General features: G+C 40.6%; 1 protein-coding gene across 5 annotated transcripts; it reads right to left on the minus strand.

Moving 5' to 3' along the window:
- Window positions 1-4,790: 4,790 nt before the first annotated feature.
- LOC126108476 (uncharacterized) lies at window positions 4,791-107,415 on the minus strand. 5 transcript variants are annotated; one of them, XR_007523532.1, is made up of 10 exons: window positions 107,268-107,415; window positions 106,625-106,851; window positions 106,394-106,496; window positions 82,741-82,963; window positions 64,223-64,297; window positions 63,112-63,186; window positions 50,227-50,292; window positions 42,011-42,088; window positions 21,751-22,112; window positions 4,791-10,538 (listed from the first exon to the last, which is right to left on the minus strand). XR_007523532.1 is itself a non-coding variant. In XM_049913725.1 (9 exons), the coding sequence occupies exons 1-9, from the start codon at window positions 107,336-107,338 to the stop codon at window positions 22,017-22,019; spliced, it is 1,014 nt and encodes a 337-aa protein (XP_049769682.1). In that variant the 5' UTR covers window positions 107,339-107,415; the 3' UTR covers window positions 20,769-22,016. The 5 variants fall into 5 exon arrangements, 2 of the variants coding, with proteins under 2 accessions (XP_049769682.1, XP_049769683.1); XR_007523533.1 differs by lacking the exon at window positions 4,791-10,538 and adding an exon at window positions 20,769-21,238; XR_007523531.1 differs by lacking the exon at window positions 4,791-10,538 and adding an exon at window positions 20,769-21,654.
- Window positions 107,416-121,896: the final 14,481 nt, after the last annotated feature.

Raw genomic sequence — 121,896 nt, forward strand, 5'->3', positions numbered from 1 at the left:
TGCTCTCAGATATGAGATATTACTCTCGAAAAGTAGTGTCCATTGAAATGGACAAGGGGTCTCAAAGGGTTAATAACACTGTTCAAAGATGTTACTTTCGTTTTTAGACGTCGTTTTGACTGCTAAAGAATTTTTTTTCTTGTGTTCTTCATTTTTTGATGACAAAAAACTCACATCCCTCTTGTGTTTTTTTTAGCCACAACTGATGCTTCATCAATCTTTTTCCTTCGCTTTGATGATCGCAATTCTCGAGAGCAAAGGCATCTGATCAAGGTTTTAAACCGTCTTAGGCTCATAACCAGGTCAAATTTTTCAATTCCATCATTTTCATGACCCCAAAGCTCTTCTAAACTTTGACGATTGGCCTTATAGGCTCCTGCAAGGTACAGTAAACCAATAAACGCCCGAACTTCAGTCGTATCTGTTGACGTAATGTCTCCCTCTCGAGCAAAATTCCCCTTGATGCTCTCGATATACTGACTAGTGTATTTCACCATCATTTCAAGCATGACATCAGTGAAAAAGTGATTCCAACACTCAGCTGGAGTTTTTGCCCGTCTAGCTGCTACTACAACTCCTGGAAGGTGAGTGATAATATTTTCTGGTCCTCTGCACCTTCCCCTATTCGGTGGCTTCTTGGTCCATGTGGTCTTCTTACCCTTCCCTAATAGCGGCCTCTTCATCGTCAGGATTGACAGTAAACTCTTGTTCAGAAGCCTTATCATCTTTCCTTTCTTCAACCCGTCTTCTGACGCTTTCTTCACCTAAATCTTCTGTTAGCATTGGATCTTCATCATTATCAGCTTCAAAAGTCTTATTACCTCCTCGACATCTTTCTCGTTACTCAGACCGAACGTTCTCTTCGCCGCATTGTCCAAAAACCTGGAACAGAGGACAGACGAAATAAATTAGTTTCGCCATAACGAGTTCAGTCGCAAATGCAAATTTCGCACACCTCATGGAACACCATTGTTATTTAGAAATACGACAAAATAAACTCATGAAATATAACGAATAAAGATGAATGCAAGAAAAAAAATTCGAAATATGAAGTGTGACGTCTTCGGTTGCCATGTGCTTTTATGGCCACTTTCTCTGGCTCTGGCTCCCGTGACGACATAGCGACAACAATGATGGGAGGTCGGTCAGACCTTCCCGAACCAGGAGGGTACTGGGCGCCACTGTTCATCTGAAAGGCCACTTTCATCAATAAGATTATTTTTTCTAAGTTCATTAATAACACTGTTCAGATGTTACCTTCGTTTTTAGACGTCGTTTTGATTGCTGAAGAAATTTTATTTATTTATTTTCTTGTGTTCTTCATTTTTTGATGACAAACTCACATTCCTCTTGAGTAGCTGTGCTTTTTGCGCACAGGTGCGGCTGGCAGAGGGTTAAAATCCTGACTAATGTTTGAAATGTAGTGTTATTGCCTCGCTGTGTTGGTTCTCCAGCGACTCGCTTAGTTTCCTCAACGCTGTTACGATCACAAGATGCCAACTACCATGATAACATAGGTACATTATTGAATTCGACATTGACACGCCAGTCGGCATCTTGTAGTTATAAAAGCGGAGAGGAAACAAAGCAAGCCGCTGGACAACCATCACAGTGAGGCAATAATAACCCAGATCTTTTCATCCTTTGGTTTTTTAAATAGCTATATTTTTTTATGATCTCATGTGAACAGTTAAAAAGCTTGATCTCGGTAAAGTGAAAGGGGCTCAAGCGCAAATTATCCTCTGCGTATGAGCAGCAAAACTGATGCAAGATATCACGATATGTCTTACTTAAAATCAGTTATTTTTACATTAATCTTGCCTCCCTCCCCCCAAAACATATGCTATATTCGTCACTGACTGTGCAACAGCACACTGCCAGTATCGTACGAAAGTTATCCCATTTATGTTCGAATGCAAGCCATAAATCACAGTAAAATTACGTCATTTCTCCTCGACTGTGAGCCGGAAATCACACTACAATTAGATCAATTCTTTTCCAACGCGTGTTGGTGTGTAACTAAAATGAACTCGTTTTCGATATTAATTCTGACATTAAGAACATAGGCTAATGACATCAAAAACTCGTATGTGTCCGACAGTGTAATATGTTAAAGTAGCAAGTTACATATCGTTGGCACAACGAATGAAATTTACATAATATATGTAGATGTACGGGGTGGGGGCATTGAATTTATCGTACAAGATGTCAAAACTCGTCAAGACAACTCAGCTTATATGCGAAACTATTTATGATAGATTAGAAATCAGAAAGTTAGCAATCATGATTATATTACTGACAAAATAACATAGTTTACCACAAGAATCAAATGCGTATTGTCATAAAATAGTGCCCTCTTTCCATAAAAGCAGATAAATATGCCTAAATTATTTTGAGAATTAACTATGCTATTATTGTTTAAAAGTCCTTCGTTCACACAGTTACTGGGTGCAAATGACGTTTTCCAAGTGGCGGAACTAATAAAAATATCATCATTTGGAAAAGGCATTAGGAAATTAGAGTAGCACTAGCCTAAATGATCACTACACAAACATTATAAACTTCACCGAAAATTTCATTTTTAATGTCAAAGGTGAATTCCGGCCACTTTTGGAGAACGTTACGACCGACCAAGGATTTAAAATTCTGTATAGACACTGCCGCCAACAGTTAATGTGCTAAAGGAGCGCCTATTAAACAGGGAATATTTAGTTTTAGAAATTAGTCCAATTAAAATAGAAAACCATACTCATCATATGGACGCTTCTTTCTCCACCTGTACTTTCTAAAACTTAGAAGAAGTGCACTGATAACACTCTTAAGTTGCAGCAATCAGCGGGCAATGTGCTGCTAACGACTTGGAACAAGTGAACGAAGTGAGGAGTTTCGTCAGTCAAATGCACCCCCCAAGGAGCCACGGGAATTCCCTATGCATGAATTTTTATTTCAGCGCAAAAAATATATATGGTAGAAATTATTCAACAATGAACTTTTTGTGAACTGTTTGGTTTCTTGCCATAGTGTATGATCGTCTACTTTGAGAGCTGTGAGGCGGTTTTCCCATTGCTGGTTTCTGTGCTCATTGAGCGCTACCTTCAGCTTCTCTCTGTAGACGATTGAGCAGCCTCATTATGGCCTGATTTCTGGTGATCTTCCACTCTTTTGCCACTCTGTTCTTATGTCGGATTTGCGCTAGCAAGTGTTCCGGGAGCTGTATTTGCGGTGGAGGGCCATCCCTTTGTGGAGGGGTGGCCTCTTCCACTGCCTGCAAAGATAGTGCCTGTTAAGTCTTATAGCGGCAGTAGGTGGCGGAGCGTGAGCGATATCAGAGGCGACAGTTTCTCGGTATCGCTCCCAGTCCATAAGTTCGTAAGACGTCTGGTACCGTGGGAGTGCTACCCATTCTCCCGCATCGACCTCCAGAATCTCTGGGTTGGGGTCGGAGGACATTCTGTTGATTGTCCTTGCGGCCACAAACCCTGCGATCCTCCTAGTGAGAGCTATGTCTAACACGTCGGGCCTGCCTCCATTTTTTGGAAAATGTGTGGGCTCGACTGGACCCCATGTTTCGAAGTGGTGGGTGCGCGCTAGTTGTTGCAGTTTGGCGCCTGATCTGGAGGTTACTATAGAATTCCAATCAGGGTGTTTGGCAGTGAAGTCTCCCCCTATTATGAGTTTGCCCTAGAGCGGCTATGTCTCCCTCAACTACTGGTCATGTGGGGGTCGGTATACTGCAACAATTGTTAGGGGTCCGGTGGCAGTGGTTACTTCCACTGCCACTGCTTCGATTTTGTTGGTAGCTGGTAAGAATACCTGGTGGTGGGGGATCCCTCTTTTTATGTATATGGCCACTCCTCCGCCTTGGGTTGGCCTGTCTTTACGGTAGCTAACGTAGTGGGAACTGTCGCTTTTATTCTCGGTTTTATGTGGATTTCCCCAATCGTGCATATGTCGATGGAGAACTCCTTCACGAGTTCTCTGAACTCGACCTCTTGATTAACAATGCCGTCTGCGTTAAAGACGCACATTGTCAGGCCTCGGATATTTGGTCATCTATTTGTGATGAGGTTTTGAAACTGCTGAGGAAGTCGCAGAGGGGAGCGACTGCTTGACTGTTGCCTGAAGGGCAACGAGGATCTGTGTGTTCTGCTTCTGGGCTTCCCTGAATTCCTTCATCATTTCCATGACGAGGTACATGGTCTGCACCGTCACACCTAACAACTGATCCATGGGTGGGGAGTGTGTGTGGGGTTCCCTATCTCTGTCATGGTGGACCTGGTCGTTGTTGCTGTGTGTTTCCCCGTGTTGTTCTTGTGATAGTTTCTGGTGATTGGGCCACACTTTCATGGCTCCTCGGAGGAGAAACCACTTCCGCGTAAGTCGCCCTTTGTGTGTCCGGCCTCGGTTTTACGCAGGCCTTGTCCGTGTGTGTGGTCGTGTTTTGTTTTCTTGTGTGGCTAGATGGGTTCGAGGTGTTTTGTTTGCGTGTGTGGGGGGCGGCCTTTGCCTGCTTTGTGTGTGTGTCATTTGTGGACCTCACAACCTCGGTAACCTGCTGTGTGGTTTTTGCCACACAGTGCGCACCTTATTTGTGGGTCCGTGTGTATTAGTGTACATGTTCTTGTGTCGTGGGCCTCGGCGCACTTCCTGCATCTTATTGGCATGGTGCAGTAGGCGGCGATGTGGTTTAGGCCCTGACACCTGAAGCACTGCACTGTCTTGTTTTTACGGCGCAGCGGTTCAGTGGTGACAGGCATAGCCAAGACCATTTTTATCTCCCTTTTATTTTGGGGGATGTCAGGCAGCTGAAGTGCTCGAATCGGCCGGCCGCGCGGCAACATGAAAACGCGTCTCGTGTCGTCAGAGGAAAGAGACCGCCGCGATCCCAAGGCACCACCCAAGCTCGACATACCACGGCGACGAGAAGACACGACAATTCTGCTGTCAGGCGACGCCCTTGCAAAATTTCCCAAGTGCCGTTTATGCTAAGTCAGAGAACACTACTGTTTGTACTCCCGTGCAAGTGGGGGCGTATGGCTGACAGTGCGCTAGCTAGAGGAGCGATGCTCTACCCTTGACTGCCACTCAGTGAGTGGATCTCCAGCCGGTTGGTAGCGTTGATATCTCGCGACGTTTCAGGAAGTGTCATACTACCCATCTTCTGGCGAAGTATCGAGATTCGTGGAGAGCGGCCTATTTATGTGCTCTGTCACCCCCCTCCACTAGACCTCGGGTGGCTGCGGTGGACCAGCGGCGTGCGCGGTGGTGGTGGGGATGGTGGGCGCCCCCGGCGGCCGCGTTCGGTTCTCGGTGTAAGCCTTCTGTCTGCGTCCGCGGCGGAGGACGTTGACGGCGCCCTCCCGAAGGATTGCCGCCATCGCAGGGTTCCTTGCTGCGCTAAGTTGCTATCCCTCGTCTCTGTTGACCAGATTCACGTGAATTCTTATTTCTATGGATTCTTTGATAACGCTTTCCCAAAATCCAGATGCTCGACACAGTACCTTCGTGTTTTCGAAGTTGGAGGTGTGTTCTTCATTGATGCTGTGTTCTGCTATGGCTGATTTTTCTGTGTGGCTTAGTCGCATACATCTGATCATGTTCTTTGCAGCGTTTAGATATGCAGCGCTGTGTTTGCCCAATGTATTGCTTTCCGCATTCGTACGGTATTCTGTATACTCCTGGTGTGTTAAGGTTCAGCACGTCTTTGGCAGAACCTAGGAGCTCCCTCGTCTTCGGTGGTGGTCGGAGAATCGTTTTGATCTTGTATTTTCTCAGAAGTCGTGCAATTTTGGCCGAGAGCGGACCCACGTACGGAAGGAACGCGAGTCGTTTATCTTCTTCTTCTCCTTCATTATTTTCTTCTGGGGTTCTCACTGCTTCCTTCTTTCCTTTAAGCGCCCTGTTGATCTGCGTTTCACTGTAGCCATTTTGTTGGAAGACTTCCCTCAGGTGTTGCAGCTCGGATGGTAGGCTGTCTTTGTCGCAGACGGCGAGTGCTCTATGTACCAGGGTGGTCAGTACTGTTTGTCTTTGTGCTGGATGGTGGCAGCTTGTTGTATGAAGGTATAGATCCGTATGTGTCTTCTTCCTATGTACTGCATGGCTTAGTGATCCATCTGCCTTCCTCTTAATTAAAATATCAAGGTAGGGGAGGCATCCATTTTCCTCCATTTCCATTGTAAATTTGATGTTCGGATGGATGCTGTTGAGGTGTTCAAGAAACTCATCTAGCGTGTGTTTGCCATGTCCCCACACGATAAAAGTGTCGTCGACATAGCAGAAATAGTGCTTCGGTTTCTGTCTGGCAGTTTGAAGGGCCACGTCCTCGAAATGTTCCATATAGAGGTTTGCAGTCGCAGGAGCCCATCCCCACACCGTCAATCTGCTCAAAGAATTCCCTGTTGCACTGAAAGTAGGTGGTTGTTAGTGCGTGTTCGAAGAGGCTGACTGTTTGTGGTTCAAAATGCTGGGTTAAAAGTGCCAAGGAGTCTCGAAGAGCCACTTTCGTGAAAAGCAACGTCACGTCGAAGCTCACGAGTAGGTCCTCCCTTTGTAGTCACATGTCCCTGACTATTTTTATGAATTCGGCTGAGTTTCTCACATGGTGGCTGCAGTGTCCCACAAGGGGTTTGAGCAGTGTCTTTAGGTGTTTATCAAGTTCGTAACTGTGAGAGATGATGGAGTCCACAATCGGTCTGAGGTACCCCTTCCTTATAGATCTTGGAGAGTCCATAGAGGCGTGGTATCGCTGGAGCTCTGGGGTACAATCGCTTCTTCATTTGCTCCAGTAAGTCATATTTCTTCAGCACAGCTATCGTCTTTCTACTCATCGTCGGGGTTGGATCCTTCTTCAGCCTCTTGTAGGCCTCGTCTTGTAGCAGGAGGTTTATTTTCTGCCGGTACTCGGCAGTACTTAACAGCACTGTCGCGTTCCCTTTGTCCGCTGGTAGGATCGTTATATCAGGGTCATCTCTAAGGGACTGGAGAGCTGCTCGTTCTTCCGCAGATATGTTATTTTTAGGCAATTGAGATCTGTCGATTATTCTGCAAGTTTCCCATCTGACTTCCTCCGCTCCCTCCGTTGGAAGCCCTCATACTGCTCCACGTCACTGATAATGTCTCGTTTCGGGATCGTTCTGGGAACAGGGGCGAAATTCAGTCCTTTTTTGAGGACTGCGACTGTGGCAGCGTCCAGTTCTTTTCCAGTCAAATCACAGGTCTATACCTTCATGCAACAAGCTGCCACCATCCAGCACAAAGACAAACAGTACTGACCACACTGGTACATAGGGCGCTCGCCGTCTGCGACAAAGACAGCCTACCATCCAAGCTGCAACACCTGAGGGAAGTCTTCCAACTTTTTCGATAATATACAACGAGCTGCCCTTCTTCGATGCCCTCTGTCCATTGTATCTGGTAAGGGCCTCACACAGCACAACAGTATTCTAGCAGAGGATGAAAAAGCATAGTGCAGACAATCTCTTCAGTAGACCTGTTGCATCTTCTGAATGTGCTGCCAATAAATGTAGTCTTTGGTTTGCCTTCCCCACAACATTATGTATATGATAATTACAATTTAAGTTGTTCATAATTGTAATTCCAAGATATTTAGTCGAAATGACAGTCTTTAAATTTGTATGATTTATTATGTAATCGAAATTTAATGGTTTCTTTTTGTATTCATTTGGATGACCTCACACTTGGTCTCATTGAGAGACAATTGCCACTTTTCGCACCATTCAGATATTGTTTCGAAGTCATCTTGCAATTGGTTTTGATTTTCAAATGACTTCACTAGATGGTAAATCATTTCCAATCAATCAAGAGTGCTGTTCCGATTATTTACTAAATCGTTTATGTAGAGAAGCACCTAAAACACCTCCTTGGGGAATTCGAGATATCACTTCTGTTTTACTCAATAATTTTCCATCGGTTACTAAGTACTGTTAAATTTCCGAGAAGAAATCTCAGATCCATTTGCAAAGCTGAAACTTGTGATTTTCCATTGGCTTGTGCAGCTCCTATACATATCAATAAATTCGGCAATCAGCTCCTCAGAGCAGTGGTGTGTACCTGCCATTTTAAACTTCTCGTGCCCACTGACAAGAAACACCAGACTGAACAGCTGACTCAAGTCTCGTGTGCCAGATTTGTTGCAATCTTCTTTCCACACACTGTGTTTTGTTTGGGCAGACAAGATGTGCGCAGACGTGTTGTTCTGTGGGGATGAACCGTGAGTGTTAGACTGTTTGTGTTCTCGTATGTGCTGGATATTCTCCAACATTCTTTTTTTTTTCTTTGTCTACGTGTTCACTGAAGTTGCAAAAGCTGCACTTAGTATTTCATGCTGTAGGGGCTCTACCAGCCATGGTACTTAACTTTTTGCCTCCTCCCCAGTATCTAAACCAGATATTCTGTCCCCTTGTTAGACCAGAAAAATAATTAAGACACACAGTGATATATACAGCATAGATCCATACTCTGGACCTTGCAACTACTTTCTGGTTCATATCACTCATAACTTTTGGATTAAGTAAATCACACACATACAATGAAAAGTTGTGACATCACCTCATTCAACTTGTTAACTGCAAACTTGAGGAACCTGCTATGTCAATACCTGGAGACCAGTTTAGTGAAAACTTCCATCACTTATATTTACTGCATGAGATCACCAATTTCAGTATTTTAAGATTTCTCATTTACTGAAATAGTGGAGAGGATGCTGTCATGATTATGCTCTAGAATTGCCTGAACATGTCTACAAGGTGGTATACCAGCCATGTGCTCAGTGATGAAGTGAGTACATACCTACTCAAATTGTGGAGAAACACAATTATACAATTTTTGACCGTGTACTTGAGGTTTCTTTTACTGTGTGCTGCACTGCATAATTTGCCAGTGTTGCCAAATGGCAGATCACAAATGTGAGGCTTGACAGATTTGTTGAATTCCAATTTAATATGCTGAGAGGGATCTTGTGACTCAGTTGTTATGGGAACAAAGATGGAGGCGATGATGTCAGAGTAATGTCACTTATAGACAAAGGAATAATTTTCTTGTGGAAAACTGTAGTTAAATTTTGAATTCAAGGTATGTAAAAACAAACAAGGCTACTTGTTTTATTTATTTATATACATTAACCTGGTATCAAGCTACATACCCATTTTTTTAACTTGGCTTTTAACACATTCTTGACCAGATACAACATTGAGTTCAAATTTTGCCGTGTTCCAGATGAGGCAGCATGTTTTACATTATATTCAGAGTCACTCTTGTCGTGCCCACCCCCCGCTGTGCCATTTCACTACCACTAAATTCACATGCATTCTCAATAAAATTATGTTATATTAATGGGAAATAAATTATTTGTATTAGAAAAAACAGTGATGACATTTTACATTGTGTGAATACTTCAATATATTGTCTTTAGCTTTTTGTTGAAATCTGTTGACTGCCATTTGTGAGTGGAAGTGATAAATTGCCACCATACAATTGGCAATAAGAGAAATGTTGAAGTTCTAATACTTTTAAGCAAAATGTAACCCCTTTAGGTATTTCTGCAGATATGTGAATAACAATGTGGACTTCACATTTTTTTTCTTTCACTTTCAATGCAGTGTAAATTGGTTGTGTTAATGCTATTAAAAAAAAAAGTTTCCTGCAATGCATACATATTTGAATGAATGTACAGAGCATCAACTTCAGTATGTATTCATGAAACTCTCTTACAGGACCGTGAAAGATGTAGTAAAAGCTGGTAAAATTAAATTTCTAATTAGTTTTTATGCATTTTATTTATTTATTTTGCTGATAGAACCATATGCACTGCAACATATATGAATTTGGATTTTAGATTTAAATATAGTGTTCATAAAAAATTCCTTCTGTTTAGTGGCTATAAACATTCAGTAATTGTGCTAGCAAATGATTTTATATTTAATGTTATTTTTCTGGAAGTTTATTGTAATACTTTATTCCTGTGTCAAGAGTGTGTGTGTGTGTGTGTGTGTGTGTGTGTGTATATATATCATACAAGCTTGTATTGCCTTGAATCACATGCAGGTTTGCTTTACAACTTAAATTGTCATTTTCTGTAACATTTCCTATGATATGTGTAACTTATTTGTGATTGCTCACATATTTACTTCAGTGAGATGTCATCACCATTTGCGTCATTTCCATGATGTGGCACATTTGGTAAGCACAAATTTTTGATTGAAATGCAAATTAAATGCAGATAAAATTGTTGAATCATTTAAGACTGGATGTTAATATAAATATTTTAGAGATATTTCTTAGTTGCCCATTAATGTGATTTTCCAATTCTGTTGCCACTATTAACAGAAATTTTTAATATCAGTTTATTACATCTGTATAGCTTGTAAAATGATACATTACAATAGCAAAGACTGCAGTATTGGCATTCATCTGGTAATAAATATTCAACCTTGAACATGTTTTCGTGCCTTATCTTCAGATGGAGGTGTTACAGGAACATTGTTGTGGGCCAAGTGTAGCTAGATGCAGTGCTGGTGCTGTTGGCAGAAACGTTGGAAATTTAGTAATCGGCAACGAAACGTTTACGAATCTGAAAGTTATTTTATTATAGGTACTTACAGTACACTGCCTTCCGGTATTCGCATCAGATTGCTTGTTATAACACGCATTGTTAAGCTATATACACAAATAAACACAGTATGTATCTACACTTGGTTTTACACTGGCTCACAGGATGTAAACATTTGATGTTTTTACAAATATGGATATGACAGATACTACATAATAGTCTTTGGCATGAGATACATTGTGTTATGGTGCAAATTTTACTAGTACAGATTTTACATTTCAGTAAATGTTTCTAGCTGCATACAGCAAGAGATGAATATTTAATACATAATTAGAAACTTCTTTTAAGTTACAGAATACAATAGTCGTTAAACACCAAGAACAAGATTGATGTAGGAAGATGAATTATTGTCATTTTTGTTGTTCTGGTGTCAGGATATCCTAGAAGAAAAGGTTTTGTATTGACTCAGTCTGTTGATTCAGGAGTTTTTGGAATGATTTTAGTTTGTGGATGAAAATTTCTAACTGTTCAAGGAGGTCCATCTCTATTCCTTTCTCAGCAAGGTGTAGCACCGAAAGACTGTCGTTCATATCATCAACGGAGTGTTCAGTTTTGCATCACATGTTGCTTATCATGGACTTTCTTAAGTTTTTGAGTCGAAGGGCATCCATATGTTCTTTGTAGCGGGTTGCAAAATTTCTTCCGCTTTGGCCTATGTAAAAGGAAATACAGGAGCATGTGAGTTTGTATATGCCAATCTCCAGTGGATTTGTTACTGTGAACAATTTTATTTTGTAGTTTTGCAGTGTGGAAGGATACTTTTGTTGTGCAGTCTGAAAGATTTGCAAGTTTATGTGACATTTTTACCAAGGAATGGAAGATACACCAATTTTGGTGTTTGTTTCTTAGTTTGTAATGGTGATGGTGGTTGCTTTAGTTTACTTTGGATTCTTTTCAACTAGGGTGTTTATCAAAGAGGCATTATAACCATTATTTTGGGTTATAGATTAAAATATGTTCTTTCATTTACATGCATCTTCTTTACTGATAGGGGTGCAGAGCATAACGGTTCACAAATGACGTGAAGAAAGCAGTTTTATGTTGGTTCGGGTGGCATGAGGTATTTTTAATGGTAACATCACTGGTTGTGGGTTTTCTGTATATTTGGAAGGTATGCTTGTTATTGGGATTGGAGATATAGTCATGTTAAGGAAGTTAATTCCTTCATTGATCTGGTGTTCAACTGTGAATTTAATATTTGGGTGCATTTTATTCATTTCATGTGCTAGGTTATTTATTTCTTCTTTTGGACCATTGAAAAGTATTATTGTGTCATCCACATATCTTTTATAGTACATAATTTTGTCAGTAAATTGTGGGTGTGTTAAGTAGTAGTCCCAGATTATGTATAAATATGTCAGCAGGACTGCTGCGCATTACCAGACCATTGTTTTGCATGTAAAATTTGCCATTAAATGAAAAATAGTTATGTGAGATGTCTAATTCCAGCAACATAATGAGTTCATGAATTTCTGCACTGCTTAGCTTTTTGTATTGGATTAGATTCTTTTGTATTATTGTGTGAGTATCTGTCCAGGGGATATTGGTGTAGAGGTTTACTATGTCTTAGGCAGCAAACTTTGCTGTCTGGCACTATTAGATCTTTAATGTAGTTAGTTAACTCAAAACTGTTGTCAATTGAAAAGCTGTTTTCAAATGTGTATTTTTTTCTTCAACTGCATATTTATTACCAGGTAAACGCCAATTTAAATCAGTTGCAGTTCGTCATACACAATGGATATACTGAAATTGAGACTACAGTATGTGAAATGGGACACTTGTTACAGTAAGGCTATTCATAATGTGTTTAGTATATGGGGACTATACAGGTACTGAAGAAAATTAAAATGAAGTATATCAAAATTGAACTCATCAGTTTTACTTGTTGACGGTTCAAATCATTTATATGAATTAAGTAAGGCTGGACCAAAATTAATTAAAAGGTTGTAACAGCCTGTTTTAGCAAAAGTGAAGCATGTAAATAAATGTTGTCAGACCTCATGTAATTCATGTAATGCTGAAGTGTGTTATGTAAGTTTTTGAAATACTTCAACTGTAAAGCCAAAACCAAATAAATTAATTAAAAACAATTCTTTGAGATATATATAATCTCCTGGTGCAGTCCCTGACTTGCTCAGAGAAATGGCAGCTTTGGCCTCTGTACTTAATGTTTGGCTCTTTAATGCCAGTGTAAACGATGTGATCATTTAGGTTTTCAGTTTATATCCCCCTTTTCTACCTCCCTGAAGGTGTAAAGGTTTTTCAGCGGCGATGGAGACTGGCCCCAGGATGGAGGGTGCAGGTGTGGGGTGTTGGTGTCTGAGAACAGCTCCATTTTGTTGTTTCAGGGCACGAGTCAGTCTAGAACTTGTAACACCTTCGTCGATATTTCTAAATGGCAGTAAGTCGAGGATACATACATCTTTTATATGTGTAGAGCTGACTAGCTTGTTCGTTGACATTTTTAGGATGGAGCAGTGTTGGGGCCACACCTGTTCCTTATTTATATAAATGATATGCCGTCTAGTATTACGGGTAACTCTAAAATATTTCTGTTTGCTGATGACATTAGCTTGGTAGTAAAGGATGTGCAACATTGGCTCAGTTTCAAATAGTGCAGTTCATGGCTTGTAGAAAATAAACTAATGCTAAATCACAGTAAGACTCAGTTTTTACAGTTTCTAACATACATTTCAACAAAACCCAATGTTTTAATTTCACAGAATGGGCATATGATTAATGAAACTGAACAGTTCAAATTTTTAGGTGTTCAGATAGTAAACTGTTGTAGAAAACCCACATTCAGGATCTTCTTCAAAGACTTAATGCTGCCATTTTTATTATTTGAATGGTATCTGAAGTGAGTGATTATTTGACATGAAAATTAGTCTACTTTGCTTATTTTCATTTGCTTATGTCGTATGGTATTATGCGCTGGGATAACTCTTGCCATTCTAAAAGAATATTTCTGGCTCCGAAATGGGTGGTTCGGACAATAAGTGGCGTAAGTTCACAAACCTCTTGTTGACCCCTGTTGAAGAGTCTGGGTATTTTGTCATTGGCCAGATCGGACTCCCTGTAACTCTTGTGCAGAAAGGTGTACAGTATACTGCTGCATCCCTTTCCAATAAGCTACCACTCAAATTAAAAAATTTTAGCAGTAATCCACACACTTTTAAATCGAAACTGAAGAGTTTCCTCATGGGTAAATCCTATTCTGTCGCAGAGTTACTTTACAACAAGAATCAGCTTAATTTTTATTGTTGATTGCGTTTACTTAAACTTATGGACTGACCCCCTTTTTTTTTTCTTGGCTCAAACATTTTATTTTTATCTGTTATTACTTTTATGTTGTCATTTCATGTGCTGACACTCGCCATGACCTGAGATTTGCTCCTCAATTTGGTCCTACGGAACTTGACGTGTAAATAAATAAATAAATAGCAGTGTGGTTAAGGTACAATGTTTGGATAGCCGCTCCCCCCCCCCCCCCCCCCCCCCACCAACCCACTAACAATTTATGAAATACACAGAGGAAAATTAAATATGGTATTTGCAACATGTGTTCCCATTATATGTAGCCTGTACTTCCCATGCTGCTCTTATAGACTGTCAACAAAACTGAGTTTACTATTTTAAATTTGAAAAATGTTATTTTCTGTACACCACATTTGAAGAATACACATTCCACACTAAATGTAGTTTAACATTTGATACACATTGCCAGGAAAAACAAATGTACACCTGTAAAGACATTGATTTTGATCCAGTGACATTATAAGCCACTTGTGGACAGATGTACTGATAATGGTTTCAACATCATCACCAACAGACAGCATTGTGGCATAGCTACCAGTGGAGCATTATCTCTACTCTTCAAAGAGGAAAGGCTCAGTGTGGTGGCAACCATGCTACGGAGATGTACTTGCGGTTCCTACAGCCAACTGAGTGAGCCCCGTACGTTCGACGTGCTAAGTCAGCTGCACAGTGATGCTAGTGTCAGTGGACACGTGAACATTATGGACATCCACACAGCACAGCTAAAAGGGCTTGTGAGCCCAGATGTATCAACACAAACTGTTGCAAACCAGTTATTAGCAGTGAGACTATGGGCACGCACACCTCAAACACCTCTTCTACTCACACTGCACAGCTTGACTCTGGAAGATGGAATGATGCACCACGGTCTTCAACAAAGAAAGCAGGTTCTGTCTGGATGCAAGTGGTGGTCGGTTGTGTGTATGACATAGATCTGGTGAGCACTGTCTCTCAGAAGTGTGTATTCGTTGTAGACGCACTAACCCCGGCCCAGACTTATGGTCTGGGGGAAATAAGCTACAACTCTCATTTGCCTTTGGTGTTTCTGGAGGGAACACTAACGAGTGCTTGGTTCGAGCAGAATGTTAGACCCATCTTGCAACAGGAAGGTGACATGTAATTCCAACACCTGGCCAGTGCAATCTCCGGACTTATCTCCAATCAAAAGCATGTGTGGGATGAGAAGCAACTCGTGTGACTCTTCGACTGACAACTCTTATCGAGCGGGCGTGGCATAACGTATCTCGGGACAGTATTCGCCAGCTGTCACAGTTAGCTGCTGCATTGCTGTGCACAGAGGCTGCCTCAGATACTAATATGGGTGTCTCAGTATAAGTTGATACCGGCTACCCCACAATCTCCTGTGCTATTGATCTGTAAATGTAATCATTTTATATAGTCCATATCCACTGTTGCAACAATAAATCTTGAGTGAATTGACAACCTCTAGAAGTGTGATTATTTTTCTATTCTTTAAGCACACTGGCAACTCATACTAATCTTGTGTGTTGTTAGTTCAGGATACATCATCATTCCCACTCACAAAAGCAATTTATACTCTTTTACAACATGGCTGTATTTTTATAACATTTTCTTGGGAAGTCTGTGCATGTGTGGAACACTTAATGAGATGAAAATACCTGCTCAGGTGCACCATTAACTTCCTACGACCACCGATCTTTGCTGAAGACTTGCATCATCCCTCAGTATGCCTCTCCGTGTGCACGGTAAATTAAACTGACACACGATATCTGAATATTTATATCGGGCATGGAGTTTGTTATTTTCTTAGTACGTAAATTACTTTTGTTGTGAGTACCGTTTGCCTGTAAGAAGATACAGGGATAGTTGCAGCTGGCTGATTGATCACACAAAATATATGATTAGCTAGTGAGACACTAAAATCTGCTGGCTAATATTTACAGAAGAGACTTGGCAACTTACAAAACACATACACATTATTACATAAAATGTACAGAAAGCCCTGATTAAAAAATTTGACTGCCACGGGGCCAACCAGCAGACGCAGCTGAATCAGCCCTCACACTGTCGGGCCAGGCCAGTTCACGTTCACAAAATAATTTGGAAAGCACATAATATATTCTGTTCCATCTGTTTGATACATGTCATTTATATGGCAAAATTTGGAAAGAAAAAAAATCTAGGATGCCAATAGATACATCTCAGTACAACATGTGAACTCATCACAGGAAGGACACCGAATGCTGCAGGTTCATTATCTCACACAGAGAACTAGAAACAAAAACTAGGTAAACTATACATGAAAAGGAAGAAAATGGCATGTATACAATAACTGATTTATTGAGCAGACAAGTAGAATCACGCTTTTCTATCTCTGTTATCTTTTTCTAACGTAGCTTTCAGGCAATGGCCTTTTGTATTCTGTAATACCAGACAATGAGATTGTCGACTGGTAGGGGACACCAAACAAGATGATATACCTTATTCCCTACACACTGCTGTCGACTCTCTTTAGAAACAGAAATTAGTACACAGAGTACCGCAAGAGATGTACAGCAAATATAACTGTAAGAAGCCACAACAGTGACCAAAGCTAAACTGATGTCACCAATCCCAGATCACATATACAGGACACACTCACGCACAGTATTTGTTTCAAGAAGCTGCATGTGACTGTATAAGGTAAATAAGCAGTTTCTAACTTTATTTTTGACAATATAACATGGGGGGGATGGATATGTCCACTGACTCCTTCAGGGAAGTCAGCACAATTATATATATATTAAAAACAAAGATTCCATGACTTACCAAATGGGAAAGCGCTGGTAGATAGGCACAATAAAAAAACACACACACAAAATTTCGAGCTTTCGCAACCCACAGTTGCTTCGTCAGGAAAGAGGGAAAGATGAAAGAATGTGGGTTTTAAGGGAGAGGGTAAGGAGTCATTCCAATCCCGGGAGCGGAAAGACTTACCTTAGGGGGAAAAAAGGACGGGTATACACTCGCGCGCACACACACCCATATCAAACCGCACATACACAGACACAAGCAGACATTTGTAAAGGCAAAGAGTTTCGCCAGAGATGTCAGTTGAGGCAGAAGTACAGAGGCAAAGATGTTGTTGAAAGACAGGTGAGGTATGAGTGGCGGCAACTTGAAATTAGCAGAGGCTGAGGCCTGGCGGATAACGAGAAGAGAGGATATACTGAAGGGCGAGTTCCATCTCCGGAGTTCTGATAGGTTGGTGTTAGTGGGAAGTATCCAGATAACCCGGACGGTGTAACACTGTGCCAAGATGTGCTGGCCGTGCTCCAAGGCATGTTTAGCCACAGGGTGATCCTCGTTACCAACAAACACTGTCTGCCTGTGTCCATTCGTGCGAATGGACAGTTTGTTGCTGGTCATTCCCACATTTCGCTTCACAGTGTAGGCAGGTCAGTTGGTAAATCACGTGGGTGCTTTCACACGTTGCTCTGCCTTTGATCGTGTACACCTTCCGGGTTACAGGACTGGAGTAAGTGGTGGTGGGAGGGTGCACTGGACAGGTTTTACACCGGGGGCGGTTACAAGGGTAGGAGCCAGAGGGTAGGGAAGGTGGTTTGGGGATTTCATAGGGATGAACTAAGAGGTTACGAAGGTTAGGTGGACGGCGGAAAGACACTCTTGGTGGAGTGGGGAGGATTTCATGAAGGATGGATCTCATTTCAGGGCAGGATTTGAGGAAGTTGTATCCCTGCTGGAGAGCCACATTTAGAGTCTGATCCAGTCCCGGAAAGTATCCTGTCACAAGTGGGGCACTTTTGTGGTTCTTCTGTGGGAGGTTCTGGGCTTGAGGGGATGAGGAAGTGGCTCCGGTTATTTGCTTCTGTACCAGGTCGGGAGGGTAGTTGCGGGATGCGAAAGCTGTTTTCAGATTGTAGGTGTAATGGTTCAGGGATTCCGGACTGGAGCAGATTCGTTTGCCACGAAGACATAGGCTGTAGGGAAAGGACCGTTTGATGTGGAATGGTGGCAGCTGTCATAATGGAGGTACTGTTGCTTGTTGGTGGGTTTGATGTGGACGGACGTGTGAAGCTGGCCATTGGACAGGTGGAGGTCAACGTCAAGGAAAGTGGCATGGGATCTGGAGTAGGAGCAGGTGAATCTGATGGAACTAAAGGAGTTGAGGTTGGAGAGGAAATTCTGGAGTTCTTCTTCACTGTGAGTCCAGATCATGAAGATGTCATCAATAAATCTGTACCAAACTTTGGGTTGGCAGGCCTGGGTAACCAAGAAGGCTTCCTCTAAGCGACCCATGAACAGGTTGGCGTACGAGGGGGCCATCCTGGTACCCGTGGCTGTTACCTTTAATTGTTGGTATGTCTGGCCTTCAAAAGTGAAGAAGTTGTGGGTCAGGATGAAGCTGGCTAAGGTAATGAGGAAAGAGGTTTTAGGTAGGGTGGCAGGTGATCGGCGTGAAAGGAAGTGCTCCATCGCAGCGAGGCCCTGGACGTGTGGAATATTTGTGTATAAGGAAGTGGCATCAATGGTTACAAGGATGGTTTCCGGGGGTAACAGATTGGGTAAGGATTCCAGGCGTTCGAGAAAGTGGTTGGTGTCTTTGATAAAGGATGGGAGACTGCATGTAATTGGTTGAAGGTGTTGATCTACGTAGGCAGAGATACAATCTGTGGGGGCTTGGTAACCAGCTACAATGAGGCGGCCGGGATGATTGGGTTTGTGAATTTTAGGAAGAAGGTAGAAGGTATGGGTGCTGGGTGTCGGTGGGGTCAGGAGGTTGATGTAGTCAGGTGAAAGGTTTTGTAGGCGGCCTAAGGTTCTGAGGATTCCTTGAAGCTCCGCCTGGACATCAGGAATGGGATTACCTTGGCAAACTTTGTATGTGGTGTTGTCTGAAAGCTGATGCAGTCCCTCAGCCACATACTCCCGACGATCAAGTACCACGGTCTTGGAACCATTGTCTGCCGGAAGAATGACGATGGATCGGTCAGCCTTCAGATCACGGATAGCCTGGGCTTCAGCAGTGGTGATGCTGGGAGTAGGATTAAGGTTTTTTTAAGAAGGACTGAGAGGCAAGGCTGGAAGTCAGAAATTCCTGGAAGGTTTGGAGAGGGTGATTTTGAGGAAGAGGAGGTGGGTCCCGCTGTGACGGAGGACGGAACTGTTCCAGGCAGGGTTCAATTTGGATAGTGTGTTGGGGAGTTGGATCATTAGGAGTAGGATTAGGATCATTTTTCTTCGTGGCAAAGTGATATTTCCAGCAGAGAGTACTTTGGTAAGTCACATCATCTTTGTTTTTAGGTATATTTTTCCCACGTGGAATGTTTCCCTCTAATATATATATGAGTGTATACCTGTCCTTTTTTCCCCCTAAGGTAAGTCTTTCCACTCCCGGGATTGGAATGACTCCTTATCCTCTCCCTTAAAACCCACATCCTTTCATCTTTCCCTCTCCTTCCCTCTTTCCTGACGAAGCAACCGTTGGTTGCGAAAGCTTGAATTTTGTGTCTGTGTTTGTGTGTCTATCAACACGCCAACGCTTTTGTTTGGTAAGTTACATCATCATTGTTTTTAGATATATTTTTCCCACGTGGAATGTTACCTTCGTTGGAGTGATCTGAATTAATATGGCAAACTTGGTGGGCTACTAACTAGATCATAAAAAAGTAGCCAGAGTGACTTCCTGTTTAGCTACAGCAGTTCTGTCTGCAGCTGTGTGCCAGAGTGCTGTACATTAGTGTGGTGTTGCTGTCGCCCTGTGCGAGTTCTCCAGACCCTGGATGTCTGAAACATAATCAATTCTTAAAGAACTACGGCATGGTAGAGGGTGAAGTATTTTTTCATGTCCAACATCAGCTAAACAGATACTTTTGTGCCACCGTTTATCACCTACTGGGTCAGTCAAAGTGGTGTGATCTGTTCACAGAAGTTACTTTTCTCATAGGCCAATGAAACAGTTACGTGAAAGGCTCATTTCACAGTTGTCCACAGCCATCTAAATCGTGCCAGAACTTATGCCGGCAGGGACTATACACTAGCAGCAAGAGCCTCTTGTGGCTAAAGTGTACTTACGGTGTCCACCACTCTTCCCCTGTTGGCAATTTATTATTGTTGGTAGAGCCAGTCACGTAATAGTACAGTTTAGCAAATGAAAATTGCTCATTCTTATTACCCATGTCATAAATATTTGGACTTTTTTTTCATCTATGTCACAATTTCTGAGATGGTCGTCAGGGTGGGACCCAATAGCTCGGCTTAAATTGTTGCAAGAGCAAATGAAATACCAACTAACTTCATTTATGAAGCATAGTAAATTATGAACAAGCAATGTAGCTGGTTTCCCACATTAGTCATGATCTATCACGTTCACTCCCTTCATTCATAACAGAAACCAATACTAATATCAGCACACAACGGAAGAGCCACACGACATAATTCCAATATTCATCACTCCACCATTCATACACACGTTATGGATCCCTTTGCAGACAGGAATAATTGCGGGTGTGGCACAAGTCGAGGTAGAGGTATTCATTAATGAGAGAGAGAGAGAGAGAGAGACTATTAGAAACTTAATATCTACACTGTTTTTACTGCAAAACTACTTTGATGCTATTTCTGCTTACTCCAGCTAAATGTAACCTAATAAATTAGCATGAAAGCTCCTTTTTATTTCCTACTGGTAGCTTAATATATACAAGACTGCACAAGTATTTTTCCAGGAAAACATTTATCAACCACTGGCACAGTTATCAAGGGCTTTATACACACTTTATACATGCATGATTAAATTATGAATTGTGAGATTTTTTTGCAGTAAAAAGATTACCTTTCCTTACATTCATACCAATCTTCCCTCCCTTCAATATAACAGGGTTCATATTTTTTTTACATATAACAACTAGAGTGTTACTGTTTTAAAATTTGTAATTTATTATTGCTAAAATAATTGTAGCTAATGAACTGGCCTAACTGATTTCAGTGAGCATGCAAAGAAACAATCTCAAGAAAACATGGAAATTGCGAGTGAAGATGACATTTTATTTTTTGAATCATTTTAATCAACTTTTCATAATCTATCATATTCTGAACAGATTTTTTTTACAACTGGTTCATAAAATTTCATCAGGGTTGTACTATTGTCAACAATGTATTTTGTTAAGCTCATCTAAATTAACTGTTCAAAAGTACATCAGTGAGATACGCAACACGGTTCAGAGCACTGGCATGGGACTGATTGTGAGACACAGCTGTCTTTAGGTGTATCCAAGACTGCACCACATTTGATTTTGCAGGGTCATTCAGCTGTGAAAAACATTTATTCCTGGTAGATTAATCACAATTTCAATGAAGATCGAATAATTCGCATCAAGGGTATCGGACAGAAAACGAAAAACGTGTCGTTCTTCATGTCGGTGCTAGATTAATTTATGCAGAAATGTATTGAAATAATTAGTTGTTGCCCAGATTCACTTGCTTTTTTACCTCTACAAGCTGTAGAGTCCTTTAAGGTAGCAACAAAATATTGGCAAAAAGTGTTTCCTGAATTGGTTTGAACAAGTGTATAAGTCTATAAATTATGAAGACAAGTATTTTGAGAAATAAAAGAAAGTAGCAAAATGTGTTTCTTGTGTTGTTTTTTTAAAAACTTGGAGAGTTAGGCCCAATAAATAAATACACAGTCAACTTGCCAGACACTGTTCACTGACGTATTATGGCATCTGTAAATATTAAACAGAAAAGTGTGACAGTTTCCCCGAGCAGAGAAACAAAAAATAAAAACTAAGCATAAGACGAGTAATGATAATCATATATACCTGTACATGCATCAACTGCTTAAGAAAAAGTTTTGCACTGCATCTACTGATTAAGGTAATCTCTCTCCAGTTTCACATTGCATTCTCCTGAATGTCTTTCGAGATTGTACACATCATCACATTTGAAATAAAACTTTCTGGGTTGTCCCCCATCCCCCTTCCTTTATAGAAACCAGTGAATTTCCAGAATCTTACAGCCTGCTGTTATTGTCACATTTGTGCCAGAAATATCAAGTGAGTTGGTGGTGAAGCTTGGGGAAAAACATTCACCAGAAACAGAGGGAGTCCCAATGTGTGGCTCCGTCACCAGTAACTTCCTCTGCCTCGAGTGGTTCGCTCTTCACTTCTATGTATTCTGGTTCCTGCAGCACAACAAAAACCACATTTCAGAGTCACACTACAGTCTTTAATTTTCTGTCATATGCAGCAACAGCAGTGGACTGAGCAGCCACTAAGTCATACTACTGAGTTCAATAACTAATGAATATGAAGAGTATCATTTGTAGACTATTGTTTTACAGGATGGAGTACATGCAGCACAATCAATTGCAGCAATCAAAAACAGAAGACATTACATTTATCTATACTTTAGGTTTCCTAAGCACCCTGCATGATATGAAATGTCATATTACAGGGCTATTTAGTGAAGATTAATGCTTCTTTTTAGGAGCAGGAAATGGTTAGTAAATAGTGCAGAAGAATACTTTCCCCACAAAGATGTATGTCTGCACCACAATGTGTAGTTTTGTTTGCTATACTTTACATCAAACCAATAAGGAAAATAAAAAAAAATATGGAAAGCAGTAACTACAATATTTAACATACCAAATAAGCCACTGCAACTGTCACTGAAGAGAAAACTGCTATGCGGACATGATAGCAATATATCAAGTGATAAAACTATTTCCCAACAGAGACGAAACCATTTCCAAAATTTTAGCGGTCAGAGTGATTCAAGCCTAAACCACAAAAAGTAAATTTTACAGGAGAGCAAAATAAAGATTTGGAAAAAATCTATACATTGATATGTTTTAACAATTTAAAAAATGCTTACATTACTGTACCATCTGTTAAAAATCAATAAACCAGCTCAGCAGTAGATGCACACAGCTATTCTCAGTTTATACATACTGAAATCTAATTCTTAGAGAGAATTAGGCTTAGCCTTGAATCATTCTGACCTCTTCAATTGTTGTTATATCAAAGCCAGAAACCTCAAACACTCAACACGAACATTTTTTGAATATGAAGCAGCTAGATTAAACAGAATTACTTGGGTTGGAAAGATTGAGTGAAGTATAGTAATGTGCAGATCACTAGACTCCCTGCAAAATTATTAGGTAGCAAGGAAACTGCCTATCATAAAAAGGCTAGGAAGAAACTGCCATAGAATCAAGTGAAGAAAGACAAGTTTGTTTTACAAAAATATTAAATACAAGTACAGATACTTGAAATATGATTGTGGCTCATTTGGGCACCTAATTTACTAGATGAGTATTCTGTAATGTAAGCTATGTATTATATCGAAGTAAGAATCACACTTCTAAATTTAACAGAAAGAACCTCATAGCATACAAAATAATAGGGCAAAAGTTGTATTTTTAGTGACAGGCATCCTAATGACTCAATACACCAACTATTTTCTAAATTAGATACACAAATAATTAAAAACAAATATAATTTTTATGGTAAACATTACTAATAGGTGACAAGCTTTGTTGCTTTGTAAAATGTAGTTTCATGGTTGGAAATGTCAAAGTTAATAAAATATTCCACGCTATTACGCAGTGGTCGAATAGATTTCACAGTAAAACCCAATGTTTCATCCCCACCTGGGGAGGACATTTTCATAGGAGATCGTAACTTCACTGAATGTCAAAGTCACACCACGGCTCACTACTGACTGCAGCAACATTTTGCTTTTTGCGCAATGGCGTGACATCGTATATTTTGAATACGTGAGCACAATTGGCCATTGTCAACTCCCATCATCCATTGTTACTATCACCTCACAGTGGAAGACTGGTACACATCATCTTCAGCACCAGAATCCAGACGTCATTAATTTTCACACCCTCGTCCTTCTTATTGATATTCCTGGGGTGTTTTACAATCTCTATGGGCTCCCTGTATAACCTCCCGTGGCATCTTCTTGTGGCTGCCAGAACTTGAGTCCTATCAAAATGAATGTGGTGGTCTCCTGGATGATCTGTCAGTCTCCCCTCTTTTGCAATTGCCCTCATGCTCTTCTAGTCAACTTTTGACCATTCTTTTTGTACTGCCCACATACACCTTCTCACAACTACGTGGAATCGTATAAATTCCCACTTTTTCCAGCAGTTGGTAAGTATCCTTGGCCGATTTTTGGTGATCTTGTATCTTCATCTGTAGATTACCGTGATGTTCCGCTTTTTCAAGAATTTTCCTTATGCGGTCAGAAATGCCCTTAACAAAAGACAGGAAAACATAAGATTTCACCATTGCTTGAGCATAGCTATGATTTCTCTTCTGACCTCAGAGAACAACCAACCATTCTTGAGCAATGCATCGGTGAGATGTTTTAATTCTGCATCAAGCAACTCTGGTTCACAGATTTTCCTTGCTCTATACACTAACATTTTTAGGATGCCTCATTTTTGTTGTGGGTGGTAGTTCGAATCCCAGTGTAGGTAATGGTCTGTGTATGTCAGTTTTCGGTAAACCGTGTGGCCCAAGCTACCATCTTCTTTCTTCTTCAAACAGATGGAAGAGGCTTTACTACGAGAGCAGATTCAATAGACCCGCTGGGACCTGACAAGCACATACTGAAAGTTAATGTCTCTCGATATTACTACCAACACTAAATTGTGTAGTGGTGACTGGGATAGATTCGACAACTATTGCATGATACTATTACGAAGGTTATTTTGACAACGTCTAATAGACTAAAGAAATTTGATAATTTGCAACCCAATCAGATGATCCACCATTTAGATGCTTCCCTGCCTGGTTATCAATTTATCCGGATATTCGTTATCGGACGATAAGAGATCTGTCTCTGCCAAGGGTGGAAATTTTGCCATTAGCGCACAAGTCGTGCCCGCATGAGAAATAATAGCCAGTGCAAAAGCATGCATTTGTAATGTGGACACAGTTACAGCCTAAGAAATCTGTACAGACACTAAGAGTATTGTCTCAAGCAAACTCACCAAAAATTAATTTAATTGTGGGTGAGAGGAATACGATAAAAAGCCTGAATAGTAACGGTAGTGTTATTATTGCCCCAACTGACAAGGGAAATGCAGTGGCTGTTTTGAATCTGACCGATTATAGAAGTAAGATTAACAACTAATGATCTGCAAACATGTAGAAAACTGAGTAAAGACGCCACGACATAAGTTCTTAGAACTGTTACTTGGTTGATAAAGAAGTCCTCTATTGAACAGAGCATTCAGGAAAGTCTGTTCAATTCAGCTGTGCTAACACCAACACTTATGGACTGCCAAAGGTGCACAAAGAACATCTTCCTCTGAGGCCTATAGTGAGTCACACTGCTTCATCCACCTATTCAGTTGCGAAGTTCTTGACAACATTATTATGACCATATGTGGGCTGACTGGATACATATCAAGAATTCTGCATGTTTTGTTGAAACATTAAATGGCACAGTAGCCCAGCTGGAGTACCGTATTAGTTAGTTTTGATGTGGTATCAGTATCCACTATGTTTCTGCTCAGTGAAGTGTTGCAACTGACGCATCAGATTTTTCCTCCCAATACTGCAGAACTGTTTAAATATGGCCTCACAACCAAGTATTTCGAATGGAATGATGATTTCTACAAAGAAATGGATGGCGTTGCTATGGGGAGTTCCTTAATCCCAATTATAACGAACTTCATGTAAACATTTGAGGAGCAGGCATTGGAAACTGCAAACAAGAAACTGAATATCTGGTTTCAATACATGGATAATACTTTTGTTTTGTGGTGGGACGGCAGGGAGGAACTGGGTCGTTTTCACATACATCTCAACAGGATAAATCTGAAGATTCATTTTACCATGGAGGAGGAGGCAGGTGGAAGACAGAATTTTCTTGATGATGTCCTAGTTTTCAAGAATGAAGATGATAGCTTGGACCACACAGTTTACTGAAAACGCACGCACACAGACCTTTACTCACACCAGAAATCGAACCACCACCCACAGCAAAAGCAAGGCATCAAAAGTGTTGGCAGATAGATCAAGGAAAATCTCGGAACCAGAGCTATTTGACACGGAATTAAAACATCTCATCAGTGCATTGCTCAATAATGGTTATTTGTTCACTGAGGTAACAAGAGCGTTAAGACCACCGCGTGAAAATCATAGCGATGCTCAAGTGCTAGTGAAATCTAGTGTTTTCCTGCGTTTCATTAAGAACGTTACTAACCACATAGTAAAAATCTTGAAAAAGTGGAACATTACAGTAACCTACAAACTCACCTGAAAGATACAAGATCACATAAAATCGGCCCAGGATGCTCGCCAACTACTGGAAAAAGCAGGAATTTATAGGATTCCGTGCAATTATGGGGACCCGCTACAAAAGAACATTCAAAGAATGACTAGAAGAGCACAAGGGCAATTGCAGAAGAGGGTAGACAGACAGATCAGCTGTTGCAGAACATGCTATGGAACCAGGAGACCAACACACATTCATTTTGATAGGGTCCAAGTATTGGCAGTCCCAAGTGGATACCATGAAAGGCTATAAAGAGAGACCGTAGAGTTTGTAAAACACTCCAGGAATTTCGACTGGAAGGAGGAAGGCACAAAATTGAATGATATGTGGGTTCCGGTACTGAAGAAGATGTGTACAGTCTTCCAACTCCACCTCGGGTTGATAGTAACAGAGAACAATGACTGTCGGCAATAGCCAATTGTGCTCGGGTATTCAAAACGTGTGACATCACACCATTCCTCGTAAATGTAATTTTCTTGCAGTTAGTAGCGACTCAAGGTGTGAATCCACCACAAAGCAGCTATGATCTCCCTTGAAAATGTGCTTTACAGATGGGGACGAAATGTTCGGTTTTAATGTGAAATCCTTTTGATCGTGGCACAATAGCTCAGAACATCTTAACTAATTGCAAGCTTTGTCACTGCTGAGTGCCCTGCTGTTGCTCCACCTATCAGACGATAACAGTTAACACTACAGTGAGACTGTTGACGGGGCGATTTATTTTATAAGCCAGGCCACAAAGGAACTGTTTTGTACTTCTGCTGATAAGTTTGTAAGTACCTATTTCAATAAAAGAGCATTTTAAATAAAATTGTTGACTTAAAACTTTTTTTAACACTAAATTACACAAAGAAGTGCTCCAAACAGATAAAAAATACAGCACAAGTTGTACAACTTTGCCTCCGCCTTTTTTTCACAAACATTTGAGGCTTTAATGAAACAAATTGGTTACAAATGTATCATTCAAAGTATTTTCCATCGCTGGTCACTACTTTCTCCCATCTTTCGGGCAGTGTAAGAATCCTGTGTCAAAAAAATTGTTCACCTTTCGAAGCAATCCACGAATCGATCGAATTTGTGACTTCTTCATGAGATCGGAAGTGTTGTTCAGACAGGCCATGGGCCATTGATCTAACTAGGTGATAGTCAGAGGGAGCAATGTCTGGAGAATACGGCGGATGGGGTAGGACTTCCCATTTTAACGTTTCCAAGTACATTTTGACCTCTTTTGCAACATGGGGTCGAGCGTTGTCATGCTGCAAAATCACTTTATCGTGCCTCTCGCCGTATTGTGCATTTGTCTTTTAATGCTCTGCTCAAACGTATTAACTGCATTCGATACGAGCACCTGTGATTGTTTCACTCGGTTTTAACACCTCATAGTACACGACGCAGAGCTGGTCCCACCAAATGCGGAGCATGATCTTGGAGCTGTGAATATTCAGTTTGGCCGTCGACTTGGAAGTATGGCCGGGATATCCCCATAATTTTTTGCGTTTAGGGTTATCGTAATGAATCCATTTTTCATCTCCGGTCACAATGTGATGCAGATCTCCCTCCCGTTATTGCCTCTGAAGCAACTGTTCACAAACACACAAACACTGTTCAATATCTCATGGTTTCAGCTCACACGGGTTCAAATGGCTCTGAGCACTATGGGACTCAACATCTGAGGTCATCAATCCCCTAGAACTTAGAACTACTTAAACCTAACTAACCTAAGGACATCACACACACCCATGCCCGAGGCAGGATTCGAACCTGCGACCGTAGCAGTCCCGCGGTTCCGGACTGCAGCGCCAGAACCTCACGGCCACCGCGGCTGGCGCTCACACGGGACCCAAGTTCCTTCTTTCAGAACCGTGCCCACAGCCATAGCTTGCTGTGTCACTCCCACTAATCATGCCAATTCTTTTCGACTTTGACACGGGTCTTCACTCGGCAATGTCTCAAATTCTGCATCTTTGAAACCATTCTCTCTTCCACCACTATGCCAGTCTACAACATTAAAATCACCGTTCTTGAAGCGTTGAAACCAGTCACGACATGTTCTTTCACTAATTGCGTCCTTAGCGAACGTACTTGAGAGCATTCGATGAGACCCAGCCGCTGTTTTCTTCATATTGAAACAAAACAGTAACACCTCCCGCAAATGACGAGAATTAGGCTCGTAAACTGACATTTTCAATCGAGAACAACTTCATGATGCAGACACAAATCAACCAACATTTGAATGAGGTTATGTTGACCAAAGTCCAAGCTAACTGCACGACGTCTGCGATTTGTTTCTTTCAACCACTACTTACCATTGTCGCCACCTATCGGCAAATGGCGGAAGCAAAGTTGTACACTTTGTAGTAATGGTATATCTGGTCATTCAAGTCATTTTTAATTTCTTTGTCTTTTTCTAATTACATAAAGAGTGATATGTGTCACAATACTGTATTGAAATCATATTTCTGTGCCATAGAAAAGCTTACGTGGGAGGAGAGATGGACACACTCGGAATTGACAGCAGAGGCATATGGGGATTGTTCTGTTCACATCTGATAGACAACAAACTATTCATTATAACTACTTGTAAACTGATGTACATCTATTGTAACTAATTGTCTTATTACAAAAACAATAAAAATTAAATTGTAAGATATCTGCAACTGGATAAAAGCCATACACTGTAACTACTGGAAACACCGTTTATGATCGTTGTTCAGAGACCAGCTATACACAATGGAAAGGTAACATCTGTAAGAAACACTATTGTGTAATCTGTAGTAAAGAACTGTTTAGCAGATGTGCATTACACTTCTGTGTGAAGATTAAGATAAATAATTTTGGTTAGGAATAGCAAGAACTTCAGTGGTGGTGTCAATGGAGGGTGTTATGTTAAATGTAGTTTTATGCATTCCCAGTTTTCAAGTCCCGCAGATTAATTTATTGCTCAAAATTCTAACAGTCAAACTCTGAATCACTACTGTGAATTTATTAAATGCTTTCAATTATTTCTAGAACGCATAATTCTGTGGCTTGGTTCTGAAAGAGCCAATGTCAATATTTGTCAAAACTGGTTTTATTGGTATACGCCATATAGTTTCACCTGCTCTTCATAATGTTAAAACAGCCAATGTCTAAGCCACATAGGATGAGAGATACTGGGCTTTTAAGATGTAAGCCCCGAAGTGTTTTATCAAGTTTCCAATAAGCATAAAAGGGCAATCTTTATACTGGCCCTTCCTCTTATTTTACTTTTGTTGTAAGAAGGGCCAATGTCGACACTGGCCTTAAATCCGGCAGGAATACACAATAATAAGAGTTGTTCCTTTAACAATTCCCCTAACCATTCGGTGCATTGTTAGTGAGGAGTCTAGACAGTCTTGGTGGGCAAAAAACATCATGTTCCACAGAGGCGATAACGAAGAGCTTGGGCAACAAACTGCACCTGAAATATCACCACTGAAGTCATCACTTTGCCTTGAAGGTAAGTATACTAAAATAAACTGGTATCAGGAGCACAGATCCCTAATTTTTCCAACACAGGACCATAAATTGACTGGTATCTCTACTTAATGCCAATCTAAAATGTTGGTCATCCCAATACCAGAACAGAAGGAAATGCATGTTCATCATTATTGGCTGACATGATTTCAAGTTCTGATGAAGATGTATTTGAAGATTCTGATGAATATGTTCCAAGTGATGGTGAAAGTAGTGATGAAAGCAATGACGGAGGGAATATAGCTGTACCAAAGACCATTAAAAGACCTTCAAGGATTGAAGAAATTAATCCAATTCAACAGCAGCCTGGCAATAAAACAACAAAGTTCAGTCGAAGGGGGAGGAAGAAATGTGATCCACAGGATTCATCCAGAAAAATGGGAGAGAAATCAGAGGAAAGAACTGGAAAAAGTTATACCTGCTAAAGTTCTGAAATCATTGTGCAAGTGCAGGAAAAATTGCGGAGGAAAAGTAAATGATGATGATGAGAGAGAGAGAGACAGTGTTTGTAGACTATTTCAAAATGTACCTAGAAGCTCAAAATCAGTTCATAACTAATCATGTGTCTCAGGAAAAGAAACATATGGAGCGTTAAAGGAACAAACCTGAAGGAACTGCAAGCAGGGAAAAATATTCCAGGAAGTACTTTATTTACAGTCCTTCTTTGCAGACTAAAACAGAAGTATGTCGGACTATATTCCTTAGTACATTTTCTTTAATACAAAAGTAGGTAAGAATAATTGTGGAGAAAAGACAGGGCTGTGAAAATGGACATGGTAAACATTTTAATTGTCTGAAAGTTCCATCTGACGACATTGATGTAATGAAGGAACACATTAAACTATTTCATTCCTATGAAAGCCATTATTCTCGATTCTTCTAAAAAATATTTATCTCCAGACTTGAGTATTTCAGCGATGTACCGGCTCTATCAAGAATTTTGCGAAACCAAGATACGAAGCAAAGAAGTGAAAACTGTTATCGAAGAGTTTTTGTGAGCTGTTTCAATCTTAGCTTCCACAAACCGAAGACTGACACATGTGCAAAATGTGACAAATAAGTCATGTTACTCGAGAATTGTACTGATGATGCTGAACGTTGTAAGGTTGAAGTAGAATGACAGCAATATTTGGCTTTAGCCCAGGCTGCTTACGGTCAGAGAGACAGCGATGCAAAGAGAGCTGAGCAGAATTCCAGTGTAATAATCCTGGCCTCTGACTTGCAGAAATGTCTACCCACTCCTTTTCTACCCTGTGGTCTGGCATTTTACAAAAGATAACTTTGGACTTTCAACTTGACCATCTATGTACAAAGAATGTTCTCCAGTATGTTACATTTGGAATGAAACAGTGGCAGGAAGATGTGGCCAAGAAATAACTTTTTGTCTATATGGTTATTTGAGGAAACTGGCTGATGAAATTGTTGAGGTACAGCTGTACAGCGATTTGTGTACCGGACAAAACAGAAATATTTTTATTGCCATCTTGTTTCTGAGAGTAGTGGAAGAATTCATGATTCAGGGAAGATGTTTGGAAATCAACCACAAATTTCTTGAAGTTGGACATACTCACTTGGAAGCTGACTCAATTCACGCAGTCATTTAGAAGACAAAGAAAACAACTGTTGAAGTAGAACTGCCAAGAGACTGGACCAAATTAATACAAATGGTTTCCCAAAAGCCACCCATAACTGTAATAGAGCTGGAACGAAAGGACTTCTACAACTTTAAAGACTTGATGAGAACTCATTATCTGCACAAGAAAATCAACAGAGAAGGGAATCCTATTGTTTAGAACAAGATAACATGGATGAAGTATCACTCAGGTATGCCAGGAATTGTCTCCTACAAACAAAGTTACTCCTCCAGAGAACCATTCAAGATGATGGATCTGAACAGAAAGGAAACTCGACGTTTGTCTATGCCAAAACTTGCACATATTTCTGATGCTGTCATACCAATTTCAGAAAAAAAATTAAAGGACTGCAGGGACCACCTTCCATACGTCAATGTAAGCAGTCGTCCATTCTACATACAGATCATCAATCACGTGAGAGCCAATACACAGTCAGATGAAAGAGATAAACAGATATCTTACGAAGAGGAGGATGAGGATGGTGGTGATGACGGAAACGAGTGATATATTTTTTATTTCCCGTTCTTCAGTATTAACCATAGTGTGTGCAAATTATTCATCTGATATTAAGAAATTTGAATAAACAGTTTACCACCCGATTACGAGATCAAACAGTGTTTTCATGATTTACGGTGATAAAATGTGATTTTTGGGACATGTAACAGTTGCTATCAGTTATTAAATTCTTGAGGAATGAATAAAGTGATTTAATTAATGAGTACAAGGAAATATTTATCTTAAAATTACCTGTTTATTGTTATTCAGTGTAGCTGACGCTGATGTCAAAAGGGCCAATGTCCTCTTATGTCCTTTAATTTTGAAGTTGAAAATTCTAGAAATTTATCATTCAGTTTGAGTTAAGTTGATTTACTTTAAAGATAGTAACAAATAGCTCCAAATATATTGTTAATAGTTGTCAGAAAATGACAGAAAATATTCACAAGCTTATAACTTAAAACTAAGATTCTTGACATTGGCCCTTTTAGAACAAAGCCACAGAATTACTCACCAAGGAGTTAAACCCAAACTTCTTGCAAACGATATAAAGTATGTAGTATTTCACGTTTTGATAGGGCAGTTTAATCTGTTCAAATAGTAAAATATATCAGAGGATTCAAAACTTTTTTTCCATGGTAAGGAAATGTGTTTACATTTCACTTTGAACAAGTTTAAAAGATAAAAAACTTTTAATCATTTATAATTCTCATGAAATATATTAAAAAACTAACTAAACAAAGAATTAAACTTGAAACACAAGTGTTACTGGTAGTTCTGTAATTGCGGGCTCATTCCACCTTTAAAAAACATTATTCTGACAGTCACAAATAAAAAAGCATTTAACATTAATTTGAGGAACTTATATTCAAAATTACTCACTAACATAAATATAGTAGTCAATACTACATTGTCAAAAATTAAACAACAGATTTCTATCACTGGCTCAACTCAGAAGAACGGCAGGTCTTACCCTGTTTGCACTGCTCGAGGTAGAGGGTGGATGTGGGGACTGAACATCTGACCTCACCTAATTACCCTATGAGTCAGCAGGTGGTAACTCCTTTAGCAGGGTACTTGCAGACACACGGGGAGCAGCAGAGGGGTCTTTTTTAGTTATCAGCAGCACCCACGTTTTGGCACATTTATGGGAGTAGTGATCACTGTTCGAAAAAAAATTAAACGAGCACTCAGCTCTTCTGCCGGAGGGACTCATCTGGGATGTGCAAGTATGCCACGCTGCCGCCACTGGAGCGTCGGCACACGCCACTCGAAAACGCGATGGCGGCGTCTTACGTGTGGCGACCACAATGTATGAATGCACAGCACAACAGAATATTTCTTGAAAGTGGTCAATAAAACTTCTGTGACTACTACAGTAGAAATTAACACTCTTAACATTGGGTTCATTGTGTATTTCAGCATGTGTCTCATTTATTTATTTATTTCCCTTTATTGCCTTTTTAATGTGACAACATCCTGTTTGTTTTTCCACTCATGTTGGAGGCTGTGTGAAGGTAAGACTGTTGAAGATGTAAGATCTAGTAGACAAGTTTTTAAATTTGTACAGTGTCATCTTGATAGGTCCAATAGCAGCTGCAGTAACATGGTAGTTAATGCTTTGGACTCGCACCCTGTGTGTCAGCATACATCAGTGATGAAACTGAACCATTGTTCTCTTGTGGTAGATGGATTATGATGCACTCTCAGCAAATTCAGCCACAAGACTGCCACGAAAGCAGTGAAGAAAAAAGAAAATCAGAACAATAAGGATGTATTGCATTATATGTAGCATTTGATTAAAAAAAAAAAAGCAAGCCTGCTGTTAGATTCTACATCTACGTACCTGTTATACAAGCCACCATATAAGCCATGGCGGAGCATACCTTGTACCGCTGCAAGTTGCTGCCTTTGCTGTTCCACTCACAAATGGAGTGAGGGAGAAATCACTTTCTGTATGAACACCGATTCTTCTTATCATGCCTTTACAGTCCCAACACACTGTGTATTTTAGTGGCATTAGGATTGTTTGGCAGTGTCTCGCAGATGCTGGTCATGTAAACTTAATCGACAGTGATTTGAAAACGATTATTCTTCCCTCACAGGACTCCCATTTCAGTTCACAGACCTTTTCCGTAACTCCTGTGTCGACGGGATCTACACAGCAGCTAGTGTGCTAAACTCACTTGCGAACAGATCCTACAAGTGTTCCCTACACTGTCTCCTGTATAGTTGAGGCAAACTTCCCATAATTCTCCCAATAAATCAAGGTCAACCATTTGTCTCCCCTAATAACAGACCTTACACGCTTGTTCCAATTCATGGCACTTTGCAACATTACACCTAGATTTTTAATTGATGTGACAGTGTAGAACAGTGCATCACTAACACTGTATTTGAACATTACAGGATTGTTTTGTCGAAGTTATCCCACATCCTCACACCGTTCCTAAACGATGATACTGTCCTGAACACTATGCCTTTTTCGCAGACTGCTGCTCCCCCTATCCATTGGACAGTTTGTGTGTATAGAGACCGAGACTAGTGCAATGTGTGGTCTCTCACATTAGAATTTCTGTGGTTGCCAGACGAAACATCAGACTTCGATATTAAATACAGGCCGCCGGTCTGAAAGGACGCATACTACAGTTCGAGACCACTGATAAAATGTTAGTTAAGTGCAATAAAGCTACGTCAGTGATGTCTGCCTGCTGTGAAATATTAATATACAAATACAAACTTATCATGATAGACACAGGTAATCGGGTTACTATCATTTTAAATAAAATACGTTTTTGGTTACTTACTGTATCATAAAAAAAATGTACACCATCTGCTAGATTGTGGTAATACCTTCCTTTCCAAACCTTAAGAGAAGAAAAATAATTATTGATGTTTTTGTCTTTTTTCTTTTGTTTTAGAAACAAAAATTACCCGAGATACTATACCCTACATGTCTCATATATATAAATTAATTTTTGCCACTATTATGTATATTTATTCCATACAGATTTTTTAATGATCTATCAGTCCTTTCAGACTTCACAGTGGATGCCATCAAGTTGTCTTTGTCTCCAATGCGCACACGCCATCCACGACAATTTACATCACTTGCATGTCAGAACCTACACCAAATGATAAGCCTCTCTAACTCTGTAGTGGGGCATTGTGTCAAATGCTTTCTGTACCACTAAAAAGTTTCAAGACTGGACCATTTAAAAGAAAAAGAAAAAAAGAAGAGAGAGAGAGAGAAATATTAAGTTGGTGGTTTTAATGTTTTAATGATGATGGTGTTCGACAGCCTCCTCACTCGGGGGAAACAACACAGAATATTCACATAATTGTCTGAAACTTGTCCCTTTTTGCTATGTTGTTCAACTTGTGCATCACATTGGCACCAATGTCAGTAATGTTGTCAAAACACTGATGCTTTGTGCGAATTTCTGCACTTTGTCATTTTGTGGTAGGTTCATATTGGTAACACCAAGTCTCGTATACAGAAAAGAAGTGCCTACATTTCTGCATTTCAATGAAGTTGTGGCAATCACCTATGTGTCGTCATTATTATTTAGAATTCAAGCTTACTGGGGCAACGGCCTGCCGCAGTGGACACACCGGTTCGCGTCAGATCACCGAAGTTAAGCGCTCTCGGGTGTGCTGGCACTTGGATGGGTGACCATCGGTGCCGCCATGAACTGTTGTGATTTTTCGGGGTGCAATCAACCTCGTGATGCCAATCGAGGAGCTACTCGACCGACTAGTAGTGGCTCCGGTCACAGAAAACCACCGTAACGACCGGGAGAGCGGTGTGCTGACCACACGCCCCTCCTCTCCGCATCCTCAGCTGAGGATGACACGGCGGTCGGATGTTCCTGATGTGCCACTTGTGGCCTGACAACGGAGTGCTAAGCTTACTGGACAAACTCTGCACACACTTTTCCATTCACGTCTTCAACACTTGATTTAGAGATGTTTGGGACGCCACAATGTTGACACACTATTGCTGCACATCCATTACTTACTACTGCTTGCTCACAACTGACTGGTCGAATGCTCATACCGAGCAAGGTGGCACAGTGGTTAGCGCACTAGATTCACATTCGGAAGGGCAACAGTTCAAACCAGCGTCGGGCCATCCTGAGTTAGATTTTCTGTGATTTTCCTGAATTGCTACAGGCAAATGCTGGGATGGTTCCTTTGAAAGGGCACACCCAATTTCCTTCCCCATCCTCGACACAATCCAAGCTTGTGCTGCATCTCCAATGACGACGGGACAGTAAACACTTATCTCATCCTCGAATGCTTGTCTGTTGTTTACATATGCCACTGTATTTACTGCACTTTTGTTGTTTGTATACAAGCAACAAAATATGTCTTGGAAGTTTTCGGATGGACAGTGTAGGAATGTGGATTCTGCCCGTTGCCCTTCATCCACGGTTTCAGAATGTTCGGAGGGGTGGGGGGGCAGCTGAATTGTGCACGAGGGATACTTTCTAAATTAGTGTTCTTTCTAAACCAGTGTTGCTTTTTTGGACAAAAACTTTTATGTCCTGAATAAATGTATTATATTTGAACTTAGAAAATGCTCCAGAATTCCGCATTAAGGACACTAGTCTAATTTTATGGGCTTGTTCTTTCACCTTATGTGTATACAGAAATCACTGGCACTTTTTTCCAGTTGCTCTGTTAAACCTCGTATAGATGTGGCAGCTTATTTGTTTTCAACTCTTTAAGTTGCTTTCAAGTGTCAGGTATGCCAGTTTCCACGTGGGGGTTAGTGCAGTGGTCGAACAATGATCTGTATTTATGACCCACTTGTGTGAAAGGTTTCATAACCACAAAATTTAAGAGTTTAGCTTTCCTTTTGCTGTCTTAAATTGCCACACCAGGTAGGTCTATGAGTGACCAAGTAGAAGCCTTTGACCTGCTTAGCAATTTTACATGGATTAGAATTTTCTAATCTCTGCAAGATCTTAAGCTAACATGTGACAGTGGAAGTTGTGTGTTTCAAGCACTGATCTTTTTGTAGATGAACAAATTTCTGCTAACTTTTTAGGCATGTTTGACTTTCCTGCATTCTTCTTTGGATCAGAGAGTGCAACATCTCTGTTTACTTACTGTTTTCAGAATCTTGTTATTAAACCACAGTCGATCTTTGCCAGCCTTGATCCATTTAGTGCAAAATTTACAACCATTTAAACTGCCCATAATTCCTCTTCGTCCACCATGTCGTCACTAAATAAGTAAAGTAAACATGAGCACCACAGGACAAGCACGTGTTAGCGATGTCGGCAATGAAGGTGCACTGGAATGTACATTTACTGTCTAAGTAGGATGCTAGCAACTGCTTATCTGTAGAGTAAAGTCATATTGCATGAATGGCTTGGAAACCCCACCAGACAAGAGGTTTTCCTTATCTTTCACGCCCGTAGGCACCTTTCCTCTGGGAAGTATGAGCTGTATTTGTAAGTGTCTCTGTCAATAGTAGATGACTATCGAGAGAGAGAGAGAGAGAGAGAGAGAGAGAGTGCGTGTGGAGTCGTGTTCATTTTGGAGGTGATGAAAGAAGGCAGAGGGTGAAACCTGTAGCTTAATGTCCCCACTATAAGTATGAATCACCATCAACAGTGTTGCATGCCCTCACTCTGTGAGGAACTGCAGAGAGATTTGGAATTTATCCAGGACATTGGCACAAAGACTGGATATCAGGAACTTTACCCCATGCCCTTCCCTTGCTAGCCAAATACTGGCAGTGAGAATTTCGTTCTCTTCCAGGATTCGAACGGGCTAACCTCAGAGATGCGCACCACGGTACAATCGCTCGTTAGTGACGCTGACGACGGAGGTGGGTTGGAACGTACAGTTACTGTCTCGAGTAGGAAGCTAACAACTGCTTACCTGCTATTTCCAGCATATAAATTCTCCTAGACTTCTCGATGGATTTATTAACATTAGTAACCATCAGGGAACGATGCAGGGATTTCCAATCCCCGTCTCTACACTGACAGTGTCAGGCTAGTTTTTTTGTGAAGTCTAAAAATATTTCCCTAGAGTATGGGTTGTCACACTAGCTGTTCGAGGCAGTTTCCAGACAAATCGTTGAGAACTTCTTTGCAAGACTGTCTGTACCACTAGAAATAAATCCACAGACATTCAATCAGTGCCCAGTAGGTTTAAGTTGTCTCCTACTAATACTTCATGGCAAGGGTTCTTCCACATTGCTGAGTGACGACTGTCTATCAATGATTTTAAAACTGTGTCAGTGGAACTGGCTGGCCGGTGAAAGCATCCAATGATTAATTTGAGTTCACGTAGGCCAGGTAAGCTCGTCCAAATAACTGTTCAGTCAGACTCAGTTCTGATCTCGATAGACGTAACACTTTTGTCGGTTGCAATGGCTCTCTTCCCCTCCTGTGATGTCTAACCTGTCTTTTTGATATACATTCATTGCCTCTTACAATACATCAAAGCCTTCTCCTTTGGTTTTAAACCAGCTCTCAGTTCTGAGTATAATTTCAATCTGACAGTAGTTTTCCTGGAGTGCAGTAAATTCATGTGCTTTGTTAGGAATGCTTTGACAGTTTCGTGTTAAAATCGAGACATTCGGGCGTGTGTCTGCCTTGCACATGACAAGATCTCACTCTCTACATATTAGGAGTTGAGCATTTATCAGAGGACTTCAGACTAACACCCGAGCCTAAAAAAAGGCGACGTACACTCCTCATGTTCTCTGCTACCTGAGTAGCAGCATCCTGCGTGTAATGCACTCCTGATCTATCCAGGGGAATCCTACAACTCTCCATCCCATAACCTACGTCCAGAAATCTGCAAATGAGACTCGATGGACCCTCTGGTTGAGACGCTCGACTCAGCTCCAAACCAGGGCATCCCATCAACTCTGTGTACGATACTGCAAATTGTAAACTCTGCGTGTAGTCCACGGACGAGGCCAGCAGCCTTCACAACCTGAGGACAGCTCGAATGTCTAGAGACACCCGACACCGGTGCCGACACGAGCCACAACTCGGAGACGACTGCACCCTGCACCCTGCACCCTCGATCTCAGGTAATTTTTGTTTCTAAAACAAAAGAAAAAAGATAAAAACATCAATAATTATTTTTCTTCTGTTAAAGTTTGGAAAGGAAGGTATTACCACAATGTAGCAGATGGCGTACATTTTTTTAAATGATACAGTAAGTCACCAAAGACGTGTTTTATTTAAAATGACAGTAACGCGACTACTTGCTTCTGTTATGACAAGTTTGTATTTATATATTAATATTTCACAGCAATCAGACAAGATCACTCATGCAGCATTATCGTGTTTAACTAACATTTAACACTGGTCTCAGACTGTAGTATGTGTCCTTTCAGACCGGCGACCTATACTTAATATCGAAGTCTGATGTTTCGTCCGGCGACCACAGAAATTCTAATTTGAGAGACCACACACTCAAACCTGTAATAAGTGTAATTATGTCACTTTATCAATAAGCCAATCTTTTGGACTAGTCTTGTTCTCTATACACACACAAATTGTCCAATGGATAGGGTGAGCAGCAATCTGCAATGAAGACACAGTGTTCAGGACAGGGATATGGGATAACTCTGACAAAACAATCCAGTAATGTTCAAATACAGTGTTACTGATGTGCTGTTTGACACGGTCACATCGATTAAAAATCTAGGTGTAATGTAGCAAAGCGACACGAAATGGAACAGGTATTAGGGCAAAAAAATGGTTGACCTTGATTTATTGGGAGAATTATGGGAAGTTTGCCTCAACTATACAGGAGACAGTGTAGGGAACACTTGTACAATCTGTTCGCAAGTGAGTTTAGCACACTAGCTGCTGTGTAGATCCTGTCGACACACAGGCATTACGGAAATGTTCTGTGAACTGAAATGGGAGTCTTGTGAGGGAAGAAGATAATCGTTTTCAAATCACTGTCCATTAAGTTTACAGGACCGGCATCCGCGACACACTGCCAAATGATCCTAATGCCACTAACGTACATCGTGTGTTGCGACTGTAAAGGCGTGATAAGAGGAATCAGTACTTGAAGGCGTGATAAGAGGAATCAGTACTTGAACAGAAAGTCATTTCTCCCTCACTCCATTTGTGTGTGGAACAGGAAAGGCAGCAACTTGCAGAGGTACAAGGTATGCTCCGCCACGGATTATATGGTGGCTTGCATAACAGGTGCGTGTGTGTAGAATCTAACAGCACGCTTGCATGTTTTTTTTTTTTTTTTTAGCTTTGGATTTTTTTATCAAATGCTACATATAATGCGATACATCCTTATTGTTTCGATTTTCTGTTTTCTTCACTGCTGTTGTGGCAGTCTGGTGGCAGAGTTTGCTGAGAGTGCATCATAATCCGTCTACCACAAGAGAACAATGGTTCAGTTGCATCACTGATGTATGCTGATGCGAGCCCAAAGCTTTAACTACCATGCTGCTGCAGACTGCTATTGGACTGATGCTGGACCTATCAAAATGAAACTGTACAAATTTAAAAACCCGAGTACTAAATCTCGCAACTTGAGCCGGCTTACCTTCACACAGCCTCCAACATGGGTGGAAAAACAAACAACAGGTTACTGTCACATTAAAAAGGCAATAACAGCAAATAAATAAATGAGACACATGCTGAAATACACAATTAACCCAATGTTATGAGTGTTAATTTGTACTGTAGTAGTCATAGGAGTTTTATTTATCACTTTCAAGAAATATTCTGTTTTGCTGTGCTTTCGTTCAGTGCGGTCGCCACACGTAAGATGCCACCATCGCGTTCTCTAGCACCGCGTAGCGACACTCCAGTGGCAGCAGTGCGGCGCACTTTAAAGTACTCACAGTGGGGACGCTACAAGAGATGCAGCCATCATACCACTAAAGTAGACGGAGCTAATCAGGATGGAGCCCCAGGTGATTACATCGTGTCGGCGGGGCTCAGAAGGGGAGTCGTCTGTTGGGGCTTCTGGAGTACGGAGCTGGTCTCACCTCAGTCCTAACATTGCTACGGTCATAGTGTTTAATGGAGATGAACTTTGGTTACGAAGCTGGACATCAGTGATCATGCTGAGTTATGTTTTACCTCATTTTTCACAATAAATCTTATAAGTTGTAAGTAATTCCAACTTTCCATTTGGTAGTTTGTACCTGGAACACAACAGTTACACGATTACCAATTTCTTTGTTTCCGGGCACAAGTCTGCAGCATTGGTACACATACAGATCTTCACGCCACAGTAATGTAGCGAGCCGCTAGAGGAGCCGAAACTGAATTGTGCAGCCCACTGGTGAAGTTCGGTACTATGTGACGATTCATTTTTGACAATAGTAGAAGGACAATGAGTGTGGCTCCTTTAGCTGTCTGGTAGGACGCAGCACGCATACGTATGAGAAGTTACAGTTTGGTGGAAGGAAGACTGATCCGATAGCCCGTGTTTCACAAATCACTCACCGCATTCCTATTTCCACATCACGCACAAAAGCTCTCGACATAACTGACGAGGACTGCAGAATTTCGAGACCGATTGTTCTGCAAGTTAACTGACTCAGATAAAAAGCAGCTGTGCTTCACTAGAAAAAAGAGGTTTTGAGGATCAACCTCTCCACCGAGCGCAGACCCCACAAGCCAGCCGCAGTGCCGACATCATCCGACAGAGTACACGAGTCGGCCAGCCCACCCACTATCGTTACTCTGTAATACTTCAGTTTGAACTGGTACCCAGCTCCATCAGCAACGATTTTTTCAAACTCCTTTCCGAGCCCATTACAGCCTCGTTCGATTCGACCAAAACCAGTACGTCGTCATTCGAGTCTGGACAACAGGGCAGGGTACGTGCACAAATGGAGGCCTGGCTACGCGGCTGCTCTCCGCAATGGGCTGGACACGATACTTGTTTTACTTGTTTAACACCTCGTATACAGTGTACCGTGTGCACGCGTGCATCAGGAATTACAGTCTGGAAGAAGAAAAAACTGTGCACTGTAGTACTGGCACTTACCTAACATTCCTGAAGATAGCAATACGTATAGAGGAGGGGAAAGTAAAAATATTGGACACTATTACTTTCACACTGGACTTTATATACTGTGTTTGTACTTTTCGCACAACCACTCCTGTCCCTTTCAGCAGAGCCTTACCTGTGTTCTGTGTTCCTCACAGGAGTTCCTTTCGTATTCAGGCTCCTGTTCCACCTTCACATTTATCCTCCCACACACCTGCAAAAAATAACATACATGCATAACCAAATATCAAGTCAAATGAGAGAAGTGATTCTACAACTTAATGTAATTACTAAATGGTAAAATATTTATGACATGCTGGGGGGCAAAAAAAAAAGCAACACAGAATAGGCATACAGTACAGTGGAGCAGAAATGAATGGTATGGATAATGAATTAACTGGCACAAGGAAAAATAATCGAAAGAAGTGCAAACTGGAATCTCACACCCAAGTGTTCATACCAACTTAGGTATGTATAGACAGCTCATCCATACCAGAAATTGAGAATTTTAACAGATTTTGCCTGTTGCTGCTACTGATACTGGCATGGTGTCAAAATATGACATAAATAGCTATATATTTTTACTGCAGTGACGCTGAAGCTTCAATGTTTTACATCGCAAAGGGACGGTAACCTTAGTATGTGATATGAATTTCAACATGGTATTTTACCTGTTCCTGAGAAAGAAAGGTTCTTTACTGTCAGATGGAGAGACAGACAGACAATAAAATGATCCTATACGGGTTCCGTTTTTATCAGCTGATGTACAGAGCCCTAAAAAGTGTCAAGAAAAGTGAGGAGGGAATATGTAAAAATATGAGAAGCCCTACAAACTAAAAAGAAACTTAATGATCTACCTTATTAACCACTTCTCCAAACTGTCATTGTCATGTTAAAGGATTGAAATTCCCACGGGTTCTGTGACAAGGTGCAATGTTTAGACTGCTATACTTATGGCACAAAGACAGAGGTTGTTCTATGATTAATTTGGATCTATTTACATAAGTATTACACTACCAATAGGGGAGAAAAAGCAACTAGCTCATACAACTGAGGACACAGCACCTTCCTTCAGAGTAGCAGCCTGTTCATTATACTTGACTGAACACAAATGGTTAATAACTGCATCACTTTGTATCTCCTGATTCGCATCTCTGGATGGCAGGATCTTCGGAAAACAGAGAACTAATGGAATCTCAGCATGGCATACGAGATGACATTGGCCTGAACACAATTTTGTCTTTATTGTGCTGCACAATGACATCAAGCCACTTGTGCACCTAATTTGTGAATAGTTTCCTTTATATGACTTTCTTAAACAACTGTGTGTGTGTGTGTGTGTGTGTGTGTGTGTGTGTGTGTGTGTGTTCTGCACCAGTATGAAATTCTTTGTTTTGGTCAATCTATCTTTAGTGAAAATATATTCAGTGATGTTAAATGTAGAAGAGAAGACTACTGCATTTCCCACCATTAGGGATGGCCAATGAAATTCAAACGTCATCTCTCAGAGTTTGCTGCCTTCAGGTGAACAGCCCTACATAATACTTCAATGACTGAAACAATGTTCTTTGTGCTGCTAGCTGTGGTGTTATGCATACTCAGTGCTCTGATTCCAACAAGACTCAAGTAATGTCAGGTATTTACATCTGAGTTCGACGCCCAGAGCCCCAAACCCTCTGACACTCATTGAACTTTTGGGGCCTGCACTGTACTTTGTGAAACAGACATACTGTCAGTATTTTCCAGATCTGGTGGATGTTATGGCCAGAAAGATCTAAAAAAAATTGAGCGCCAAGTCCCAAGCCTGTCCCAATTAACTTTTCCAACATCTTCATTTTGATTGATTGCTCCCCCCACAAAAATTGGCATGTTGTTGTTGTGGTCTTCAGTCCTGAGACTGGTTTGATGCAGCTCTCCATTCTACTCTATCCTGTGCAAGCTTCATCTCCCAAATACTTACTGCAGCCTACATCCTTCTGAATCTGCTTAGTGTATTCATCTCTTTGTCTCCCTCTACGATTTTTACCCTCCATGCTGCCCTCCGATACTATACTGGTGATCCCTTGATGCCTCAACACATGTCCTACCAACTGATCCCTTCTTCTAGTCAAGTTGTGCCACAAACTTCTCTTCTCCCCAATCCTATTCAATACCTCCTCATTAGTTACGTGATCTACCCACCTAATTTTCAACATTCTTCTGTAGCACCACATTTTGAAAGCTTCTATTCTCTTCTTGTCCAAACTATTTATCGTACATGTTTCACTTCCATACATGGCTACACTCCATACAAATACTTTCAGAAACGACTTCCTGACACATAAATCAATACTCGATGTTAACAAATTTCTTTTCTTCATAAACGCTTTCCTTCCCATTGCCAGTCTACATTTTATATCCTCTCTACTTCGACCATCATCAGTTATTTTGCTCCCCAAATAGCAAAACTCCTTCACTACTTTGAGTGTCTTATTTCCTAATTTAATTCCCTCAGCATCACCCGACTTAATTCGACTACATTCCATTATCCTCGTTTTGCTTTTGTTGATGTTCATCTTATATCCTCCTTTCAAGACACTGTCCATTCCGTTCAACTGCTCTTCCAAGTCCTTTGCTGTCTCTGACAGAATTACAATGTCATCGGCGAACATCAACGGTTTTATTTCTTCTCCATGGATTTTAATGCCTACTCCGAACTTTTCTTCTGTTTCCTTTACTGCTTGCTCAATATACAGATTGAATAACATCAGGGAGAGGCTACAACCCTATCTCACTCCCTGCCCAACCACTGCTTCCCTTTCATGTCCCTTGACTCTTATAACTGCCATCTGGTTTCTGTACAAATTGTAAATAGCTTTTCGCTCCCTGTATTTTAGCTCTGCCACCTTCAGAATTTGAAAAATAGTATTCCAGTCAACATTGTCAAAAGCTTTCTCTAAGTCTACAAATGCTAGAAACGTAGGTTTGCCTTTCCTTAATCATTTTTCTAAGATAAGTCGTAGGGTCACTATTGCCTCACGTGTTCCAACATTTCTACAGAATCCAAACTGATCTTCGCCGAGGTCGGCTTCTACCAGTTTTTCCATTTGTCTGTAAAGAATTCGCATTAGTATTTTGCAGCAGTGACTTATTAAACTGATAGTTCTGTAATTTTCACATCTGTCAACACCTGCTTTCTTTGGGATTGGAATTATTATATTCTTCTTGGATTCTGAGGGTATTTCGCCTGTCTCATACATCTTGCTCACCAGATGGTAGAGTTTTGTCAGGAATGGCTCTCCCAAGGCCGTCAGTAGTTCTGATGGAATATTGTCCACTCCCGGGGCCTTGTATCGACTCAGGTCTTTCAGTGCTCTGTCAGACTCTTCACGCAGTATCATATCTCCCATTTCATTTTCATCTACATCCTCTTCCATTTCATAATATTGTCCTCAAGTACATCGCCCTTGTATAGACCCTCTATATACTCCTTCCACCTTGCTGCTTTCCCCTCTTTGCTTAGAACTGGCTTTCCATCTGAACTCTTGATATTAATGCAAGTGGTTCTCTTTTCTCTAAAGGTCTCTTTAATTTTCCTGTAGGCAGTATCTATCTTACCTCTTGTGAGATAAGCCTCCAAATCCTTACATTTGTCCTCTAGCCATGCCTGCTTAGCCATTTTGCACTTCCTGTCGATCTCATTTTTGAGAAGTTTGTATTCCTTTTTGCCTGCTTCATTTACTGCATTTTTGTATTTTCTCCTTTCATCAATTAAATTCAGTATCTCTTCTGTTACCTAAGGATTTCTACTAGCCCTAGTCTTTTTACCTACTTGATCCTCTGCTGCCTTCACTATTTCATCCCTCAAAGCTACCCATTCTTCTTCTACTGTATTTCTTTCCCCCATTCTTGTCAATTGTTCCCTTATGCTCTCCCTGAAACACTGTACAACTTCTGGTTCTTTCAGTTTATCCAGGTCCCATCTCCTTAAATTCCCACCTTTTTGCAATTTCTTCAGTTTTAATCTACAGTTCATAACCAATAGATTGTGGTCGGAGTCCACATCTGCTCCTGGAAATGTCTTACAATTGAAACCTGGTTCCTAAATCTCTGTCTTACCATTATATAATCTATCTGAAACCTTTTAGTATCTCCAGGGTTCTTCCATGTATACAACCTTCTTTCATGATTCTTGAACCAAGTGTTAGCTATGATTAAGTTATGCTCTGTGCAAAATTCTACCAAGCAGCTTCCTCTTTCATTTCTTAGCCCTAATCCATATTCACCTACTATGTTTCCTTCTCTTCCTTTTCCTACTGTTGAATTCTAGTCACCCATGACTATTAAATTTTCGTCTCCCTTCACCATCTGAATAATTTCTTTTATCTCATCATACATTTCATCAATTTCTTCATCATCTGCAGAGCTAGTTGGCATATAAACTAGTACTACTGTAGTAGGTGTGGGCTTCTTGTCTATCTTGGCCACAATAATGCATTCACTATGCTGTTTGTAGTAGCTTACCCGCACTCCTATTTTTTTTATTCATTATTAAACCTACTCCTGCATTACCCCTATTTGATTTTGTATTTATAACCCTGTATTCACCTGACCTAAAGTCTTGTTCCTCCTGCCACCGAACTTCACTAATTCCCACTATATTTAACTTTAACCTATTCATATCCCTTTTTAAATTTTCTAACCTGCCTGCCCGATTAAGGGCTCTGACATTCCACGCTCCGGTCCGTACAACGCCAGTTTTCTTTCTCCTGATAACGACGTCCTCCTGAGTAGTCCCCGCCCGGAGATCCGAATGGGGGACTATTTTACCTCTGGAATATTTTACCCAAGAGGACGCCATCATCAATTAATCATACAGTAAAGCTGCGTGCCCTCAGGAAAAATTACGGCCGTAGTTTCCCCTTGTTTTCAGCCGTTCGCAGTACCAGCACAACAAGACCGTTTTGGTTAGCGTTACAAGGCCATATCAGTCAATCATCCAGACTGTTGCCCCTGCAACTACTGAAAAGGCTGCTGCCCCACTTCAGGAACCACACGTTTGTCTGGCCTCTCAACAGATACCCCTCCATTGTGGTTGCACCTACGGTACGGCCATCTGTATTGTTGAGGCACGCAAGCCTCGCCACCAATGGCAAGGTCCATGGTTCATAGGGGGAAGAAAATTGGCATCTGCACCACAATAGTGATATCATCTTATTTCATTTCACAATTATATGTGAGACAGTGCTCGGCGACAGCCTGATTTGCTCAGTCACTTTAGTCGAGTGTATTACTAATATTCTTTGCATCACTTATTGATACTTAGCCTTTCATCTCCTAGCTGAATAGTGACCTGTGACTCAGAAACCAAAGACCAACACATTTTTGCCACCAGACGTTTTGCCAAGGTGCTGGCACTAGCATTTTTGTTTTTGTGACAGAGTTACAGATATATGAATGAAACAAATTCAGTGACTGAAAATACACAATAGCAATAGCAAGGAAAGTCTGTCTCAAAACAAGATAACATGAAACAAATTTAAGTATTAGGAAGTCTTCTCTGAAAGTATTTATTTCTAGTGTAGTCTTGTATAGGAATGAAATGTCGATGACAAACAGCACAGGACACAAGAGAGCAGGAGCTTTTGAAATGTGGTGCTACAGATGAATGCTGAAGATCAGGTAGGTCAGCAAAGTAACTAAAGCTGTAGTTCTGCATTGAGTCGAGGTGGAGATATCTGTATGGAACAACTTGAACTAAAAGAAGTTTTCACTACAGTAAGCAGGTTTGCATGAATATATGTTGCAGCAGTTTCGCAACGAGGAAGCAAACTGACAACACAGACTAGCATGGAGAGGAGCATCAAACCAGGCTTCACACTGAAGAGCACAACACCACACAAGTTCAAAAGAGAACTGTGAAAATATGTATTAGGCTTTCCTGTTACAAATGACATTATTATCTCGAATTCAATGGCTAAAAATACGTCTCAGCTGCACGATAAGTAGCGAGACTCACGTAAACACGCTTCTATTCCTACAGTACCTATATAACTTTATCTTTGAGAAATATGGATGCACTCGTATAGATATTATGCCAGCCGGTACAGATCGGGAGCAATTTTTCATTTTTCTCCTAAAGCAGCAATTACAAATAGTATGCAACATTGATAGGTAAACAATGAAATTGGTAACAACTGTCAAATATGTAGGGGGTAACAGACACTGTTATCTGGTTTCAATAGAAAACAATTTACAACTACTCTTATAAAAACTGGGTGCTTAAATAGATCATTAATTCGTCAGTTATTAAATATGATGAAATCAATTTCAAAAGAAATATTTTCTGCTTGGGTAAACAAAAGCTAAATTAAGGACCTGCTCATTAATTTCATGAATGTGCATTACAGAGACTGTCACCTTCATATGTGGTACTAATTTACGTGCATTTAATTGTAAGACCAAAGACTACTACTAACCAAAGTCATTCACACACATAGTAAAACCACTAATACTTCACAGAGAAGAGTGAACACAAAGTGTTCCAAATGGTGCAAACTTAAGGATCAGTACCTGGGAACTGGCAGCCAATCTGTAATACTGTTATTATTGCTAATTTATCGGGGGCTCGTAACATACTAATTTATGTAGGTTACCAATTATTAACAAGACCAGTACACACACAACCTGAGGTGCCACCCCACATCTCAGTATTTGCTCTTTAGCAAAAAAGCTTGATGGAATCTGGTGCAGAGGACTGGTAGTGGCACACAGAAACACGCAACAATACCCCACCCCTCCCAGTCAACCCCTCACAGCCCCACGACTGTGCCTTGCTGATTTACTCTGCCTTCCACATTCCCAAAAACTTCCTCCAGCCTCCATGGAAACAGGTTACTTCTAAACACGCACCCCACAACACTATAGTCAACCTTCAGGGCAAAACTCTGATCCCTGCAGAAATGTCAGTACTGTCTAAAGGCCTTACCTTTAGTGCAGAATCTACTTCAACCATGCTGGCGTCATGAAGGACCTTTTTTCCTTTACGTGTTCTTTGCAGTTGAAACATTCTTTGTCACACACCCCACTGTCAACAGTCAACCAACCCCACATACAACCTTTTTATTAGAACAGTTCCAATCTCCCTCCAACCGTCACCCTCCTCCCCTTCCACTCAAGTTATCCCTCAGTTATCTTTCAGGAATCCCCCTCACCTAAGCCTCTGCTAACTGTTTCCCACCACCTCCCCCTTTCTCTCGCCCCTCTCTGTCTCTCTCTCCCCTTCTCCACCACCACCTTCATCTCCTCCCCCTCCCCTCCCCTCGATTGATCCACCTCTATCCACTATACGGTCTCTTTAATTCATCCATTTTCCTCACTGTCACCTACAACTACGCAGGCAACTACTTTTGATAATCAATAGTTAGTAATCAATCTCACTGCTACACCATGCTTATACATTTCTGTTCCCCCCTCCCTTCTCTCTCTCTCTCCCTCTGTGTGTGTGTGTGTGTGTGTGTGTGTGTGTGTGTGTGTGTGTGTGTGTGTGTGTGTGTATGTGTGTGTGTACTCCTACTAGGATAAGACCAAGAGCTCAAAAACTACTAATGTTAATTGTTTTTTATAGTGTGTTTCTGTGTGCCACAAATCAATCCTTTTTAAGTAAGTGGTTGCCTTTCCCTTATTTTACATACTTTTCCAGCCAAGGAGTTCGATTATTGTTATATATCTTAAAATGGTTTAATGTGTCTTCAAACACTTCTATCTGTGTGATACAATATTCTGAGAGAGATAGTCTTCATTCTTTGTATTTCTGTTTCACATCAAGAGCACGAACAATGCAACAGTCTGATGACAGTATCTTTGATGAAATATTGCATATCTGATTCCATTGTGTTTATTCAAAGCTGGTTGTAAAAAATAAAACAACTTGACGACTATTATTTATTACGTTAAAACTGTTCACTTCCTTGTTAATCTATACCAACCAAACGCACACGCACGCACGCGCGCGCGCGCGCGCACACACACACACACACACACACACACACACACACAGACAGACAGACAGACAGACAGACAGAGAGAGAGAGAGAGAGATGTTACATGTGAAATATAACGTTTCATGACTGAAGTTAATAAACAATGTCAAATTGAGAACTCTGCTTGCAGAGGGATTTTCATAATAACTGAAATATTTTTATGTCTTTATTGAGAAATTAAATTGATATTGACACTATCAGTGACTAAAGCTTTGGAGAAGTAAAGTAAATGTATGATACTAAATAATTTTATATAATGAATTAAGACTTTTAGAGAGTATATTCCAGTAGACTTAAAGATAAAAAAAGTACTGTGATATGTAGCTCTCACCTCTTCACCTGCTGCATATGTGGACTCATCTGCTGGTTCCTCCTTCACTATCGTGATTTCACATCCCTGGAACAGGTAAGTTTGACATTCTAAGTAAGCACCAGAAGTAGTTAGAGTAACAACAAATTTTTGAGAAATTTGAGAAATGTAACTGCAAATCAAAGTCAATAACAAATATTAACTACATGGCCATAGCGTTCACATCTCTTGACAGGATTGTTAATACACACTCACTCAGTACTTCCTTATGGCTTCATCTTCTGGTGGTAATGCAGCTAGCATCAAAGAAGTGCACATTCTACAGAAATATCCAATAAGGATGTTGTGTTAAACTGACAGCCAAGCCTTTTATAGGAAGTCTGGTACAAGACCTTGGGACTCACATTCGTGCGCCAATACTTTTACACCTTAATGGTTTTTTGATATTGATAACAAGAATAAATCCACAGCCACAAACAAGGACAACAAGGAAGGAACATTAGGGTCAAATCGGCCATCAACACTGGTACGATTACAGACAGAGCAAGCACTAATCTCACATAGACTGTGGAAGAAAACCAGACTTGATATTTTCAAAGGAACCACCACAGAACTTGCATTAAGTGATTTCAGAAAACAATAGAAAAAATCCAAGCCTGGTGTCTTCCCACTGCACTCCCACAACACTGCAGGTAAAAATAATTTTGGTACAGACTGCACGAACCTCTCTATGGTTCAGAATATGAAGTTTCACATTCTGGTCCACAAGGATGCAACAGGCTGCTGGTAGAACTCAGACGGGGGATTAGAAACCACCTGATTTTCAAAACACAAACAAAGATTGCATTATTAGCTACTCCTCCCCATAATTTATCGAAGTATTTGGACAAGGGGATGCAAGTTCCACATGCTTGCAATGTCCATATTTTAGCTTTTGACTTTTGCAATATACAGACAGTGGACATAACCTTTGTGAAGCTATAAAAATGCTTAGTTTGAGTTGCTGGATGAAAACAGCTGCTGAGTAGTATAGTATTTCATGTGGAATGGCAATTTCTACGAACAGCTGGAAGGCATCGCCATAGGTAGACCTCTTAGTCCAGTCGTGGCCAACTTCTTCATGGGACATTTCGAAGCACAGGCACTGGAGTTGGCGACTTGTAAATCTAAGGTGTGATACAGGTACGTCGATGATACTTTTGTTGTGTGGAGCCACGGTGAAGAATGGCTCAGTGACTTCCTAAGACACTTGAACAGCCTCCATGCCAACATTAAATTTACCACGGAAGTAGAAAAGGACAAAAAACTGCCTTTTTTAGATGTGCCGGTCACAAGGGATGGCAAAAACCTGGGTTACAGCATGTATCGAAAACTGACACACACGGACCGATACCTGCACAAACTATCAAACCACCACCTGAGCCAGAAAAGAAGAAATGTCGGGTACGGCCTTTCTGCCATGCATTCTCAGAGTGACAGACAGAATCGGCTACATATAGCACAAATACGGCGTAAATGTGATTTTCAAACGGACAAGGAAGATCAAAGAGTGTCTTAGATCAGCAAAGGAGAAAAGGGACCCACTTGTAAATGTCGGGAATATATCGCATACCGTGCGCATGCAGAAAGGTTTATGTCGGATTGACTGGACGATCAATCGACACCAGGATCACAGAACATAAGCGACATTGCAGATTGGGGCAGGTGGAGAAATCGGCCGTGGCAGAGTGCGCACTGAGTGAGACCGACCAAGTAATAAAATTCACCGACACGGAAGTTCTGGCTGTAGAGAAGCACTATCACACCCACTTGTTCAGAGAATCTGTAGAAATACAAAAACACGCGAACAGTTTCAACAAGAAAGAGGAAAGCCTTAAGGTATACGGACCCTGGATGGCTTCTCGTACTGCAGCGAACGACCGTCGCAGGTAGCAAGAGGAGAACTGCACCGGAAATGACCGCGGAGAAGCCCTCGGATGTCGGTGCGCCAGGTACATATAGTCTGCGGCCACGAGCTCGGCTCCAATTCACCACCGGCAATGGAGGGTGAAGCTCTGACAATGCCAGCCACTGGTGCTGGCGAAACGTCAATAAAATAATCAGACGAACATCGGCCGAAGAACCCGAGACAGAAACCAATCGGCAATTTACTGCTCAAATGTTTGGCATCTGTATCAGGTCTGATTAAAGAAAGACATCAAAGCAATTCAGAGGAGGGCTGCTAGATTTCATACTGGCAGGTACAAACAACATGCAGGTGGAAGGTACAAACAACACACAAGTGTTACGGAGATATCTCGAGAACTCGTACGGGAATGTCTGTAGCGAGGAACACTACTGAGAAAATTTAGAGAACTGGCATTTGAGGCTGACTGTGGAACGATTCTACTGCCTCTAACATACATTTCGCGTACGGACCACGTACGTAAGATACGAGAAATTAGGTTTCATAGAGAGGCATACAGACAGTTGCTTTTCCCTCGCTCTGTTTGCGAGTGGAACAGAAAAGGAGATGACTCGTAGTGGCACAGGGTACCCTCCGCCACACATGTGAGGTGGATTGAGGAGTACTGGTGTAGGTGTAGGTGTAGGTGTACCGTATTTACTTGAATCTAAGCCGCACTTTTTTTCCAGTTTTCGTAATCCAAAAAACCGCCTGCGGCTTAGAATCGAGTGCAAAGCAAGCGGAAGATATGAAAAATGTTGGTACGTGCCGCCACAACTAACTTCTGCCGTCGAATATATGTAGCACTACGCAGGCATGCGTTGTAGGCACAAAGATAAATACTGGCGCCAAAACCTCTGCGTCAGTAAATAAATTAAAAAAAAAAAAAAAAAAAAAAGTGGAAGACGAGCTTATTTTCTCCGCCGCGAGTTTCGACCACTGCATTTTCATACATTATCCAACGAAGTAAATACAAATTCCGTATTGTTCATTTTCGAATGTAGCACAATTTCAGTGTATTACGAAAATCTGACTGGCAAGACTGTTTGGGATGTTTGTCAATATGGCCTACTCTACGTTCTGAATTTTTTCCTATCTGTGAGAAGAGATGGTTGCTAATAGGAACCTGATGAAATATGAATCACATACAGTATTCTCTTCACCATAAGAATAATACGAATATAAACATTTTGCCATGTATTCTTTCGTGTTTGCTGCTATCTCATTTGAATCCTGTCTGCCTAATAAACTACGAAACTAGAGTGAGACAACAGCAAACGCGGAAGAATATACGTATCGTGTCATGTTTATATTCGTATTATTCTTACAGTCAGAAATGAAGCACGGCAAGTGACTAGATTTTTAAATCTAAGATGACTAATTTCTGTGCAGAATTTGATGTAATAAAGAAGCGGCCGCAAAGATTTTCAAACGGAGAAAAATTTTTGCCTAACTCTCGTTCAGAACATGTTCTATCATACGCAGTCTATTATTTGATTCTTGTTGATCATTATCAAAGAAAGCAGCAGTGTAAGTAACAACAAATAGCAGTCTCTTGCCATTGTTTCGCTAATGAGACGATTCCTCTCTTTTTTTTTAATTGTACGCGGCGGTAGCGCGCACAAAAGCAAGCCATGCCGCGTGCTGCGACAGGCCGTAAACACGCACTATCAGAATGCGACAAACAATGCATGACACAGTGCAGTAATGCATTTTCAGCTTAAGAGTGACGCAAACACCTATAACAAAGAAAACGGCATTTATCAGATCAAAGCAAAATAAGCAATCGATTCAAACCAGACGAAGCACGTGAAAAAGGAAGGGTGCCCGTATAAATACGGACGGAGCGCCTGACGCATAGCAATGGCTACGTGGTAAAGCTTAACTGCTAAGCTTACGACGCGAACCAAACTACTGTAGCTGTATCGTCATTCATTCGACCTAAATTGTGTCTCATATTACAATGGACCAACTGCGTTTCGATTTGGAGGTGCGGCCTAAAACTTTTCTCTCCCCTTGAATTTCGAGTCTCAAATTTCAGGTGCGGCTTAGATTCGGGAATTTTTTTTTTCCTTTATTTCGAGTCTCATTTTTCAGGTGCGGCTTAGATTCGAGTGAATACGGTAGTCCCCATAATTATCAGCATGGGTAGACTAGTGCTAGTCATAATTCATTCTCTGTATGATTTATATAAGTATACAACAACGATTGCTCACGGTCGTTGATGTATAAACTGACTAATTGTGGATCCCTGAGGGTATCCTTTGTAATGAGATTTGCAGAAAATGATGTGTGAATGAATTAGAAAATAAGCGGGTAGAGCTGCTCATTGAACTCCAGATGGAGAAAACTGAAACACACTTTATAATCCAAAGTACGTCCATATTAGTAAAAGTGAAGCAACATATCACTGCTGACAAATACACATCTCACAAAATTTGATATCTTATAGAGGCTTACACAACGGTCATCCTTCCTCCACACAACACAGATATGAAAGAGTCCCGTGGTTAACAGATGGGCTGCAATAAGCACTCTCATCAAAACAAAATAAGGCTGTTTACTTAGTACAGATGTAGTGTTCACTCGGCAGATGTAACTAACAAATGTATTGTGTAATGCAGATATCCAGAACTTTGCCAAGGCCTCTAGAAAGACACTGAAAGCCTCACAATATACTTCCTTAGCAATACACTTACTCCCAGATGGTATTTGTTATTAATATAAAATTGAACAATGGAAAATCCAGGATGAAATGTAACAATATTATGAAAAGGAAAGTTGCTACTCACCATATAGCAGAGATGCTGAGTAGCAGATAGGCACAACAAAAAGACTCTCACAATTAAAGCTTTTGGCCATTAAGACCTTCATCAACAACAGACGACAGACACACACTCGTACTCACACAAACGTAACTCACACATATGACTAGTCTCAGGCAACTGAAGCCACACTGCCTGATTACAGTTGATTTTAATTTGTAATGTTGTTGTTGTTTTCTTTAGTATGAAGAGTGGTTTGAAGCAGCTCTCCGCACAACTCTGTCCCGGGCAAGCCTTTGTGTGTCTGAGTTACTAACTCAACCACATCCACTTTAATCACATTACTGTATTCAAGCTTTGGTCTCCCTGCAAAATTCTTTTCCACCACATTTCTCTGCAGTATCAAACCAACAATTCCTTCATGCCTCACACTGTGTGGTATCAACTGAACCGTTCTTTCAATCAACTTTGATCGTGAATTTCTTTTCTGCTCAATTCAATTCAGTACCTCCTTATATGTTATTTGATCAATCCACCTAATATTAGGCATTTTTCTAGAGCACCACATCTTCAAAAGTTTACATTTTCTTCTTTTATGAAGTGCTTATCATTCATGTCTCACTTCCCCACAAGTAAAGGCTACACCCCAGATAAATACCTTCAGAAAAAGACTTTCTCAAACAAACTGTAGTAATAGTAGTAGTAGCTCTATTCATCCATAGATCTCTTTTTACAAGGATATAGGACATGTCAAAGTATTTACAAGTTTAGACCAATTTAAAATAAGATAATTTGTACACACATATATTTACAAACTTCTGGTTAGAGACAATCATTAGATTTACTCCTGGTACACAATACTTTTTCTACAAATAACTTATTAAATAATGTAATGCCACACTGTTCACTCATATCTCACTATCAGTCACTACACACACTATACACACATTGTTTCATAACACATAAATCGTCTCACACACACACACACACACACACAGGTGATCTCTGGGTCATTTTCTGTACCGCAACTTCCCATTTGCTATCCTGAAAAACTGAGTCAGCAACCCTCCATAATGAGTGAGATGTTGAGCTCAGGAAGAGGTATTAGTATTGTGCCATGCATAGCTTGGGGGTAAGTATTTCTAGAAAGGAAAAAAAGAAGAAAAAAACATAAAGTGAAGGTGTTAGGCGGAATGTTAGATATTTTATAATCATTATCACTATTATTTATTTGTATAACATTTCATTTTTTATCAAACCCCTACTCTGTTTTAGCTAAGTAATCTTTCAATGTTTAAAATGTATTGCATCTTGTTGTAGATGTGATCTTCAGTCCTGAGACTGGTTTGATGCAGCTCTCCATTCTACTCTATCCTGCGCAAGCTTCTTCATCTCCCAGTACCTACTGCAGCCTACATTCTTTTGAATCTGCTTAGTGTATTCATCTCTTGGTCTCCCTCTTCGATTTTTACCCTCCACACTGCTCTCCAACATTAAATAGGTGATCCCCTGATATCTCAGAACATGTCCTACCAACCGATCCCTTCTTCTGGTCAAGTTGAGTCACAGACTTTCTTCTCCCCAATTCTATTCAGTACCTCCCCATTTGTTATGTGATCTACCCATCTAATCTTCAGCATTCTTCTGTAGCACCACATTTCAAAAGCTTCTATTCTCTCCTTGTCCACCCTATTTATTGTCCACGTTTCACTTCCATACATGGCTACACTCCATACAAGTACTTTCCGAAACGACTTGCTGACACTTACATCTATACTCTATGTTTACAAATTTCTCTTCTTCAGAAACACTTTCCTTGCCAGTCTATATTTTATATCCTCTCTACTTCGACCATCATCAGTTATTTTGCTCCCCAAATAGCAAAACTCCTTTACTACTTTAAGTGTCTCATTTCCTAATCTAATTCCCTTAGCATTACCCAACTTAATTCGACTACATTCCATTATCCTCGTTTTGCTTTTCTTGATGTTCATCTTATATCTTCCTTTCAAGACACTGTCCATTCTGTTCAACTGCTCTTCCAAGTCCTTTGCTGTCTCTGACAGAATTACAATGTCATCGGCGAACATCAACGATTTTATTTCTTCTCCATGGATTTTAATGCCTACTCCGAACTTTTCTTCTGTTTCCTTCACTGATTGCTCAATATACAGATTGAGTAACATCGGGGACAGGCTACAACCCTATCTCACTCCCTTCCCAACCACTGCTTCCCTTTCATGCCCCTCAACTCTTGTAACTGCCATCTGGTTTCTGTACAAATTGTAAATAGTCTTTCGCTCCCTGTATTTTACCCCTGCCACCTTCAGAATTTGAAAGAGAGTATGCCAAGCAACATTGACAAAAGCTTTCTCTAAGTCTACAAATGCTAGAAATGTAGGTTTGCCTTTCCTTAATCTACCTTCTAAGATAAGTCGTAGGGTCAGTATTGCCTCATGAGTTCCAACATTTCTATGGAATCCAAACTGATCTTCCCCAAGATCGGCTTCTACCAGTTTTTCCATTCGTCTGTAAAGAATTCACGTTAGTACTTTGCAGCCGTGTGTTATTATACTGATAGTTTGGTAATTTTCACATCTGTCAACACCTGCTTTCTTTGGGATTGGAATTATTATATTCTTCTTGGATTCTGAGGGTATTTCGCCTGTCTCACACATCTTGCTCACCAGATGGTAGAGTTTTGTCAGGAATGGCTCTCCCAAGGCCGTCAGTAGTTCTGATGGAATATTGTCCACTCCCGGGGCCTTGTATCGACTCAGGTCTTTCAGTGCTCTGTCAGACTCTTCACGCAGTATCATATCTCCCATTTCATTTTCATCTACATCCTCTTCCATTTCCATAATATTGTCCTCAAGTACATCGCCCTTGTATAGACCCTCTATATACTCCTTCCACCTTGCTGCTTTCCCCTCTTTGCTTAGAACTGGCTTTCCATCTGAACTCTTGATATTAATGCAAGTGGTTCTCTTTTCTCTAAAGGTCTCTTTAATTTTCCTGTAGGCAGTATCTATCTTACCTCTTGTGAGATAAGCCTCCAAATCCTTACATTTGTCCTCTAGCCATGCCTGCTTAGCCATTTTGCACTTCCTGTCGATCTCATTTTTGAGAAGTTTGTATTCCTTTTTGCCTGCTTCATTTACTGCATTTTTGTATTTTCTCCTTTCATCAATTAAATTCAGTATCTCTTCTGTTACCTAAGGATTTCTACTAGCCCTAGTCTTTTTACCTACTTGATCCTCTGCTGCCTTCACTATTTCATCCCTCAAAGCTACCCATTCTTCTTCTACTGTATTTCTTTCCCCCATTCTTGTCAATTGTTCCCTTATGCTCTCCCTGAAACACTGTACAACTTCTGGTTCTTTCAGTTTATCCAGGTCCCATCTCCTTAAATTCCCACCTTTTTGCAATTTCTTCAGTTTTAATCTACAGTTCATAACCAATAGATTGTGGTCAGAGTCCACATCTGCTCCTGGAAATTTCTTACAATTTAAAACCTGGTTCCTAAATCTCTGTCTTACCATTATATAATCTATGTGATACCTTTTAGTACCTCCAGGGTTCTTCCACGCATACAACCACTTTTCATGATTCTTGAACCAAGTGTTAGGTATGATTAAGTTATGCTCTGTGCAAAATCCTACCAGGCGGCTTTCTCTTTCATTTCTTACCCCCAATCCATATTCACCTACAATGTTTCCTTCTCTTCCTTTTCCTACTATCGAATTCGAGTCACCCATGACTACTAAATTTTTGTCTCCCTTCACTATCTGAATAATTTCTTTTATCTCATCATAGATTTCATCAATCTCTTCGTCATCTGTGGAGCTAGTCGGCATATAAACGTGTACTGCTGTGGTAGGCGTGGGCCTCTTGTCTATCTTGGCCACAATAATGGGTTCACTATGCTGTTTGTAGTAGCTTACCCGCACTCCTATTTTTTATTCATTATTAAATCTACTCCTGCAGTACCCCTATTTGATTTTGTATTTATAACCCTGTATTCACCTGACCAAAAGTCTTGTTCCTCCTGCCACTGAACTTCACTAATTCCCACTATATCTAACTCTGTATTGCATAACAGGTACTATTTAGCCACCTTTTTTAGCAATTTCTTTAATCTCTTTTGGTAATTTATTGTACAGTTTTATTCCTTGGTAGAAAATGCTGTTTTGAGTTTTATGTTTATTTTTTCTTGGTAAATGTAAGTAGAGTCTATCTCTTGTTGCATGGTCATGGATAGAGCTGTTTGTGCAGTAATTACCAATGCTATTTTTGATGATTACAACTGACTGGTAAATGTATTGACATGGAGCAGTTAAAATCCCCGATATTCTGAACAGATCTTTACAATGAGCTCGACTAGTATTTTTGGTTATTATTCTTATGGCTCTTTTATGGAGTTTGAAAACTGTGTTCCTATTTTGTGTGTGTGTCCCCCAAAAAAGAATGCCATAGCTAAGAACTGAGTATACATATGAATAATATGTAACTAAAAGACACTGCATGTTACACACTGATGATAGAATTCTAATGGCATAACATGCTGATGACATTCTGTTTGCAAGTACCTTTGTGTTTACACCACTTCGACTGAGAATCAATATTCATTCCTAGAAATTTTGCATTTGTTACTTAGTCTATAGAGGTGCCATCTGCATTTAATTTAACATTGTCATTCTTTCCCCTCAAACTGAAATTCATGGCATTAGTTTATGTTCAATGTCACTTTGTTGCTTACTGACCAACCATAAACTTCCTTGAGAGTTTAATTTGCTTTCTCGGCAAGTAGTTCTCTTGTTTTCTCAGTGACTATAATACTGCTGTCATCAGTGAAGAGAATTTTTTCACCATGAATAACACTACTGGGAAAGTCACTGATGTATATCAGGAACAGTATTGGTCCTAAAATGCTACCTTGCGGAACCTCTATATTAATGTATTTTGGTTCTGATAAGTGTTTTACTAAATGTTTAGATCTATTTGAAGTATGTGTTGTCTCTACTCTTTGTACCCTATCTGCTAGGTATGATTGAAACCAGTCATTAGCTACCCCTCTTATTCCTAATGCTTCTAATTTATTTAATAGAATCTTGTGGTCGACTGTATCAAATGCCTTAGAAAGATCCAAAAATATGCCTGTGACACTCATCTTTATCAACAGCATCAAGTACAACTTTTGTGAATTCTACTATGGCTGACTCCGTATTTCTGCCACTTCGGAAACCAAACTGTGATTCGCTTAAAAGATTGTACTTATTCAGGTATTTTTCACAACTGCTTCTATTATTTTTGAGAATGCTGACAGCAGCGAAATGGGCTGGTAATTTTGTATGTCTTCTGCATTACCTTTCTTAAGCAATAGTACAACTCTTGCCTGTTTTAACTGCTCTGGAAATGTCTCTGATGTGAAGGATTCATTTCTTATATTTGTTAAGGGGCCTTGTATAATCCCTATGCATTGTTTCAGTACTCACATTGGTACTTTACCTTAGTCTACTGACTTTTAATTTTTTTAGTTTTTGAGCAGTTATATTGACTTCATTCTCTGTGGTTGGCAGTAACATCACGGTATTTAGTGCAACAGTATTTACCAGTGTTATATTTGTTTTGGGGAATTTTTGCTGTAATTTCTCCGCAGTACTTGAAAAATGCTCATTTACATAGTTTGGTAATTGTTGTCGATCATTTATTACCTTATTCGCCTCCCTTAGCAGTATGTTATTCTGCGTTCGTTTGCCTCTTCCTGTTTCCTTTTTTATAACATCCCAGATTGTTTTGCTTTTATTCTCTGCATTATACATTATTTTGTCATTAAATGACTTTCTTTGCAGCAATCAGCACCTTCCTATAGATCTTTTTGAATCTATGATAGAAATTTAAGAATTATGGATCATTGCGAATCTTTTTCATGGGACTGATGTGTTTAAGTGTTTGGGAGGACTTCTTAATACCTGCTGTTATCCATCTGTTTTTGTGAGATGTTGATACAGACATGCATACTTTTGGAAATGCCTTTTCAAAGTTCAATATCTGATATTAACAAATTATTCTTTTTTGGAAATGCTTGTCTTCCTGCTGCCAGTCTGAAATCCATATCTTCTCTACTTCAGCCCTCTTCAATTATTTTGCTGCTCAAATAGCAAAACTCATATACTACTTTTAGTGTTTCATTTTCTGATCTAATTCGCTCAGCATCAAGTGGTTTAATCAGACTATATTATATTATCCCTGTTTTACTTTTGTTGATGCACGTCTTATAAAGTATTTTCAAGACAATATCCATTCCGTTCAACTGCTCTTCAAAGCTGTTTGCTGTCTCTGACAAATATACAGTTTCATTTGCAATACCAGACATAAAAACAATTTGCAAGCATAAAAACAATTTACAAGCAGACATTATAATTCATGTTTGATTCAATGTATGCTTTGCTTCCATCCTCTGTTTCTAGAAATTACTTTTTTATGTAGAAAGGAAACTGAGAAGAATTTATGTGGTCATCTAGAAAGGACACTGAGAGCAAGTCTTGATAGGGAATTCAAGTTCTGAGAGTAGAAATAAAAAGCTTAAGGTTTGCCAATAATTTTGTCATTCTGTCAAATTGTGAAGAACTTGAAAAACTACTTGAGTTCAATAGACAGGGTCTTGACAAGTGGTTATATAAATAAAATTACAACAAGGGTAAGCAGAGCATAGTCAAATTAAGGCAGGTAATGCTGAAGGGCCTTGCCATGGTTGCTTCTGCCTGTTAATGAATAAGATGATTGTCGTTCTGGGATTTATGGAACACAGTGTGTCAGTGAATTAATTAATTCATTCACTCATCGTCAAAAGCACAATCGTAGAATATATCAAAACTAAGCGCCTACTCTGGTACGGTCACTTACAGTGTATGCCAGACACGAGATGGCCACAACGTGTATGGCAACGGACACCACATCAAAGAAGAAAGCACGGTAGACCTACGAGATGCTGGAAAGACAACGTCAACGAAGCAATCACACAAGAGGTCTTAATGAAGGAGACTGGCATGACTGAACGATGGAGATTGGGATGCGAGAGGTGGCAGCAGCTGTAGAAAACTCGCTTAAAAAAAAATTAATGCTACTCTATCTAGATGTCATTATTGAATAAAAATTAAAATGAATCTTCTTTACATACACTAAACCCTATAGAGAGAGAGAGGGAACTTATTACTACAGCATTAAACTGTGAAACAAATGTACCATAATTGGCAAGTGGAGAAATGTAGCTGCTACTACTCACTCAAATAGCTCCTCTATTGACTCACGAGGCTGAATACACCCTGTATCTGTCCATCCATCGAGGAAAACACCTCGGCAGTACCAGGAATCGAACAGAGTTCCTCCATGTGGCAGCCACGTTTGCTGACCACTCGACTACTGAGGATGACAAATTATGTAAGTACTACCGTTTTACAATGACAAAATGTAAGGGTAACCGTCCTATATTCCATTTTATCCTGATCAGCAGGATGGCCACCACAGCAGAATGCTCGGTGCCCTTGATGTGATTCATTATGAGTATAAATTAGCTTAACATGTGTCGAACATTGCTGCTCATCTTGCACAGTAGCCATCCATTCACTTGTTCGTTCATTGTGTTTCATAGATCCATCAGAAAGGAGATCTTCAGAGTTATGTATCAAGTCAAACGGTACACTATGAAAGGGATAATCCAGTAAGCAACACATCAACAATTAACTATTGTCAAGCAGCTACAAACAATCTGTGTCGATTCTGTTCAATTTGGCCCAAACTGAAATAACAGGAAAGCACTTACTCTTAAGAAAATACCTACTATCTAAGTTATGATAAATGGCTGCCATTTTTCTACTGCCGCTCTCTTATTTTTTTAATACTGCGCTGACACTTATTAAGGATAGCAGTTATCTACAGTATAGAGTATTTTTCATGCTGAATGATACTACTTGTCCTTCAGCTAACAGGAATCTTTGATACTTGTACAAATACATTATTTTCTCTCAGCATGGCGAGCCCTGGCGGAATGTACATAATTTAGGAGTTAAGACTACCTTTTCAACACCCAGTGTCTCTACTACTTAGTGAGTTGTTGCCTTTACTTCTTATATTATTTACATTTCACCAGGGGCTTCGTAATACTTGGAAAATAGTATTAAATTAAGGAGGTCTCACCGCTTCAGTTGCTGAATTCACAGATTCATCAGGCTCTTCCATTGGTTCTTCCTTCACAACGACGTGCTCACACTCCTGGAACACAAGAGTCTGAACACTAAGCTAGAACAACAAGCACTTAGAGTAACAACAAACCCTGAAGAGGTTTTAGAAATGTAATTTCAAATTAACATTAATAAAGAATATTTAAAAAAATTGTTTCACCAGCAGAAAGGTTTGTTAGTATACTTTCACTGAATTCTGGCAAATCCTGACAAAATATTCATGTAATCATCATCCGGGACAACGACACAAACTACCCCCTTATATAGTAGAAGCAACAAGTCACAAAGTCGTGTCTTGTTTCTGTGCCATTTGATCACTAGGAGCATCTACTAGTCAGTAAGTTGAGGATATGAAATTTGTTGTATGTGGCGTGCGGTTGCTAATTTCCTTTGCAAAATGCAATATAAATGGATATTTATGCTACTTCTTCTATCCTTGTGTCCTTTAAGACTATATCCACAGATTCTCAGCAATTCGAGTATCACTTGTCAGTCTGGAACCCCTGTCAGGTAGGATCAGTAAAGGTTAGTGAAAGAATCCAAAGTGTGCCACCTTCTATCAAAGGATGTGTAAGATGATGAAAATTATATACCTCGTAACTTAAGAATTTGAAGCAGTGTATTCCAGTAATGGAGAAATCCAAATACATAAGTATGACAAAATAGCAACAATGAAACACTTAGAACAAGTCCAATAGTATTAAATAATTTAAGAAGTAAAGATGATGACATTTGGTTTGTGGGGCGCTAAACTGTGCGGCCATCAACGCTTGTACAAAGTTCCAGTCTTTACACAATCCAAGCTAGCCACTTTCACGAATGCTGATGAAATGATGAGGTCAACACAAACACCCAGTCCCCGGGCAGAGAAAATCCGCAACCCAGCCGGGAATCGAACCCGAGACCCGTAAGAAGTAAAGGTAACAACTCTAATGCTTAGTGTTTTGCCAATATGCCTTCTGACTATTCAGCACCTCAGCGAGTGATACCTTTACTTCTCATATTATTTGCATTCCACGAGACCTTTCTAATATCTAGAAAATACTTTTAAAATATGGAGCTCTCACCTCTTCAGTTGCTGAATACATAGATTCATCAGGGTCTCCTTCTGGTTCCTTCTTCACAACCGCGTGCTCATACTCCTGGAATACAAGAGTTTGACATGCTAAACTAGCACAAGAAGCAGAGAAACAACAAATCATTAAGAGGTTTCAAAAATGCAATTCCAAATTAACATCAATAAATAATATTACAACAGTGGTGTTCACCTACAGAAAGAGTCGTCAGCATACATCCACGTAATTCTGTCCTAAAGCATAAAATTCTAGGTCAGTGCAGCTAGTAAAGTAAGTATTTACTCTACATGAGCATTAAGTAAGAACTGATAAATGGTCACCAAGCAGAATCCTAGGGATTCTTGCATTCTTATTTTCGTGCCAACACATTTATTCTGTAACTGTAACAACAAGAGCATATTTAGGACAAACTATGAAATTCGCAGCCACAATACAAGTAAAAACTTAAAGAAGATTAGGGTTTAACACCCTGTTGACAATGGTGAGGTCATTATAGGCACAGCAACTGCTGCGACTCGGGGACATTGTGGAAGGAAACTGCCCTATTCTTCTTAACGAGACATCTACATCTTCGTGATTACTCTGCTATCGACAATAAAGTGCCTGGCAGAGGGTTCAATGAACCACCTTCATGCTGTCTCTCTACTGTTCCACTCTCGAACGGCATGCGGGAGAAACGAGCTCCTAAATTTCTTCGTGCGAGCCCTGATTTCTCTTATTTTATCGTGATGATCATTTCTCCCTATGTAGGTGGATGCCAACAGAATGTTTTCACAATCGGAGGGAAAACTGGTGATTGAAATTTCATGAGAAGATCCCATCACAACAAAAAACACCTTAGTTTTAATCATTGCCACTCCAATTCACGTATCATGTTTGTGACACTATCTCCCCTATTTCGCGATAATAAAAAACGAGCTGCCCTTCTTTGTATTTTTTTGATGTCATCTGTCAGTACCACCTGAAGCGGATCCCACACCGCACAGCAGTACTCCAGAATAGGGCGGACAAGCGTAGTGTAAGCAGTCTCTTTGGTAGCCTGTTGCACCTTCTAAGTGTTCTGCCGATGAATCACAGTCTTTGGTTTGCTCTACCCACAATATTATCTATGTGATCGTTCCAATTTAGGTTATTTGTAATTGTAATCCCTAAGTATTTAGATGAATTTACAGCCCTCAGATTTGTGTGACTTCTTGCGTAATCGAAATTTAGCTGATTTCTTTTAGTACTCTCATGTGAATAACTTCGCACTTTTCTTTATTCAGAGTCAATTGCCACTTTTCGCACCACACAGATATCTTATATAAATCATTTTGCAAGTTGTTTTGATCATCTGACGACTTTAAAAGACGGTAAATGACAGCATCATCTGCAAAGAATCTAAAACGGCTACTCTGATTGTTTCCTATGTCGTTAATATAGATCAGGAACAAAAGAGGGCCTATAACACTTCGTTGGGGAATGCCAGATATTACTTCTGTTTTACTTGATGACTTTCCGTCTATTACTACGAACTGTGAACCTTTCTGACAGGAAATCACGAATCCAGTCGCACAACTGAGGCAACACTACGTGGGCACGCAGTCTGATTAGAAGACGCTTGTGAGGAACGGTGTCAAAACCCTTCCGTAAATCTACCAATATGGAATCAATTTCACATCCCCTGTCGATAGCACTTATTACTTCATAAGTATAAAGAGCTAGTTGTGTTTCACAAGAACGATATTTTCTGAATCCATGCTGACTGTGTGTCAATAAATCGTTTTCTTCGAGGTACTTCATAACATTCGAATACAGTATATGTTCCAAAACCCTACTGCAAATCGACGTTAGTGATATAGGCCTGTAATTCAGCAGATTACTCCTACTTCCCTTTTTTGGGTATTGGTGTGACTTGAGCAATTTTTCAGTCTTTAGGTACGAATCTTTCTGCGAGCAAGCGGTTGTATATAACTGCTAAATATGGAGCTATTTTATCAGCATACTCTGAGAGGAACCTGACTGGTATACAATCTGGATCGGAGGCCTTGCCTTTATTAAGTGATTTAAGCTACTTTGTTAGACCGAGGATATCTACTTCTATGTTTCTCATCTTGGCAGTTGTTCTTGATTGGAATTCAGGAATATTTACTTCGTCTTCTTTGGTGAAGGAGTTTCGGGAAACCGTGTTTAATAACTCTGCTTTAGTGGCACTGTCATCAGTGACTTCACCGTTGTTCTTGAGCAGTGAATGTATCGATTGCGTCTTGCCACTGGTGTGCTTTATGTATGACCAGAATCTCTTTGGGTTTTCTGCCAGATTTCGAGACAGAATTTCGTTGTGGAAATTATTAAAAGCATATCGCATTGAATTACGTGCAATATTTCGAACTTCTGTAAAACTTGGCTGATCTTGGGGATTTTGCGTCCTTTTAAATTTGGCATACTTTTTTCGTTGCTTCTGCAACAACGATCTGACCCGTTTTGTGTACCATGGGGGATCAGTACCATCACTTATTAACTTATGTGGTATATATCTCTCAATTGCTGTCGATACTACCTCTTTGAAAATATTCCCCAGCTTTTCTACACTTACATAATCAGATCGGAAGAAGTGGAGACTGACTCTTAAAAAGGCGTAAAGAGCATTTTTATCAGCTTTTTTAAATAGATATACTTTGAGTTTCGTTTTGATGGTTGTAGGTGTCATGGTATTCAGTCTAGCAGCAACTGCCTTGTGGTCGCTAATCCCTGTATTCGTCACAACACTCACTATTTGTCCAGGATTATTTGTTAATAAAAGGTCAAGTATTCTTTCGCAACCATTTACACATCGAGTGGGCTCATGAACTAATATAATTTTCTGAGAAAACAGCATTTGCCATCTGCTGTTTTGGGAAATGAAAGAAAGAAAGAAAATGTGGATGACCAGATGGCAAACGAACGTGTCTTCCACAACACAAGCCCAATGCCTTCCTATTCTGTCCAGCAGCTTAGTCACAACATTGAAATTAGAAATAATTTCAGTACAGGCAGTGCGGGTCCACCTATGTAGCCAGTCAGTCAGTGCACTGACTGCCACGCAGAGGAGCTGGGTTCGATTCCTGTTACTGCCAGGGATCTTTCCTCAGTGGACAGACGGGAAGGGGATGTAATCAGCATCGAGATGCCAACTGAGGAGCTTCTCGACAAGTAGCAGCAGCTTTAGACCACGGAAACTAGCGAAGGCCGGGAGAGAGGCACTCTGATCGCACGACCCTCCAACCCACATCCAACGCCACTGGCAGAGGATGGCATGGCGGTCAGTTGCTAGCAACAGGCCTGCCAGGTCCTGTGGATGGAATTTGCAACATAGCCTGTGTGTTCCTTTCTAGACTATGGAATGGAGAGTTACATTCCACTGCAAATGGGTGTAACAGGATCACTGCCAACAAATAAGTGGTTTCTTTCATACCTGAAAAAAAGTGCAACAGGTAGAGATCTCTCAAACAAACTGCTATCATACCACGAAACACCTTCCTAACCCTGAATACATTAATAACGGAGTCCCCCGAGGAAGTGGGCTTGGCCCAATACTCTTCACAATACACAAGGTGGTCCACTGACTGTGACTGGGCCAAATACCTCACGAAATAAGCGTCAAACGTAGAAACTACAAAGGACGAAACTTCTCTAGCTTGAAGGGGGAAACCAGATGGCGCTATGGTTGGCCCACTATATGGTGCTTCCATAGGTCAAATGGATATCAACTGCATTTTTAAAAATAAGAACCCCCATTTTTTATTACATATTTGTGTAGTACGTAAAGAAATATGACTGTTTTAGTTGGACCACTTTTTTCACTTTGTGATAGATGGTGCTGTAATAGTCCCAAACATATGTCTCACAATTTTAGATGAACAGTTGGTAATAAACAGGGTTTTTTTTTTTTTTTTTTTTTTTTTTTTTAATCAAAATGCAGAAAGTACGTAAGTTTGAACATTTTATTTCGGTTGTTCCAATATGATACATGTACCTTTGTGAACTTATCATTTCTGAGGATGCATGCTGTTACAGTGTGATTACCTGTAAATACTACATTAATGCAATAAATGCTCAAAATGAAGTCCGTCAACTTCAATGCATTTGGCAATACGTGTAACGACATTCCTCTCAACATCAAGTAGTTCGCCTTCCGTAATGTTCGCACATGCATTGACAATGCGCTGACGCATGTTGTCAGGCGTTGTCGGTGGATCACGATAGCAAATATCCTTCAACTTTCCCCACAGAAAGAAATCCAGGGACGTCAAATCCGGTGAACATGCAAGCCACGGTATGGTGCTTCGACGACAAATTCACCTGTCATGAAATATGCTACTCAATACCGCTTCAACCGCACATGAGCTATGTGCTGGACATCCATCATGTTGGAAATACTTCACCATTCTGTCATGCAGTGAAACATCTTGTAGTAACATCGGTAGAACATTACGTAGGGAATCAGCATACATTGCACCATTTAGATTGCCATCGATAAAAAGGGGGCCACTTATCCTTCCTCCCATAATGCCGCACCATACATTATCCCGCCAAGGTCGCTGATGTTCCACTTGTCACAGCCATGTGGATTTTCCATTGCCCAATAGTGCATATTAAGCCGGTTTACGTTACCACTGTTGGTGAATGACACTTCGTCGCTAAATACAACGCCTGAAAAAAATATGTCATCGTCCCGTAATTTCTCTTGTGCCCAGTGGCAGAACTGCACACGACATTCAAAGTCGTCGCCATGCAATTCTTGGTGCATAGAAATATGTTATGGGTGCAATCGATGTTGATGTAGCATTCTCAACACCGACGTTTTTGAGATTCCTGATTCTTGCGTAATTTGTCTGCTACTGATGTGTGGGTTAGGTGCAACAGCATCTAAAACACCTACTTGGGCATCATCATTTGTTGCAGATCATTCACATGTGGCTGAACACTTCCTGTTTCCTTAAATAATGTAACTATCCGACGAACGGTCCGGACACTTGGATGATGTCGTCCAGGACACCGAACAACGTACATAGCACACGCCTGTTGGGCATTTCGATCACAATAGCCATACATCAACATGATATCAACCTTTTCCAGAATTGGTAAATGGTCCATTTTAACATGGGTAATGTATCATGAAGCAAACACCGTCCACACTGGAAGAATGTTACGTGATACCACGTACTTATAAGTTTGTGACTATTACAGCACCATCTGTCACAAACCGAAAGAAGTGGTCCAACTAAAACATTCATATTTGTTTACGTACTACATGAATATGTAATAAAAATGTGGGTTCCTATTTTAAAAAACGCAGTTGATATCCGTTTGACCTATGGCAGCGCCATCTAGCGGGCCAAGCATAGAGTCATCTGGCTTCCCTCTTCAAGCTAGACGAGTTCCATTGTTTGTAGTTTTTTTGTTTGATGCTTATTTCGTGAGATATTTGGGCCGGTAACTATCAATAGACCATCCTGTATATCTTATTTTCCCCAGTGTGTTACACACAGCGAAACTGAACTGTTTGCTGATGACAGTAGTATTATAATCAGTATGCATAACCAAGCATCACTAAATGACAAAGCTGAAGAAACATTCATGCATGTATACAGCTGGGCAGACAATGACTAATTAACCTTAAATGTTAAAAAAATAAGAAAAGAAAAAAGGTAGCAAATATAAAATTTTTAGGCAGCCACACTGACAATAAGTAAAGTGGACTTAGAATATAATTGCCCTTGGGAAGCAAATAGTTTCAGCATGCTTCTCACTTAGGACAACACATTTTTTATGTAGTACCCCATGGATCAGAACAATTTACATTGCGTATATTCATTCTGTAATTGGCTATGGGATAATGTGCTGGGGAACAAATGAGCAGAATATACAGCCAATCTTTAAGCTACAAATAAATAGCTGCACAAATTATGATAAACGTAGCAGGAGCACTCCCTGCTCTGAGTTGTTTAAATCTAGAGATATCCTGGAAACAGTGATCCACATGAAGAAAGACATTGACCAGTCCCCAATGAACAGATCTGTACATCATATGGGTCCATATCTGGCCAACTTATATCTCAGTAGGAAAAATAAAGCAAAAACCCAAAATAGTGTGCTATGTAATGGAATTCAATTATACAATAGACTTGTATAATAGACCAAAGACAAAACTTTAGTATGTGCCTTCAGGAATACCTTAAAAATTATATTAGAAAAGTGTGTACACTGTGAAGGATTACCTAAAATGATGTGTAAGTTTTGTTGACAATTATGCTACTGATTAATTACTGCAATTAAGAAGCACTTTATAATATGTTCATTAGAATAGCAAAATATTTTGTACAAACATGTAATGTTGTAAGACAAACAATGTGTGTGTATGATGGGTGTTCAATAAGTAAGGCAACACATTATTTTCTCGGTCAACTTTGGTTGAAAATGCGGATTTTGCTGTTGAACATTCCCACTCGAGACCCTATAGTTTCATGAAATTCCAACAGATGGTGGTGCTACACGTAGCCTTCAAAATAGCACCTGTATCAGTAGTATGTTCCAAGGAGACGGCTGTCACCGAGTTTCTTTTGGCAGAAAACAGAACACTGCAGATATTCACAGGCACTTGAAGAATGTCTACGAGGACCAGGTGGTGAACAAAAGCACAGTAAGTTGCTGGGCACAGCATTTGTCATCTCCGCAACAAAATCGTGCAAACCTGTCCGATCTCTGAGCCTCACGAAATTGAAGAAATGACTTCAGTGTATTCATCACCACAAAAATGCAAATGAACTTCCCCTTTTCTATGCGAATACAACGCCTCACACAAGTACACACACACACGAGAGAAACTCACAAAACTTTATTGAACACTTCTACCTCATCAACCCTACAGCCTGGATTTCACACTTTCTGACTTCGATCTATTTGGCCCAATGAAGTATGCACTGAATGGGAAGCAGTACGTATATGATAGGGAGGTTATTGATTCGGCGAGACAGAGGATCCGACATTGATCACTGGAGTTGTATCGTGTGGACATACAAGCAGTGGGGAATAATTTGGTGTACTGAAATGCTGAATAAAACCAAACTGTTTTTTAAAGAAAAAATGCATTGCATTACTTATTGAATGCTCCTCATATTTGTGTGTTGTAATTGTATATGTTTACATATATTTGTGTCTATATTGCATATATGTGTGTGTGTTGACAACATCCATACAATTTATATAGTCTGCAGGTGGATAAATACACTCCTGGAAATTGAAATAAGAACACCGTGAATTCATTGTCCCAGGAAGGGGAAACTTTATTGACACATTCCTGGGGTCAGATACATCACATGATCACACTGACAGAACCACAGGCACATAGACACAGGCAACAGAGCATGCACAATGTCGGCACTAGTACAGTGTATATCAACCTTTCGCAGCAATGCAGGCTGCTATTCTCCCATGGAGACGATCGTAGAGATGCTGGATGTAGTCCTGTGGAACGGCTTGCCATGCCATTTCCACCTGGCGCCTCAGTTGGACCAGCGTTCGTGCTGGACGTGCAGACCGCGTGAGACGACGCTTCATCCAGTCCCAAACATGCTCAATGGGGGACAGATCCGGAGATCTTGCTGGCCAGGGTAGTTGACTTACACCTTCTAGAGCACGTTGGGTGGCACGGGATACATGCGGACGTGCATTGTCCTGTTGGAACAGCAAGTTCCCTTGCCGGTCTAGGAATGGTAGAACGATGGGTTCGATGACGGTTTGGATGTACCGTGCACTATTCAGTGTCCCCTCGACGATCACCAGTGGTGTACGGCCAGTGTAGGAGATCGCTCCCCACACCATGATGCCGGGTGTTGGTCCTGTGTGCCTCGGTCGTATGCAGTCCTGATTGTGGCGCTCACCTGCACGGCGCCAAACACGCATACGACCATCATTGGCACCAAGGCAGAAGCGACTCTCATCGCTGAAGACGACACGTCTCCATTCGTCCCTCCATTCACGCCTGTCGCGACACCACTGGAGGGGGCTGCACGATGTTGGGGCGTGAGCGGAAGACGGCCTAACGGTGTGCGGGACCGTAGCCCAGCTTCACGGAGACGGTTGCGAATGGTCCTCGCCGATACCCCAGGAGCAACAGTGTCCCTAATTTGCTGGGAAGTGGCGGTGCGGTCCCCTACGGCACTGCGTAGGATCCTACGGTCTTGGCGTGCATCCGTGCGTCGCTGCGGTCCGGTCCCAGGTCGACGGGCACGTGCACCTTCCGCCGACCACTGGCGACAACATCGATGTACTGTGGAGGCCTCCCGCATGCCCACTATACGCCCTCGCTCAAAGTGCGTCAACTGCACATACGGTTCACGTCCACGCTGTCGCGGCATGCTACCAGTGTTAAAGACTGCGATGGAGCTCCGTATGCCACGGCAAACTGGCTGACACTGACGGCGGCGGTGCACAAATGCTGCGCAGCTAGCGCCATTCGACGGCCAACACCGCGGTTCCTGGTGTGTCCGCTGTGCCGTGCGTGTGATCATTGCTTGTACAGCCCTCTCGCAGTGTCCGGAGCAAGTATGGTGGGTCTGACACACCGATGTCAATGTGTTCTTTTTTCCATTTTCAGGAGTGTAAATAAATCAATAAAATGAGTCAGACAGAAGATTTGAAACACACTGATATTCAAAACAAAGGAAAAGGTCACAGTATTAGCCATTTTTCCTCACATTTTATTAGAATATTTCAATCAATGGATGTACAAGAGTCACTGAAAAAAATAATGTGGCGCCTGCATAATTAAAACTGCTGAAGGGACCAAAATGCCACTGTTTACTGAAGAAGGTGTGGTCCCTACACGAGTGCTGACGCCCAAAATTAACTGCCTGAGGGTCACGGGCACACATACGTATGCCGACAGAGCAAGCACGTGTACATGTCCACTGTCCACTGAAAACGGAGGCTTCAGAATGAGAGCAAATGGGTGTTGTGCATTTCTTCACAGCAGGAGTGATGGGAATGTAAATTCATCAAAAAATGGCACAAGTGTAAGGGAAGTAGAGCACGTCTGATGCAAGTCCAATGCTCAATCCAATCCCCGGGGTGATGGCAGCCACTGTAACTTGCCAGTCCCGAGTAACCTGCCCGGCAATGCTGTCACTAGTGTTGTGCAGCATTCCACATCACGTGTCATCGGCTCGCAATCACTTGTGCCACAACTTTACCCTCACATTCGGTACTCGCATTCACATGTGCCATTATTTGATGAATTCCCATTCCCTACACTTCTTCCACTGTCAGAAAATGTGCTATATCCCTTTGCTCGTCTTCTGAAGCCTCCATTTCACTGTGGACATTTGACACGTGCTTTGCTCTGTTGTCATGTGGCTGTGCACCCGTGTACCTCCAGCAGTGAATTCAAAGCCTCGGCACGCTAAAAATTGCATCCGAGTAGCGATTTTTTTTTCTTTGGACGAGTAGTGGATTTTCGTCAGAGTACATGCTTTTATACTAAAATATGTGTCTAAAGTATTGTAGTGATGGTAGCCAACATTATTAGTGTAAGTTGATTACTACTACGAGGGTCACTCCAAAAGAAATGCACACTATTTTTTTTAAAATCCATCTTTTATTCTACATGTTTGAGAGTTTTGCAGTGTGTAGATTCATCTTTTAGGAACAATACTGTCATTTCTCCACATAACTTCCATCCCTCTCAACTGCCTTACGCCATCTTGCAACCAGTGCCTGTATACTTGCAAGGTAAAATTCTGGACCAACCTGTTAGAGCCACTGTTTGGCAGCGTGCACAAGGGAGTCACGATCTTCGAACCTTGTTCCACAAAGAGTGTCTTTCAGTATCCCAAAGAGATGACAGTCACATGGAGCCAGGTCAGGACTGTAAGGCGGGTGTTTCAGTGTTGTCCATACAAGTTTTCTGATCGATTATGTGGTTTTTTGACTGACATGTGGCCGAGCATTTTTTAACGCCAACACTTTCAGTTTTCTGCAAATACTTCCTCCCCCTATCCCAACGTAGCGTGACAATTCGTTCACTGTTATGCATCTGTCAGCAGTCACCAATTCGTCAACTCTCTGCAGATTGTCCGGACTGTGTGCAGTACGAGGCCTGCCGCTGCGATGACAATCCTCAATATTGCCGTGCCCGCCTTCATCACGTAACCTGCTTGCCCACCGACTAACTGTACTGCAGGATCTCCGTACACCTTTTTCAACCTCTTGTGGATGTTTCCTACTGTCTAGTTTTCACAGCACAGGAATTCTATGACAGCACGTCGCTTCTGACGAACGTCAAGTGTAGCAGCCATCTCGAAGACGTGCTGTGACGGTGCCACTCACGGGAACAGGTCGAACTAAGTTTGAAAACGAGTGGGAAGGATGTATCTACACACTGTAAAACTTCCACACATGCGGAATGAAAACTTGACCCTCGCAGCATAATTTGCTGTTAGTATAGTCTACAGACAGTAGTGGATGTTTCTGGTTGTTAATGTATGAACTAAGTCATCCTGCACCCCTGAAGCCACCCTTTATGATAAGATTTACTGAAAATGGTTTACGACTGAATCAGTGAATGAACTGAGATACCATCAAATTCCTCAGGGAGAAGCTTAATTACAAACTACTACAATTACTTTTAAAAATCAAAGTCTGTCCAAGAGCCAAGCAAGATATCCCTCCCACACACATTCATCTCATGAAATATTATCTCTAATAAACACCAAGCACACAGTAAAGATTATGCACACAACACACTCTCTCCACACCATTCGAATACAAAACAGGAAAGTGCTCAATGGGTGTGCTACTTCAGTACCCTCATCCGTGTAGTCTGCAAAGTAGTGACACGGCAAAAGCAACTAATGAACACACTGTACAACACAGATATCCAATAAATTTGCAGAGCCCTCTTCAAAGATCTTAGAATCCTCATGCTGTACTTACTTTCCAACACACTGAGTCCTAGACAGTGTTTGTTACTAATATATAAAAAAAAGTTACAGCCAAGTTTAATTTGCAACATCGTTGTTGTTGTTGTTGTTGTTGTTATGATCTTCACCCTGAGGACAGGTTTGATGCAGCTCTTCTCATTACTCTATCCTATCCTGTGCAAGCCCCCTCATCTATGTATAACCACCGCAGTCTCTGTCCACCTGAACCTGCTTACTGAAAGCAAGCCTCGGTCTCCTCCTGCAAAGTTTAGCTCCACACCTCCTACCATTTCACGACTGACAATTGCCCGATGCCTCACGATGTGTCACATCAGCTGATCCCTTCTTTCACTCAAGTTTGTGTTCTCACTTGCTTTTTTCCCTAGTTTGACTCAGTATCTCCTCCTCCATTATTCGATCTACCCACCTGACCTTCAGCATTATTCTATAATACCATATTTCCAAAAGTTTATGTTCTCTTCTTGTCTGAATTGCTTATTCTCCACATTTCACTCCTCCTCCCAAACCTACACTCTATACAGATACCTTCAGAAAATACAAGGTGTACAACTTTGCTTCTGCCGTTTGCCGATAGGTGGCGACAACGGTAAGTAGTGGTCTAAAGAAACAGATCGCAGACGTCAGGCAGTTAGCTTGGAACTCGGTCAACATAACCTCATTCAAACGTTAGTCAATTTATGTCTGCACCATAAAGTTGTTCTCGATTGAAAATGTCAGTTTACGAGCCTAATCCTCGTCATTTGTGGGAAGTTTTACTGTTTTGTTTCAATATCAAGAAATCAGTGGCTGAGTCTCATCGGATGCTCTGAAGTACGTATGGTAAGGACGTTGTTAGTGAAAGAACGTGTCGTGAATTGTTTCAACGCTTCAAGAACGGTGATTTTAACTTCGCAGACCGGCATAGTGGTGGAAGAGAGAATGTTTTCTAAGATGGAGACATTGCTGAGTGAAGACTTGCGTCAAACTAGAGAAGAATTGGCACGAATAATGGGAGTGACACAGCAAGCCATTTCAAAACATCTCAAGGCTATGGGCACAATTCAGAAAGAAGGAACTTGGGTCCCGCGTGAGCTGAAACCGAGAGAAGTTGAACGGCATTTGTGAGTTTGTGAACAGTTGCTTCAGAGGCGAAAACGGAAGGGATTTCTGCATCGCATTGTGACCGGGGACGAAAAATGGGTTCATTACGTTAACCCTAAACGCAAAAAATCACGGGGATATCCTGGCCATGCTTCCACGTCGATGGCCAAACCGAATATTCACGGCTCCAAGATCATGCTCTGCATTTGGTGGGACCAGCTCAGCATCATGTACTATGAGGTGTTAAAATGGAGAGAAACAATCACAGATGCTTGAAATCGAACACAATTAATGCACTCGAGCAGAGCATTAAAATGGCCGCAATACAGCGTGAGGCACGATAAAGTTATGTTGCAGCACGACAACGCTCGACCCCACATTGCAAAAGAGGTCAAAACGTACTTGGAAACGTTAAATGGGAAGTCCTACCCCACCCCATCATATGCTCCAGACATTGCACTTGCTCCCTCTTGACTGTCACCTGTTTAGATCAATGGCGCAGGGCCTGGCTGACCGACACTTCCGATCTCACGAAGAAATCACAAATCGGATCGATTCGTGGATCGCTTCAAAAGACGAACAATTTTTTTGACGCGAGATTTGTACACTGATCTAAAGTTGGGAGAAAGTAGTGGCCAGCGATGGAAAATACTTTGAACGATACATGTGTAACCAGTTTGTTTCATTAAAGCCTCAAATGTTGGGGAAAAAACGGTAGAAGCAAAGTTGTACACCTTGTACTTTCCAACACTTAAACTGACATCCGATTTCAACAAATTCCTCTTCTCATAAATGCTTTTCTTGCTATCACCGGTCTGTTCTTGCTGTCACCGTCTGCATTTTCCACAGTCCAGTGACATTAATGTGTACCACCTGTCAACAGGCTGAATGACCACCTTTTGCACCTGCAAACGTGCAGGTAAGGAGTCAGTGAGGTTCTGGAAGGTATCGACAGGGGTGTGAAGCTGTGCCTCAAAAAAAAAAATATAAGAAGAAAGAAAACTCAATCTAGCAAATGAACAATAAAGCATAATCATTAAAATTAAAACCATAAAAACAAAAAAATTAGAATGATAAGAACTCAAATAAACTGAACCTAACTACAGTGCCGTGGCCACTGCGCTAGCTTTCTCGGATGAGGATCCGTGGCGTGAACAGCCCGACAGATGTGGTTCCACAGATTCTCGGTCAGATTTAAAGCAGAGCAGTTTGGTGGCCAGGGGAGTACAGTAAACCCATCTTGGTGCTCTTCAAACCACGCACGTACATTGCGAGCTGTGTGACAACTCGCACTGTCCTACCGGTTGATGCCATCGTGCTGAGGAAAAAACAAACTGCACGTACGGGAGAACACGGTCCCCGAGGATAGATACATACTGCACTTGTATCGAACCACTGCGCCTTCCAGAGTGTTGAGGTCACCCGGGGGCTGGCACAAAAACATTCCACAGACCGTAACGCTCTCTCCTCCATTCTGGATCCTTCCGACAATTGCTGCAGGACCACACGTGTCAACGGCCAGCTATCTGACGGAACATAAAACTCGATTCACCCGAAAAGGTCACCTGTCGCAACCCGGTGGACGCCCCGTTGCGGTATTAAGTTACGTTGTGCAAGACGCGACAGTTGGCTGCGACTGCGACGCTGCCCCCTCCACTTTTCCCACCCTGGCAGACGGCGACACGGCCGCAAGACGACTGGAGTCGTCGCCGTTTCCCAAGCTCCGGTCGGCGGCGGCGGATTCAAATACATAAGAAAAATAAGAATTCCGATTTTCTTGCTGTAAAAAATACTGTATGTTAATGCAACAAAGTTACATCGGCTCCCAGAGTTAGTTTTTCGATACAGATGCTCCTTTTACTTTAAAAAATTGAAAAGTATCTCTTCCAGTTTTGCGTGTTTTTTTCGCTGTATATTACTTCTCTATCAATTGTGAGGAAAGTAAAAGGCACAAAAAACTGGTGTTTGCGTATCTTACAGTTTCACATCACAGCTTGATAATGAGGTGTCTATTTTTCCGATATTCGTCACAGTTATCCCGATACTTAATTTACAAGTAACCTACTGCATAAAATTTGAATTGTGTACAGTGAAAAATGTGGTCGCTGGCTACTTTAAGTATGGTTTACGTTAGGTCATACATCGTTGCCGATGAAAAGAAGCTAACATATCGAAATTATTTTTTAAGTTGAGATCAGAATGATATCGAACTCCGTTACCGAGATTTGGGCTCATATATCTCCGGGAGCGTCGCGTCTAGCCGCCAGTTCTGTCGACACGCCACGAGAATCGTGTGGCCATCACACGATAGAGAATGCATTTGTTTTGTTTCGCTGACACATTTGGACCTAATGAAACCATTTTATGTCATATTTCTCCGGTATGAGTTACTAATATTTCTCCATATGCTCTTGACAATTTCATTTAAAATGCCACGAAATGTAGGTTTCTTAAACCCAAGTGATCAAGCAGAACCCATTTTCGTGGTTTTGCTGAGGCATCTGAACCTGTTCCAAGCTTTCTTTCTCGTTTATTTCTCTGATACGAGTCCCAAATATTCCTCCATCTGTTTTTGCACATTTCACCTAAAATTCCAATGAAAGATAAGTTTATTGACAATAAGCGCACACTTTCGTCATTGCATTGTTTCAAGTTCTTGACAACAGGATAGGGTTACACCTTAAACATCTCTAGAATTTTCATTCTGAACATCTACAGTATACACTGGCAGAAATGTGGAAGAAATAATGTCCGTGCTTGTTCACGAAATTTCCCCAAATTATACTTGTCAGTTTCTCCCATGCAGAAACTTTTGGAACAAGCTAAGGCAACTTTCATAGCCGACTGAGTCTTTATTCCCATCCAAATGAACTTCCATATTCTTATATTCTGACAGCATACATCGTTATGGATGACATGAACATTTAATCTTGCCAAGCTGCACTCAAAAGATGACTCCAGGATTTACAAAAGACGAATTTCAATTGTGAACTGTGTCAGACCAGAAGGGCCTTGTAAAACAGTAGTGCACTTTTGGCACAAGTTTTTTGAGCACCATCTTCTACCAATGAATTGAAGTGAATGTGACAAATTACTTATTGCAGCATACTGTTTGTGCAATCTGTTGAGAAACGCCTTCCTAAAAAACGAGCATCTATTGATTACAGAAAGCTGTACAACAATCTGGTGGTGGTTTTTCACAACTAGAAGGTATCATCAAGACACCAATCTACCGTTTACTTTCAAAGTGAAGGTATTGTAAAATGTAACTTTCTCGTTGTACTTTAGATTGTTCATTTTATAATGTACTTGCCGTTTTCAATTTTTATCGTCACAAAAAAGAGTAATGCGAAAATTGACCTTCAAGTTCATTTTCATCATTCTAATTCTACATCTGCACGGATTATACTGATTTTCATAACAGGCCTGAAAAATTTGCATTAATGGGAAAATATTATATATTTCACTCACCTGCCAGTTTCAACTGTGTACCAATTTCTTCGCAAATTCTGTCTCTGAACATAGTGTCTCTATATTTAGGGTTCTTCAAATCTTAAAGGCAAGGATGTCGCGAGACCAGCTCACAGAGCATCACATCCTGTGAGTGGCTCATTTCCTTGACTGGCTCGACATCTTTCTGGCAGCCGTACGTCTTTGTGTCGTGCGACTCCCGTCGCAACACTGCTCACTGGTGCAGTGCTGCGGCAGCTGCCGCAGCAGTCGCGCGTCGCATCCCAAACTCGAACTGCGCATGCGCCAGCAGGCAACTTTTGACGTCACGTAGCGACCCGTCGCAGTCGCTAGTGTGCGTCGCGTCTTGGACAACGTACCTTTAGTGTGCAGATTCCAGCCTTCACGCCAGTGAATGGCAGTCGGCATCGGTGCACGAACCGGTGTCTCTTGCGGACGCCCGTTAGCAGTAACGTTCATTGAACAGTTGTTGTAGAGACACTGTCGGTAGCTCCTCGGTTCATCGGATCGGTCAGTTGCTCGACAGGTGTACGTCTACTCACCTGTACACATCTCTGCACCCACCGTTCACCCAGTCATCTACGGTGTGGCGCACCAAAGTTGCCCCGGTACCAATTTCAGATAGTGCCATTTTGCCACTTAAGGTATACTTCACCCGTGGTAGCATAACAACTGTTAACAAACTTAGCTGCTCAGACAGTGGTCAATTAATGTGACGACCATGTATAACCTCTCCACTTCAGCCACCACCAATAACTTTGCTGCCCAAATAGCAAAACACTACTACTTTTAGTCTCTTATATTCTTATCTAAATCCGCCAACATCACCTGATATAATCGGACTACATCCTTCGATAACACAGGAGATATTGAATTTAATTGATGGAAGGAGAAAATATAAAAACCAGCAAATGAAGCAGGCAAAACAGAATACAAATGTCTAAAAAATGAGTGATAGGATGTGCAAACTAGCTATGTAGCAGTGGCTAGAAGACAGATTTAAGGCTTTAGAAGTATTTCACCAGCAGGAAAATAGTATCACCGACAGGGAAATTTAAGACCCCTTTGAAGAAAAGACAGGCAGCCGTACAAATATCAAGAACTCGTATGGAAAACGAGTTCTAACCAAATAAGCTGAAAGGTGGAAGGAATATATAGAGGGTCTATTATACAAGGCAGAAGTATTTGAGGACAGTATTACAGAAATGGAAGAGGAATTAGGTGAAGATGAGATGGGAGATATGATACTGTAAGAAGAATTTGACAGAGCATTGAAAGACGTAAGTCAAAACAAGACTACTACTACTGATAGCCTTGGGAGAGCCAGCCATGACAAAACTTCCACCTGACGCGCAAGATGTATGGGACAGGTGAAATACTCAGACTTCAAGAAGAATGTAATAATTACAAATCCAAAGAAAACTGTTGCTGACAATGTGAAAACTACCAAACTATCAGTTTAATTAGTCATGGTTGCAAAATACTAACACGAATTCTTTGCACAAGAATGGAAAAATTGGTAGAAGCCAACCTTGGGGAAGATCACTTTGAAATCTGAAGAAAAGTAGGAACACCCGAGGCAATATTGACCCTACAACTTATCTTAGAAGCTAGGTTAAGGAAAGCCGAACCTACGTTTTTAGCGTTTGTATGCTTCGAGAAAGTTTTTTAACAATACCCACTGGAATACTCTCTTTCAAATCCTAAAGGTAGCAGAGATAAAATATGGGGAGCGAAAGGCTCTTTACAACTCGAACACAAACAAGGTGGCAGTTAGAAGAATCGAGAGGCACAAAAGGGAAGTAGTGGTTGAGAAAAGAGTAAGACAGGGTTGTAGCCTACCCCTGATGTTATTCGATCTGTATACTGAGCAAGCAGTAAAAGAAACCGAAGAAAAATATGGAGTAGGAATTAAAATCCATGGAGAAAAAATGCAAACTTTGAAGTTTGCCAATGACTCTGTAATTCCGTCAGAGACAGCAAAGGACTTGCAAGAGCAGTTGAACAGAATGGGTAGTGTCTTGAAAGGAGGGTATAAGATGAACATCAACAAAAGCAAAACAAGGATAATGGAATGCAGTCAGATTAAATCAGGTGATGTTGAGGGAATTAGATTAGGAAATGAGTCACTTAAAATAGTAGACGAGTTTTGCTATTTAGGCAGCAAAGTAACTGATGATGGCTGAAGTAAAGAGAATAAAAAACGTAGATTGACAATTGAAAAATGTTTCTGAAGAAGATAAATTTGTTAACATCAAATATAGATTTAAGTCTCAAAAAGTCTTTTCTGAAAGTACTTGTATAGAGTGTAGCCATTTATGGAAGTAAAACATGGATGATGAACAGCTTGGACAATAAGAGAATGTAAGCTTCTGAAATGTGATGCTACAGCAGAATGCTGAAGATGAAAGGTGGATCACATAACTAATGAGGTGGTGCTGAGTAGAATTGGAGAGAGAAGAAATTTAAGGCACAACTTTGTTAGAAGTAGGTATCAGTTGATACGGCACATTCTGAGATATCAAGACATCACCAATTTAGTACTGGGGGAAGAGTGTGTATGTGGGAGTGGATGGGGCTGGTCAATGCATGAAAACAGTAAGCAGATTCAGACGGATGTAGGGTGCAGTACTTATTCGGAGATGATGAGGCTTGCACACAATAGAGTAGCATGGACTCCTGCAACAAATCAGTCTTTGGACTGAAGACAACGACAACAACGACAGGTGGAGGTGGAGGAGGAGGAGGAGATGAGACTGGAATCAGCCAAAAAATTCATTGAATGAACAGTTTACATACAGGAATCAATGTGCAATATAGCCACTAAACATCTCAAGATGCCAAGAGGCACACTTTTGGTTGAAGACCATAGCTTGTTTTTCATTCCACAAACTTTGACTGACCACAGTGTTTCTGTCACTATTATAAATACTTTTCGTTTCCCGTGATATTAGAGACATATTCACAGGTTTTCTTCCATAGCACTAAACCTCTTACCTGTTCCTGCTTCACTGTGCCACACAAAAAATAGTCTCGATTCTCTCTGTCATCTAACTCCTTTTTCGTGGCAATTCCCAACTGCATTTTGTTGGTAGCTGAATCATTTGGCATAATGTTTGATTCACCTACTAATGCAGTAATTTCCCTGTTTCTTTCATCATCTGGCCAAGTTTGCTCAGGTTTGGGTGCCGATGGTGGCACTACTGAAATACACCAAATACTGGAAAAAAAGAAAGAAAAAAAATCATGAGACAAAATTAAACTCCCCCCCCCCCCCCAAATCTCTCTCTCTCTCTCTCTCTCTCTCTCTCTCTCTCTCTCTCTCACACACACACACACACACACAGGTCTCGAAAAAGTAAGTTACACATTATTATAACAATATTAAGAAAATGATAGACTGATGTTCACAACATAGAGGATGCATAGTCTGTAACAAAGCAGGCAGATTCCATTTGCCTGTTGTGCTTTTTCTGTTGTCCCTCGTCCCTCTGCCACCATGAAAGTATTATTTTCTTTTGCAAGTCTCTTGGTATTCCTTATTTGCATGAAACATGCACAGTAGCTAAAATTCTCAAATATTGACATAGGGCTTTTCTACCTTGTTGTTTTTGTTGTTGTTGTTGTGGTCTTCAGTCCTGAGACTGGTTTGATGCAGCTCTCCATGCTAATCTATCCTGTGCAACCTCCTTCATCTCCCAGTACCTAATGCAGCCTACATCCATCTGAATCTGCTTAGTGTATTCATCTCTTGGTCTCCTCTACGATTTTTACCCTCCACGCAGCCCTCCAATGCTAAATTTGTGATCCCTTGATGCCTCAGGACATGTCCTACCAACCGATCCCTTCTTCTAGTCAAGTTGTGCCACAAACTTCTCTTCTCCCCAATTCTATTTAATACCTCCTCATTAGTTATGTGATCTACCCATTTAAACTTCAGCATTCTTCTGTAGCACCACATTTCGAAAGCTTCTATTCTCTTTCTGTCCAAACTATTTATTGTCCATCTTTCACTTCCATACATGGCTACACTCCACACAAATACTTTCAGAAACGACTTCCTGACACTTAAATCTATAATCGATGTTAACAAATTTCTCTTCTTCAGAAACGCTTTCCTTGCCATTGCCAGTCTACATTTTATATCCTCCCTACTTCGACCATCATCAGTTATTTTGCTCCCCAAATAGCAAAACTCCTTTACTACTTTAAGTGTCTCTTTTTCTAATCTAATTCCCTCAGCATCACCCAACTTAATTCGACTATATTCCATTATCCTCGTTTTGCTTTTGTTGATGTTCATCTTATACCCTCCTTTCAAGACACTGTCCATTCCGTTCAACTGATCTTCCAAGTCCTTTGCTGTCTCTGACAGAATTACAATGTCATCAGCGAACCTCAAAGTTTTTATTTCTTCTCCCTGGATTTTAATACCTACTACAAATTTTTCTTTTGTTTCGTTTACTGCTTGCTCAATATACAGATTGAATAACATCGGGGAGAGGCTACAACCTTGTCTCACTCCCTTCCCAATCACTGCTTCCCTTTCATGTCCCTCGACTCTTATAACTGCCATCTGGTTTCTGTACAAATTGTAAATAGCCTTTCGCTCCCTGTATTTTACCCCTGCCACCTTTAGAATTCGAAAGAGAGTGTTCCTGTCAACATTGTCAAAAGCTTTCTCTAAGTCTACAAATGCTAGAAACATAGGTTTGCCTTTCCTTAATCTTTCTTCTAAGATAAGTCGTAAGGTCAGTATTGCCTCACGTGTTCCAACATTTCTACGGAATCCAAACTGATCTTCCCCGAGGTTGGCTTCTACCAGTTTTTCCATTCGTCTGTAAATAATTCGAGTTAGTATTTTGCAGCTGTGACTTATTAAACTGATAGTTCGGTAATTTTCACATCTGTCAACACCTGCTTTCTTTGGGACTGGAATTATTATATTCTTCTTGAAGTCTGAGGGTATTTCGCCTGTCTCATACATCTTGCTCACCAGATGGTAGAGTTTTGTCAGGACTGGCTCTCCCAAGGCCATCAGTAGTTCTGATGGAATGTTGTCTACTCCCGGAGCCTTGTTTCGACTCAGGTCTTGGTGCTCTGTCAAACTCTTCACGCAGTATCATATCTCCCATTTCATCTTCATCTGCATCCTCTTCCATTTTCATAATATTGTCCTCAAGTACATCGCCCTTGTATCGACCCTCTATATACTCCTTCCACCTTTCTGCTTTCCCTTCTTTGCTTAGTACTGGGTTTCCATCAAATCTCTTGATATTCATGCAAGTGATTCTCCTTTCTCCAAAGGTCTCTTTAATTTTCCTATAGGCAGTATCTATCATACCCCTAGTGAGATAAGCCTCTACATCCTTACATTTGTCCTCTAGCCATTCCTGCTTAGCCATTTTGCACTTCCTGTCGATCTCATTTTTGAGACGTTTGTATTCCTTTTTGCTTGCTTCATTTACTGCATTTTTATATTTTCTCCTTTCATCAATTAAATTCAATATTTCTTCTGTTACCCAAGGATTTCTACTAGTCCTCGTCTTTTCACATACTTGATCCTCTGCTGCCTTCACTACTTCATCCCTCAGAGCTACCCATTCATCGTCTACTGTATTTCTTTCCCCCATTCCTGTCAATTTTTCCCTTATGCTCTCCCTGAAACTCTGTACAACCTCTGGTTTAGTAAGTTTATCCAGGTCCCATCTCCTTAAATTCCCACCTTTTTGCAATTTCTTCAGTTTTAATCTACTTCTACCTTAACTTCACTATTTATTACATTCCACTGGCTATCAGGAGTTAATGCACCAGCTAATTTACCTGGGAACTGCTAATTGTAAAAAAAAAGTAATCTAAAACTTTGTTATCATGGTAACAATACCAGAGAAGTAAAGTTGCTACTCACCATATAGCAGAGATGCTGAGTCACGAAAGGTACAATAAAAATATTCACACTCATAGTTTTCGGCCATTAAGCCTTTGTCAGACACAGGCTTAATGGCCGAAAGCTGTGATTGTGTGAATCTTTTTGTTGTGCCTATTGCGACTAAGCATCTCCGCTATATGGTGAGTAGCAACTTTCCTTCTCTGGTATTGTTACATTCCAACCTGTATTTTCCATTGTTTGACTTTGTTATCACTGTCCATATGTAAACTAATAGATACACTATTACTAACTTCCTGTGAAAGTAGATCAAAAAGACGTATAAAAAAGTATCCCTACAGCCAATGACGAAACTATGCTAGCAATATTTGGGCTTATTTAGTTTCAGAGTAATTAGCTTCTTCATGTAAAGCGTTGTTACTGGAATATAACACAACATTTAGGCAAACTAGCCACATAATTGAATAGAAATGATTGTTGTGTCTAACAGCCCACATTCAGAACGCTCTTCTCACTCAAACACAGTTTACAGGGAGTAAAAACGGTCTATCTCTCAAATATTAAATTTGATAATTTTGTGACCCATTTTCTCAATACCTACTTCATGTAAATTAATCAAACTTTTGCACATTACTTATACATGTGTCATATAATTACTCCTCTAGTTTGGTTGTAGAATGTACTTTACGAGTTAGAATTCTTTTCGTTTGAATCTTTTATGTTAATTTGTCCATAAATTTTTGTGCATTTTACTGGAAATATACAGCCAATGTCAACCATTCTAGAGTTAGCATCACAAGTGTGTTATAAATTAACTGTAAAAATTAAAAAAAATTAAAAAGTCAAGAGTATCTTTTATAGTAGCTGAGAAAATGCACGATTTGTTGGCGAAAATTTCATTTTCCAAAAATTGCAATCGCAAATTAATTTAAGTTAAAAAAATTTAAAGATGATGTAAATTTAAAAATTTAAATTAAAGAAACAAGAGTTAAAACATGGCAGCACTGCAGTCTTTGTCATCATCAACATTGTCTGAATGCATGTTCTTCCTCCTCAGACACTTAGCAGCCTCGTAGCTCAGCTTTGTCGACTTGCACCTTGTCCAGTTCCCCAGTACGGTTCGTGTATTCACTAACAGCTCTCTGTCTACCAGTATTACTATCAATAACTGTAATGACAGCACCACATATACAAAGCCTCAATGTATGTAGCCCAACAAATAGCTACTCTTGCCCAAACTACATTGCTGAATGATTCATTCACGTTTTGTGTTTTCCCTGTCAGAAATTCTTCAATAGACCTGAATCTGCCAATCTCTATAGTGTCTAGTAGGCGCAGGTAAGGAGTTCCTGTAGGTAAACTTATCTAAAGTTACAGCTGATTCAGTTTTTTTTTTTTTTTATCTTTGCACCACTGGCCTGAACAAAGGATGTGGATCACCTTATCATCTATGGATATTTTAAGGAAAATGGTTACCAACAGAGGCTTTTTCATACCATCTAAATTATTTTAATTGCTTGGCCAGACTTTAGTACTCTGATAGCTGATTGGTGGTATTGCTAGCAGACGGCTCCAAAGTGTCAGCAGTGCATTTCCCTGTTGTACCATGCACATTGCATGATCAACGCAGACACGAATCAAAACTGTTATATCAGACTCACCAACAGCAATAATTACAACTGTTATGTCAAGCTTACCAACTTATGCAGCAAGATTTCCACTAGAATTAAAATGATACCACAACCTTCTAGAGCTTATGATTCTTGGAATATTAATTTTTAACTCAGCAACTATTTCTGAAAACCTAACAATTTCCTTTGCAACTACTCAAATTGAATTAAATTAAACGAAACACCGAATTCCAAATGAAGTTTCTGCGTAAAAACCAAAAATTAAAATTTTTCAACAAAATGGCCATTTATACTCTCCTCAATTCTAATTTGTGAAACACTAGTAAACGGCAGTAGCTACTTTTAGTTTTACTTCTTGTAAATCTATATAAAAAGGCTGGCCATTTCAGTTCTGTTTGTGGAGAGTCGTGAAATCTACATGATCTACATCCACAAATCCAGAAAATGTGATGCAGATGACACAGAATAAATTACAAGTTGGAAACGGTACTTCAATTTATTTAAATTTCGTGTCCACGGGTTTACTCTATTATTCAGTGGATAACTGATGTGTAATTAGTATCACAGACTGCTCCAAACTTCAATAGTTTCCACTGTGATAAAGGGTTCACATGTGAATTGTGTTGTTGTAATAGTTGCTTGCTGTGCACATCATTTTCATCCTGCTTTGACCGTCAGATCTGATACGAGTATAATTATGTGACTGTGTTAATTATATGATTCCAACACGGGAATTTTCATGAATAGTTACTTCAGTGTCAGTTACCACATTTGAACATTCACATTATAGATCATCAACTGAGTGTACTATGTGGTTCAAATGGCTCTGAGCACTATGCGACTTAACTTCTGAGGTCATCAGTCGCCTAGAACTTAGAACTAATTAAACCTAACTAACCTAAGGACATCACACACATCCATGCCCGAGGCAGGATTCGAACCTGCGACCGTAGCGGTCGCTCGGTTCCAGACTGTAGCGCCTAGAACCGCACGGCCACTCCTGCCGGCGAGTGTAGTATGTGGCTAACCTATTATCTGCGGGTAATTTAAGTAAACGACACTCAATAAACAGTAGTTCGTTCATCATGTAAGTGCAAGTAATGTGTCTGAACTGCAAATTCAATGTGGGCCACATTATTAGTAGTATACTGTTCCCACCACCAACTTTTCAGCCAAATTCAACAGAAGCACATCTACCCAGGGCATATTTGCACAGGTACATAGAGTTACATTACTAGTTGCTGGTGGGCACAGTGAAGAGACTGCTAAACATTCAAGTTTTTGTACAAAAAGTTGGCGTCTTGGAGTAGAAAACACACACACATATATTCCCACTGTGTCCAGTCACTGTGGCCCAACTGTGCACTGCAACTACATCTGACACGAGTGGCAGTCTGGGTTGGTTGGCAGGGGTAAAGAGGAGGCATTGGCGAGGGAGGGGGGAGGACAGCAGTGTAGGGTGGGGAAAGATGTTACACTGTACGTGAGAGTGAGCAGGGGGGAAATGGAGCAGAAAACAAGAGAAGTAGAGAAGAAGAAAAGATGAGTGGGTGTGTTGGTGAAAAAGAAAACTGTGTAGTGCTGGAGGGGGAATAGGTACGAGAAGGACAGTGACGGGGGAAGGTTACGGCGATACACGGACTGTGAAGCAGTTATTTATGTGAGGCAAGTAGTGTTGGGCAGCATGTTCAGCAACTGGGTGGTCCAGCTGCCTCTCAGGCACGGTCTGTCGGAGATCATTCGCGTGGACACGCAGCTTGTCAGTTGTCGTGCCCACGTAGAAAGTGGCACAGTTGTTGCAGCTTAGTTTGTAGATCACATGACTACTTCCACATGTAGCCCCGCCTGTGATTGGACAGGCAGTGCCTGTGATCAGATTGGAGTAGCTGATATTGGGAGAACATACAGGGCAAGTCTCGCATCTAGCTCTATTACAGGGATACGAGCCACGAGGCAAGGGGTTGGGAGCAGGCGTCGTGTAGGGACGGATGAGGATATTGTGCAGATTCGGTGGGTGGCAGAATACTGCAACGGGAGGAGTGGGGAGGATAGTGAGTACGATATTCCTCAGTTCAGGGCACAGCGAGACGTACTTGAAACCTTGGCGAAGACCGAGTGAAATGCTCCGGTCCTGGGCGGTACTGAACCGTGATGTGAGTGCCGATTTATAGCCAGACAGCGTATACTCGGTAAGCAGGAGTGACCGGAGAGACGAGGTACACGAGATCCGTTTCTGTACGAGGTTGGGAGGGTCATTTTAATCTGTGAAGGCCTCAGTAAGACACTCGGCATATTTCGAGTGGGACTGCTCGTCACTGCAGATGTGATGACCGTGAGTCTCTAGGCTGTACAGAAGGGATTTCTCCGTGTCCAATGCGTGGCGGCTATCGAAGTGAAGCTATCGATCGTGATTAGTTGGTTTCGTACGGGTGGAAGTACCGAAGTAGCCACCCTTGAAGTAGAGGTCGACAACAACAAAGCTGGCTTAATGGGTTGAGGAAATGGTGGAGAAGGTTGTGGTGGAATGTGGATACGGCATCCTCATCCTGTGTCGAGTTTACAAAGATGTGATCAGTGAATCTGAACTGGGTGAAGGGTTTGGGATTGTGGGTGCTTAGGAATGATTCCTCCAGATGGCCCATGAATAGGTTGGCAGAGGATGGTGCCAAAAGGTTGCCCATTGCTGTTCCACAGATTTGTTTGTAAGTAATGCCTTCCAAGGAGAGGCAATTGTGGACAGGGATATAGTCATGGTGACCAAGAAGGAGGTTGTGCGTTTGGAGTCAGTTGGGCAATGGGAAACATAGTGTCAACAGTTCCCATACCCAGGAACCAGGAGGAGCTGTATCCCCTGCCCCACATCTCAGAAGGGTGTTTTTCTTACAAGAAAATGATTTAAAAATCTGTATTATGCAGGTTTTTAAGAGGGTCATAAGTAGAACTTTTTATGGCTACTCAAAAAAGTCACCATTAGTCTTCCAAAAATTAAAAATACTTCACACTCACAGGTATAGCCCCCCACCCTATTAACTACGATACGGGTTTCCTTGGGCAGTGAACAATAGCAGCATAGCCAAGAGCATTAGGAATGTTTGTGTAGAGCAAGGGTTCCCAAACTTTTCCTATGACAGAATGCACTGAGAATACTGGTAATCTGATCAAACAGCTTGTTTATTTTGAAGGTTAAAAGAATAAAATTTTTGAAACACGAGAAAAACTTGTTTTTTCAGTTATTACTTCAGTTTTAACTCATAACTAATAACACAATAATAATAATAATGATGTTATTAAAAAATGAGAAAGAATGTCAGAAAAAAGCCATGTTACTAATATTTTCTTGCAGAGCACTCATTCATTTACCACGGAATCCCAGTGTTCTGCAGAACAGTTTGGAAGCCCATTGTAGAGGGACCTTATAATCCAACCTACTGACAAAGGCCCCACGTCTGTGGTTATGAACTGCAGGAATTACCTGGTAAAGGGTCTCTGAGCTGTCAGATGCATCCACCAACAAACCCTGCCAAAGTGACCCAATTCCAGAAGTCCAGCGGGATCCCCAGTCTCTCGTCAAAGCCTTAGGCCCATCCCAAAACTTCTCCCCAGAACCCATCTCTCTCCTCACACCCACCACTCACCGCATTCCTATGTTCTACAAGCTTCGTAAAGTCTGTAAACCCAACCACCCAGGAGGGCCCGTCGTGGCCAGTTACTGTGGCCCCACTGAGACAATCTCCACTCTCACTGACCAACACCTTCAGTGTATTACCCATAACCTACCTTCCGATATAAAGAAACCAATCATTTTGTCCACTGACTCTCCACAGTTCCCGTTCTTCTACCACGCGGCACCCTGCTCGTCACTGTCTATGCAACTTTCCTATACACTACGCTTTCCCAAACCGTGAATCAGAACTCCAAGAAAACTATTGATAACACACCATTTTTTAACATTCTGACAAAACTAATTATTATTTTAAAATTTTATTATGATTTCTGAGTTATTAAATTATGATTTAAAATTGAAGATATCACCGAACAGAACAAGTTTTTCTCATTTCTTAAAAATTATTAACCTTCAAAATAAACAGTCCGCCATAGACCAACAGGCCATGTAAGGGTTCTCTCTGCACCCCCCCCCCTCCCCCCCTCCCAATGAGATCCTGCTGCACTTGCTAACTGTAGTGTTGCATCTGGGGTGTATGCTCTAACAGGTTTCTTAAGCTGACACCTACAATGTGACCTATTCTGTCACTACTGTATACAAATGCTGAAAGAAGTGTGTCAATTCTGTGATAGCATTCTGAGCCAGTGGATTGGAAATGTCATCATTTGACATATGACACGCTCATTACATAGCTTTCTGTATCAGCTGTAGTTTTCGACAGTAAACTGTGTTCACAACTCATTTCATAACAAGCCTACTTCCACAACAGGGCATATGTCACGCAAAGTTATCACACTGTTTCACATTTTTGTCAGAGCAGTGTACGATTTCTCAAATTTTATCCTTGCTTCTAAAGGGCTCACAATTTTGTCTATCTGAGTTTTCGACAATATTTCGTACACAAATACTGATGAGAAGTCATGCTATATGCAAATGTGCATTTTACACTTTCTTAGTACATATGTCACCACTTCGTCTACCTCACTTGCTACGCAAACACTTCCTGAGAAAGCTGGAGCTGTATGTACTGGACACATACCTTAGATGCTGGACAACACGAAGGCAGGGAATTTAAAGCAGGCTGCAATTTGTGGTTCCGAAGAGCAATCTGGACTCTAAATCCAGTGGTCCGAGTTCAAATCTCAATGGAACTCTGAAGTGTTTTGCGATCATTTTCAGAAATACAGCTGAATTGTTTTGCAAAGCGGTGTGCACTGAATCTTAGGTAGGACCGCGTAGCGCAAATTATCATTAGCAGTCCACAGAAGAATCGGGAATGCTACTTAACCTTATACTTCTGCTACTAAGATTAACAGTGTAACAGAAGGGGCTCAACGGCGAGAAGACAACCTAAACTATTACTGGTAGCAGGAAAAATTTCTCACCATTTCCAGTGCAGTTCGCTCGTGCGTTTAAAAAGTGTGTGCGCGCAATATATTAGCTTTTGGGCGATGAAGAGAATCCTCGTAGGTACCACATCTGCCAGGCTCTCAGGTCGCTGGCCGCACATTCCATTTCGTTTTCCTTCGCAGCCTGCTTTTAGCTCTTCGCACTTTCATCACAGACTGTGGTAGTCGCAACAGGGGAAAGTAAGGACCGCACCCGAAGCAGAAATAATAGTCTTAGACCAAGGTTTCCCAAACTGTGTTCCACATAACACTGTTGCTGTGCAGGAAGGGAATAAAGCTCCACAAAAAACTAATAATGACATGGCATTTTTTCCTACATTTTGGACGATCCCATTTTGTTTTAAAATTTAATTACGCTTTCTTTGGTATTAGTTATGATTTAAAACTGAAGTAATGATTGAATGAAGCAAGTTTTCTCATTTTTAAAAAGATTATTAATCTTCAAAATAAACAAGTTGTTCCATCAAAGTTCCAGAATCCTCAAGGAGTTCCATCAGAGGAAAGGTGTGGGAAACCCTGCTCTACACCGATTACAGGTCATCGTCCCAGGTCCAAGAAGGGCCTTGGCCCTGGAAGAATTACAGGTAACAAACAATTCGAGTAAACAGAAGAATATTCTATGCAAGAGTACCTCTCGTCATGCAACAAACTGTCAAATTGACACATTCAGTCTTATTAGGCAAGTCTTCTGTGGCATTTCCTATGTTTTTCACCTGTGAATAGAAGAAGTGTTTGTATTTTGTGAAACAATACAGGAAATGGTTGCAGAAGAATACTTTGTATTTATTCCAGAGACTGCCACATATGTTGAAGTATTTAACTTTGAGAATACTCAACACTGCAATGGCAAGCAAATCCAAAGGTCTGCACTGTTCCCGTCTTAGTTAAGTATATTTCAGACCCAGAGATCAATAATTGCAAGTAAACATGTAGAGGAACATTAAATTGTTCCAACTGCTATGGAGTGCAGGAGGAATCACTGCTTAAATACCTCTCTGTGCACTACAATTAGTCTTATTTTATCGTCACAATCCGTACGGGAGTTTAATGTAGAGGGTTGTAGTATATCTCTAGATTTATCTTTTCTTGAAACTTTGTAAGCAGGTGTTCTTGGGAAAGTGTGGATTCACGTGAAAGTTTTTGTCAGTTCAGTTCTTTCAGCATCTCTGTGATGCTCTCCCATGGATTTAACAAACCTGTGACCATTTGTGCTGCCCTTCTCTGCATGCATTCAATGTCAGTTGTGAGCCCTATTCGGTGTTGGTCCCACACACTTGGGCAATAATGTAAGACGGGTTGCACAAGTGTTTTGTGAGCAAACCCTCTGTAGACTCCCTCCATTTCCCTAGTATTCAACCAGTGAACTGAAGTCTGTCACCTGCTTTACCTACAATGAGTATGTGATTGTTCCATTTCACATTCCCTAGACATTGTTACACCCAGATACCTGCGAAAAATTGATTTATTACAAGTGTGACTTATTGATATGGACCAAATGAGAGTTTTTATCATTTATGAAGGTCAAAATTTTACATTTTCCAACACATAAAACAAGCTGCCAACCTATGCATCACTTTGAATTTTTATCAAGATCTACGTGAATATTTGTGTGGTGTCACCGCCAGACACCACACTTGCTAGGTGGTAGCCCTTAAATCGGCCGCGGTCCCCTAGTATACGTCGGACCCGCGTGTCGCCACTATCAGTGATTGCAGACCGAGCGCCGCCACACGGCAGGTCTAGAGACACTTCCTAGCACTCGCCCCAGTTGTACAGCCGACTTTGCTAGAGATGGTTCACTGACAAATTACGCTCTCATTTGCCGAGACGATAGTTAGCATAGCCTTCAGCTACGTCATTTGCTACGACCTAGCAAGGCGCCATTATCTTTTGCTATTTATCTTGTGATGCATGTACCGTCAGACCGATGTTCACCAATTATGAATTAAAGTTAAGTATTCCCGTAGTTACTTATGTTCTTTGCTACTATAAATTCCCTTACCTGTTCCAGACCTCACGCCAGCCTGCGTGAGCTTAAACGCGTGCCTTTCGGCTTCCTCTCCTAGTGAGAAATATTCAGCCCAGTCGCTAATTTCGCACGGTACCACCTACGATTGTACAAACAATTCTAAGTGTATGCATAGTACTGCCAAACTATTACAATCCACTGCTTTCACGATGCCATGTGAGGAAAGTTAACATTCAGTTTCCCACGATCAGTGTTTCTGGAATCCACACTAGTTGGCACAGAGTTGAGAAACATGCAGGAAAGAGCTGACAGTTGGATTATCGATCAGGAGCAACTGAGAGTTTCGCTACTTTTACAGGAAGACAGTGTGAAAGTACAACTGAGTCAGGTAAGAAATCCACCTCTGTGCTGCGAGTGTAATTTGACAGTAACTAGCTGTCACTCACGGCTGTGCTCGCACATCAGTAGTTTAATAAGTCAAAGATCCGCCTCAGTTGCGGAAAGTTTCTGGTCTTTACCCAGGTTTCAGCTAGAGTGATCTAGCCTTCTTCAGAAGCATAAAATACACTAATCGTGCCAGAATAAGGCACGGCCAGACACAAAAAGCTAAAGTACCGTGGTAACATGTCGCTGTGAGTTCCAAAGCAGCGTCCGCGGCTAACCGACCGCTTTCCATGAAGTGGGGCCGGGGCTGTTCCTCAGCTAAGTAATGTAGCTTTGACATGGTACCACAGGACTTTGGCGTTTTATGTTTGACTGTGCCGTATTCTGGCACATATTAGTTTATTTTATGCTTCTGAAGAAGGCTATATCACTAGCTGAAACCTGGGTAAAGATCAGTAACTTTTCACAACCGAGGCGGTATTCATTTATCACAGTTGCTGACAGGGCTGTTAAAAATTTCGTCAGTAGTTTTCTTATGGTGACTGAGTTATCAGTCTATGAACACTCAGAGTTGCTGACCTCTCCATAAGCAACATCCATATCCCAATCATATATACCATATTTAAAAACATTAACAATACTCAAACAGATAATACAGCTATCTAACTTAAAAAAAGGATGTTTCAGAAACTGGGAAGACTGGAACCCTTTTGGAAACCGAAAAAAATAGAAACAAACGCTAAACAATTATTCAATACAACAGGATTTTTTGAAAGTGTAACAAAAACAACTTTGTTTACTTTACTTAACAATTACTTGCATGGAAAAAGCAAAAAATATTTGCACCAAAAAGGACCACATAGCAAAAACAACACAATAAATGGCTAAACAAGTCCTTCTGCATTAATAATCTCCCCATCACCCGCGTACTGCTTCCCGCAGAGTGAAACCGTCATTGGATCAAACAGATGGAAGTGGGCAGGTGTGAAATCTGAGTTGTACATCTACATCTACATTTATACTCCACAAGCCACCCAATGGTATGTGGTGGAGGGCACTTTACATGCGACTGTCATTACCTCCCTTTCCTGTTCCAGTCGCGTATGGCTTGCGGGAAGAATGACTGTCGGAAAGCCTCCGTGCGCGCTCGAATCTCTCTAATTTTACATTCGTGATCTCCTCGGGAGGTATAAGTACGGGGAAGCAACATATTCGATACCTCAACCACAAATGCAACCTCTCGAAACCTGGACAGCAAGCTACACAGCGATGCAGAGCGCTTCTCTTGCAAAGTCTGCCACTCGAGTTTGCTAAACATCTCCGTAATGCTATCACGCTTACCAAATAACCCTGTGAAGAAATGCGCCACTCTTCTTTGGATCTTCTCCATCTCCTCTGTCAACCTGACCTGGTATGGATCCCACACTGACAAGCAATACTCAAGTATAGGTCGAACGAGTGTTTTGTAAGCCACCTCCTCTGATGATGGACTACATTTTCTAAGGACTCTCCCAATGAATCTCAACCTGGCACCCACCTTACCAACAATTAATTTTATATTCCACTTCAAATCGCTCCGTACGCATACTCACAGGTATTTCACAGAAGTAACTGCTACCATATAATATGGTATCATATAATAATACAATAAAGGATCCTTCTTTCTCTGAATTCGCAATACATTACATTTGTCTATGTTAAGGGTCAGTTGCCACTCCCTGCACCAAGTGCCTGTCCGCTGCAGATCTTCCTGCATTTCACTACAATTTTCTAATGCTACAACATCTCTGTATACTACAGCAACATCCGCGAAAAGCCGCACAGAACTTCCGACACTATCTACTAGGTCATTTATATATATTGTGAAAAGCAATGGTCCCATTAACACTCCCCTGTGGCACGCCAGAGGTTACTTTGATGTCTGTAGACATCTCTCCATTGAGAACAACATGCTGTGTTCTGTTTGCTAAAAACTCTTCAATCCAGCCACACAGCTGGTCTGATATTCCATAGGCTCTTACTTTGTTTATCAGGCGACAGTGCGGAACTGTACGGAACGCCTTCCAGAAGTCGAGGAAAATGGCATCTACCTGGGAGCCCATATCTAATATTTTGTGGGACTCACGAACAAATAAAGCGAGTCAGGTCTCACACGATTGCTTTTTCCGGTATCCACGTCGATTCCTACAGAGTAGATTCTGGGTTTCCAGAAATGACTTGATACTCGAGCAAAAAACGTGTTCTAAAATTCTACAATACAGGCCTATAGTTTTGCGCATCTGCTCGACGACCCTTCTCGAAAACTGGAACTATGCTCTTTTCCAACCATTTGGAACCTTCCGTTCCTCTAGAGACTTGCAGTACACGGCTGTTAGAAGGGCAAGTTCTTTCACGTAGAGTGGATGAGGAACAATAAAATGAAGTTTTGTGAGTTTCTCTCGGGTGTACATGCTGAAGTCATTTCTTCAATTTCCTGAGGGTAGCACAAAACACTTCTGAGGTGATCGCTGTACCGCAAGGGAGGACATCAGACAGAATAAACGTCTTCCGAGTCCCAGAAGAGTGTCACCCCGACTGTACCAGATGGCCATTTTGTTTACGGTTCAGGGTGACGAACCCACGTTTCACTGCCCGAGACACTGTCAGACAAAAAATTGTCACAATCAGCCTTGTGACATGCGAGCAGTTCTGCAGAGACAGTCCTTTGCTGCTCTGTACGGTCATCTGTTATGCAGTGAGTAACCCAGCAGGCATTCACCTTTGAGTACCCTAACCCAACGGAGACTTCCAGTTGTGCAGCAAGGTGTTTGATTGTGAGCCGTTTAACACCTCACATGAGATCGTCTGCACATTCAAACACTGCAGGGGTCACAGCTGCGTGCAGCAGGCTGGCGACCTCGTCGCGATGGTGGTCCTCGCACAATGACTCGCCTAGCTTTTGTTCACTGCACGGCCCTGCAGACGTCCTGCAAGTGCCTACGAATATCGGTGATGCTCTCGTTTTCTGCCAAAAGCAGCTCACTGACAGCACTCTGCTTGGCACCTCCGTTAGAGATGGCATTTTGGAGGTTATGTGTAGTGCCACTACTTCACGAAACTGTACGAGCTCGAGTGGGAATTATAATTAAATGGTTCCCTGATACATTTAAGTCTCTTTTTATTATCTACAATAATGACTGAAGCAGACGAAATGAATTAAAAATTGTGCTGCAGACAGGACTTGAACCCGGGTCTTCTTGCTCGCCTCTTCTTTTTTTTTCCTTTTCTTTAAAAAAAAATCTAATTTTGTTCGCTTTAGTTCGTTTCATCTGCTCGGGGCAGACATCGTAAGACATCCGTTTAAGTTCGTTGATGATCGATTAACTCAGTTTTTTATTACAGAGGGCAGCTAACCCTGTGACCGAACACGCTGAGCTACCGTGCCGGCGTTCGCTAGGCAGAAATGCTAACCGTTACACTATCACCTTAGCTGAGTGCCCTCCCCAACACTAACTTCAATTCATTTTTCCCTTATATATTGCCACTACTGCCAGGGCTCTCCGATATTGGCAAGCACCCCAGCATTGGACGTAATGGGTTGTCCTTGTACCATTGGTGATCTTATAATTAAATGTTTCCCTGAGACATTTAAATCTCTTTTTATTATCTACCATAATGATCGAAGCAGACGAAATAAGATCCACCAATGGTACAAGGACGACCCATTACGTCCAATGCTGGGGTGCTTGCCAATATTGGAGAGCCCTGGCAGTAGCGACAATATATAAGGGAAAAATGAATTGAAGTTTGTGTTGGGGAGGGCACGCAGCTTAAGTAGTTCGTGCAGCAATAATGACCGCTGCAGTGGTGAAATGGTTAGCATTTCTGCCTACCGAGCAAGAAGACCCGGGTTCGAGTCCTCGCCGCGGCACAAATTTTAATTCATTTCATCTGCTTCGATCATTACCGAGAGGGAATATTCCACTATGCAAATACTGCATGTTTTCAACAAAAACTGGCCTAAAAAAATGTTGCATTACTTACTGAGTGCCCCTCATAATAATGTACTATAGATAGATCTCATTACTTACACAAGCAGGTACATTCTTTCTTTCAAAAATACCCACTCCAAGTGAACATTAAGGTGCTATAGCCGATAAACAGCAGCTATTTAGTGAAACTGATAGGGCAGTATCTTTTTTGAAAGAAGCAGGTTTCTTATTAATTTACTTGATTAAATGTAGATGGCATTAAGCTTTATAGCAACAGTATGCTATTGAAACAGTAAGCAAATCAAATTTGCGTTACGTTTTTTTCTCTATTAATGTATAGCTTGACTTGTTTTTCACCAAAGGATCTCCTCCTTGATGGGAACAGGGGAACATGATAAATGAATGAGTTCATTAATTAATTGATGCCCGTGTGTAACAATTGCTGGGGATATAAAAGGAAATAATTACGCACGATTGGTCGTAACTGCACAGAAAGAGATAGATATGAGCTTATGACATGCTTCAGATTAAAATCTGTTGCACTTGCCAACTGAAGGGAAGGAGGTTCCTCACACTAATTACCACCTTGAGCAAACTGTTTTTTCTTCTTCTTTTTTTACCTGAAATTACAGCATCATTACCCGGTTTTTATTTTCTTTCCGTCAAATAACAGGAAAACATTGCCTTTTCACTCTCTGTAAATACAGAATTCTAGTTCTTATGTGAAGTATTCTCAAATTTGGAAAAAAAATTGAAAAAAATAAAGAAGAAATGTGTATCTTGTCAACACGTACTGTGGTTTCTGTAGCCTGCATTACAGTTTACAGTTCGTGATCTGCAACCATGAATAATTTCATACAGATAGCCCACTGTGAAGCAAATATGTTTGGTAATATTACACTGTTGGTGTTTACATTATTTAACTCTAATGGAAAGAATTTGTGTGTGCGCACCTCTGTGTGTAAGTGCACGTGCACCTAGGGTACAAGGGGCTCATCTGCACGCGTCTGCCGATCGAGATGTCACAGTTGTTAGCACACCGGATTTTCATTCAGGTGGACGAAGGTTCAACCCCACTTCCGGCCATTCTGATTTAGTTTTCGTGATTTCCCTAAACTGCTTCGGGCAAATGCAAGGATGGTTTCTTTGAAAGAGCACTCCGATTTCCTTCCCATCCTTTCCTAATCCGAGCTTGTGCTCGGTCTCTAAATTATGTCATTGTTGACAGGATGTTAAAGACTAATCTCCACCTCCTCCTCCAGTGCTCATTATGCAAAAAAAAGGGGATGTTGAATGTATACAGAGAAGGGCAGCACGAATGTTCACAGATTTGTTTAACAAGTAGGACAGAGATACTGAAGGAACTGAACTGGCAGACTCTTTAAGACAGATGGGAACTACTCCAAGAAAGTCTCTTAACAAAGTTTCAAGACCCGGCATTAAATGATTACTATAGGGATATATTACAACCCTCTTCATATCACTCACTTGGATCATCAGAATAATTACTGCACACACAGAGGCATTCAAACAATAATTCTTTCTGCACTCTGTACAGGGCTATTACAAATGATTGAAGCGATTTCATAAATTCACTGTAGCTCCATTCATTGACATATCGTCACGACACACTACAGATACGTAGAAAAACTCATAAAGTTTTGTTCGGCTGAAGCCGCACTTCAGGTTTCTGTCGTCAGACCGCTCGAGAGCGCAGTGAGACAAAATGGCGACAGGAGCCGAGAAAGCGTATGTCGTGCTTGAAATGCACTCACATCAGTCAGTCATAACAGTGCAACGACACTTCAGGACCAAGTTCAACAAAGATCCACCGACAGCTAACTCCATTCGGCGATGGTATGTGCAGTTTAAAGCTTCTGTATGCCTCTGTAAGGGGAAATCAACGGGTCGGCCTGCAGTGAGAGAAGAAACGGTTGAACGCGTGCGGGCAAGTTTCACGCGTAGCCAGCGGAAGTCGACGAATAAAGAAAATTGGCTCATGCCACTACTGGAGACCGACAGCGCCGACTTCATCTTTCAACAGGATGGTGCTCCACCGCACTTCCATCATGATGTTCGGCATTTCTTAAACAGGAGATTGGAAAACCGATGGATCGGTCGTGGTGGAGATCACGATCAGCAATTCATGTCATGGCCTCCACGCTCTTCCGACTTAACCCCGTGCGATTTCTTTCTGTGGGGTTATGTGAAAGATACAGTGTTTAAACCTCCTCTACCAATAAACGTGCCAGAACTTCGAGCTCGCATCAACGATGCTTTCAAACTCATTGATGGGGACATGCTGCGCCGAGTGTGAGAGGAACTCGATTATCGGCTTGATGTCTGCCGAATCAGTAAAGGGGCACATATCGAACATTTGTGAATGCCTAAAAAAACTTTTTGAGTTTTTGTATGTGTGTGCAAAGCATTGTGAAAATATCTCAAATAATAAAGTTATTGTAGAGCTGTGAAATCGCTTCAATCATTTGTAATAACCCTGTATGTGAACTGAACACAAATAAACCCTAATAACTGGTCCACAAATGGGACATACTCTCTGCCATGCACCTCACAGTAGTTTGCAGAGTATAGATGCCGATGTAGGCGAGGTCAAGATATTTAGGTACGGTCCATGAAGACTTTATGTCTTGATTAAATTTAGTTCCCTGCACCGAGCCCATCTCTCTCTTCTCAGTACAATGTACATTTAACCCAGATGACGGAAAGAGTTCTTCCTTCTCAACCTGTCTGACCTGGGGTTACTAAACCTCAGCAGTCATTTTCCTACACCCCTCTTCCTCTCCCTTCAACCCTTCTGCCAGAAGAAGGTCCACTGGCTACAAAAGATCTTTAATCTTTGTATATGTTTTCTCCTGCCACTACTTGGTGAGAAGGTGTCTATCTAGCCATTTACATTACATTTTCAAAAGTATTGAGAGAAGACATAGACTCAAACCACTATATAGTTCAAGTTAAAATCAAATTCACCCCATTACAGAAAAGTAATGGAAAAACTAATAAAACAAATAGGAAGTACAACCTACACCAGTTGATTAAAAATAACACAAACCATTAAATTACGAGGGGTGTCCGTAAAATAAGGTTCCCAATTTTTTTTTTCCACTGTGTAAAACATGTTTATTTCACGAATACATACATTTTTGGAAAGTTCAGACTAAAGCCTATTTTTGTACATAGTCGCCACTGAGGTCAATACATTTTTGCATGCGGTGTAAGAGCTTTGGAATGCCCGAGTCAAAAAAATCTGCCGCCAAGCTGCGCAGATACCTGAGAACCGCTTCTTCCAGCTCTTCTCTGTCACCGAAATGGGGGTGTTTGACAATACCCCATCCAAATTTTGCGATGAGTTCATCCGTGGCTCTAGCAGTGTGCAGTCGAGCGTTATCCTGGCACAAACGCACCCCCTTTGACACCATACCGCTCCTCTTATTTTGAATTGCATGGCGCAATTTTTGCAGTGTCTCGCAGTACCCGGCAGTGTTGACTTGCACAGGTGGGCAAGAACTCGCACAACAATACCTCCTTTCTGTCCCAAAACACTGTTACCGACACTTTGCTTTTGTTTGAATTTACGCGATCTCGGTGACTCTGGGTGCTTCCACTGTTTGGACTTTTCTTTGGTTTCGGGTGTGCAGTAGTGCACCCAAGTCTCGTCTCCAGTGACGACGGAATCAAGATATTCCTCGCCACGGGTTCCGTGATCTCGAAGTAGTTCTTGGGCCGCTTCAGCGAGGTGACGTTTGCGGTCTTCGGTCAACATTCTTGCCACCCACCTGACGCAAACCTTAGCGTACCCTAGATGCTCCGTCAAAATCTTGTCAATAGAGGTTTTGCTGACATCAGGGATCATTTCAGAGAGCTTGTCAAACAGATGGCCATCTGGAATGCTCCTCATCGTGGGTGCCAGTACGCCCATTCTTGAACTCTCTGCACCATTTGCACACGCGCTGTACACTCATACACTTGTCTCCATAGATTTCGCATAGCTGGGAATGGATTTCTGCTGGCACAATGTTTTTTTTGCAGACAGGAAACGGATCACCGAGAGCAGCTCACACCTGGCGGGCAAAGCGAGGGGGAGATCCATCACGTACAGCTGCCGAGCCAAGACTGAGCTCCGCAGGCAGCTCACTAGGGAGGTGATGTGGAGTGGCACAACCAAGGTACACAACAGAATTGCGGGATACACCGTAACAGCACTTTTCAGGACTATAGCGCCGTGGGAACCTCATTTTACGGACAACCCTCATAATAGATAATCGAGGAACTGATACCAAATATAAAAAAAGCCAAGTATCTAGCTCCTTTGAATCTACGAAGAAGATATGCACGGTGGGCACCAGAATGTGACAGATTTCATGAAGAAAGGGTTAGCACGGTTAAGCTGAAACAAACAAATCGGAAGAAATTAATCTCAAAACTGAAAGGAGAACATTCACACAAAACATTAAGAGAATCAAGACAGGATTCCATAAAGACGTACACTCTATATAAGATAATTACCACAATACCAATTCCAGGAATCACTACTAAATGCTTGGGAAACAATTACAACAGTATGAGCACCCACAGTAATACTGAAATATGAGGATGGATGTGTAGCACACAGTAAGAAAGAAAATGCCGAAATCGTGGTAAAAGCATTTAATAAAATTTTGAACTGTAAAGAACACAACAAACTCTTACAAATTAATGTAAATACCTGAATACAAACCCAACCTAACAAGTTAGACCATTCAACTTTCTGAGAAGTAGATAAAACACTCACACAACAACAAAAAATTAAAAAGCATGTGGAGAGCACGCTGTTACTGAAATATGGAAATATTTAAGTGGCACAATGAGTACCTCACATACGGTTTTAACAAAAATTTTGATAATGGAACAATTCATCGATCGTCTGACCGTGCCCGTCATCCGTCCACTACACAACAACGGGGACGAGAGCAATCCGGACAACTACAGGGGAGTCTCTCTTGTAGACTGCACATACAAGATTTTATCCAAGATCCTACATGGAAGAATCAAGCAGCAACTAGAAGGGCAACACTAGGGAGGCTCAGACCATGGAGACACTGTGTAGACCACATTGATTATGGCATACTACAGGAAACCAAATGAACCTCTGGCAATAGCAGTTGCAGAATTTAAGATGACATGTGACTGTCTTCATAGATCTCCACTATTAAAAACTGTAAGGAATCTTGGACTCCATCCAAAACTAATTAAAGTAACTTACTAACTAATGCCTAATAAAAATTGATGTTTAGAGGAGAAATTTCTGAATCATTTCTCACAAAACCAGGCTTAAGACAAGTGACTGCATATCACCATTACTGGTCAACTGTGCACTACAATATATAATGAGAAATTTGGTATATGGATAACCCAAACAACATAAGAACTTGAAATGTAAAAAATGATGTAAGTTTAAGCTGCTTGGAATTTTCTGATGATCTTGATCTCCTAGTCAACAATGTTCAAGAAACGACACAAGTTAAATCACTACAAAAATAGCACAGAAAATCAGCCTCAGAAAATCATTTGGGGGGGGGGGGGGGGGGGGGGAAGATTATGCTAAGAGATCCACAAAAATACAACAGAAGAATAGGATATCAAAACAGTCAACAAATTTAAATATTTAGGTAAAATCACAACACAAAATCAAAATGAGAAACCAAAATGGCAAAATAGAATAAAAGACTTAAAAAGGTAAATTACATTCCCAAAACCAATCACAACAAAAGTCAGTCTGCAGTTGCAAAATTAAAACAATATAAACAGTTACACAACCAGAAATAACATACGCAAGTGAAATCATCTTCAAAACAACTAAAACAGCAGAAACTGACGAAATACTCAAGATAGAAAGAAAGATAATTAAGGCATGCATACATAAACAATATCAAGTAACTGGGCATTCAAGAATAGCTTTGAATGAAACAGTATACAAGAAAATTGAACAAGTAATGAGCACAATCAGAAAGAAACAAATCTCATTTTTCAGACATATGATACGAACACCAGACAACAGAAATAATAAGACATTAACAGAAAAATTGTGGAACAGTTAGAGCAACATTAAATGGACCACAGAAATTAAGTAAGACACAGAGAACTCCAAATAATGGTAGGTGACCTAAAAAATGAAACAGAAAACTAAAAAAAAAAACACACCAGGCCAGAAATGAAGATCAGTAAAAGGACTACAGAAAGAGTGCTCTCGGACGAAGAAAGAAACAAAATATCTGGAACAATGCAGAAATATTGGGCACACAGAAAAGTAAACATACTTTTGTATAATTATAATCACTGCATAAACAATGTTTTATTGAACTGTCTTATTGAGTTGTTACTGAAATGAATTGTATTACTGAAAAAAACCTCCCAGCATAAACTATAGTATCAGTGATTGGAGTAGTCCATTGTATAAGTAAATACAGAAATAATAAAAGTGAAATATGTCTAAATTTTTAACTGTGCTACATGCCTAATATTTAACTAAATACTACATTTATTTGACATCTCCATAATATGACATGCTGTCTGAATGAATGAACAAAATCAGATTGCTCCATCCTGTTCAGCAATCACTGAAGCTTTGCATTTACATTTCTGACAACACTACTTCTGGTGCTTATCATGTTCTCAAAGACAGCCACATTTTCATCTGTACAGCTGGATCAGTAGCATTTGCAACATAATTATTCTTATTGTTACAGTGAATATCTATTGTGCCTTTTTTCTTTTTTTAAAATATATTATGCATGCTGTCACGACATTCACATAATCCTTTTACTATGACACATGGCGGCTGCAGCTCTTGCTCAGACACAACCATTTCTTGACACATCCTCTATTGAGAAGGGGCACAGAGCAAAATGTCTGTCTTTACAACAGTTTTTTCCTCAAAAATACCAATTGTTACTTTTCCGAAACCCTGGCACGTTAATTCCAGGAGTGCAAGTAATGCTAAAGAACTTCTCTGATGCCTGAATGGAGGGGAGACCAGAGACTGACAGAACTAAAACTGTGACAACAGGCATCAGTCGGAGGAACACTGCCCGTGAAAGATACGGTCATAGATTTGAGTCTTATTCTGGCTCACAGTTTTATATAGCCAGGAAGTTTCAAGGATTTTTGGCCATTAACATACACTGAGCCCTCATCACACGGATACAGTATGATACAGATTTGTCCGCTCTATTCTCTGCAAATTTTACGTGCCATTACATTAGTAGTGTAAAATGATTTATTCACATTTAGTTGCCTATGGTAATAGAGTAAATGAGTTTTGCTGAGATATTAAAGATTTACATTTGATATCTGAAATGAACATCACTTAAAGCTTGAACAGCAAAATGCTAAGGCATTTTCCTGTTCTTGCAAATTACATGGCAGTGACACTGCGAAAGAAGGTGAAATGCCACAAAAAAAAAAAAAAAAAAAAAAAAAAAAAAAAAACAAAAAAAAAAATGACATATTTGGAATCACAACATTGCTGCAGCAAGTTCGCAGTTCATCTGCTTCTCCATATTTTTTTCGATATTTCTAAATATTTATTCCTACATTGTTTCGCTATAGGCTAGCTTAAAATTTCAACATTTTTATATAGTGCATTTAATGTACAAGTAACGGGAATAGTTATTTAGATTAATGCAAAACTTACTGCTCTACAAACAGTTCCGGAAATAATTTGGTTATATCATCATACCTGTAATGTCTTTTACTGTTTGCTGAAGTAGAGGGCGCTGGTAGAATCGGAACATTTCTACTCTGAATGCTTGCCAGGAGCTCATTAAGATTTTGTGAATTATCTGTGACAATTTGGAGACATTTGAGGTTGTACTGATGACAAGTAAGTCAAAATTAAAAACATCTCAGTATCATAAAACATCTACAATAAAATCACCAGTGTGCAAGTATCTACATATAGCAAACAAACCTCTTTTTGGTGGACGTTTTTTTGCTGCTGCTTTTGGTGGGCGCTCACAACAATCAAAAACTGTTGGTATAGCATCATTCTTGAGCCAGACGCCTCCAAACCTCTCCCTATCAAAGCTTTCTTCCGTAAAGTGCTTCGAACACACTTTCGAGTACCTTGAATGGACGAAATTCGGTCTATTTATGTTCTGGAGCCATATTTTCGCTCTTCGCTCGTCTTTCGGAAAACTAAAACACGAATCGCACATAATCAGTTTTTAGGTTTTAGGAATCGTATTAAAAACTATAACTGCCAGGTAAAAATCATAAATAATGAACAAGTGTCCGACAAGTATTTTGATGCATAATGTGTACATTTAGCCATGTACATAAATAACAAAAAACCCAAGCAACTTTTAACCGAATTTCATCCGCAGTTAAATCGTTCTAAATGTGTACCTATACATTCAACTGATTGACAGGGAGCATACTATCACTGTAATGAATGCACATAGCACTTGTCTAGTAAACATGATTTGCGAAAAATGGAAATGACTAATAATCTGGCTGTGTAACCAAAAAAATGAACTCTATGATACTTGGCGATGACATGATATAAAGTGCATCCTTCCAGTACAGGAATATTAGACCTTTATGGTACTTACCTATGAAAAGTAACTGTTCCTCCTTTCACATATCTTTCTTTGCACCCATAACAGCAACAATATTGCACCATTGCTATTAAATATAATCAAATTAATAAAAACCGGCCAAATACCTATAACACTAAACTTTCAGTCTTGGCGCTTAGCGTACACACTACACAAGCAAGGAAGTAACGCAGTTATACCAAAGTCATGTGACATGCGCAGCAGTAAGCTACGCTACTTCCAGAGATTTCTGTACTCATTCCGCCACGAATTACAGCGAGCAAACTATTCTTATTGGGCTCATACGCGTTTTTAGTTGTTAGATTTGTGTCTTTTGTTACCTGTATTACATTACTTGTTAATTTTTCGTCACATATTGCTACGGCGTTTGTGTTCTTCCACAAATGAGATCCAATGTCTCAGAGCGAATTATCATTGTTAAACACGAAGATAAAGGCTACAATCTTCACAAATAGCAAAAACAGAAGATGCTAAAAGAAAGAACATATTTTTTATAAAGCGAAACAGTCAGCGACAATGAGTGAGAAACATACATACATTTTCGTTTTTGGCAGTTAAAGGTCTGTCTTCATGCAACGATATGTCTGCGCACAACTCTTCTGCGCAGGCAAATCGTTGCGCGTTAACAAGAAATTTGCACAGGGTTGTGCGCAAGACCTGAAGCTGGAGTTGGAGGTTTGAACGAAGATGTTCAAATCTGTGGGTTCAAATCACATCTGTGCAGACAAAATGGAGCGTGTGGACAGGAAATCGCAGCAGATCTGGCGCTAAAACGTGTTTGAGACAGCTGTTTGTTCAGTCAGGTGCTCCTCGATTTTTAAAATTATAATGATATTTATTCAAAATTGAATAATCAAATACAATTTTTTTGACGAATACAGTTTCAGGATATCAAACAGATAATTCTTCTGAATACGTCAGTTTATCTGTCACAAAATAAAGATTTGTTTGTATTAATAAATTTTACATTTTGATGCATTGTATATTTGTTAATACACTAATAACAATGTTACAAACATTGTTGTTGTCAACATTAGGTGAGTTGTGAGTTATTTAAAACTATGAGCTTGACACACAAAGCAATTTTCATAAAGGTAAAATACTCATCTAGGGAATAAGAAGTATTTTCAAGAAGAATTCTTTTTAGCTGGCAGGTATATGTGAGTGTTCTGGATAGTTCATTGACGAATTATCGAAATGTGTAGGAGTGATTCACGTTCGTGTAAATTACAAGCAGGGAACACAGCCATAGGGATAAGAAGGCAGCTGCTTATAATTCTTTAACACGTAAATTTCGAGCAGTTGACCCTACATAATACAACAAATTCGTTGCAGACTGTTTACCGCAAAGAGCTAAGCAAAGTAATGAAATCTATTCGATTTGGTGTGGGGGTTTAGTTAACATACTTTCACTCAGTACTATCCTATGCCATAATCTAACGTGAATTGTAACAGCCACGCAAAAAACAGTTGGCCTTCTTTGTTCTATTGAAGGTTGCAGCCAGAATATTTTGTTAAGCTGTACAGTCTCTTCAGGGACATAGTTATTATTACACTTGTTTTACTTCCTAATATAATACGTGTTTCATAACAAAAGTGATGTAAAGGTGAACTGTGGAATTCATTAGCACAATACCAGAGGTAAAACTTGTCAGATATACTGTGAATCACTGCCTGGAGTTCAGAATAGGATTTTGTATTCTAGCACCAAAATCGTTGGTAGACTTCAGGCAGGGGATTCAAATTCTCGACTTAGAAACAAACTAAATTACAGCACATTGGCCACATGTGCAACTTAGAAGAACATGTTTTGTCTCAAACTTGTCTAAAGCTGTAATGATATAATTTATAAAAATATTATCTGTAAAGGCCAATTCACACTGTCCATTGCAATACATCCCATCAAAACATTCTGCAATGCATTTCAAATGGCAGCATCTGTACTAGCCATCCTGTACCACCACAACACATCATGTTGCCATCCAGATTTCTAGGGAAGAAAGTTTTGACAGCTGATATCAGCTGTCTGTTGTTAGTCATGTGACCCCAAAGCTCATTTTCACCCAATACACAGGCATGCACACAGCTCCATATTTCGTTTCATTGTGGTTTTCGTGGTAAACGTCAGTTGTTTGTTATTTTTTATAAACTGCTTTGTTTCGTTATTTCTTTTGTTAAAAATTATAAATTGAAAATAAATGATGAAAGATTAATTGAAGCAATGAAGGAACAGTCTGAATTGTACAGTGTTAGTGTACTAAATTACTTGCTCCCTACTACATGTATAACATTTTTTATGCTTACCTGTACCATACTTAATATTTTGCTCAGAGATGGTTTGCAATACGGCTATAACTTCAAATGAAAAAAGTAATGTGGGTAGAATCAGATTGATTAGTAAGTCAAATTTATATGTCCATTGTCAGGCATTTGTGATGTTTTGTAATGAAATGGACTGAAAATTTCAGGCACTGCAACTGTGGCAAAATGCTCTTTATGTGAAGTATACATCAAGTAATGTATTACAATTGTTGGTTTGTGTATGTTTTTGTGATAGGACTATTTATTGTTAAAGTAACTCTGTGATTTGTGCATGAAAGAGTTTTTGTTGGGGATATGTGAACAAACATTTCCCAGCGTGCATAGTGGCACACAAGATATGATGTGCAGAGTGCATTAGACTCTATGGAATATACATGTTCCGTGTTTGTTGATGGGGCAACATAATATAATTTGGTAGTCAAATGTATTAATATGTGTTGTGCGAATAAAGCATAAGTTTATTTTGTCCCTTAAATAGCTGTTACCTATCATTTAGCTGCATTAACCTGCATAAACTGCAACAAATTATGGGCCCAGGTACTGGATTAAAGCGAAATAATAAGCTTTAAGGTGACATGTATTTGCGCAAAACGTGCGCGGTAGTTTGCATAAACTTGGATTGTGTACACTATACGAAGAAGAAAATAACTGTAAAATGAGTACAACACAGATACCGCAAATAGAGCAGCTTGTAGGGCGCGAAAATTACTCGACTTGGAAATTTGCCGTTGAGGCGTATTTGCACTTGGATGACTTATGGGACGTAGTAAACGGTAAATTGGCACCTACGGAATCAAGTTTTGCTACTAAGGATCGGAAGGCGAAATCAAAACTAATCTTTTTGATTGATCCAGTGAATTATGTTCACATAGAAAAGGCTACGTCAGAAAAGGAGGTATGGGACAAACTGAGAAACGCATCTGAAGATGGTGGTTTAACCAGAAAAGTAGGATTACTTCGTGAGCTTATAACCACAAGATTGAATAAGTGGAAAAGCCTGGATGAATATGTGAATAAAAAAATTTCAATCTCCAATCGTCTAAGGAATATTGGTTTTGAAATTGCAGATGAATTGATTGGAACTTTCTTGTTAGCTGGACTACCAGAGAAATATTCGCCAATGATTATGGGTTTGGAAAGTTCCAGAATATCCATTACAGCAGATAGTGTTAAGGTAAAGATTGTACAGGACGTGAAGAATGAACCAGATTCTAATGCTTCAGAAAAAGAAACAGTGTTGGCTTTATACTCTAAATACAAGAAGAAGAAGGCAATGAGATGTTTCAGATGCCAGAAAATTGGACATATTGCTTCAAAGTGTAACCAAAAGTTAAGTATAAAAGAAAAGAAGCATGTTAATTCTAGTAGTCCTGAGAGAAATACTACCAATAAAGGTAAGGCATTTTCTGTTTTTTACTCTTTTAATGAAGTGAGTCACGATCATGCAGAATGTTTCCTAGATTCAGGAGTATCTGTGCACATTAGCACAGCTCCGTCAGCTTTGTATGATGTTCAGTCAAGGACTGACATTGGAATTCCTACAGTTGACGGATCTAAGTCAAGGTGTGAAGTCGCAGGAAAACTGGATCTTAATTTGGTTGTGAATGGGGAAAAGGAAATTGTTACTGCTCATGATGTACATTATGTAAAGAATATTGCAACTACTTTGTTGTCAGTAAGCGAAATAGTAAAGAAGGGTAATAAAGTTATCTTCGATATAGAGGGAGCCAAAGTGATAGACTCTTGTGGTGATATTGTAGCTACTGCAAGTAGTGTAAGAGGTATTTACGAAGTGAATCATCATCATCATTTAAGACTGATTATGCCTTTCAGCGTTCAGTCTGGAGCATAGCCCCCTTATAAAATTCCTCCACAATACCCTATTCAGTGCTAACATTGGTACCTCTTCTGATGTTAAACCTATTACTTCAAAATCATTCTTAACCGAATCCAGGTACCTTCTCCTCGGTCTGCCCCGACTCCTCCTACCCTCTACTGCTGAACCCATGAGTCTCTTGGGTAACCTTGCTTCTCCCATGTGTGTAACATGACCCCACCATCTAAGCCTGTTCGCCCTGACTTCTACATCTATAAAGTTCATTCCCAGTTTTTCTTTGATTTCCTCCTGCCATTGTTCCCATCTACTAGTACCTGATATCATCCTAGCTACTTTCATATCCGTAACCTCAACCTTGTTGATAAGGTAACCTGAAACCACCCAGCTTACGACCTGACATTCCACTGTATTTGATGAGTTCCGACTTAATTTCATCCACCCCAGCTGCTTTATTGCACTGCAATCTATTGACCATTTTCTCCACTTCCTCAAATGGGGTCCTATTTCTATCATCATTCCTATCCCATTCTACCTCGAAACCTGAAACATTACTGCTCGCATTTTCACCTACATTGACCAACTCTTCAAAATATTCCCTCCATCTGCCCAAGGCATCCACAGGATTCACCAGCAGTTTTCCTGACCTGTCCAAAATACTTGTCATTTCCTTCTTACCTCCCTTTCGAAGACTGCTAATTACACTCCAGAATGGTTTTCCAGCAGCTTGACCCATAGTCTCCAACCTGTTTCCAAAGTCTTCCCAGCATTTCTTCTTGGATGCTGCATTTATCTGTTTGGCTTTGTTTCTTTCTTCAACATAACTTTCTCTGTCTACCTGAGTTCTAGTATGTAGCCATTTTTGATATGCCTTCTTTTTCCTTTTACAGGCTGCCTTGACTGTGTCATCCACCAAGCTGTTTGCTTCATCCTACTTTTACACACTACTGTTCCAAGACATTCTTTAACCACTTCTAGTACTGTGTCCCTGTACCTTGTCCATTCCTTTTCCAATGACTGTAATTGACTACATTCAACTAACTGGTACCTTTCTGAGATCGCTGTTATGTACTTGTGCCTGATTTCCTTATCCTGAAGTTTCTCCACTCTTATCCTCCTACATATGGACCTGGCCTCCTCCACTTTCGGCCTCACAATCCCAATTTCACTGCAGATTAAATAATGATCAGTGTCATCAAAGAATCCCCTAAATACACGTGTGTCCCTCACAGCCTTCCTGAATTCCTGATCTGTTATTATACAGGGTGTTACAAAAAGGTACGGCCAAAATTTCAGGAAACATTCCTCACACACAAAGAAAGAAAAAATGTTACGTGGACATGTGTCCGGAAAGGCTTAGTTTCCATGCTAGAGCTCATTTTATTACTTCTCTTCAAATCACATTAATCATGGAATGGAAACACACAGCAACAGAACGTACCAGCGTGACTTCAAACATTTTGTTACAGGAAATGTTCAAAATGTCCTCCGTGAGCGGGGATACGTGCATCCACCCTCCGTCGCACGGAATCCCTGATGCACTGATGCAGCCCTGGAGAATGGCGTATTGTATCACAGGCGTCCACAATACGAGCACGAAGAGTCTCTAAATTTGGTACCGGGGTTGCATAGACAAGAGCTTTCAAATGCCCCCATAAATGAAAGTCAAGAGGGTTGAGGTCAGGAGAGCGTGGAGACCAGGGAACTGGTCCGCCTCTACCAATCCGTCGGTCACCAAATCTGTTGTTGAGAAGCGTACGAACACTTCGACTGAAATGTGCAGGAGCTCCATCTTGCACGAACCACATGTTGTGTCGTACTTGTAAAGGCACACGTTCTAGCAGCACAGGTAGAGTATCCTGTATGAAATCGTGATAACATGCTCCATTGCGTGCAGGTGGAAGAACATACTGACGAAACTAAAATGAGCTCTAACATGGAAATTAAGCGTTTCCGGACACATGTCCACGTAACATCTTTTCTTTATTTGTGTGTGAGGAATGTTTCCTGAAAGTTTGGCCGTACCTTTTTGTAACACCCTGTATAGTCAATGACAGATCTGGTTCCCCTGCCTTCCCAAGTATACCGGTGAATGTTCTTATGTTTAAAAAAGGAGCTTGTGATTACTAAGCCCATACTGGCACAGAAATCCAAGAGTTGTTTCCCGTTCCTGTTGGCTTCCATATCCTCTCCAAATTTACCCATAACCTTTTCATACCCTTCTGTTCGATATCCAATCCTGGCGTTAAAATCACCCATGAGCAGAACACTGTCCTTGTCCTTTACTCTAACAACTACATCACTGAGTGCCTTATAAAAACTATCCATCTTATATTGATCTGTCCCTTCACAATGCGAATATACTGACACAATCCTAATTTTCTTACTAGACACTGTCAAATCTATTCACATCAGTCGTTCGTTTACATACCTTATTGCAACTACGCTGGGTTCCATTTTGTTTCCTGATGTAAAGCCCTACACCCCATTGTGCTATTCTTGCTTTGACTCCTGACAGGTTGACCTTGTATTCTCCCACTTCTTTCTCACAGTGAATACAGTTCAAAATACTACTGAAACAGGAAATCACTCTGTTTATGCAGCAAAAGGTTTCTTGTGGCATAGGAGACATGGACATTTGAATAGGAAAAGTATGACTTAATAGAAGAATATGGCAACTGGGATGGAAAATTATGGAATGAATAATGTTCAATTTGAGGTGTGTTTGCAATCGAAGCAGGCTAGATTGCCATTTAAATCTAGTCAGAGCAGATCTACTGTAGTCTTGCAACTCATACATTCAGATCTCTGTGGACCTGTGGAGAATGAATCCTTAGGAGGTAGCTTCTATTTCCTGACATTCATAGATGATGTTTCTAGATACATACATGTTTATTTTGTAAGTATCAAGGATCAAGTGAATGATGTATTTGTTGTTTATTGCAAAATTGTCGAAAGACAGACTGGGAAGAAAATTAAAATTATTAGGTCAGACAATGGATCAGAATTTGTAAACAGACAGTTTAAGGAACAGTTGAATGGAATGGGTATTAGGCATCAGACTACCATTCGCTACAGTCCTTCTCAGAATGGAGTTGCAGAACGAGCCAACAGGACCAATGCAGAAAAGACAAGGAGTATGTTAAGTGATGCTAAGCTACCAAAGTGTTTTTGGGCAGAGGCTGTGTCAACAGCAGTGTATTTAATTAACAGATCACCTTCCAAAGCTGTGAGGCACAAAACACCTTATGAAGTATGGACTGGGAAGAAACCGGATCTAAAGCACTTAAATGTCTTTGGATCTGAAGCCATGGTTCAGATTCCAAAACCATTAAGAGGAAAGTTGGATGCAAAACCTCAAAAATATATTTTTATTGGCTACTGTGAGGATTCAAAAGGCTACAGATTTTATAATCCTGTGAATAAGTAGATAATAAGTAGTAGAGATGTGGTATTTTTGGAGGATTATTGACCTAAAATAAAGGAAAGTAGTCAAAATGCTACAATAATGCAACCAAGCATAATGTGTGATAGTGCTGAAACGGAGATGGAGACTGAAACAGAGGAAGACGAGAATAAGGAGGAATCTGATGTGCTATCCAAGAATCAAATTGAGGAAGAAGATTCATCAGAGGAAGTCAATTTAAGGCGGTCTTCACGTATAGCAAAAGCAAAGGAATATCCAGATAATGAAATGTATGCTGCCCAAACAATCAACAATGAACCAATCACAGTTGACAAAGCTTTAGCAAGTTCAAATGCACAAAATTGGAAAAAGGCAATTGAAAAGGAACTGCAATCTTTTGTGTATAATGATACATATGAATGGGTTGAAATGCCTGAAAATAAAAAGCCACTAAGAACAAGATGGGTGTTTAGTATTAAAAATCCTGAGAGTGGAATACCAAAATTCAAAGCCAGATTTGTAGTTAAATGATATTCCCAGAAAGAAGGAACAGATTACAAGGAAACTTTCTCACCAGTGGTGAAGTATTCATCATTAAGATACCTTTTAGCTCTGGCAGTAAAGGAAGACTTATTAATTCATCAAATGGATGTGACAACATCCTACCTGAATGGAAGACTGGAAGAGGAAATATATGTGATTCCACCTGGTGAAGTTAAGCGACCTCATCAGGGGAAAAGGGGAACTTTGCGTTTGAAGAAAGGTGTACATGGATTCAAGCAAAGTGACCATTGCTGGAATAAATGCTTGCATAAAAGTTTGATAAAACTTGGCATGGTACAATCAAAGGTAGATCCCAGTATATATCATAAAAGGAGCAATGAAGAAATTGCAATCATGGCTATGTGGGTAGATGATTTTTTTTTTATTTCAACCAATATTGAAAGGCAGATGGACTTTTGTAAAAGAACAGTTACAGTCAGAATTTAATATGCATGATTTAGGGAAAATTAATCAGTACTTAGGCATAAAGATTCTAAGAAGTGCGAACAGAGAAGAATTATGGATTGATCGATCTCTGTACACAAGGAAGATCATAGAAAAGTTCAATATGGAAAATTGTAAACCTATTTCTACTCCTATGGAAATCAATACAAAACTGTTAATAACTGATGATGACAAGAAATGTAAGGAAAGTGTACTCTATTTTGAAGCTGTAGGAAGTCTACTGCACTTAGCACAGACTTTCAGGACAGACATTGCATTTGCCACAAATGCAGTAAGCAAGTTTTGCAGCGATCTGAGAGAAAAGCACTGGAGAATATTCAGATATTTAAATGAAACTGCTGATTATAAGTTAAAATATTCTAAAACTGGAAATGTAAATTTGGAAGGATACAGTGATGCAGACTGGGGAAATGAGTTGGAAAGCAGACACTCCAATCCTGGAAGTTGTTTTAGACTAATTGGAGGATTGATATCATGGTCTTGTAAGAGACAAAGAACTGTTGCTTTGAGTACTGTAGCAGTTGAATATATGGCCTTCTCCTCCACTATCCAAGAAGCTCTTTGGCTCCATACACTGATGAGTAAAATAAAATCTCATCCTACATTAAAGGCAACTGTAATATTTTGTGACAATATGGGAGCTATTAAACTTGCAAAAATAATGTCACCAGTGTAAGATCCAAACATATTGCATAAGGCATCACTTTATAATACATCACATGGAACAGGGGAATATAATCCTCAGTTATATATGCATGAATGAAATGTTATCTGCTCTCCTAACTAATCCTCTCAGTAAGAACAAATTTCAGAAGCTGGTGAAACGTTATGGTTTAACCTGGGATGTATAGTGTAGAGTATCTGAAAAATATTTGTTCAAGGGGGAGTGATGGGGATATGTGAACAAACATTTTCCAGCATGCACAGTAGCGCACAAGATATGATGTGCAGAGTGCATTAGACTCCATGGAATATACATGTTCTGTGTTTGTTGATGGGGCAACATAATATAATTTGGTAGTCAAATGTATTAATATGTATTGTGCAAATAATGCATAAGTTTATTTTGTCCCTTAAATAGCTGTTACCTATCATTTAGCTACGTTAACCTGCATAAACTACAACAGTTTTTCAAGCATTAATAGTCAACATTTATCTGGTTTCAGCAGCTAAAGACAATGCAAAAAAGGCACTTGAACTACTAAAAACCAAATACAAGACGTAAAAATCCTATAAATCTTGAAGGAAAAGGTATTGTGGGAGATATGACTGCAGCACAAAAATTTGCACTGCCCTGGAAACCTTTCATTAACCAATTTTTCACGGGATTTGACGGTAGCTCGTAACGCTATGTTCTTTATAGTAATTCGAGGTGCTATTTGACTTTAAAAAAAGAAACATTTGGTGCTTCACCTTGCTAAAATATAAAATGCAGATTCCTCTTCTTTGAGCCCCTTCTATAGTGTGTGAAATTCTCCTTCTGTACCACATAATGACATTTTTTGCACCCACATTCTTTTTGCGTTGTTTTACGCTTCTGCCTTCCTTCTCTAATACGCAAGCTGTACTACCAAGCTACTTTTTGCACGTAAAAACATATGAAAATCGTCTTTCAAAGATCGAAATTCCCACGAAAAAACAACTGAGGACAGCTATGTAAATTGAGATCACATGAGTTGAATTGATATGACGTTCTATGTTGTGACACATAGTGCAATCACACCTTTATGTGTTGGTGCCATGACGTGACAGTGCTATGACGCCCAGTGTGAATTGGCCTAAACTTGTCATAACTTACAAGCACAGGTACATTACTTGCCTTCATAAAAATATGGTTCAGGACAGCACAAATGGCTCAACTGTGCTGTGTATGACTGCAGTTAATGCTTGTTTCGAAATTGCAGTAGCAAATTCTAGGTCTCTGTAGCTTCTTCCTGTTGCCAGGGATCTTAACATCACTATCAACCGCTCAAGTCGAGAAACTCTCTCCTTATACAAGCTTTTTCCGTAGTGTGCTAAGAATTATCAGCATCAAATGATAATTATGTGTTTCTAAACCCATCCTCAAATAATTATTGTAAATTGCAGTGGTCACTTTGACCGCTCGTATACCAAAAGTTGTACAGCTGTCTGATAGCTCTCAGCTGAGTGTTTAGTATATACTGTAAGGTGATGAAGTTCTATCAATATGCGCTACATCTAGTGCCAACTTTCTTGTGCAACAGCTGGTGGCCCTGTTGCGACTTACAGTTGTATACGAAAAAATGTGTTAAAATCTGACTGTGGAAAATCGACCAGTATCGTTTACCTGGAAAGCTATCGGTGTTTTCAATTACAACAATGTGTCTTACTCGATTAATTCTGAAAACACATCACTGATTAGTTTTTTGTTTACATGTATACAAGTGTCAGTAGATTATGATGTCTGGTCTCATGTGCATAATTTCCCTTTTTCAGGATTGCTTTGATAAATGGTCATTGTTGTCCCAGTATTACAGATACACATTTTATTAAATGGTGTTGATGTGCATGACACTGTGGAACTAAGAAATACAAACATTAAAATCGGATTATAGACAAATTCTGATTTGTTATTGTTAGTGTGCCTACAACTAAGAACAAAAGTCAGTCATATATTTCTCAAATTGCAAGCTGTCGTAGTTCAGGCAGTGATTCAGATGTAACATGTAATGTCAAGTGCAGTTCGTTTGCCCTCAAATACCAGATATTGACTCGATAAATATTGAACAGATTAACTTTAGTTCTAACTGTGCTGGATGTTTTGAAACAAAGATTTAGGTTCAAAGGTATTAAACTGAAGTAAATTTCAAGCTATGTGTGTGGTACTCCATTCTAGCACCTTTGATTATATTTATAGTTTTGTTGCTGGATCACACTGTTTGATTTATGTATGGTATTAGGTTTTTCTTTCTTTTATGAGGCTTAATCAATAACTTAAGAAAACTTAAGATTGGCGTATTTACTTTTAAGTGTTAGCTCATGCTTGTGGTGGAACAACAGGCCGCCCAATGTATCCTCAAATCCATTCTAACTTTGACATCTACAATTTTTTCCTCTACTTCCTCTGCATTTTATGAAACGTATTATACTAATTAGTATGTTATCCTTTCCTACAATCCCCTATGTTTAATATCATAAATCTCACAGAAGTTAAAAAACAGGCATGATAATTATATATGAATCTGAAAATTCGTCAAAGTGTACTCTGTTTATGATACACCAGTCGTCGAGTTCGCACTGCAGCAAGTGAAGTAAAATTGTGAGCAAATACTGCCTTCTATTAAGCATCCACAGTGTAGGAGTTAAGGCATTAACATACGAAAAATAGAAAAATAGCGAACAGACGATACATCTGCTCATAGAGTCTAATAATTTATCTATACGTGTTTACTGCTGCACCAATGGAAATCTCATTAGAAGTGAAGGCATTCATTTATTAGACCTAAATATACATGATCGGACAACGTTTGCTATAAATATGGCACTGCCATAGGAATACATTCAATATGAAAACAAATATCGAGTTTATACATCTAAAGTATACACTCGCATATACCTGATTTGTGGAACTTAATCTAACGTTTGCAACATAAATAACTAGAACAGTCAGCACTTTGCTTCTCCAATATCTGGTTCAGAAAATTTGTCATGTAGGCTGACACATGTGTACATAAGGAGCGAAGAGGAAACACTTACATTAGTCACAGATACGTTGCATGTAACTGTAACAAATTATTTATAGGTGTTAAGACACAAAATGCTGCAGCAGAAAAGACATTTCACAATTTTGAGTAATGACACATCAACAGATTCGTTTACTTACATACTATCACTACACTTTTAAAACTGTACACATTAATTTCTTCACTCAACTGAGTTAGAAGCTTCTTGTAGTCCAGTCAAGAGCACACAGACCATATCTCAGGCCCCAGTTCCCTTGAAGTAATATGGAGGCAATAATGGTGGAAGTGACTATATGCCACCAACCACCTCATAGGTTTATGACTGTAATATCAACAAATAGTGTGGCTGGCGTCAAGAAAATGGGCTGCCAAGAGTCACAGAAGTATTTAACTGGACAGCCCAATGCTACTTCCAAGTATATGTAGTAACTTAGATTGTCCATTACAGAAATAAATTCAGAATACAGATCTGTCATTCACTTCAGTGTGATATTTTTCAAACATGTCCCCACAGCACCTTGAACCTTGTTTTCCATGAAACAGACATCAGCAGAACTAAACAGGATCCAGGACAAAGGACAGATAACTCCTGGGATTAAAGTATATTGTCCTAGGAAAAGGGAACTGCAGGTGCAGAAAATCCTTAATGCTCAAGGATTTTTGGTACTTTGCCTCAAAATAATATCAGAAAAATGTGAATACAGCTGCCACCAGTCTTTATCCTAGTGGTTTTCATATTTTAAACTGTAGTATGCAAAGTCTGAGAATTAAATCTCTTTAACTTGAAGTTGCTGTTTAGGATGACGTTATTGACTCTATGTGTATCATGGAGCACTTGTGCAGAGGTCTAGAATTGGATTTTGTTAATATTAACAACTATAAGTTGGAAAGTTACCAACCCATTTCATTGTTCTCAGCATTCTCTAAACTAATTGAGAGATTGACGAAACAACAATTTGCTAAATACTTAGACAACAATGACCTATTGAATAATAATCAGCATGACACTCGAAAAAGTAGAAGTACTGAAATGGTGGTAATTGACTACACCAACGAAATACTAATTTGGATAACAACAATAGTGCCACCTTAGTTAACTTAAATCTTTCTAAAACCTTCGCTACTGTTAATCATGAAATCCTTTAGGGTAAGTTGGATGCAATGCAATAAAAGGAGTAGAAAACAAGTGGGTCCAATGATATTTCCAAAATACACTCCTGGAAATTGAAATAAGAACACCGTGAATTCATTGTCCCAGGAAGGGGAAACTTTATTGACACATTCCTGGGGTCAGATACATCACATGATCACACTGACAGAACCACAGGCACATAGACACAGGCAACAGAGCACGCACAATTTTGGCACTGGTACAGTGTATATCCACCTTTCGCAGCAATGCAGGCTGCTATTCTCCCATGGAGACGATCGTAGAGATGCTGGATGTAGTCCTGTGGAACGGCTTGCCATGCCATTTCCACCTGGCGCCTCAGTTGGACCAGCGTTCGTGCTGGACGTGCAGACCGCGTGAGACGACGCTTCATCCAGTCCCAAACATGCTCAATGGGGGACAGATCCGGAGATCTTGCTGGCCAGGGTAGTTGACTTACACCTTCTAGAGCACGTTGGGTGGCACGGGATACATGCGGACGTGCATTGTCCTGTTGGAACAGCAAGTTCCCTTGCCGGTCTAGGAATGGTAGAACGATGGGTTCGATGACGGTTTGGATGTACCGTGCACTATTCAGTGTCCCCTCGACGATCACCAGTGGTGTACGGCCAGTGTAGGAGATCGCTCCCCACACCATGATGCCGGGTGTTGGCGCTGTGTGCCTCGGTCGTATGCAGTCCTGATTGTGGCGCTCACCTGCACGGCGCCAAACACGCATACGACCATCATTGGCACCAAGGCAGAAGCGACTCTCATCGCTGAAGACGACACGTCTCCATTCGTCCCTCCATTCACGCCTGTCGCGACACCACTGGAGGCGGGCTGCACGATGTTGGGGCGTGAGCGGAAGACGGCCTAACGGTGTGCGGGACCGTAGCCCAGCTTCATGGAGACGGTTGCGAATGGTCCTCGCCGATACCTCAGGAGCAACAGTGTCCCTAATTTGCTGGGAAGTGGCGGTGCGGTCCCCTATGGCACTGCGTAGGATCCTACGGTCTTGGTGTGCATCCGTGCATCGCTGCGGTCCGGTCCCAGGTCGACGGGCACGTGCACCTTCCGCCGACCACTGGCGACAACATCGATGTACTGTGGAGACCTCACGCCCCACGTGTTGAGCAATTCGGCGGTACGTCCACCCGGCCTCCCGCATGCCCACTATACGCCCTCGCTCAAAGTCC

The sequence above is a fragment of the Schistocerca cancellata genome, chromosome 11 (assembly GCF_023864275.1).
Source record: "Schistocerca cancellata isolate TAMUIC-IGC-003103 chromosome 11, iqSchCanc2.1, whole genome shotgun sequence".
NCBI lineage: Eukaryota > Metazoa > Arthropoda > Insecta > Orthoptera > Acrididae > Schistocerca > Schistocerca cancellata.

Excerpts from the sequence above, each read along its gene's own strand:
- LOC126108476 (XM_049913725.1), bottom strand. The coding sequence starts at position 107,338 with ATGGTGCAATATTGTTGCTGTTATGGGTGCAAAGAAAGATATGTGAAA. Across the intron at positions 106,852-107,267 it reads GGAACAGTTACTTTTCATAG|TTTTCCGAAAGACGAGCGAA; the intron begins GTAAGTACCATA and ends TTCGTGTTTTAG. Across the intron at positions 82,964-106,393 it reads AACAGTAAAAGACATTACAG|TATTTGGTGTATTTCAGTAG; the intron begins GTATGATGATAT and ends CTTTTTTTCCAG.